Genomic DNA, 133,973 nt, shown 5'->3' with positions numbered 1-133,973 from the left:
CAACTATTTATGTTAACATACGAAACTGTAAAATCTCAATATTTACAATACAGGGTTCATACACTTTTTCACCAATGATTTTCAATGACTTTTCCATGACCAAAAAAAATTACTCTTTCATGTGGCTAGCATGCGCTGCCTCGCCCATATTCGAAATATCGAATATGTTACAACACAGTTTGCATTTAGCACGTCTTGGGTCAATGTCTTTTGATAACCACAATTGGTACTTATCCTTTAGAAGCCATACATTGTTGAAACTGCACTTCCCTGGCATCTTGGCAGCTTTATATCAAATAGTAGCTCCTGTAGACTAGAGGGCGTGATTGTAAACATCTCTCACCAGCGAAATACTGCCACAGTTGCCATTTTACGTTTCATTATACAATACAGTATTTATTATCATTATAGTATTACTATTTCGGTGATTAGATAACATATAAATTATATTTGATGCAACTTTAATTATATTTCCATGACTTTTCCAAAACTTTGTGAAAAATATTGCATTCCATGATTTTTCCAGGTTTTTAATGACCGTACGAACCCTGATAATATCAGAACTTTCTCAACCAACTATTCATTATAAATGTAAAGACAGGGGGAGCAGTGCCATGGTCTTTGTCTGTCTTCCAAGACAGTGGGTCTGGCTGCTATGTAGGTGGGGGTGATGGTGCATGGGCTGCTGGTGTCTGTGTCGGAGGGAGGGAGGTGTGCTAGGCGAGACTTCTTTGCTGGTTGGGTTGATCGTGATGGCTGTGGTGGAGGCCTTTGTACCGAGGTGTATCTTAATCTTGTGGCAGGCACAGATGGAGATGGAGGCTGCTGTAGTGATGCTGGTCCTCTGGTCCTTGGTGGTGATGGCTCTGGTGAAGGCCCTTGAGCCACGGTAGATCTTGACCTGGGTGCAGGCACAGATGGAGGTTCTTGCTGCTAGGCCCAGGCAGCAGTGAAATCGGAAAGAACTGTAGGACAATAATTACTACTAAGTTCATTAAAATATAAAGTTCAAGTGGAATGTTTCTCAAGCACAACGGACCTCCCCGTTTATTAAACATGGTTAAACCGTACACCCCAGCACGTGCACTCCGCTCTGCATCAGCCAAACAGCTCGCTGCACCCTCACTGCGAGGGGGACCCAAGTTCCCATCAGCAAAAACACGTGGGTTTGCTATCCTGGCTCCAAAATGGTGGAATGAGCTCCCCATTGACATCAGGACAGCAGAAAGCTTACACACCTTCCGGCGCAGACTGAAAACTCATCTCTTTCGACTCCACTTCGAGCGATAGAATTACTAACAAAGCACTTATATACTAATAAAGGACCGGCTTATCTAAAGCCAGTTGAGTAGCACTTGAAATGTTTTGGCTCTATGAAACCTGGAGTACTTATATGATTCTGTTTTCTTCAAGTTTGTATTTTGTTGGTCGAACGCACTTATTGTAAGTCGCTTTGGATAAAAGCGTCGGCTAAATGCAATGTAATGTAATGTAATTAAACGGACCTCCCCGTTAATTCGCGCGAATAATGGCGCAAATGGCTTTCCATACTGCTCCCTTACGATAGGTCTGAGACACTGGGGTTGCGTTCCAATAGTCCATTTAGCTTAGGAACCTTCCTAACCAAGTGAAATGACCCGGAAGTACGTCAGTGGCAGCCATGATAAGTGCCGTTGTCAGTACCAGATATGTTCGGGCTACCAGATATGTTCGGGTGTATTTCCGTCGCATCCGTCATCCGTCATATTCGTCATATTTTACGGCAACTCAAGAGGGCCATCACGGTCAAATTCCGAACATTTAAACATAGCCGACACTTCATTCTTTACTTTGTCCGTTATTATATGTAGAAGATTATACTTTTTCTCCGTCATATTGTTTCCATAGCAACAACTTCAAACAGGCATAGCCTACACTTCATTCTTTACTTTGTCCGTTATTATATGTAGAAGATATTAATTTGTTCTCCGTCATGTTGTTTCCATAGCAACAACTTCAAACAATAACAACTAACCGCTAGCCGCAAAGCTACCATCACAGCCACTGCTCCGTTTTCGGAGACTTTGCACACGTTTTTCACAAACATTTTCACGCTAGGAGTACTTCCATTCGCTTCGTCTTGATCTGTGGATGTGATTTGATGTGTCATGTGTCCCCCAACTCCTCTCCAAAGTTCAGATATTTAATAAAATACTCAGGGGAGTTTCCTGAATGTTCATGCCAAAAGCTAAGCACTAGGCCCTGGGTAAATTAAGAGGCTGATCTCGGGCACTTTTGTCCACTTTCCCTGGTGGTAGCCATACATCCCTGTAATCGTCTCAGAGAGTAGATGATCAGTGGGGCCTTGTTTTTACTGAATGATGTGTTTTTTTATGGGGAATTCAAATATGAGCTTATTTTTAGGATTTTCGGAGACTTTGCACACGTTTTCACAAACATTTCCATGCTAGGAGTATGGGAGTACTTCCATTCGCTTCGTCTTGATCTGTAGATGTGATTTGATGTGTCGTGTGTCTCCCAACTCCTCTCCAAAGTTCAGATACTATATAAAAATACTAAAAGGTAAATAAAACATTAAACATAATGACAAAATAACAACCTGAAATATATGTATTCTATCTACACATTTCGTAATTATCTAATCTAGTGGCCTTATAAAAGTGTTGGCTAAAGTAACGCAGAATATATATATTTTTTAATTGTAAATAATTAGAAACATTATTTATGTGCACAAGTACATGGGACCCCACCATAGCACCCCACACATAACAAGCTGTCCCGAGTTCCTCCGGCTGCAGTTCCGCAGACGGCCAGTGTGTGGCAGCAGAGCGCTGGGAGCAGAGGGAGGTGAGTAGACGGACATGACGGATGACTGATGCGACGGAAATACACCCGAACATATCTGGTAGCCCGAACATATCTGGTACTGACACCGTTCCAATTCTCCAAATGAAAGGAAAGGATGTTTCAAACTTCCTTTATAACCTCCTTTAGCTTAGGAACCACTGGACCTCCCTTGACGAAAAGAGAGGAGAAAATGCTGACCCACAATGCATTGCAGCCACAGCATTTGCCGTCACTCAACAGTCGGCCGTTCACGGAAACAACCGATTATGTGGAGAAATGATATCATGAAAGTTACGGTGCTTATTAAGCATTTTAAAAACGTATGTGGTAAGTTGCCAAAGTGCTTTGTTCTGAACGTTCATCAGTATTATAATCAAAAAGAGAAATATGAACGTTAGTTTTGACTGAAACTATCAAATAAAGTCAACATCTCACAGTCTTTACTGAGCTGTGTGGGGTTTGTTCAACTTGTAAAAGATGTTTGAATGGTGATATACATGGTGATATACACAGTGATAGATGTTAAGGACTAACGTTTATAATAAATACATTTGTATTGATTTTAAGATCTTTTCATCAATCATACGTATTGGGATCATTTGTATTAATGTGGACCGGAGGGAGAGGGTGACGAGCATACGTTTCACTTTCCTTTTTTATTTCAATTCCAGCTTTGGTCCTGAAGAATATGTTTCTCTGTTGTCCCCGTTCATAAAGCATAAAGCAACAGCGTCAGAGCACGGTGCAGAGTCTCTAGATGAGTTTACAGTAGTCCCTCGTTCTTATTAAACATCCATGTTGTAGTCCGCTATAGAAAACTGTAGTTTCCATAGTTTCCCCACAGCAGCAGCAGACGCACATTCATGACGTCCGCTGGCGCATCATAAACACGTCGGATAGTGAAAGTGCATTCGGATTCTCTAAAGTACCGCAGTCTCTTCTCCTAAGTCCTTTTGAATTCTCCTATCCACTATCCCTTAACCCCGTGACGTTTCACTCACAGGTCAAGGAATAGGAGATAGGGTTAGAATTTAGGAGCTGATTTTTGGATTATCGGAACGCAACCAGGGGTAGGAAGAGAGAAGTAAGAAACAGAGGAAGAGAGGCACAACGTGTCTACGTAAATGCACTCTCCTAAAATAGTTTGAGGGAAAGGGGTGAAGTAATACAAAGTGAGAAGCTGAAATGAAAAGGCACCACATTGCGTAAATGCTTCCCCTTAGAATAGGGTGGAAATTATGAGAAGGGGACAGGGACACAAGTGAAAAGGGACACAAGTGAAGAGGCATAATAAATGATAAAGGTTAAATAAAATGCATCAATGGATTTTAGAGATTTACATTCCTACAAAGTAAAGCTTTCCAGACAAGAGTACAGAGCACTGATGGCTTCATGTTGGTTAAGGTGATTGATTACAGGTTATTCTTATTTCAATGGTCCTAAGAGCTTTATTTAGACATTCTATGGAAGTATATTGATTCCAAAAGATGAGATTAGGGCACAAAACTAGTTTCAAGTCAACCTTTGAATTTAAATTAGACAAGTGTTCCCAGGAGGACAGGAGTGTGAGTGTAACACATGAAATGAGCAGCAAGAGGAATCATGTTTCACCATCAGAGTGAGCAGCGGGGGTTCTCACGCTCAATATGATCAGAGCTGCTCACTCTACTAACTTTTGGCAGACTGAGAGCAGACAAATGGATTTAACCTGGAAGTGTAAGGTCAGCCATTATCTGTCCTTTTATTTTCCAAATAAAATCAAGGGGCAGTGGCATTTTCTAACCACCAGATGGAGGCAAAGGGCAATATTTGGTGCCTGTGTCCAACATCCAAACGGTGAGTTTGACAGTAAATACTGAGAAATCAGATTCGATAATTGTGTTCACTATGTCATAGTAACTCCAAATAAATAATAGAAGACAAATCTAAATAAATAACCATGCCATGCACTCAGAGACAGAAATCCAAACTGCTCAGGTCTGAGTGACTAATGTAAAACAGACCCATTAAGATGATGGGAGAGGTCAAAGGGCATTTTGTTCGACCAAATGACCATAAAGAACTTTGGAGAAGAAGGAATGTGGCTGCAGGCAGACAGAGCCGCAGGCTGACAACACGTTATCTACAGGTCAGATCCACAGAGATTGATGTTGCAGTGAACCGAAAATGTGTAGAAACTATAAAAACGACATGTTGTCCTAAACAGTCATATTGTCATTCATCATTCCTTACAGAGCAACACTATATTAAAAAATGCTGACTTCCTTCCCTGACGTTAATTATGAAAAATCATCTCATTGAATGGCTGTTAGTGTCACTATCACTGTAATAGTTAGTCACGGTCTAAACATACGCACGTGGTGAAAAAGAAACGCTATGAGTTTGTGCACCTGTGGTTAATGTTGTGAATGGGAAAAAACCCTACTCGGTTGGGTTAACAAAAAAAATGACAATGGTTTAGTTAAAATATGTTCATTTGAATAAGACAATGTGAGTTGTACAAGGGATAGAGACAGTTGCCCCCGAGGGGAAAGTCCTGTGTACTTTGTTATAATCCACTCACCCCGACCTTCCTCAAATTGATCGCTCATACTTCACTTCACTTCCCTGTGTCATAATTACTCAGGCCACTAGAAGTCGATGTTGTCTTTTTGTTTTTTTTAAATCAGTGATCATCCATGGACCATGTGCATAGATCAGTGTTTCTCAAACTTTTCCATACCAAGGACCACTTAACCAATAAAAAAACACTCGCGGACCACCTAACTCCACAAATATACAAAAACACATCGTTTTTCTAGAAAAGATTACAAATCGCCTGAAAATGGTACAAACAAGTGGCAACATGTGTGACGAAGGTGTTGCGCTGGGCTATATCATGCAATCGAAAGACACTTAAGCTCGCTCCATTGCGGAGATATTCCTGCGACAGTGCGGAAAACTTAAATGTATTTATTTATTTAAAATGTGAAATGTTACCAATATACTCACGGACCACTAGGGGGCGCTCACGGGCCACCAGTGGTCCGCGGACCACACTTTGAGAAGCACTGGAGATGATATCAACCTTCTGAACCTACTATCAAATGTAGCAGGCCCCTTTTAACGCATTACAGATAACGCCCATTCAATTGGCCGACTACATTTGAAGCTGTGTTTCCTGTTTTAGCTTGCTCGTCAAACGTGACCTCTTGCAATCTCAAGTGCCACAACAGCCGGAGGAAACTGAGCAGACTCCGAAGACTCAGACTGCCTGATGGGGATTTAATGCTCAGATCTGATTCTGCTCTTACGAGTCTGTGCCTGCACTTAGAGTTTGCTCTTTCAAATATGTTGTCATCAGTATACCTCCATACGAATAAGAGTTACAAAAAAAAAGTAGGAAGAGTATCTGCATCATTGATGGATTAAAACAATTATTAACAATTATTAAAGACAATTGTGGCCTGAAGAATGCTCAACACCTTTTCAAAGAGTGAATCTTTTGATACTTTTTCACATCACTTTCCTTATTTAGTGATATTAGACAGCAACTGATTCTCTATGAACTGATTTGTTGCATACATGACAATGATTAAAATATTGGATTTTTAAAAAGGTCATATAAGATGTGCATTTGATCTTTTATTAAAACGTAAAGAAAAACAACCACACCCGTAAGCTTGTTTTTTGTACACATCCAGGCTAGCTGTTTTCCCCTGCTGCCAGTCTTAATGCTAAGCTGGGCTAATTGTCACCTGGCTGTAGCTCCTCTTAAACCTAATAGACAGGAGTCATCAATCTACTCATTTAACAATTATGAATTGTTCCTTTATCTTAACCTAACATGAATTGTTCCTTTATCCTAACCTAACATGACAAAACATTAGCTACGTGATCTTTTCCATGATCCTAGGTTAAGTGAATTTACGCTTTCCATATAGCTAACATCACACAATTGAACGTTTTGACCGAGGGCTCTCTGGCTGACTCTTATACCGAGCCTTGGCTTTTATAACCATGGACAATAAGATCCAGGTGAGCTCTCCATCTGGTCCTCTTTACTGTCTGGAATGCCTATGAAGCTACACACCCTAGAAACTAGACTCTGTGTGTAGACACAAACATGAAAGTCAAACACGAGTAACTTCAATCATAAATAATGCTTATTTTGAAATGTATACTGTATCTTCTTTTTCTAAATGGGTCTGTTTGTTACTTAACAGATTTATTTTATGATATCCGGAATTACTGACATTTGCATTTTAAATAAACTGCAATATTATATTCCTGTTAAATGTTTGGTTTAACATTATCATTGTCATGTTTCACGCGTGCAATCAATCACGACACAAGTTGTTACTTGTTCTCTCCATTGACTTCTGTTACTTTAGCATCTCCGTTAGCTAGCATGCCACATTAAAGCTACATGATCATTCTTCTTCTTTAAGAATGTTTTACATGACTTCTGTGTAAAGGATTGCTCATAGTGAGTGGGTGATTTAAACAGGTTCATGTCCTTCTAACTGAATGTCATTTGTAATATTTGAAAATGCTTTTGTAAGCCATGTTTCACTCTGTCACTCCCCCACTCTGTGCTGAGTGTTTATCTCAAGACATCATTTCTCACTGCCATGTTTTAGTCCTGGATGCTCTGAATTCCAACACCCACTCTCCATCTAATAAACCACCTCCGCCCCATCAGTGCAACAAGAAAGCGAGCAAGTCATCCCCTTTAAAAAATATCAAATTATTCTTATCTCAAGGCCTCAGCATCAGATAATATCCATGTTTAACAGTGAATAACTCCTGCCCCCCTGAATGATAAAAGTATACCCATACATTTGTATTATCTGTGTTTGTTTCCGAAAGCTTATTAGAACCTAAATGTATCTTATTCTATACACTTCCCTGAGATTCAGATACATTTAGCTGCATGGTGGTTATTTGGAAATGAGGCACTGATTCCTTTATAGAAGGTGTAGCAGAATTGTACGGAAGCCTGTGAGTGCCAATTTAAACATGATAAGATTCAATCAGTTTCAGTTTCTCTGTGCACGACGACTGACAAATTGAAATGTCCAACTTTATAATCCAATTTTCATGTTTAGAAACACCTAATCACTTGCACAATTGAAATAAAAACTAAACCGACAAATAATTATGACACTAAATCAAATCAAATCAGGTTTTATTTATACTGTATAGCACATTTTAAAACGATTTTTGGTCGAGCCAAAGTGCTGTACATGAAAATAATAAATAACACATTACAACAATCGCAAAACATAAGACAATAAATTACAACAGAAAATATAAAAATCAAACACAGGGAAATGTCAGGAGTCGTGCTCCGCTCTGACTAGAAGGCCAGGGAGAAGAAGTGAGTCTTTCAATTTTCTAAAACTTAACTGTGACAAATCGGAATTTATAATCATTGGCCCAAACTCACTTACCCGCTCAACCCAAGATTGTTCTCTTACCATCGATGGCTCCATTGTCAACCCCTCCACTCCACATCCGTAACCTTGGCATCATACTCGACCCCACCCTCACTTTCCTCCCTCACGTCAACCAGGTCACAAAATACGCTTTCTTCCATTTAAAGAACATCGCCCGCATTAGACCCTCCCTCTCATTTACCGCTGCTGAAACTCTGATCCATGCCTTCGTAACATCCCGACTGGATTACTGCAACAGCATACTTTTTGGATCACCTGCATTCACACTAAAAAAACTTCAATATGTCCAAAACTCAGCTGCCCGCTTGCTCACCTCCACCCGACGCTCCGACTACATCACCCCTATCCTCCATGACCTCCACTGGCTCCCCATCAAACACCGCATTGACTTTAAAATCTTACTTTTCACTTTCAAAGCCCTCAACAACCTTGCCCCCCCTACCTCTGTGACCTCATCCAACGACACAACCCCACCCGTCACCTCATGTCTGCTGAAGCTAACCTACTGCAGCCCATCAGGACAAAGCTCCGGACCTGGGGTGACAGGGCCTTCGCAGCAGCCTCCCCCACACTCTGGAACTCCCTCCCCAGCCACGTCAGATCCGCCAACACCGTCCCATCATTCAAACAATCCCTCAAAACTCACCTTTTCACTCTTGCCTTCAACCCCTAATCAACTAACCCCTTGCCCTTATTCCACCTAGCTTAGCACTTTCTACTTTTGTTGTTATTTTGTTTTACTTGCTTGTAAGCGCTTTGAGCACCAGGAAAAGCGCTTTATAAATGTAATGTATTATTATTATTAGTGTAGATTTAAAACCCCCTAGTGTCTGGGCCGACCTCACATGGAGGGGCAGAGTGTTCCAGAGCCTAGGGCCAGCCGCTGCAAAAGCTCGGTGCCCTCGGGTTTTAAGCCTGGTCTTAGGCACTATCAACAGCAGCTGGTCAGCCGACCTTAAGGCTCTGGCTGGGGTGTAGCGATGGAGGAGTTCAGCTATATAGGCCGGAGCCAGCCCATTTAGGGCTTTGAAAACAAATAAAAGGATTTTAAAATCAATTCAGAACCTAATTGGAAGCCAGTGCAATGAGGCCAGAATTGGGGTGATATGGTCACGCTTTTTGTGGCCAGTGAGAAGACGTGCAGCTGCGTTCTGGGGCCTGGTCCATACCCACATATAGAGCGTTGCAATAATCCAACCTTGTGGTTACAAAGGCGTTAATAACCCTTTCTAAGTCTTTAAAAAGATCCTAAGCATAGGAACACTTAATGTCTCTTTAACTTTTCATTTTTATGAAAATAAAACATATTTATCTTCTTTATAAATGTGTTTGTAAATCATGCACACACATGTGGAATTACCTTTTATTTATTTGTATTATTTATTTTTGTATTATTTGATTTCAGGCACAAACTTCCCCAGAAGAGAACAAAAAACTCAAATGAATCACTAAAAATAATTTGATTAATGTTTCAAAAGTGTTTTGAAATACTTTGTGTGCTCACAAAAAAAGTAAACATCACAAAAGCCAGTTATATTTTAAAGCTGTAATTAGTGTGGTACAGATGATTAAAATGCTGACTAAACAGCCTGTAATTAACTCCAAACTATATCAAAATAAGCCATTAAGGGAACATTCGTCTGGAATGAATTAACTTCACATTTCTGTGGAGCTTTTTGTCAACTAAATGAGAAAAAAATACAGTGAGTTAGCACACGTTCATGGGATTATGCAAGCAATAGTAAGAGGTTATGCCCTCTCTGTGTGTGTGTGTGTGTGTGTGTGTGTGTGTGTGTGTGTGTGTGTGTGTGTGTGTGTGTGTGTGTGTGTGTGTGTGTGTGTGTGTGTGTGTGTGTGTGTGTGTGTGTGTGTGTGTGTGTGTGTGTGTGTGTGTGTGTGTATGTGTGTGTGTTGTTACTAAGAATACCACATACTCCTCATTACATCCCCACCCAAACTGAGAGTCAGAGGTTTCTGTATGTTTGTGTGAACGTGTTAGCGCCTCAGTACGAGCAGCACTGTTTCTGGGACAGGAATCCCCCCCCCCCCCCGAGCCTCGGCCCCCGACCGATTCCTGCTCCTCCTCAGAGTGAGCTTCCCAGTCCTCCCCCAAGATTTCTCATGTTAGCTTTAACTGATGAGCTTATTTCCACATTCCTGGGCCCTTAAACAACCTCCACATCGACAAGAAACTGTGCTTATTTCACAATTCTCTCAGGATTTATTCAGAATTTAATGAAAAATGTAGTTGTAACCCTGAGGGGAATAACCTCCAAACGTCAGCAGTAGTGTTGGTGTATTCAAGGATACATGCCCATCTGCTTCTCATGAGCCTGTATTCTCATTGTGCTTCATCTCAGGGACCTTCAGGGGGACTTTGGAGTGACATCATGCGGAAGTTGTTCCTGTCACTTCAGCTGGCCCTGACTCCACCCTTACCTCCTGCTAAAGTCATCATTTAGTTTTCGGAAATCTAGGTTTACACATTTTTTACGACAGATACATTTTGAACTTTAATCATGTGTTCCTCACATCATTGAGGTTTTCAACAGACTTAAAGGAGCGGTATGGAATTCAGTGGGAACACCCATTCTGAAAGTTATCTGGTTAAATGGACAATATCATTGTTTTTTGCTACAAATCTTACACTTAAGAACACTGCACTATTTACTTAGTGAAAGTGAAATGAATCTTCCAAACCACACAACATTTCAGAACTGAATGAAACTTAACATTATGCACACAAACAGAAGTTTATTCAGGCATAATCCAAAAAGGTACTTACCTTTAGAAATCATTGTGATTTTGAATAAGAATGTTTGTAAAATTGTGTAAAGTAAAAATGTAAACCTAAAATGTTCTTAGCTTTAAGCTCTACATGACCCGAGGTAAAGCGGCTTTGTGCTGACTGCGGTTGTTTTCCCTTTGGAGCGAGCGAAACCGCTGCCCTCTGCGTAGCCCACCGGTTACAATTGTTGCTCAAAGATCCAATTATATATAGCTTTAAACTTGATTTCAACTCTGACCTTTTCACCTCAAAGCCAAGCGTCCAACCTGGCATGAGCAAAGAGCAAATCACGATCATGTGAAGGCAGCTTAACACTGAGAATACAAAGGTCCAGGATGACAACACATTGGTTCTACACCAGCACCGGTTTCACCGACCTCTATCACTTATCCAGTTTATTTTCAATACTAGTACTGAAACATCTAGCATAGTGCATTTAATAAACTTTATACTCCATATTTCAACCTTATTCTTGCCATTATAACATTATTTTGGTGTTTTTTACTTTATTCTTACCGTTTCGACTCTCGCAGTTACCAACCCATCCTCAAAATATCCTTGTCCACCCCAACATTTCAACGTTATGCTCACCATTCTGTCTTTATTCTTTGAATACAGAATAAAAGCAAAATCTTGCTCTTCTGATCAGTGGCGGCACCAGAGATTTTGCTGTGGGGTAGCTTGACGTTTCATAGAGTGTGCTCAAACATTTAGGGTTTCCCATTAATGTACCGGTCGCTACAGTTTAATTTTCAACTGCAACACTCTCCACACGCAAATACACAGTGTACCCGCAACTCTTACAATGAAGGCTCGATAATCAGCTCACGGCATATAGGTGTAAGCAGGGGTCAAGTGCTATTTTTATAGGTGGGGGGTGGACCTAACATCCTCTAGGAGGGTCCTCACCTCCTCTAGTGGGGGTCCGGGGGCATGCTCCCCCGGGAAGATTTATTTTTAAATGTTGAAGTTAAAAGCATCAATCTGGTGCATTTTGAGAGCAACATTAAGGGATCTATGGATACATCTCTCAACACCCATATGAAACAGAACTGTGAACAGATTTTCTTTTTCTTTATGGATATTTTACAAATCACTCCCCTTTTAAACTGTATTATTGTTTTACTGTCATATAGTATTTCATACCAGTTTTTCATTTATTCTCTTATTGTTTTATACCTATTAGTGATGGGAATTCCGTCTCTTTTCAGTGAGCCGGATCATTTGGCTCGGCTCACCAAGAAGAGCCGGCTCTTTCGGCTCCCAAACGGCTCTTCTTTTTACCACATACCTTTTATAATTAAATCAAATGTAGCCCTGTTTTGACTAATGATTTATATGTGTACACATATATCACTTAAATGATTCAACACATCCTTTGTACTGAAGTATTCAAAAGTAAAAATTACATTTTTAATATAAATGATTTGCTGTGGCCAATTGTTTTCATTGCATTTACAGACCCTTGTAACTCTCTGATACCACCCAATGAATGCACTGACTTGCTAAGTTGTAGAACCACGCCACGCTACACAAAACAGATAGCAACACCTAAACTTTAGCATAGACATTTAAAAAAAGGACAGCTACTGTATCGACATTTTAAAATTGTATTTAAAGAAAAAGCCATAACAAAACAGCAGGGCTCTATTTCAGTATTAAAAAAAAGAAAAAAGAAGACAGCAACAGCTGACATCAAATCTTTGCTGAGCCTAAAGATAATCATAAATAAATAACATAATAGTGAAAATAAATATATTGCAATGCTCAAAACAGCAGCATCCAACCGTCTCTAATACTTGGATATTACATGTCACTGCATGCATGCACGGAGCACCCGTAGCACGGATATCATCATATCATTCCGTCTTGTATTACTTAACAAAAAGAAAACACGCTTGTTCGCGGGCGCAAGCCGGGGACCGACACATCACTAATAGGCTACCTATATGGATCATATAAACGTGTGCCTCGGAAATACTTGTTTACATTAATCATGACCAAACCGTTTGAGACCCACTGAGATAACTTAGACTAAAGTTAACTATCTAAACACTGAGAGAGTCCTTTACTTCACCTGAGCTGAAGTTATCTGAGCTTCTCAGTCTGACAGGAGAGAGTTCTCCCTAAAAAAAGCTCCCTATATCCGTTAGCGTAGATAGCTAGCACCACATGCTAACAACAACGAACTCCATTACAGTGTGCTCTCTCTCTCTTGCTCGCTCGTGCCACACACAAACAGAGCCGAGCTTGAATGAAACACAGAGACCCAGACATACTTTTACTGTACTATATTATTTTCGAATCAATCATTTTTCAAATTATGAATTTCACACAGAAAAAAAAAAAAAAGACATACATTTATTGGAGGTGCTTAGGGGGTGCTGTTGCTAACCTAGGGGGAGCTGCAGCACCCCCTAGTGCCCCCCTGGCGCCGCCTATGCTTCTGATACCATACATGTGATATAAAAAGGCGCAATAAAAAAAATACAATTGCCTTTTAGCTGGACACAAATGCCTTTTTATACAACAATAACATTTGTACAATTGTTTTATTACTTAAAGCATATTCATATTGATGTAATCCTATGTGGCACTGATTACTGATACTAACAATATTTACTTAAAGGTAGGGTAGGTAAGAATGAATGGGCCGGCTAAAACGATTGGTCGTGCTTTTTACAGTACTACGGCTTCCACAGATGACGTTTTTTAATGTATTTATTGTCAAAGCATTTAATGTATTCATTGCTATCGGGATGTTAAGAGCATTCCATGGAATATAACAAAACGTGTATCTGAAGTGAATTACCTACCCCACCTTTAAATAAAGCTGCAGAAGATTTTTTGAAGAAAACATAAATCAGTTAAACACATTGTTGGAATTCATAGAAATGTCTCAAGTTGCAAAAATATTAATTGGTAACATAATCTGGGCGGTCCCTCGTTTCCATAAAAAACGATGTACTGTCATTTCTAGGAGCAGGTTGTCCTGACAATAACTGGGAGGGTTTGTTTGCCCCCCACCAGCCGCCAAGCCCCGCCCACAGACAGTGGGCTTCTGAGCTCCAGTCCGCAGCGGACACTTCAGAGCCAGTCACCGGAGGAGTGGAAGTGTTTTCTCCCGCTGTGAGGATGAGTGTCCTGCTGGCTGAGAGCTGCTTCATGTCCGCCATGCAGCCCAACTCCTCATGCACCGCCTATGTTCTTCCCTCGGACGGTCCCCCCCCGGACCAGCTGGCTCGAGCCCGCCGTGTCCAGGAGCAGGTCCGGATGCGGCTGGCGGAGAAGAAGTCCTCCTCCCTGCCCCGGCTGGACGACTCGCTGGTCGGATCAACAGGTGGAACACATCACGGTAAAACGTTGCTTTGAATTCCCAGCTGCTGTTTATCAGTCAGTGAACTGCTGCTGCCATAACATTCAATTATTCAAGGGCAGGGACAGGGTCAGCAGCAGATAAGGAATAGAGAGGCAGGAGTCATTTAGTTTCATGTGAAGAGTTCAATCTGACCGACCAACATTAGGGCTGTGAATGTGGGGATTGACTTCACTGCTGGAATTAAGGCAAAAGCTGCAATCATACATTTTTATATTGCCATTTGGAAAGTGTCTGTGTGTCACACATCATCCATTAAAAGTTGTTTTGGTGAAGTGCAAGCAAACTAGGGCTTTCAGTAACTAACTAACTAACTAACTAACTAACTAACTAACTAACTAACTAATGTTTATTTATGATAATTCTGACAATTATTTTCAATCACTCAAGTTATCGTTTGGGCGATACAATTTCACAAAACTGTCCAAAATGTCCATACAGAGGAGGACAACTGTACATTTCGGTATTTGAGAGGCTGAATAAAGCATTTATTGACATGTTAGCATAAACATTGACTTTTACGATTAATCTCAAAATCGATTTTTCTTCCATCACTTCACTAATCGATCAGTCAACTTATCGTTGTAGCTTTAAAGCAAACAGTTGCCTATTAACATCCCTAAGACAAAGAGCAGCATTAGTATAAGTTATCAAATGTCGACAACTCCGCATGATGAATGTAAATTGAATATTTACTCTCCTTTTAGCTCTGTTTCGGGGTTGTTGTTGTTGTTGTTGTTGTTGTTGTTGTTGTTTAAGCAGTTCTTATTGTAAAGATAAGCCACTGAAATGTTGGCGTATGGCCAAACATGGCAAACGTCAAAAAGTCAGCTTCATTGTTTTTCGAAAAAGACTGTAATCCCTCAGTTTTCCAAAATTTGAAAAACAATCCTGACGATGTCATCACGGGGTCACCTCACCTTTACAGAAGGTGGCACAATGAGCAGTTGCATTATGGGAAATGTGATGCTTGGACCATTCTTTTTCCTAAGAAGTACACCTAATTGGACATGTTCAAGCAAATTGAACAACCTGTAGAAAAAAGTGGCATACCAATTTGAATGTCATGTATCAAACTGTCTCGAATGAACCGACCGTTACGATATTAAGATTCATAAAGTGAGGCGTGTGGCGCAGTGGACTAGTGCGTTGGTGTTCGGATCAGGGGAGCACAGGTTCAAACCCCACTGCAGTCAGCACTTCACCCCAAAGTGCTCTTGTGGCGATTGCCCACAGTATTGAGTATGTAAGTCGCTTTGGATAAAAGCGTCTAACAAGTAACATGTAATGTAATATCAAGTACAATCCCACAATTATATGGAGTTTTAAAATAAAAATTCTGTGTCTTTTGAAAATCTTGCTCTTACAGTTGCTTGACTTAAATGTACCAAAAGTGATATATTTTTGGTGTATGTATATGAGGTAAGAACAGCTTATCCTATTGTATTGTTCATCTACTACACAGATTTGTGCACGATGAGCGCCACACTATGAGTGTGACATCCTGGTCATTTCCTGTTGTTTTCCTCCCTATGGAAACTTATGACATCACAGGTTCCTGTCAGGATGGTTTTGACTTATAACATGTTAAACAAGAACAATTTTTCAGTTTTTTAAATGTGAAGGTTTCTTATAGAAGCCAGTCAGCGTGAGAAGTTCAGATGATCTACATCTGTCTTATTGCAGGCCTGATCGTGACCTTGCAAAGTCTTTCCAAAGGGAAAATCCGTAAAGGAAGGAGAAACCCCCTCTCCTCATCTCCTGTCTGATAACAGTCAGTCTGACCCAACCGGGGGTCAGGATGTTGTCTGAAAGCTGCATGTAATCTTGTGTGAGATATTCTTTCATCAGTGAAATGAATTACAAACCCTAACCCTAACCCCAAGCAAACACTGATAGCTCTTCCTTAGAAATATCCTTTCACAATGGATAAAGGATATATAAGGTCAGTTGGCGGATAGTATAGTTTTAAATGTATAACTGTACTATCTGCCAACTGACCTCAAATTGTGGAGCTTTTGCAAGTTTTATGTCACGCAAAATCCTGAATGATCTTCATCACTATGTCAGCTTGGATACAGTCCACCTACAAAGAAATTGCAAACAAAGGAAACAGATGGGGAGGGTTCGTGGAACGAAATAATGCAAACTTAGACGGAAATGACTGCAAACTCCAGTTAAACAAATTGGAATCTAATGGCGCATTTCCACTACAGGGCCTCGCTCGGTATGGCTAGGCCTCGTTAGGCCTTGTTAGGCCTTGTTAGGACTGGCTCACTTTATGCTGCGTTTCCATTACAGTTTAGTAGCTGGGGCAGTAACTATAGTAACGCAGTGTAGGCGGAGCCATGACGTCATCTTCAATGAGCGCCCCAGAAAAACAACACAGCCGTTAGCTGTTAGCCCTCAGAGTTCACAGCTCCTCATATCTGTTCAGAAACTAGACAAAAGTTAAACAAGTACAAACCACAGACTGTCTGTGTCATGGTGAATACAGTCGCTGGTTTATTTATGTCTGTAGGCCGTTGTTGTGAGTGTGGACGGTCGGAGCATATACTACGTTAGCTTAGCTGATCTCCATTCAGAAGACACGCATTTTAAAAGGATTTTTCGCCTGCCGTCTGTCTGCAGACTTGTCAAAGCATTAATTCATGGTTTTTACTAACCGGTATCAGTATGTTGTTACTTCGGCATCATGTTGAAACGTGTATTACAATTAAATCACGGTCAAATATGTTCATCTTGTTGTAGTTGTAGCCCCCTTGCCAGCGATTCTCTCTCTAGTTTAGCATACTCAGCCCGACTCAGTCTGGTTGTTGGCCCGGAAAGAACCTCGATTTTATGGGGCCAGAAAACTGTGAAATAGTACCCGCTAGCCGGTACTACGCTAAGTGGAAACGCAACCAAAAACGGGCCGGGCACGGCACGGCACGGCACGCTTAAAGCGAGCTCCGCGCTGTAGTGGAAATGCGCCATAAGAGAAAATCCTGTTGAAAGGGAAGCGTAAGTGAGCTGATGTGTTCAACACCCTCCTGAGCTCGTTGACCACCTTGTGTGTGGAACATTCCTTTCCTATGCGCTTTTCACAGCACCTTATCAGAGGCTATTTTAGACTGTTCTGGACTTCGGCTAATGGGGTCAGGCCTGCTGTCAATGTCTGAATGTTTTATTGGGACCTTGATTTTTCTTGCTCCCATGACCAAAGATTATTCAAAACATTCTTATCAACAACCATTGTGAAAAGATTTAGATTTACAGTTGAGTGAGATAAGCAGCACAGGGCATACGAAATGTAACCATCCTAAATACCAAGGCCACGGTCAAACTCTCCATCCACTTTCAAACTTTCAGTTGTCTGTCCAGATCAAGACATTTCGACAATCATTGGTCGGATTGACATGAAAATGGCCCCTCATACCAATGACAAATCAAAATATCCCCCCTGATCAGTCCAACACATCCACAGCCGATGGCAGTTTGACACTGAAGCTTCGATACGTGCTTCAAACCCTGGTTTCCCTATTCCATAGAAGCAGTGCTTCGAAGCTTGCTTCAAATCACGTGACATGTGACGTCAGAAGCAGCAACTGCTTCATTTCCTGAATGAATCAACTCACTGGTTCCCCGTTCAATCAGGTGATTCAATGCACTGTCTCATCTTGATTCTGGCAGGTGACAGGTTGAAACAGTTTAGAATGTGAACACTTCAACACTTAATAACCGCTCTAAACAATGCACAATGTGTGGGTTGTTGTAGTAGTTTGCGTTGTTGTTGGTATTGCATTTGTATTGGATCATTATAGAGCAAGCTAGGAAGAAAGATAGGTCGTTGTGAACAAAAAGACAATTATTACTATTAAAAAAAGTTAGTAGTTTAAAGAATATATAGCCCAGTGGATAGAGCCGGCAGCCCGCATGCGGCGACGTCCTCCGCGCAACTGGTTCAAATCCTGGAATGGATGAACTTTTAATCATTGCCCGCTTGTCAACTTTAATACTATAACTGATAAAAAATAAAAAGAATAATTACCTCAATAAAGATCTTTGAGTGTTCCGCATCCCACATAATCACCCCCTGCCATAATTACACAAGCACACCCAACCAATGCCACATTTTCCAGCACTCTCTTCTCAATAACCCAATACACACAATTATCAATCTTTAATTGCAAATAAAACATGATATTCAGTCTGTGTGTGCATCGAATATTTTTCAAGGCAAAGATACGTTAAACCCACTGCAGCCTTGCACTTCGCCAGGAGAGGTCGCTGTAACTGAAGCTTCGAGAAATGAACCTATTTCCGACACAATTGTCCAAGTGGTTCGATGCTTAATTCAAAGCTTCATTTTGCCATCACTAGCCGTAGGCAGCCCTGAAGAAGTCGCAAGGGTATACATCTGGGCGCTCAAACTAAACTGCTCCACTTCTTTGCATTTGATTGACCATTTATTACAAACACGGGTGAATAATACAATCCAGTACCAGTGGAAGTGAGATTATGATTGATATTGTGGTGGGATTTGTGATTGAATGCAGTTAAATATTGCGTTCAAAAGTTGCAGTAAACTGAAAATTCTGCTTCTCGCCTCCCTGACTCCCTGTCCATGCAAAACCACAAGTGATCACTCAGGTTATAACCACTACCAACTCCGCCCAAGCTCCAGTGTAGGCCCACAACCAAAAATAAGTGAAAAAAATAGCACATAATAAATACAAATCACAGAAACCTTACCTTTGGGTCCTACACATATTGTCATGAAAATGAATGCACATCCATTCACACCAGAAGATGAACCATCTCTAATTGGCTTTTTTCAACAGTCAGGGTAAGATAGTGATAAATGTATGTTTTGAAATGTGTCAAAATGTTGCTTTAACTTTCTGACCTCAGTTAGATGATGAGGTTTAAACCGCTCTCATGTGTGCTCGCTAATTATAAAGCTAGCAGTCAGAGTGGCCAGAAAAGTTCCCGACTGCAAATCTGAACCAAAGGAAAGTCATATGATCTAAACAGACAAACCTTTAAGACCCAACGACTGTCAATGGGTTGTTTGTTTCATCACACACGTTTGCATTTTTTGGAATAAATCATGTTGCAGAGAGTGATAGGACTTTTGTAAAGGCTTAAGACTTGTTTTGGAGACCAAGGTGTTGGAGAACAGGTGGTTGTTTGGATATCATGGGACAAGAACTAAAGATTTATTAGAATTTTGCGACAAAGCTGGATTGAGAAAACTCAGTGTTGAGAAAGGCTGGGTTGGGTACCACGACCCAATAATTGCTCATTTGGAATGAGAGGAGCTGCACACATTCCATACGCAATAAATACATAAATCACTGGGAGGCTTCTCGTTTTGCAGAACCAGAAAACGCTATCATCTGGGTTCAATTATAGTCATAACACTTTGAGAGAGGAGTTGATTAAAACTACATTTCAGATAACACTCCCATATTCTGGCTTTCTCATGGCATGCAAGTGTGTTTTTATTCAAACACAGTTACTATTAGCCTACTTCTCACCTTTGGACTATGGAGCTATTTGTATTTTTCCCTATTTGTAAATTGAGACGATGAATATGATTCATAGACCTTTAGTCAAGAGCTTCCCTAAGACATATTTAGGGTAAAATGGAGACAACGCCAGATTGCACTGCAGCTCAAGTACGCCCAGAGAAAGTATATCTGCTCTGATGGGCTTGTCAATAATACATCCATAATTCCTGCAAATGTTATAGTTGTTTTCTTAAATAAAAAGTGACAGAAACTAAAAAAGGACTTGCACCCTTGCCTCGTTCCCAATGCTGCAGGTGAGGCTGCTTTTTGGAGACTATAGCATGCAATGGCTGGTAGGCGATCATCTTCTTTTAGTAGTTCTTTTAACTGATTTTTATTGAGTTGAAAATAATACGTTAAAGTTGGGGTAGGTAATTTTGGAGAAACCAGCTCGAGTGCGCTAGAATTTGAAAATACACAGCCGGAAAAAATCTGCCACTTCCTTCAGACTTCCTTACAGAGCCCCTCCTCCAACACACACGAACGCGCACATGACCAATGAGGGCACGAGATAAGTTTGTGCACGGATGGAAGGCTGACAGGCAGGTAGGCCATCCAGTTACTTTAGCCGGGCCGGCTCAGATGATTGGTCGTGCTTTTTACAGATGAAATTTTTTTATGATAAGATATTCATTGCTATCGGGATGTTAAGAGCATTCCATGGAATATAACAAAAAGTGTATCTCGAGCCGGTTTCTCAAACGTACCTACCCCACCTTTAACATTATCAACAGTAGAATAAATTAGAGAATGCAATTCCTGAAGAAATTGCTAGTGGGAATGCTTTATGCTGAAAAGCTGACGCTAAACTGCTATGCTGAAATGTAATGCGTAAGAAGAAAGTGAAGAATTTAGATTGAAATGATACATGACCACTGGGGGCTTGAATGTGTGATGAGACAAGAAAATAAAGTAAAAAGGCTTGGAAAAGCAGCAGAATATTTGAACTGCAAACTTCTGAACTAACTTGATGGCGAATGGTCTGTCGCTATGGCAACGGCATTTGATGACACCCCATAATACGCTTAGATGCGTTGATGGCTGCATCGTTACCAAACCTGTGAAGTTTTGGGGCATTTGGAGCAGTTTCACTGAAGTTATGAGAAAACCGTGTTTCAAGGCGAGCATTGTGTTGCCATGGTAACGGCATTTGAATAAATCTCAAAACTGTCCCGTAGATGTCTTCAAGGCTGGACTGTTAGTACACATGTGAAGTTTGAGCACTTTTTGAACATTTTCATAGGAGTTATAGCGACATCATGTTTTATGGCGAGGGATGCGTTTCCATAGAAACGGCATATGGTGAGATCTCAGATTTGGCGTAGAGCTGTTGAGGCATGGACCGGTGATATACAAGTGAAGATTGGGGGACGATTGGACCGTGTCGATTGGACTTACAGCCACATCCTGTTTCATGGCGAGTTGTCTGTCGCCATGGCAACGGCATTTGATGACACCCCATACTACGCTTAGATGCGTTGATGGCTGCATCGTTACCATACCTGTGAAGTTTTGGGCTGTTTGGAGTATTTTCACTGAAGTTATGAGAAAACCGTGTTTCATTACATTACTCTCTCTCTTCTCTCTCTCTCTCTCTTCTCTTGATCGCCCTCTTGATCTTCGGCATATGATGATGACACCCCATAATTGACATAGAGCTGTTGAGGGCAGGACCATTAACCTCTATCTGAAGTCTGCTGCTCTGAGCAGGTCAGTTGGAGTGATGACATCATCGTGTTCCATGACACAGGTGTTTATATTTGAGCTAACGACGTGTCCAGAGATCACAGGTTTCCATTGTTCTGAATGAGAGATAAACCTCTTACATGTGAACGTTTTGTGGAAGAACCGTAACAGATATCTGTGAAATTTCAAAACGTGAAGCATGTCAAGGAAGTTGAGTATCTGAAGTGTAATTTTTGTGTAGTCTCGGGTTAATAATGTGGCCTTTTTGGCAGTTTAACTAAAGGTGTGCGGCTGCTACCGTGAGGAATTATCAGCCTGAAATTACAATGGGCTTTAATGGAGGAATGTTGAATGTTTTTGTCACTTCATGCCCTCAAAAAGCATTTTGTTTAATTGTTTTAAACTGTTCAAGCTACGAGATGTTTTCCTATGTTTTTCATGATAAATTATGTCTCAGGAATGTAGGGTTTGGGAATTATGGCAGTTTAAATAAAAAATATATGAAGGCAAATCTCAAGATTTTCTACCCTCCAGCTGTGACATCACGCACTCTAGTTAATGTTAAAATGTGAAGAAAACCTCCAAAACAAGGTCTGAACAATGTTTAATATCTCTAAAAGTAAGAATCAGATTTAAAAGTTGTGTTACACGAATAATGTCAGAAAGATGTGTAACATTTTAAAGTTGGAATGAGGTTTCTGAGTGAAAGTATGAATGAACAGTTAGCAGTTTGTTGAAGTCTGAAGATTTTCTCCATTGACTTCAATGTTAAAAATGTGATGTATTATGGGATGTATCTCTGGAATTATGAAAGTTATGAATGAGAAAAGTAATATCCATTGATTCCCAACCGAGCTGAACGTTTTGATGTTTGAACGGAGTTTCTGCGATGTTCAATGCGGGAGGAGAAGCGCGGCAAAATACCGGCAGAATAATACCGGCGGAATAATACACTTTTCGTCCGTAGAATAACAGTTAGTTGGAATGCTGTTAACAGCTGTTAACAGCATTCCAACTAAAATATATACAGCTATAGAATATGAAGGGTTTAGGTAAAATACCTCTCAAATTGTATATTGCATGATTATAGAAATAGTCAGACAAAATCCATGTTACACTTGTGTTGTTGTTATGGAACTCATATTTGCAACTTGGTATTGTCTTTTAACACCAAAAGCTTATGGTGTATATGATAGTAGACAAACGTAGAAATGAGATATCTGACTTAATGCATTCATGCTCTTCCCAGAGTTAGAAGAGCCTTCACAAGCAAGCCATCTAATATTGCACATTTACTAGCGACATTAAATGATTAACAACCAGAAACAACATATTCCATGATTCTAAGCAAACATCACTTCAATGGCACACAGTTGACATGGCCAGTGGTAAAATGGGTAGGCTTAAATTCTAACCCTAACCCTTTACCCGCCTTCAATCACAAATCCCAACACAATATCAATCACAATCTAACTTCCACTAATGGTACTGGATTGACTTATGGTTGGACAATATTTCCTAGCTTTTAATATAGTTAAAAGTGTTTCGCCAATAGTAGTGTCCAATACTTTGAATTGTGGTTCAAAGTATCGATTCTTCTTCTTCCATCCCTTCATAATGAGCCAAAGTTGCGTCACACCATCTCATAGCTCCTCCTGCTCGGAATTGTTTTGGGATCATAGATACACATCATGGCCTCCTGGGACCTCTTGGCCTTGTGTTGCTCTCCTGTCGTAGTGATTGTCAGTGGAGAGAGCTGTTGGAATTTCTGCTGTTGACAGAAATGTCAATATGTGGATACTCTTCGGTGCTCTTCATTTCAGGTTTCACCAACAGAGACTGCAGGGACTTTGAACCATTGATTAATAATTACCTCGCCTGATGAAGGAGAGAGAACAGTGGACCATTCCTTTGAAAATTGCTGCATTAAATGTAATGTAAACGGCTAATTGTATACAGGCAGCTCTGCATCGTAACCCTTGATAAGAGAGGTTTTATGTCAATGTTTTACGTTGTCTGTGTTTCCGTTGCTGTGTGATAAGAGATCCAGATGACATATGCACACAGCATATGTCATCTGGATCTCTTATCACAGTGTGTTGTCCCGGTGGTCGAGTGTGAGCATACCTCCCCTCAACCCTGACCTGGTGATGCATATTTTCAGGCATGTAGGCCAGCCCCCACACCCCCCCCCCACCCCCTGCAGCATCTCCTCCCTACTTCCTCCGGTCCTTACGTCTCACATAATTAGTTCCTAAAGAGGCCCTATTATGCTTTTGGGGTTTCCCTCTCCTGTAGTGTGTCCTATAGGTTTTTGTGCATGCCTGAAACGCCTCCATAGGACTCCTTCGTTTACTTATGAACATAGTGAAATCATTATGTAACACTTGCGCTTCTGTATACATTGTACGTGATAGGCTAAGGGACAGGACATCTCTAAGTGGTTGACCAATCACAACAGAGCCGGCCAGCTAACCAATCAAAACAGACTAGGCTCTGGTTTCAGACAGAGGGTGAAAAGAGGTGCTGCAGCACAGGCAGTATGAGAAAAATAAAGAGCTTTTTGAACATTAAAGCATGGAGACATGACACAGTAGAGACACACAATACTGATATGAACCTGAATATGAGCTGAGAATGAAATACGGCTCCTTTAGCCAAAATGTTTAATGACTTCATAATGCCAACGTCTTAAGACACTGCAATGATTGTGGTTATGTTAAACTTTATAGGCTTTATTGTATGATGAGCTGGTAACGTAACCATTTTTTAAGGTCATGTTAATATATTGTACGATAATATAAAAATGATCAATCATCGTGAATGCACAACCGATTCCACTTTGGCATGCGAGCGTTTGCCAGGTTTCACCCCTTCTGTGTCCCCCTTTTAACTCGGCCTCTTTCTTGAATGCACTGATGGCCTGAAAACATCTTCAAAAAAAACTATGAAATGCTGGCATGCTATAACCAAATGCCTTGGGTAAGACTTGCATTTTATAAACTGACCTCAGCTTCCCTCCTGCCTCTCCGGGGCCTTGACCTTGTCCATGTTGATTGCTGGTGTAAATAATCGACATAAATACTTTGTTAGTTACTTTTACTTTCAGGCATTGGGCTCACAGGGTTAACCCAGACAAATGTAATATGTAATGTATTGGAGAGATGCTGTTGGTACGTTTCAGGACATATGGTCGTGTTGTTCTCTCCAGGCCGCTCACAGACAGGTTCTGATCAAAGTGCTTCCAGCTGCTTTACAGATAAACTGCAGGGCGTGGACGGGAAGACGCTGTGTCTGGAGGAACACCTTCACTAAAATGTCCCATTTTCTTTTGTTCTACAGACACATGTGTATCCGCTCCACACACACACCAGCACCACACCACACACACACACACACACACACACACACCACACACACACACACACACACACACACACACACACACACACACACACACACACACACACCAAAATACCTTTCTCCTCACACAGCCTTTCTTCTGTCTGTTTTAAATCAAAAGAATAATCCCCTCTCTTATTCTTCAGTGCCTCTCAGTAAACCTTGAGGTGGCATTCTGAATATGAATATCACATCTGTTTTCGACACAGTTTCATAATGATGAGAAACACTTACATTTGTTTTCTTTCTTCTCTTTTCCTAGACTTCTATCATCCTGAGGCAAAGAGCTTTTCACACACCCTTGGTTCAGTTCCAGATCCATGGTACACACACCCAGTCGCGTCATGGCTGTGAGTATGAACACTATGATGCATGCGAGAAAACATCTTAAGAGCTGTCCGGCACAAACGAGCGAGAAACTGCAGCTTTGGGATACTTTTAGTGTAGCTCAGGTCAAAGACAGGAAATCAATCAATTATTTTTCTTTGTGTTCTTCTGTGTTTCTCTGTATCTATTTCCTGTGTCGAAGTGACTAATAGCTACACCACATTTTGAAAAGTAGTCCAGTATAAAATCAGAACACTTGCTAAACAGGATGCATTTCAGTTTTTATGAGCAATTTCACCCGGACAGTTTAGTCCACTAAAAGTCCGGTTTTTATTAGTGTCTGACCATTTTGCACAGTTTCCTTTACCTTTTCCTCTGTTTGTTATTGTGTCACGTGACCTGTTGCCAGAAGACAAGGATGGAAACGTGAGAGTAAGTCTCGCAGTCAAAAGATACAGGTCACAAGGCAAGGCAAGGCCCTCTGGTTCGAGGGAGTTCTCACTAATTGAGATCTTCTCTGATGCCAGGATTTCCCAGTCCGTGTCCCCAGATTCATTATTTTATGTTTGTAACATTGAGTGTCTGAACGCCTAGCAAGATTCTTTCCATTAAACACTCATGTGTTGAGCAGTTCTATGTTTTTTGTTAACTGAAAATAGGGGCCAAACACCCAAAGTAAGGTATCATTAGGCAATATTGCTGAGGTTCCTGAGGTAACGCTGTTTAGTTGAGTTAGGTAGCTGCCCTCACATGATCTCGGTGTCCTCAGTGTTAGCGATGACTCTGCTGAGAAATGTTAGCCGCCATATCGCTAAGTCTGACAACATGACACCCACAGGAGAGTTCAATGAGTTGTGAGAGGAAGTAGCAAACAACTGTAAAATGATAAACCACGTGTTGTAACCAACATCCAACAGCTTCCACACAGACTGGTTTAACTCTGACCCACTGAAGGGGTATCGGCAACATTGTGCTCAGTTTTCCCTCCAAATAAAGCGATTTAAATGTATAAATAATTAATATAAATTCCCCACTTCTTGTACATAATTCAGTGGGTTTTAAGATGCCACACACACACACACACACACACACACACACACACACTGGATGGCAATGAGCCAATATTGAGTATGAAAAAGGTTTCCTCTCTGGTCTAATTATCCAACATCGCCGCCCAAATTCAGAACAATGTGAAGGCAGGTGGAAAATGTAAACCGGAAGTGTGTGTGTTCTTTTAAAGTCGTCGGTCTAACAATGCTCAGCAGCAGCCGTGAGCTTCCTGCAGCTTACAGGCGCAGGCTTTAATAAAGCAGAGAGGAAGAGCTGCCCAATGGAGCCTCTGAGTTTCAGTGTTAGTCGCCTCAAGCATCGCCCTTATAACACTTCTGAGAAAAAGAAGATTGTAGAAATACTCTTCTCTCCTTGGCTGTACTTTAATAACTTCTCTACAACTCTTGTTGCAGTACTGAGGAAGTTCAATGAGCTTTTAAAAGAGATGTTTAGGCTGGATGCCAATTTGAGTTACCTTACATTTGAAGTACTATGTAGGTTTGTGTGGGCTTAATAATGAAAATGTCACATTAAAAGCGTTTGAGTCTTAATTGTTACCAGTTAATGTGTCTTCTAGTGATCGGACAGTAGAAGGTTTTATCGTAGAGCACGATTAGAAAAACTCACAATAACTTATAACTGTAGTGAATTTCCATTATTGTTATTGGGAATATTAGGTCTTAAATATCTTTACAGGACTGACTTGAAAAAGATGTCTAGCTCGGTATCATGGTACAGACATGAGAAATATAGTCTGATTAAAGTAATAATATTATTATGTTAGCAAAAAGCATACCAATACAATATGCTATTTTTGAAGTGCCCGTCCTCCATTCTTATTTAACTACCCGTAGGGCAGCTAGTATACATCTACAGACTTTCACGCGCATCGTGCTCTGGATCTGGTTCGGACAGCAATACTTCATATTTCACTCATGCAACAAATATGAAACATCTCTGTATTCTGGGAGGCGTGTGATGCAGTGGGTTGAGCGTTGGTGTTGGGATCAGGGGGGTCACAGGTTCAAAACCCCACAGCAGTCAGCATGTCCTTGTGTGCCTGAGACACTTCACCCCAAATTGCTCCACAGTATTGAGTATGTAAGTCGCTTTGGATAAAAGCATGTAATGTATTCTGGGAAGAAAATGTTGTTGTTTGCAGTCACTTATTTTTGACATATTAAAAAGGTGTACAGTCATGGCAACCAAAGATCAAGAATTGATCATTTCTCTCTAATGGTGGCCAACAGCAACCTGGCAACCGTTTCTGTCTAGATGTGCAGTTACATTCATAATGTGTCCTTTCATGTCAGAAATTCTGAACAAATTCAAATGTATCTTCGCCTTCTGCAGTGCTGCTTCTGACCCCTCCTCTCTCCTCAGATGCCCACCGCCCCCCTGCGCTCCTCGGGGGTGTCGGCCCGCTCGGCGGTGTCGGCCCGCTCGGCGGTGGAGAGCGGCTCGCTGAGCCACCGGGGGGGCAGCGTGGTGCAGAGCAGCTTCCTGTCCTCTCACAGCAGGAACACTCGCTCCAAATCCCTATGCCAAGCAGACCTGGAGACCCTCCACCTCTCTGTGCCCGCTCCCCCAGAGAACCCCGGCTACTCAATCTCTATGCCCCCCCCCGGCACCCTCAGGCGCAGCCTCAGCGGGACCCTGGCCCAGGACAGGGGCCTCTTTCAGCAGGAGGCGGGCTACCCTCTCAGACACCTATAAAGGGCCCCTCCCACCGCACCATCAGCCGCATCACATCTAAGCCGCAAATAAACCAAACCGCCAGCAGCACAGCCAGCAGTCACAGCCAGCAGCAGAAGCGCCGCCTTACGGACAGGAGGGCTGGGGAGGGACCGGCAGGGGGGGGTCCCCACGGCAGGGGACGGCTTGGGGGACGCAGTGGCAGCCAGCATGTGTTCCAGGGCCAACCATGTCTCGGGGAACGGGCCTGTAGCCTGGCCCCCATCCGCCGGAACCGCCGCCACCCACAGCGTGAGGAGTGTTGGGGAGGGGAGTAGACATCCTGGAATGTGAGGCGTCGCATAACACAGCAAACGACCCTCTGGAGGAGTGAGACACCTTCTTATTCACATACATACCCTCTGGAGGAGTGAAGAGCCAACCTTCTTTATTCAGACAGTTACATACCCTCTGGAGGAGTGAGAACACCTTCTTTATTCACAGTAACATACCCTCTGGAGGAGTGAGACACCTTCTTTATTCACAGTACATACCCTCTGGAGGAGTGAGACACCTTCTTTATTCACAGTACACACCCTCTGGAGGAGTGAGACATGTTCTTTATTCACAGTACACACCCTCTGGAGGAGTGAGACACCTTCTTTATTCACAGTACACACCCTCTGGAGGAGTGAGACACCTTCTTTATTCACAGTACACACCCTCTGGAGGAGTGAGACATGTTCTTTATTCACAGTACATACCCTCTGGAGGAGTGAGACACCTTCTTTATTCACAGTACACCCTCTGGAGGAGTGAGACATGTTCTTTATTCACAGTACATACCCTCTGGAGGAGTGAGACATGTTCTTTATTCACAGTACACACCTCTGGAGGAGTGAGACACCTTCTTTATTCACAGTACACAACCCTCTGGAGGAGTGAGACATGTTCTTTATTCACAGTACATACCCTCTGGAGGAGTGAGACATGTTCTTTATTCACAGTACATACCCTCTGGAGGAGTGAGACATGTTCTTTATTCACAGTACACACCCTCTGGAGGAGTGAGACATGTTCTTTATTCACAGTACATACCCTCTGGAGGAGTGAGACATGTTCTTTATTCACAGTACACACCCTCTGGAGGAGTGAGACATGTTCTTTATTCACAGTACACACCCTCTGGAGGAGTGAGACATGTTCTTTATTCACAGTACACACCCTCTGGAGGAGTGAGACATGTTCTTTATTCACAGTACACACCCTCTGGAGGAGTGAGACACCTTCTTTATTCATACACACCCTCTGGAGGAGTGAGACACCTTCTTTATTCACAGTACACACCCTCTGGAGGAGTGAGACATGTTCTTTATTCACAGTACACACCCTCTGGAGGAGTGAGACCTTCTTTATTCACAGTACACACCCTCTGGAGGAGTGAGACATGTTCTTTATTCACAGTACACACCCTCTGGAGGAGTGAACATGTTCTTTATTCACAGTACACACCCTCTGGAGGAGTGAGACACCTTCTTTATTCACAGTACACACCCTCTGGAGGAGTGAGACACCTTCTTTATTCACAGTACATACCCTCTGGAGGAGTGAGACACCTTCTTTATTCACAGTACACACCCTCTGGAGGAGTTAGACATGTTCTTTATTCACAGTACACCCTCTGGAGGAGTGAGACATGTTCTTTATTCACAGTACACACCCTCTGGAGGAGTGAGACATGTTCTTTATTCACAGTACACACCCTCTGGAGGAGTGAGATACCTTCTTTATTCACAGTACACAACCCTCTGGAGGAGTGAGACTTTCTTTATTCACAGTACACACCCTCTGGAGGAGTAAGACATGTTCTTTATTCACAGTACACACCCTCTGGAGGAGTGAGACATGTTCTTTATTCACAGTACACACCCTCTGGAGGAGTGAGACATGTTCTTTATTCACAGTACACACCCTCTGGAGGAGTGAGACACCTTCTTTATTCACAGTACACACCCTCTGGAGGAGGAGACACCTTCTTTATTCACAGTACACACCCTCTGGAGGAGTGAGACATGTTCTTTATTCACAGTACACACCCTCTGGAGGAGTGAGACACCTTCTTTTTCACAGTACATACCCTCTGGAGGAGTGAGACACCTTCTTTATTCACAGTACACACCCTCTGGAGGAGTGAGACACCTTCTTTATTCACAGTACACACCCTCTGGAGGAGTGAGACACCTTCTTTATTCACAGTACACACCCTCTGGAGGAGTGAGACATGTTCTTTATTCACAGTACACACCCTCTGGAGGAGTGAGACATGTTCTTTATTCACAGTACACCCCTCTGGAGGAGTGAGACACCTTCTTTATTCACAGTACACACACCCTCTGGAGGAGTGAGACACCTTCTTTATTCACAGTACACACACCCTCTGGAGGAGTGAGACACTTTCTTTATTCACAGTACACACCCTTTGGAGGAGTGAGACACCTTCTTTATTCACAGTACAACACCCTCTGGAGGAGTGAGACATGTTCTTTATTCACAGTACACACCCTCTGGAGGAGTGAGACACCTTCTTTATTCACAGTACAACACCTGGAGGAGTGAGACACCCTTCTTTATTCACAGTACACACCCTCTGGAGGAGTGAGACACCTTCTTTATTCACAGTACACACCCTCTGGAGGAGTGAGACATGTTCTTTATTCACAGTACCACCCTCTGGAGGAGTGAGACATGTTCTTTATTCACAGTACACACCCTCTGGAGGAGTGAGACACCTTCTTTATTCACAGTACACACCCCTCTGGAGGAGTGAGACACCTTCTTTATTCACAGTACACACCCTCTGGAGGAGTGAGACACCTTCTTTATTCACAGTACACACCCTCTGGAGGAGTGAGACATGTTCTTTATTCACAGTACATACCCTCTGGAGGAGTGAGACACCTTCTTTATTCACAGTACACACCCTCTGGAGGAGTGAGACACCTTCTTTATTCACAGTACACACCCTCTGGAGGAGTGAGACATGTTCTTTATTCACAGTACACCACCCTCTGGAGGAGTGAGACACCTTCTTTATTCACAGTACACACCCTCTGGAGGAGTGAGACACCTTCTTTTTCACAGTACACACCCTCTGGAGGAGTGAGACATTTCTTTATTCACAGTACACACCCTCTGGAGGAGTGAGACATGTCTTTATTCACAGTACACACCCTCTGGAGGAGTGAGACACCTTCTTTATTCACAGTACACACCCTCTGGAGGAGTGAGACACCTTCTTTATCACAGTACACACCACCTCTGGAGGTGAGACACCTTCTTTATTCACAGTACACACCCTCTGGAGGAGTGAGACATGTTCTTTATTCACAGTACAACCCTCTGGAGGAGTGAGACACCTTCTTTATTCACAGTACACACCCTCTGGAGGATGAGACACCTTCTTTATTCACAGTACAACACCCTCTGGAGGAGTGAGACATGTTCTTTATTCACAGTACACACCCTCTGGAGGATGAGACACCTTCTTTATTCACAGTACACACCCTCTGGAGGAGTGAGACACCTTCTTTATTCACAGTACACACCCTCTGGAGGAGTGAGACACCTTCTTTATTCACAGTGCACACCCTCTGGAGGAGTGAGACACCTTCTTTATTCACAGTACACACCCTCTGGAGGAGTGAGACATGTTCTTTATTCACAGTACACACCCTCTGGAGGAGTGAGACACCTTCTTTATTCACAGTACACACACCCTCTGGAGGAGTGAGACACCTTCCTTATTCACAGTAGCAACACCCTCTGGAGGAGTGAGACACTTCTTTATTCATAGTACACCAACCTCTGGAGGAGTGAGACATGTTCTTTATTCACAGTACACACCCTCTGGAGGAGTGAGACACCTTCTTTATTCACAGTACACACCCTCTGGAGGGTGAGACATGTTCTTTATTCACAGTACACACCCTCTGGAGAGTGAAGACACCTTCTTTATTCACAGTACAACACCCTCTGGAGGAGTGAGACACCTTCTTTATTCACAGTACACACCCTCTGGAGGAGTGAGACACCTTCTTTATTCACAGTACACACCCTCTGGAGGAGTGAGACACCTTCTTTATTCACAGTACACACCCTCTGGAGGAGTGAGACATGTTCTTTATTCACAGTACACACCTCTGGAGGAGTGAGACAACCTTCTTTATTCACAGTACACACCCTCTGGAGGAGTGAGACACCTTCCTTATTCACAGTACACACCCTCTGGAGGAGTGAGACACCTTCTTTATTCATAGTACACACCCTCTGGAGGAGTGAGACATGTTCTTTATTCACAGTACACACCCTCTGGAGGAGTGAGACACCTTCTTTATTCACAGTACACACACCCTCTGGAGGAGTGAGACACCTTCTTTATTCAACAGTACACACCCCTCTGGGCCCATTCTGGGTCCGCTGTACATGTTGCTCTAAGAGTAGGCCCGTAAAGATAATTATCATTATTATAACCTGTGTGTGTGTGTGTGTGTGTGTGTTGTGTGTGTGTGTGTGTGTGTGCTGTGTGTGTGTGTGTGTGTGTGTGTGTGGTGTGTGTGTGTGTGTGTGTGTGTGTGCGTGTGTGCGTGTGTATGTGTGTGTAGTATGCGGGGTATGGACATGCCTACAGCTGTCCGATATTTGTTGGAGTCAGATGCTGGCCTGCAAGTTCTGGGAGCTGCGTACATACAACACCAGTGTTACCATAGCAACGATGCCAAAAACCAGGTAGAGCGCTTACACCTGCAAAATAATACTGGCACCATGAATGCATTAAAATCTCAGTGAGTGAAGTCATTATTAGGGTGCTTGATCTTAAAAGAGAAAAAAGGCTTTTAATTTAGTTTAGAATATTGCTGTAAAGCATTATGAATATTACAGTGCTTTTGACTATAACTGTAGTTCCTCTCCTCTCCCTCTCTCGCCCCCCCCCCCCCTCCTCAGGTCAGTGCTCTGCATGGCGTGCTGGCTCTGGTGGAGCTGTTCGGCAGTGACAACCAGGAAGTGCAGCGTTACGCCACGGGCGCCGTGAGGAACCTGATCTACGAGAACGCGGACAACAAGGCGGCGCTGATAGACGCTGGAGGAGTTCTGAGTCTGGTCAACATGCTGAGCAAACCTGACGAGGAGCTGCAGAAGACCATCACAGGTACTGAAGAGTGCTGATCCACTATCCGGGTCCACAGGAGTCAAGTAGAACCTTCTCTCCGGGGTCCACTGTGCCAGCTGTTAGGAATTTTAAGGACAGAGAGACAAGCTTTGCTAAAATTGGACCCTGATCCAAAGCGACTGTAAACTGTCCAGGGGTCAATGGAGACCATCCAAACATTCTGAATGCCTTCCTTTTACTTTGTGATGGTCATCTATGGGGATTATTTGCTTAAAAACACACATTTAAAATAACTAGGAAATAAAAAATGGTGTACTGCATATGATATTTTTTTTGCCATATAATAGTTTAATAATGTATTAGTTAGAATTCCCATTTGAATACCTGTGTAATATGGCTGTAAAAAGACTCCCAGATGCATTTATTTGATTCCTTGTGCAAAAACTGCCTTTTTCAAGATTACATTTGAACTAATCACAATAAAGTTATAATATAATATAATATTTGTTCTGAACAAAGTTTGAAGTCATCATGATGTAACTCAATCCTAATCCTAAAGGTTAGTGTTAGAAAAAATATCACTCAACACCAGTTTGAGAATCAGGTACTAATTTGTTCTTGCAAGAAGGAGCAGAGTTAATTAAATCACACACAGGAATGTGGTTCCACTCACACCACATTACATTTCATTTAGCTGACGCTTTATCCAAAGCGATTTACAATTACAGGGACATTCTTCCTGGAGTAACTAAGGCCTTACTCAAGGGCACACTAGAGGTGGTGTTCCAGGCGGGATTTGAACTCACAACCTTCCGATCTTCAGCGCACCTCACTATCCATTAGACCACATGAGGTATGCTGCTCAAAGGAACAGGAAATCACATCAAGTTTATATAATCTAAGTGCAGTCCCACTCATAGTCGTAAATCGGTTTGGTGTCGGCAGGTATTCCCATTTACAATGATGTTGCTCTTTGCCCCTGAAAGGGTAGGAAGACAAGAGTAGGTGTCTTCCCATCTGTAGATAAACAAAGTGAATTATGCCCTGCCTCCTCCTATCTAAAGAGGAGGCAGCTGCAAGGTCATACACAGCACCAACAGTTGTTAGATAACATAGGAATACCAAAGTCACTTGTATTTTCCCCAACAGTTAGCCGTTAGCTTCTTGCCGCCCACTGTCACATCATCCGGGTGTCCCATCTTTTATTTGAGAGATTAAGGTCTGAACGCAGAAAGCAGAATGAAGAGTTTGTTTGTTGTGTCCTCAGGTGTCCTGTGGAATCTGTCCTCCAGAGACAACCTGAAGGAGAAGCTGTCCAAAGAGGCGTTATCAGAGCTGACGGAGAAGGTTCTGGTCCCTCTGTGCAGCAGACTGCCTCTGAGCCCGTCTGAGAGAGACGTCTTCTACAACACCAGCGGCTGCCTCAGGTCTGTCCACTCACAGCCTGCTCCTCATCTTTTCTTTTTAACGGAAAGACTTAATGTCATTATACCAAAGTTGAATTTGTCACTTTTGTAAGTTAGTACTATACACAAAGTACATCTAAGGCTGATGGGAAAGTCATGTTTTGCCGTAATTTGTTCTTAGTTAAGGGAAGAAAAACTAAATGTTACATGGGAACTCAGAGAAGAACCAAACTGCAGTTCACTCAATCTACGTGACATCTGTGACTCTGCTCTTCCTGCTGTACGGACACTTTGCAAGGGTTGTGTTTAGGGTCTGAAAACACAAATATTAACTATATGGGTTTTCTCCTTTTTACAAAACGAAATGACAATGAGATTGCCAAATAATATTAAGTCAAGTTCATCTAGACCTCATTCTTAATTTCCATCGTATGGAGCTGAATAATTGAAGTTAAACCAGCTGTATACAGCATGTCTTCCAGGAGATATCATTACATGTAAAGTGCAGCATGCTCCAAAAAGTAAAAGGTTGATAGTGGAAGCTTTGTGCTAAAGCTGCTCAAATATGAATTGTAGTAGCACACAATTACGTTCTGATAGCCTGGGTTTGATGAGTCTGTGTGTGTGTTTGTAGGAACTTGAGCTCAGTGAATGAGAGGACGAGACAGGAAGATGAGAGACATGCGAGGCCTGGTGGACTCTCTGGTGTCTTACATTCAACAGGAGGACAGGGCCGACGACAAGGTAACGGACGTGCGCTGTTAAAGCCTTTGACATGATTACACTGTAACAAGTGATTCTAAAATCACTCTGATCATCACAGCCAGTGAAAAACACCGGCTGCCCCTTTAAAGCTTCAGTTACTGAGCAGAAGCAAACAAAGCTGGGGAGAAAAAGAACAAAAAGATGAGATTGCACAAAATAAAAAAGCAAACGAAGGGATTATGATTTTGGGATGTCATATGTCTGTCCGTACGATAAATTCATAAGATTTGGCACAACCATCCATGATTCAAGGATGAGATGATTAGGTTTGGTGCTCAAAATTAAAGGTCAAGGTAACTGTGACCTCACTCCTGAGGACAGAATAGCAGAGTTCAGTAAAGACTGGGTTGATATCTGATCTGCTTTAGTTTGGCAGATACAGATCCATTTAAATATGCTTCAATCGAGTCTATGCCAAACCTTAGAATTGGTTCAGGACTTCCTACGAAATATGTGAATCTGAAAAAGCTCACAGAAAGATCCACTGTCCAACTTTGAAAAAGGTTCAGAAATGCCCAAATACAGCTGAACTATGTGTTTTTAACAAACATTGGGTAAGTATTTGTTGCAGCAGGACCTTGCATGTAGGATTGAGTCAAATTGGACAGCAGTGTGGAAAAGTAGGAAAAGGTGAAACTGTTACTCATTTCATATTGTAATAGTGTTTGGTCAACTTAAGGATATATCATTCTTCTAATCCTTGGAAGAATCCTCGTATTTTTGCTTTGGCTCTTCTCACAAGATTTGTTGTAAGTAAGAAAACGCTCTGCAGTTAGAAGCAGGTTCCATTATTTGGTGATGTTACTTGAAGTGAAACATAAAGAATGTTAGCCTGTTACCAGTTCAGGCCTTTATCTCTCAGTCCTTCATTCTTTCAGCGGCTCACATGAGGTACAGACGCTTCTCCTCACACTCTGCCTCTCATTGTGGTTTGGCACATTTCACCAAGTTAGGAGCACTGTCAAGAGATGGGATAAACCTTTAACCAACCAGCAGATGATTGATACACACACATCACCATGAACCCTGCCTGCATCTGATTGGACTAACACACCATGAGGGAAAGTCATGGTTTAGAAAAACTCAAAACAAAAGGTGGCTGCTACTTTATCTCTGCCTAAATCTGATGTTTTCTAGATAAGGTTTAGTTTGAAACACTAAATCCCTTCTCAGCTACTGCACTAAACATGGCAAAGTGGACGTCTATAGGTTCTGTTCGTGCATGCTTGTATTTAGTGTGAGATTGTAAAAAATACCAGAGAGAAGAACTGAATTTCCCCTCAGGGTTAAATTAAGGTGATCTTAAATCTTTGTCCCTGGACAGATGTTGAAAAGTCACCCTAAAAACGTATTGTAATATTGAGAAAATAACAAGTGAACTAAATGCACATTCACATTCAAAGTGGCAGAAAAGTGCTTGTTTATCAAAAAAGGTGCCAGGGGAGGATCCGCTCAGAATTTGCCCCTAGCTTCCTGTCATTTTACATAAGTGGCCCCCGGGCAAAACCAGTTGGGTATCCCTGCTGTCTTGGTTCTAGTTAGACAAACCAGTAGTAGCAGGACGATGTTTCCATGCATCAGTTACCTGTTAAACATTACAGGACATCAGAGTGCTTATTCTACCAGGTTAGATATTTATTTATTATTGCTTTTAATACCACTTCCCCCCTCCATTGTGTTTCTGTTTAGGGTTTGGAGAATTCACTGTGTGTGATGAGGAATCTGTCCTACCAGCTGTACGCGGAGCTGCCTCCGTCCGTCCGGCTGCGTCTGGAGGGCTCGTCCAGGGCCTCCGCCTCCAGGGAGAGTGAGGCCATCGGCTGCTTCACTATGTATAACAAAAAAAACAACGAGGTAAAAATCCCCTGATACACAACCCCCATTTTAGGATTTTCAGAATCATTATCACAAGAGAAAAAATTTGTTGTTATAATTTATTAACATAAAATGATTATACCCCCCTTTTAAGCCACCACACTCTGTCAAGCACTGTGATTTTACTGATCAATGTAAAATACACTTCATTGAAACACAACAGAAACAAAAAACCTCGCACTGTTTACTTTCTAGCAAACAACATCAACTGCTTTATGGCAGTGGTTCTCAAATGGGGGTACGCGGACCCCTAGGGGTACGTTGCAGTACTGCAGGGGGTACGTGAGATTTATTTTATGTTAATGAAAAAAACAACAAAAGTAATGCATTTAAACAAACTACTAATAGTAACCACTTTATTCAAAGGTTTACAGTAATTCTGGATAATAAAATGGGGAAAATAAACGGGGTGCTCTCTTTTCCTCTCCCTCTCCTGACAGCCCGTCAGTCTCGTGCAGCTCGCTGAACCTGTAATAAGTGACCCGACAGTAAAGAATCAATATATTTAAGCTAAGTGTGTTAGGTCTAACTCTTAGTGTATTTAATTTTGCTCCACTCAACGGTCCGTCACAGCGGCGGAGCTGTGATCATGCAGAGCTGCGTGTTCTCCGTCAGCAGCAGCTGATCTGATCTCTGATCTCTCTCGCGTCCGGTTAAACTTCACTCCCGTTTATGTCCAAATCTATCAGATCTAGATAGTTCTAGTTAATTATATGACTGCCTGCTTATCAAAGGACACCTAAACAATCAGCGTTGCTTGGCAACGGTGTGTGGCCGCAAAGTATAGCGCAGCATTATGCATATGTTTATATGAGGAATGAGGGGTCAAAATCCCATGCTCATAAAATGCTCATATATTTTTTTCTCTTCATTAATAAATAAATATACCAATTTTGGGAAAAGTAAGAAAGTTTGAGCAGTGTGGGTTTTATATGAACAGAGTTACACATATTTCAAAACGCGAAGTGTAATAACTGCAGTTTGCCTCCCTGTCAGAATAACAAAGATCCTCAGTGAAGCACAAGCCCATGTTTCTCACTAAATTGTAAGTACAACTTATTAAAAAGATCAGTTAAATGCAACTAATGTCGTCTTAGTGTTATTGCATGATGTTAAAATTGGTTTGCCATGAATTTAGTGATGGATTGTAAACATTTGAAATGTAGCATTTAAGTGTTTCTCAGTTACAAGGTTGTTGTTTTAATAAATCAGACACTGTTGGTGCAGCGCTGTACTGTATCTCTTTATATAGGCTTTTTTTCCTTAACAAATTGTTTTTGTGCTGATCAGGGGGTACTTGGCTGAATTTTTTTTTAAAAGGGGCACATTATTGAAAAAAGTTTGAGAACCACTGCTTTATGGCACACTCGTGACATGAAACGTCAGGATAACAAACTGGAAAGCAAACTTCTCTGCTGGCAATGGAAAACCCAGTCCATTTTCACATTTCCATTATGACTGCTTTACTGTTTTCAGCTGATTTTATTACCATCTCAGAGACAACATCAACAATATCCAAACATTTCCTCTCCTGTTCTGGATTGCTGGCTGAATGAATATCATACTCATTGTGTTCATGTCATGGGACCAGCTTATCTTCCACTGGGGAGCTCTCTGTATTGTAAAAAGGTTGCATGTGTCAAGGTCATATAACAGTGCTGTATAAAATATGTAGCCAACCAATGTTGGGCCACACTATGCATGCACACGCATCTCAAGTGTGGTTTGTTGTATGCACCATCATTATCAGAAATGACACTTTTTAAAAGATATTACAATTATCAAGTAGCAAAATATCAAGCTCAAGCCGCTGTTCTCTCAGGTAATACGTCTGTGGAACACAGAAACTCTAGAAGTGTCTCTGGGTCCACAGGGAGGATCGCTTTACTCCACCAGCAGATCACATTTCTCCTCTCAATAGCAGGCTGTCGAGACCAATGAAAAGTCAACATGTATGTTCTCATGGAAGAGGAGAAAGGAGAAAGGGACCTCTTTAACCATGTGACCTGCTTTTCCATGTGAGGTAGCTTTGCTTAGCAATGGTTTCATGGAGGCTAAACAGGAAGCTTTGATATCCTGTTCATCTGTCCCTGAGGATAGTGACCTGTCTCTCGGTCTGTTCATCTGTCCCTGAGGATAGTGACCTGTCTCTCTGTCTGTTCATCTGGCTACTTCTTTAGTTATCAGAAAGACGAGACCCAACTCCTGCTGCAGAGCTACAGGCTGGGGCCCAACCCTGGCAAGGGCTACTTATAGCTAGCTAACTATCCTACCAGCTAACACAAGAGAAAACATTCTATCAAAAGACGGATAATAGTGATAAATATCGTAACATTTCAACAGAATGCTTACATTCAACATGTTAGTGTACAATAAATGGACATCCTTTCTCTCTTTCACAGCGTAACCAGAATATGTTCATACTGTCTGAAGTGTCCCGACAACCTAATGGCGCTGAGTGGCTTTGGCACCCTAACATGGTGACGTTGTACAAGCTTGTTCTGCAGAACAGCGACTGCAGCTCCACCAGCCGGGAGGCGGCCGTAGGAGCCCTGCAGAACATCACTGCAGGAGAGGGCCGGGTACGAGCTCAACGTCATACAAATATACAATATGCATGTTTATTCTGAAGTGACTGACTCATTATCTTGTGCAGTTGCTTTGGCACTTGAGTCTTCCTCAAGGAAATAAACAACAGAGTGGTGCAGGAATGAGGCCTGAAACACGGAAATGAATTAGCTTTTTTGCGTTTCTAGTTGCCTCGTCTTGAAGTCAATGTTTTTTTGAATTAGTTTTGGCTTCAAGGATGTTAATGTTTTGTTCTAGGACATAACATATAAATACCCTCACTGGTAAATGTTTGAAGCTTTTACATGTCATAAAAAACGTCAGTACGGACTACCAAACGTCAACACGCATGGGACCGTGACGTAGCTTTTTGGCGATTTCATTTAGTGTTAATTTATGGAGATTATCTAAATGATAACAAAAAGAACAAAATGTGTGATAATTTATTTTTGGCAATATTCAAAAATTCTATGGAAAAAGAACATTGTATTTTGTAGAGGGAACCAGAGCAATAGCCGCGTTCACACCGCAGTACTTTTCCCACTTTAGTTCCGATATAGTTCCGAAATGTCCCGTTCACACCAAAAAGAGCCGGAACTAAAATTAGTTCATCAGAACCTTTTTACCCCCTTTTAAGTCCCTGCTAGAGAGCAGGTAGTTTCGTGGGAGAAAAAGGTTCCTATGTCTGATTGGCTGGGCGGATTGCAAACCACGCCCCGTAAAACTCCCAAAAAGTTTTGTGAAGCCGCCATTTTATTATCCTCGCATTAGCAATATTAGCATTAGCATTAGCATTAGCCCAGCGCACAAACCATAGACTGTATATATAAATGGACGTAGTGTCCGTGACGTCACCCATAGGATTCTGCAGAGTTGCCGAGAAGCCCTTAGTAGGCGGAGTCGGCCACTAACGGCTCGACTGTGACGTCAGAGTCTAATCCCGCCTGCTCCAAATAAGGGCAAAGAGGCGGAGCCGAGGCGGGACCTGCTGCCTCCGAACTGGAAGTAAACAGAGCTAGCTCAGGCTAAGAAGCATGAAACATGAAATACATGCATACCAAGTTACTGCTAACAGTGTAGTTCCCCTATATAAACGTTACATTCATAATCAAATGAGACAATCTGCAAGAGAATTAGCTATATTTTATTATTCTTAATGCTTGTCATTCACACGTTGAGAAAAGACGGACTCCACCGACCGGACCTAACGGAGCCGCAGTGGGCTAGCTCCGGGACAGCCGGCTGGAGCTAGCCCCCTGCGGCTGCGTTAGCTCCGGCGGCCACCACTGGGAAAATTGGGTCCCCTATTAACATTTGCTCCCGTTTAGCATTATGGGCGTCATAGCCATATACTATAAAAGTCTTACCCAAGGCTGAATCATAAACTAAAATGTATATGTATGTATAAAGGGTTACGTCCTTAGCTGGCACAACATTTTAATTGTCTGGTATTTGTAACAATATTCCCTAAAAGGCACAATCACCACGAACACGGCTAAAGCTAAAGGGTCAAGTACAGTACTATGACTAACTAACGTTGTAGCCTAGCAGAGTGGACAAGTTGCTGTTAGCTGACAGTGAGGCATGTACATGTCCATCAAAGTGACCACGCCCTAATTTATGCAAAAGCTTTAAGGCTTAATATTAATTAAACAGATGAGTTGAGAAAAAATTCACCCCCCACACAGTAGTCATGAAGGGGGAATCTAACTATACAGAGAATATTGTTTTTTGAACCACGATGTAAACATGTTTATTTCTGCTGTAAAATTGGGCATTTTAACATGGGGGTCTATGGAAATTGCTCCCTTCTGCAGCCTGCTCCTACTGGCCACTAGATGAACTGCAGTGTGTGGCACTTCCGTATTGGCGTCCCGGCTCTTCCCCAGAGTTTGCCGCTTGGCACAAACGCAGAGAGACTAACTTATGGCAACACAAAAGAAAACATGGGAGCGGTGGAGATGAGGAGGTGTCGGCGTTCTGGCGATTTACTCGGAAGGCTTCAGTAGAAGTTCCTGGGAGTCCCAGCAGCTTCTACTGAAGCCATTCCCCAACGCCGGGGACTTCGGGCGGCAGTATACGCCGTGAAGTTGTTTGCGGCCTGCCAGTAAACCCAAAGCAGAAGAAGAAGAAGTGGCTTAATTTGCCTAATCCTCCCCCAGGAACTTATTCCGGTGTGAACGCGATCTGTACTTAGTTCATGAGAACTAAAGAGTTCTCATGAACTAAGTTCTGATGAACCTTTGTGGGAAAAGTACTGCGGTGTGAATGCGCCTATTGCTAACATCTTGGTATTCCTACAAAAGTGCATGTTCCCCTGCACCACTCTATAGCACACAGGCAACACAAGGCTCATGTAACCTTTGCCCCTCCCATCAGTGGGCGGTGGTGCTGAGTGGGGTGGTGTTGGAGCAGGAGAGGATGCTGCCCATCCTGCTGGATCTGTTAGACACCAACAGTGCCTCGGAGCTGAGGCCTCTGACCGGCCTGCTGAGGAACCTGGCTCGACACTCCACCAACAAAGACCACATCGGTACGACACAGACAAAGACTCTTTATATTTTTGGTTTGTCTTTAATGGATAGAACCGTCGTAGAGAGACAGGAAGTGGAGAGGTAAGAACTAAGCCTTTAGAACACGGCTAAAGATTACTGAATGTGGCTGTTCATCCTAAATTAACGAGGGTATCTATGTGAATTGTGGACAGGTCGGCTATTGTAGTCCATATTGGTGGATCACATGAAAAACCGTGCATCGTGGTCATATCATTTATTTATCCATCGCTCTTTGTCCTGGCAGCTAAAAACATGGTGAACATTCTGGTGACCAAGCTGCCCAGTGACGGCCTTCAGAAAACACCCTGCAGCGAGGTGGTAGTCAACATCTGTGGAGCACTCAATCACCTGGTCACCTGCAGCTCCTTGGCAGCCCGGGACGTCTCATACTTCAACGGCCTGCCGAAACTGATTGGAATCAAGACATCCCATGATAACAGGTGGACTGACTTCTACTGAATACTCAAATATCAGTGTGGTACAGCGAGAAAACATAGCTTCAGAAACAGAATGATTCCCTGATCTGTGAATACTTACGTTCCTATAATTGGTGTTTATTTACGTCCGGACATTTGTTAGCTGTCAGAGACTTAACATACTGCTTTCCCCTCTGGCCACACAAAATAGTGACCCTTAGATAATTTGTAGATCATTTAAAAATGTTTATCTTTGGTCTCTCCCCTCTGCTTATGCTCTGGTATTTCCTCCTTGTTTCTAACTGTCTTTCACTGTGTCCTCACTTAGCTCTGGGGGTCTAAAAGCTGCCAGAGCTGCATCAACTGTCCTCTGCAACATGTTCCAGTACAGCAAACTGCACAGAGACTACAAGCTGGTAAGACCCACAGCTGCTGATGCTATTATATCAAATGGACCAAAACTGATAAACACAGCTGAAGCATGTCACCTTTTATAAGAGAAAGGCACATACCGAGAACGCAAAAACAAGAGCTTGCAATCTTAGCTCAGGACAAATGACAAAGAAAACGATAAGGGCTGCAACATATCTGTTATTGTTGGATAATGAGTCAAAGGTTTAATGGGTAAACTGTGGTTGGGCTTATTGATTGCAACACCAGAATTGTTACAACACGTTAACTTAACAAAGCTACGCTCGTCATTTAATTGACGCACAAACATGTTTTGGAGCCATCAGGATGCATACATGTAATGACAGTTATTTGTTGGTCACCACCATCAGATGTTTTACATAGGCAAGACTTGAGCAGTCAGATTTAACTATCGACTACTGATTGTCACATTTATTTTCCCATTGATCCACCTTTGTGTGGGCATTTTGTATCTACAGAAAAAAAGTAAAAATCAACATAAGTGATATATATGACTTTAATTTAGCTGTTGTTGTAGAGCTGGGCTGTTTGGTGTGTGTAGCGGCAGGGTGTGTGTGTGTGTGTGTAGGTGTAGGTGAGGGACTGTCTTAGTACTGAAACAGATCTGTCAGGAGGAGAAAGACCGACAGAACACTGTTTCTTAGCCTACTTACTTTTGCTGGTTATAAATTGAACTTTTGTCCTTATTACATTCATTTATTTGCAAGTCACAGCACACAATAACAACGGGCAAAAGTAATCAAAAGTAAGAACCTGAGGAAACTGAAATTGTAATGCTATAAAACAGAGAAAAGGAGCTAGGGGGCTTAGGGGCGTTTAGGTTTTTCTTGGGAAACCTGTGGTTGGTCAGACTTAAATATGGATTGCAACACTGGTTAAAAACAATCCTCCTCGGTGTGAAGGTGGTACGTAAGAAAATGTTAGAGATGGCTGCTTCTCACCAAAACGTTTTTTTTTTTTTTTAAATGGGCATCAACCTTTTTGTTTCCAGTGAACTTTTAAAAAGTTTGTTTTTCTCCACAACCATTTTCAAACCTACCTCTTACAGGTTTAGATCCACTTCCAAAGAGCAGCTACATATCCATGTGGCCTCACATTGCCTCACATTGTTGTGTGCTGGAAGTGAGTGTTTTATCTGTTGCTGACAGCGGAGCAGCCACAGGAACGCAGCACAGTGAACTTGGAACAGCATAAATGCTCCCGAGTGTGTTTAACCTGCAGCAGCTGAGGAGGGTCTACTTACAGCAGCAAAGAGGTTATTATTATTCTCCCAGAACCTCTTGTCTCCCCTCCCCTGATCTCAATGTGGGCTTCTCTTCACACTGTTTTAAGAAAAGAACCACATTCTCAAACACATCCATCTTAAGAAAGATGGATGATAGGTAGTGAAAGGATTTGGGATTTAGTCCGAGTGGGAGGCAGCCTTCAGTTACAGTGCTGTCTCTGTCCTCTGTCCTGTGGCTCTGAGTAAACTTGAGTTGAAACCAGATGAACCCCAGGCTTTTAAGGACAGTCACCCAGTATGACCTGGTTAGTTAGTTTATTCATGATAGTGCTCACAGGGGTAATTTACACTGGGGAGACTAAGTACATGTCCCAAACACTTTTTGATTTATTAAAAGTGTTCTGGAAAATAGCGTGCACAAAGAAATGTGATTTATGAGAACAGTTGCTCATAGAACTGTTGGTGGATGGGACAGTGTATGTTGACGCTGTTGAGTAGGCCTACTGTTGGCTGCGCTGATATTGTTGCATCATGTTGTTTAAATCCTGTAAAATAGAATATACCAGTGCTGATTGATATCGTCCTAAAGGTTGTGATAAAGCCTGTACCCCATCAGTGTATAATCCTGTATAAATATCTTGGCCTACAGGTGTTTAAACTCTCTTATAAGTTATGATGAGGCTGTAGCCTCACTTTGTAGCTGCAAATGGTTAGCGTTAGCACTTTGCCCTATCTGTGGGCTGGACAATATTCTTCTGATATATCAGTTGATATTGATATTTGTCATGTCATAAATTGAAGTCTGCAACCAAAGTATATTAGAGGAACACAAAGGATAACAGAGCAACCACTGCCCACCCAAGTTTACTTGTAAATATGTAAATAAAAACACTAATTCGCTAAAATGTGCCACTATATCTGAGTTCTGTACTACGAAGCAGGATCTGGGGTTAGCGAGGTATCTTCGGGGTTAACTCTGGGTTTTCAGTCCGACAACGCTGATTTTACCGGTTTAGACACTGTGAGTGCAGAAGCCGACGTGTCGCACTTATCACTCATATCACATCATATTTACTCAGTGCCAATTGGGGCCCTAAGCGAAATGTTGTCATGAGAATCTTTTTATCGAGCTGTTCTGTATTGACCTTGCAGCTGCAACTATGGATTATCCTGGATTAAGTGTTTAAGTCATGCATGTTTAAAGTTTAACTTTTTCGTATTAGTCTAATATTAATTTACTCTTCATTCATGAAGTATGACGCTGTGCTGTCAGTAAGCTTCTCCAGGTTTGTGATTGGTCAAATGTTGCTAACCCCGCCCCTTTCACCTGAACACACTCTCAGCCGGACAGAGAAACCCTGGGTTGATTTACCGAGTTGATAACGATAGTTACGGCCAGAGGCGGTGCTTTAGCACTGGATATGTCCATCGCACGTATGCGCAGTTCGAGTACCTAATAACAACAAAGTCACCTGTGACCCACGTGACGACGGCTACATAGGCCGGCGTCACTAGTGGATCGGTTCCCAGAATCTTCTCGCGAGCACACAAGAATTCTGAGTGACAGGAAACTCTGGGGGTCATCCGGGACTCATAGAACCGTAGTTACAGCCGTAACTACCGTTCTATTTCGTCCCTACTGACCGCCAGAGGCGGTGCTTTAGCACTGGATGACTTATACCAACCATGTCATGAAGAATCCGAACACTTGCTTACCTAGCTGGAAGCAGCGGAGCTCGACAACAGGAACACGCCCAAAGGATGGGGAGTGGTGACATTGACCCGGTAGAACCTGGAGAATGTGCTAGACGATGCCCACGACGCTGCGGCGCAGATGGTCTCCAGGGGCACCCCTCTCAGGGCAGCCCAAGACGTTGAGATGCTCCATGTAGAGTGACATCTCACCCCTGATGGCGGGGGCGGCCACTGGCCCCATAGGCATGTGAGATGGTATCCACAACCCAGTGGGACAGCCGCTGCTTGGAGAGAGCACAACCCTTTCTCGTGCTGCCATGGCAAATGAAGAGCTGTCTGCACCAGAAAGGACATAACTCGCCCCAGTTCCCTAGAGATTAAAGCAAAGGCCTGCAGTGATGCATCACTGAGGCCCAGCAAAGGAGGCTCAGCCGGAGCCTGCTGCAGAGAGGTGGAGTCGGCCAGCATTAAATGGGAGAAGGAGTTCCCGATACGACCCATGCGTGCCGCTGCGTCGTAGGCCTTACAGAGCAGTTCGTCTGTGACCCTGCACTGAGGCCGAGGGCACCTGGCATCAGGCCTTAGAGCCTCATCAGTAGCCAGAATCAGGGAGGCGATGGTGGGCTCAATGGGTCCACCTTCGCCGGATCCTGCATGGGAGCCAAGGTCCGGGCATCAGAGCCAGAGTGGGAGGCCCTCTCCCACTTGGTGTCTCTCCAGCATGCATGGAGCTCCCTCAGGTACTCCTCTGAAGGAGGAACAGTGAGGGGGACAGGGGCAGGTTATAGGGACTGGAATAGTCGCAAAACTGCACTCAGCCGGCTGTAAGCGGGGAAATCCTTAGATCCAACGTTCCAACGAACGCTTGTAGGCTACAAAAATGCAACCACGGTACTCTCGCGAAGCGAGAAGATGAAAAGGAACCGATCCGCTTATGACGCCGGCCTATGTAGCTGTTGTCACGTGGGTCACAGGTGACTTTGTTGTTATTAGGTACTCGAACTGCGCATGCGTGCGATGGACATATCCAGTGCTAAAGCACCGCCTCTGGCAGTCAGTAGGGACGAAATAGAACCAGCGTCGTAGGACGGCTTAGTGAGTCGGGTTAGGGTTAGTTAAGATAACTCAAAGTTATCCAGGGTCTGTTGAATATTTAAATAGATACATAAAAAGATAAAAGACTGAGCTATGTAATAACTAAATCATATTTTCCATGTGTTTGTAAATTACCAGATTAGATTAGATAATATATTATTGGTCTACTGTCTTGTGTTGGTAGTGGGACAGTGAATCTTTTCAGTTCTTGAAGGTTTAAAAAAACAAAACGTCTCTGTGAATGAAGACACGTCGTGAGTCAAAATGGAGAGCAGTGTGTGGGTGTCGGCTCTAGACCTTTGTCTGCAGCCGATGGTTTTCTGGTCTGCGTCTGCACACATCTGTTTTTTATCACACACTTCCTCTCTTCCCATTGGTCCTCTCCTTCCCTCCTTTGCCCGGTCCTGAAAGCCTGTTTTTAGCCTCTGACCAGGCCTTATCTGAGAACACTTGGCTCCTCAAACGCAAATATTTTCTCTGTAGCTGATATCTATTAAACTGTAGAGTTTCCTCCTACACATTGGGAAAGCAGTGGTGATGCAATTTTTCTCTGGAGAAAGTCACTTTTAAATGATTTGATTCATGACTATTATTTCTGAGGATGTACTGTAGAGATAACTTCAACCTGAAAGTGGAAAGTGTAGTCAGAATTCTTAGGAAAAAATAAGATGTTGTCTTGGTTTGATAATCTCCAGGAAACAACCTTTTATTTATTTATAATTCTAAATACTTTCCCAAAATAAGCAATACATTTGTGGCAGCTCCTAATTCATTCATTTTTCCTGATATTCCCAGATCCTCTGATTTGATGTTGATCACCTGTTGTCTCCTGATTAGGAATTGAGAGCAGCTTTGTGCATCAGAGCCATTCTACTATGTTACCTGCATCAGAGTACCACTCTTAGAAGGTTTATTTTTATTTATTTCATACACAGGTCATTATTTCCCAAAAGTTGTTTATTTATTATTAATGGGGTATTTGTGATGATTGAAGCGCGTTTTTTAGCTTTCATTAAGGAGCGTGGCGTTTACTTGTTGTTCAATTTATGAAATATTTTTGTGGATAGGAACTGGATCTCAGGCTTCTTCCCGATCAGCTTAAATCAGGGAATCCGTACCGCAAAAGATATGCAGGAGTTGTTTTCTAGTGAAATGACTGAAAAATATATTAAAGGTTGGGTATGTAATTTTGGAGAAACCAGCTCGAGTGCGCTAGAATTTGAAAATACACAACCGGAGAAAATCTGCCACTTCCTTCCAGAGCCCCTCCTCCAACACACACGAACGCACACATGACCAATGAGGGCACGAGATAAGTTCGTGCACAGATGGAAGGCTGACAGGCAGGTAGGAGGCCATCCAGTTATTTTAGCCACGGCTAAAATGATTGGTCGTGCTTTTTGCAGCGCCACGGCTTCCACAGATGAACTTTTTTAATGTATTTATTGTCAAAGCATTTAATATATTCATTGATATCGGGATGTTAAGAGCATTCCATGGAATATAACAAAAAGTGTTTCTGAAATAAATTACATACCCCACCTTTAAGTGATTTATTGTGCACTTTTTTAGGAAGCAAAACAAGCTGTAATCGCAAACCTGACAACTGCTATGAAATAAATGTGTTAGCAAAACGATATTATCTGAGTTGAAAATGAAATAGATAGAAGGACCTGGTAGCATAAATGAGCTAATTGAAGTCGTGCCGAGCCGTACCATGCAGTGGAAACATGGGAAATGTTATGAAGGTGATAAAGATCCAAAGTGAGTGGCTAACAGGATTACAGCAGCCTCAGCACGAACAAGAGGAGAGCTCCTTTTATAGGAGGATGTTTTACCAATCTGCTGAGGAATGCCACGCTGGGTATAGAAGATAATTCCTCTAATGCCTGCTGTCAGGGCTGTGTAACAGTAAGTGGAAATAACAAGGGAAAACTGACCAACAAAACTTCTCTTGCATAACTTCAGACAAATCCTTTATTGTTGTCTCCCACACTGAGGACACTCCTTCCCTCTAAATTCTTGTGAGAACCCCTGCGTTATCTCCGGAATACTCTACTTCTGTCTATCACCGCCGGAGTCTGGCCGAGGTTGACTCTGGTTTTAGTTTTTCAGCGAGTGCTCTCAGCAGGAATGCAGAGTATCTGGCTCACATACTTTAGGTTTGTCTTTTGTGAGCCTTCTGCGAAGAAGACTTTGGTTATGTGGACTTGGAAAGCCCTTTTGTTTTCCTTCTGTATCCCCTCCCCCCCCCTCACACCCACACATCAGGCCCCATTGAACTAAATCACCTGACACTGACACAGCAAACAAAAGCCTTGTGTTTGTGTGCCTACTGGTGACCATGGTGAAGTTGTTACATTCGATAGATATCCTGTTGTGTGTCCTCGAACCATTCTCATGCAGTTCACACAAAACTTGCTGCACTCTCTCTGTCGTTTTCACAGTGCAGTACTGGACTCTGTTAGAGAGCTCTTTGAAAGACTGCCATGAAATGAGATGTTTCTCGTGGATATTCGTGGTTCCCAGAGGGTGAAAAATTTCCTTTCCCGTCAAAATATTTCATCATCTCAAAAAAAAGGCTGTCAATGTCCAGCCTGGGTGTATGGACTCAAGTTGTTATCTATTTTTTTATTTTGGCAAGAGATCAGATGACTGGATCTTACATGAAGGCATCTAGTTTAGTGATAAACCCACTCTCTCTTTAGCTCTCTTTGGCTATGTAGCACCTTTCAGCTCTTTGTTTTAGTTTTCGGCCACATTGCACTTTTTTTGAAACATATTTGCACTATTGTCAGTTTTATTGAGAGTCTCTGAAAAAGCCCCTGTACACTACCTACATGGCCGTATCCACCATTGAGGTCACCGAGGTCCGGACCTCGGTAATATTTTCCGAGCTGTGTATATAACAAAACTTGTGAAATAAGGGGGTTCTTTGTAGTACTTCCATTTCCTGCCGATGGGGGCGCTGCATAACTACGTAGCCTCGATTAAAGCAAACAGAAGAAGACAACATGTATCAACAAACCCGGCAGACCGGACTTGTATCGGAGCAGCGAAGGAGTGATGTGGTATCTAGAGATCTGAGTCCAGTGGGCTGATTGTGTTTCTGTTCATCGGGACATCATATGAGCAGCAGATCCTGTGTGAACGCTCTATGTTAGTCAGTGGACGTCCGACAACATGCACACTAACTTATATTCCAGCTATAGGCTATACTTTGATTTAAATTGCGTGAATAAACTAGCTAGAGAGCTAAAGTTAATTACATTCATCCAATGTCAGAAGGATTACCTTTTAACAAACGTTTTAATGCTTTTCTTTCATTTCAATTTGAGTAAACATTGAAGATACAGTGGGGCAAAAAAGTATTTAGTCAGCCACCAATTGTGCAAGTTCTCCCACTTAAAAAGATGAGAGAGGCCTGTAATTTTCATCCTAGGTACACTTCAACTACGAGAGACCGAATGGGGGGAAAGAATCCAGGAAATCACATTGTAGGATTTTTAATGAATTAATTGGTAAATTCCTCTGTAAAATAAGTATTTGGTCACCTACAAACAAACAAGATTTCTGGCTCTCACAGACCTGTAACTTCTTCTTTAAGAGCCTCCTCTGTCCTCCACTTGTTAACTGTATTAATGGCACCTGTTTGAACTTGTTATCAGTATAAAAGACACCTGTCCACAACCTCAAACAGTCTCACTCCAAACTCCACTATGGCCAAGACCAAAGAGCTGTCAAAGGACACCAGAAACAAAATTGTAGACCTGCACCAGGCTGGGAAGACTGAATCTGCAATAGGTAAGCAGCTTGGTGTGAAGAAATCAACTGTGGGAGCAATTATTAGAAAATGGAAGACATACAAGACCACTGATAATCTCCCTCGATCTGGGGCTCTACGCAAGATCTCAACCCGTGGGGTCAAAATGATCACAAGAACGGTGAGCAAAAATCCCAGAACCACACGGGGGGACTTAGTCAATGACCTGCAGAGAGCTGGGACCAAAGTAACAAAGGCTACCATCAGTAACACACTACGCCGCCAGGGACTCAAATCCTGCAGTGCCAGACGTGTCCCCCTGCTTAAGCCAGTACATGTCCAGGCCCGTCTGAAGTTTGCTAGAGAGCATTTAGATGATCCAGAAGAGGATTGGGAGAATGTCATATGGTCAGATGAAACCAAAATAGAACTTTTTGGTAAAAACTCAGCTAGACGTGTTTGGAGGAGAAAGAATGCTGAGTTGCATCCAAAGAACACCATACCTACTGTGAAACATGGGGGTGGAAACATCATGCTTTGGGGCTGTTTTTCTGCAAAGGGACCAGGACGACTGATCCGTGTAAAGGAAAGAAAGAGTGGGGCCATGTATCGTGAGATTTTGAGTGACAACCTCCTTCCATCAGCAAGGGCATTGAAGATGAAACGTGGCTGGGTCTTTCAGCATGACAATGATCCCAAACACACCGCCCGGGCAACGAAGGAGTGGCTTTGTAAGAAGCATTTCAAGGTCCTGGAGTGGCCTAGCCAGTCTCCAGATCTCAACCCCATAGAAAATCTTTGGAGGGAGTTGAAAGTCCGTGTTGCCCAGCGACAGCCCCAAAACATCACCGCTCTAGAGGAGATCTGCATGGAGCAATGGGCCAAAATACCAGCAACAGTGTGTGAAAACCTTGTGAAGACTTACAGAAAACGTTTGACCTCTGTCATTGCCAACAAAGGGTATATAACAAAGTATTGAGATGAACTTTTGTTATTGACCAAATACTTATTTTCCACCATCATTTGCAAATAAATTCTTTAAAAATCAGACAATGTGATTTTCTGGATTTTTCTTTTCTCATTCTGTCTCTCATAGTGGAAGTGTACCTAGGATGAAAATTACAGGCCTCTCTCATCTTTTTAAGTGGGAGAACTTGCACAATTGGTGGCTGACTAGGGGTGTAACGGTATCCGTATTCGTCCCGTACCGTCACGATTCGGACGTCATGGTTCGGCACATGCAGTCACACGGCGAATACGCCTTTTTTATGAGTGGGAAAAAAGTCTGTCACTCAGGGCAGTATTACACTATATATAATCCAGGGGGCGGTATTGCGCCTAAAAGCCAGCCGCCCGTAAATAACAAATGAAGAACAAGAACAAAACGAACACAATACATGAAGAAGAAAAGTTGGTAGCTAATATGGCGAGTTCACACAACACACAGGAGCTAGAAGACCCACCTGCTTCTTTTAAATCAGGTGTGTGGGAACATTTCGGGTTCTCTGTGGACTACAACAATGATGGGGTGCGAGCGGTGGATCGGACGAGGACGGTGTGTCGGCGTTGTTCGACAGCGGTGCGGTATGCTAGTGGTAACACGTCAAACATGCTCAATCACATCCGAGTCAGTCTCAGTCCCCAGCGAGAGGGTTTTCTCGACGGCAGGTGACATAGTTACCGCCAACAGATCTGCCCTCACTACTGACAACGTAGACAAACTCATCTTTTTGAAGAAAAACTTGAAATAGAGTAAAGCTTGAGTACCTTTATTTAGGCATAATGGCCTCACACACTCACAAGTTAATTACACATGTTAGACATTGCTCCTAAAGGTACAGATTTTATTTTGTTTTATATTTATCATTGTATTTATTTTATATTTTGACATCAGGAGATGTTATACAGTTCTGTATTGCCTTTTATTGATTGTGATTGAAACACTTTCTTATTATTTATTTAAATATTTTCAAGACATTCCTTTTAGTTGTCCAGCTTATTTAACCTTTTTGTTTGACATCAGCCAATATAAATAATATGGCCATCTGAGTGAGTGTGTGTGTGGTTTGTTTTTAACTGTGTAATACAGTTAATGATTCCAAATGTTAGAGTTCCTTATTTTCATACCAAAACTTGCACTACTGTTAAAAATAAATAACAGCAAAAACAATTATGCATTTGGGACTTTTATCGACCCGTACCGAACCGTGACCCCCAAACCGAGGTATGAACCGAACCGTGACTTCTGTGAACCGTTACACCCCTATGGCTGACTAAATACTTTTTTGCCCCACTGTATAACATTGTGTTGTTTTCTTTTTACACTGACTCAGATATAATGAAAAGACTACGTCAGTCGAAGCTCAGCTTTGGTAAGGAAGAGACAGGACAGAGAGAGAGAAAGAGAGAAAGTGATGGAAGTCAGGGAGGAACTGGTACAGTCACACAAAAGAATGTAGGCTTAATAACCCCATCTATTTATCCATCTGTTTATCTATAACAATAGTCTTCATTTATAGACAATAGGCATAATTTTAAAACAACATACATCTATTGCAGTTATGATGTCATAATAACATACAATTGTATAAAACACAATTTGCTTACATCTTTGTTCTCTTTGAGAATCAAACAAACAAGTGAAATGAACTAAATGGCTGAATTGCTTTTGATTCACTGGCAGGAGCGACAAGTGAGGAGGAGCAACAAGTGAACAACGAGGGAGAGGTTGAACAAAGAGAAAGAGTAGAGGACAGAGAGAGTCAAGAAGATGGAAGACAGGCTGCAGGTTATGGAAAGGAGAGAGACATGGAAAATGAATGTTGACAATGTTTTGTGATCATTTTAGCCTCTTCTGCATGTCCAGATCATTAATAGTAACAATCAACTGATTCTTATGTATTACACTTTCAAAAATAATTGATGCTGACCAGAGTTGGGTGTAACGCGTTACTTTTACTTTGTAACGCGTTACACCCAACTCTGGTCAGCATCAATTATTATTATATTAATAATATTACTTTTGTCGGTAATGGAGTAGTGTAGCGCGTTACTTTTATAATTCAGCAATCACACTACAGTTACTAACATTGCCCCGACACGCGTTACTTCGTTACTTTTATAAAATAATCACACTCACTGACAGACAAGAGGGGTTTCCGCCGCAGGTTTACAGTCTATGGTTTATATACATGTAGGCCTATGTAATCTGCGCGACTTGCGAGACCACATCTCCACGTGCAGTGCTGCATAAACATGGCTGAGTCTTTTCATCTGTAAACTCCCTCAACGCGTCGCTCGCTCTCTTTTGTTGATCGCCCTCTCACGGGTGAACAGTTCAATGTCCCGCTTCATTGTAGGAATTCTGCCATGTCTCTACCACTTTAGTTTGACCATCTCTGTTACTAAGTTATGGAATACTAAATAAATAAGTAATTAGATACCTTACCGTTACTGCGCTCATAAAGAATGATAAGAATAATGCGTCTTGAACTGGTTTCATTAATTAGTGTCTTGACGTTTCACAGACTGTTAGCTTGTTGTGTGGCTGGTAGCCTATTTTAGAGCATATAAAAAGAAAGACTTGTGTTATGTCTTCCTTAATGCAATAGTAATTGGGGGTGCAAGTGGAGTCTCGCAGAGGCAAAACTGTGGCGCGCACACTGTAGGTGCACCGCAGTCTGCGTGATCTGCCTGTAGGTAAGGGCGGGCCAGCCCTGCGAGTAAAGTAACGAGTTACTTTATGTAGAGAGTAACGAAGTAGTGTAATATATTACTTTTTTAAAAAGTAATATGTAATATATTACTTTTTTTTAGTAACGACCCCATCTCTGATGCTGACATTGTCAGCCCACTGACACGGTTTGAAATAAATATATTATCCAATTTGTGACCCCCCACAAGACTTAAAAAGCACCTAACTAGATCATGAAAATCCCAAAATCTCGGGGGGTATCCCCGGAACCCCCCTAACATGTTTGGACTTCGGTATTTAGGAAATCCTGGATACGGCCCTGACTACCTACACAGCACTAATCAGCAGAAAGACAAACGTACACACTAAATATGAAATACAATGAATCATGAAGCAGCCAATAAGCCAGATATATTCGTCAGGACTTGGTGGAGACCAAACAAAGCAAAAAGACAACTCAACTTACATTTTGATGATAGGCCATGAACACGAGTCCAAACTAATGTTGCTCTTAGTCAATAGCCAACGGTTTGCTTACATGTTCTGCATTCTTTAAAAACTGAAAAAAGTCACCTCATACCGTATTTGGTTAGCTGGTGTAGGGCCTAACATAATTATTAAGTATGTTAATGGTAACATTTCAAGGAATTGGTGCTGGGGATGATGAGTGAAGAAACTGAACAAAAGTAAGCCTTGTAAGCAATTCAAATAATATCCAAATGGATTCTAGAGCAAACTGGAAGCCAGTGTAATGAAGTTAAAATTGGAGCAATATGGCAGCAGACTTCAGAGGAAGCTGTAGGTTATTAAAGACTCAAATATGCAGGTGAAAATTCCATCACCATTAATGTTATCTCTGTAGACAGATGCATATAAATGCTGTCATCTGTAGGCAATGGGATAAGATTGCCTCTGAAGACAGTTTAGCCAAAAATATTCCCATGGCAATGGGCTACTTTTGAAAGAATAGTGTTGTAGAAGTTGTCTATCGGACTGTGAACAATGAGCGATGCAGAGAACAGCAATTATTTGAATAAATAGAGTCTTACTGTCGCCAGATCTCTTGCCTTTACATTCTGACATGGTAATAACTGTAAACAGGAAGTTAGAAAGGGAAATACCTTGTGGTGACAGAGCATGCAGCCAATGGTGGATGGCCACACAGGCTGTTTGTTAATCATTCTTTGGAACATTGCTTTACTTCCTTTGTTCCAAGTGTTTTCATTGTGTCTTCATGTTTTTTCAGAAAGGATTTGCCAGACGAGACTTCACAGATCCCACCATCTAGTCTGCAGCGAGTTACGCGACTAATACTGAGCTTCTGACCTGAGGATAAAGGTTGCTGAGAGAAAAAGACAAGGAACAACAGTTGGACTTAATGAGCGGATTATCTCACTGTGATGGACCCAGAGAAGGAGAAAAATGGACTGGAGCCAGCAGAGCGAAGGACTTACTGTTCGTCCTCTGGCAGGTGCTGTGTGTGTTTGACTTGGCTGAGCTTGCAGCAGATGTATCAGCATGGGAAGTTAATGTTGTCAACACTTACAGTGGACTTGAATCCCAAAACTACCAAACGCTCTGTGTGTGTTAGAGTTAGACTGATTATTTTTCAACTAATGCTGATAGCTGACATTATGCACACATTACATGGACAGAAGCTTCTTTAGTTCCCAGATAATAACTGGGATAACCTTTTAGTATACACATGCACTTAATTCAGAAATAGAAGAAGATGGGGCCACATAGTCTAGCTGTATGTAGTAGCCATGTGTCTGCATTACGAGGCTGGGGAATAAAGAGAAGTCTAATACCGCGATATCTGTGAACAAATTCTTAATCTCTGCAATTCAAAATCGAACATGATTTCTAATTCTGGAACCCAATGTAAATGTAATATTGTTAACTGTTTAGCCCTACTGCTTAGTACAGTGGTCACCAACCTTTTTAAGCCCAAGATCCTCGGCCTTGGTGAAAGGCGAGATCTACCTATTGCAGAATTGAGTGAAAAAGACGGCCCAGACAGTGCTTCCAATTTGAGGCCTTTTAATGTATGTAGGCTAATTGCATTTACATCATACCTATCATTTTAAGTTTCATTCATTCCTTCATTACAATCCTAAATATAAATGTATGTAGCTTATTTTCCATTTGTTTGAGTGAATGAGTACATTATTTTGTTGACAGCAACAACAACAAAGAAAAAAATAACATCTTGCAGTCAGCAGATAACATAAAGTGCCATTTTAACTGTGAGGCTTATTCAATGAAGCTTCATGCAAGTGCAACATTTAACATTAAAACTAGTTATTTTAACACAATTATTACAAATTCTAACAACATTCTTTATCCGTGCATCCGGTGTGCGTAAACACCGGACGCGATGCGATTTTTGGGGGTGGTGCGATTACATGTAAAGTCAATGCAAAGACGCGGACAGACGCGGTCGATGCGAACGCGTTCACGCGGTAGCCAATCAGCGGTGAGGATCTCAGCCTGCCGTCACTGACGTTGAACCACAAAACCAAAACATCAGCCGTTAGCTGTTAGCACACAGAGATCACAGCTCCTCATATCTGTTCAGAAACTGGACAAAAGTTAAACAAGTACAAACCACAGACTGTCTGTGTCATGGTGAATACAATCGCTGGTTTATTTACAGTTGAGGCCTAAATTATTAGCCCCCCAGGAGTTATGGAACATTTTCCTAAAATTCTTCCTAATGTTTCCAGCATTGATAAAACTTGATATAATCAAACATTCACCAGTGCTATTTAGTAGCTTTTGGTACATTTTGGAAAATAAAATACGTTTTTAGGCTCGCTGTATATCAAATATAGTGAGAAATGGGTTGGTCAAAAATATTAGCCTCCATGTGAATTTTTGCTTTCAAAACACACCTAATCAATCAATCAGCTTTCAAACCACACCTGAGCATTCAATCAGCATAAAAGGACTCCAAGAAACAGGCACTTGAATACCTTACTGAGAGGGACTATACTACTACTCCTACTCACCATGCCAAAGTCAAAGGAAATCAGTCTGGAGCTCAGAAAGAAGATAGTGGAGGCTCATGATAAGGGGGAAGGCTATACTGCTATTTCCAAGCGCTTCACAGTGTCTAGAACTGCTGTACGTTGCATTATTGCGAAGTACAAGGAGACACATTCTGTAAGAAACAAACCTAGGCGTGGTCAAAAGCGCAAGATGTCAAGAACTCTGGAGAGGAAAATAGTCAGCTGTCGGCAAGAATCGCCGGACATCTGCCAAGATGATTGTTGCTGACCTGGCCTCTTCTGGAGTTGATGTTTCAAGGGACACAGTGGTGAGGGCTCTTCATCATGGTGGGCTTCAGGGCCATCGTCCCAGAAGAACCCCTTTACTCAAAGAGCGGCACATCAGAGCCAGACTGAGGTTTGCCCGGGAACATTTGAAAGGTAAAGATGAGTTTTGGAAGTCTGTGCTTTGGTCTGATGAGACTAAACTGGAACTGTTTGGGCACATGGATGTTGCTTATGTTTGGCGAAGAAAGGGAGAGGCCTTCAACCCTAAGAACACATCATGCTGTGGGGCTGTTTTGCAGCCTCAGGCACAGGGAGCCTTGTGCGGGTGCAAGGCATCATGAAGAATTAAAATGATGTTGACATTTTGAGGGATAATATGAACAAATCTGCTCTTAGTCTTCGCTTAGGTCGTCGCTGGGTCTTCCAACAAGACAATGACCCAAAGCACACACCAAACTTGGTCCAACAGTTCCTAAAGGACACCAAAACCAAGGTGCTGGAGTGGCCCGCACAGAGCCCAGATCTCAATCCTATTGAGAATCTGTGGCGGGTGCTCAAAGTGAATGTCCATGCTCGGAAACCACGCAATTCGGACCAGCTGGAACAATTTGCAATGGAAGAATGGGCCAAAATCCCTCAAGAGACCTGTGCCAACCTAGTAAAGAACTACTCCAAGAGGTTCTTGTTAGATGTGGCTCAGAAAGGGTACACTATTGACTATTAATGGCCTGGGGGCTAATATTTTTTGACCAACCCATTTTTCACTATATTTGATATAAAGCAAGCCTAAAAACTTTTATCAATGCTGGAAACATTGGAAAGAATTTTAGGAAAATGTTCCATAACTCCTGGGGGGGTAATAATTTAGGCCTCAACTGTATGTCTGTATGACGTTGTTGTGAGTTTTGAAGGAGCAGCTACAACGTTAGCTTAGCCTGATCGATCGATCTCCATTCAGAAAACACGCATTTTAAAAGGTTTTCGCCTGCCGTCTTGTCTGCAGACTTGTCAAAGCATTAATTCATGGTTTTTACTAACCGGTATCAGTATGTAGTTATTCCGGCATCATTTTGAAACGTGTATTACAATTAAATCACGGTAAATATGTTCATTTTGTTGTAGTTGGTATCTAATCTACCATACTGTAAGTGCAGTGAGTTCCAAAATATGCAGCATCACTTTCAGTCAGTCTATTATTTTCGGGAGCGAGAGGGAATGTCTCAAAGATACCTCTATCAAGTGCTAACAGGGTGTTGGATGATAGGCTTACATCTAAAAACTTTTTTTTAAAAACATTATTATTTTAGCGATTGACCGGTTGGTGACCACTGGCTTAGAATAATGTTGAATTTTCCAGGATTAAAACAAATCAAATTTAATCGGAATCAGTTCAGAATTAGGCAACATACAGTACATTTTTTTGAGATCTCTCAATAGGCCTGTTCCAACATGGCGGATGCGCAGACACACATCAGCATTATCTTTGTTTTGTACCTTTGTTTTTGTAATATTCAACAAGTTTAGTCAACCAAGTTGATCATTGTCGTACATGCTAAACCAATCAAAAAAGCACTAATTCCTAAACGTTATCAGTGGTGTCTTGGTGGGTAAAAGGCTTTACAGATTGCCCTGAATATCAATTCCTGTTCTTTTTCCCCACGCAGGAAATCTCACAGAGGATTTCACTGATAAACTTTATGTGTCAAATGGGGAGAGACAAAAGTAAACATTTTACCAGGGACCGGATCTCTCTTTTGGCTCAAATTATAGCAATGTTGGTCCAAAGCGATCCTACAGGTCCTGGTGATGATCACTTCAAATGTTTAATTTAATATTTTAGTTAATGAGCACTTACATTCAAAACTAAAACATTCCTATCAACCTCTACTGTACTTTGTGTTTAGTGCTAATTAGCTAATGTTAGCATACTAACAAGCTAAGCTAAGATGATGAACATGGTAAACTTTTTCTGCTAAATATGAATGTGTCAGTGTTGTCATTGTGAGAATGTTTGCTAGATAATGTTATCATTTAGCTCGGAGCACCAATGTACAAAATATAACTGGCTAGTGTATTTTTAACAAGGAAGTGCATATTTACAGATTTTAAAGGTCTCCTATTATACTATTTTTAGGCATATATTATAGGTCTCAGATATATACAAAACATGTCTCTGAAGCGTTTTGCTCAAAATACCAAACAGATCACCCATTGTAGTATGCCTCATACGCCTTTATTTCAGCCCTGTTACAAAAGTGCTGATTCTGGGTCTGGCCCTTTAAATGTAACCGAGCTGCTGCTGGCCACGCCCCTTTGGAGCTGCTGCTGGTCACGCCCCTTTGGAGCATTCATGAGCTCTCCTCTGTGAAGAGAGGTTTCTACTGGCAGATACAGCTAAACGCTGCCGTGATTAAACACAATATTATGTTCCAAACCACATTAAGCATTATTTCTGAAACAGTATGGAGCTCAAACGCTTTTTCTCTCGCGTGTTTGCCACACGGAGTGTACCTTTTTATATCCGCCTTCTTTACGCATATTCTCTCCAGTACAGCGTTAGCTCTGAGTGTTAGCGATGCTTGCTAATGTAAACACAGACAATATTACTTTCAAAACACGTTGCGCATTGTTTCTGATACAGCAACGTTTCTGATAGGGGACTATAGGTTGGGTGGGGGGACGTTGCCAGGAGTTCAACGTAAAGCCAGCCCACATTTTAGTAAAGTCGTCATGACCACAGCAAATCTGGATCAACTCCGTTGTTTTAGAGATGTGGGAAAGGAGGAAAAGACAGAAGGTTTTATTTTCTGACACTTTGTGAGTCTTCTTACACACCGGGGCAAAAATATTTATGTATAAAAGACATCAAAAAGTGCATTTTGCATAATAGGTGACCTTTAACCTCAAATATATGATGAAGCCATTATTGAGTTAATCAACTCAAGTACTGAGAGAAAAAAAATACAAATTAGGCTACATCTGTCCAGAAAAGACAACAGGATCAGCTCCAGATTTCATTATCATTTGAAAATATGAGTAATTGATATTTTGTTCGATTGAGGTTTCGCATTTGTTTGTCTGCCTATTTTGTACTTGTGCCTACACAATGCAGAGAAAGGAATGGAATACATTCAAATTTGACACACCATCGTGGAGTCCCTGCAGAAACACCAGCACTTCACAAATGAACTCAATCAAGGTAATTATCCTGTCTTCACAATACAGTATTTTCAACTCACAATGAGGTAAATCATAACCTTGAAAACTTGACAGTGAAAATAGAATCAACAATTGAAGAAAATAGTGTGTCATTAAAAGAAAAATAACCAGACACTGCACTTCTGTAGCAGTGTCTGGTTATTTTGAATGAAAGGCCTGGATCAGTGGGAAGAACTGGAGAGGGGCTTCAAATAAAGACCACCCACTTCTTTGAAACAGTGAAAGAGAAAGTGTGAATTTAAGAGCATAAAAAAGACAAAAATGTGCCAGATTATCTTTTTACATATATTCTCTAAACAAATCATACCCAGCTTTATCCTTTATTTTACTCTTAATGGGATCATAATTTTAAGACCTGAACGCAGAGATTGAGACCATCAACTCATTAGGAAAATGTTAAGGTGACCTATCATGCAAAATGCACCTTTGTACGTCTCTTATACATGAATATGTGTCCCCGGTGTGTCAGGGAACTCACCAAGTGTCAGAAAACACAACCCTCTCTCTTTTCCTCCATACCCAAATCTCTAAAAACGGGGCTGCAACGGATCTGATGCAGACTGATCCAGATTTGAAATATCTCTGATGTCAGAAACGAAGAGCTCCGCCTATATGGGCAACTCTCCACCAATCAGGGGAATGAGAGGTTGCGTGGCATGGTAACATGACGCTCGTGCCTCGCCCCCCTCCTTTGCAGGGGAAGTGGTCAGCTGCAGCTCATTTGCCACAGAATAAGCCCTTGTGAAGACAGGGCTGGAATAGAGCAAAATGAGGCATGGCTAAAATGCCTGATATTTTTGCTATTTTGAAAAAAAAAACAGACAGACATGTTTTATATAGGTATGGCCCTACAATATATTATTCAAATATAGCATGATAGGTCCACTTAATAAATCAAGTCAGAAGTACGGACATTTTCTCATGAACTTCCGTAGAGTGGCAAAGTCCCTCCCTTTCCGGGGGAGCTCCATGGGACCTTATTTCGGAAAAATTATGTATTGAAGTCAATGGAGAGAGAAAGAGTATCTTTCGATCCCGTTTGAATTGTGCCACGAATTCCACATATGATGTTTGTCAATTTAAAAGATAATTTTGCAAGTCAACATTTTTTTAAAGTGTCGTAAAACTGTGAAGTAACACATTTGTTTGTGTGAAACGCTTAATGAACTACATCTCTGGTCTCGCATAACAACACACGTCACCAAGATGGTCGTCACTACTGTCTTGTCAACAAAACGATTGACTACCCTCACCATCAACACAATGAAACACGTCAAGAAGAATGTCATGCAAAGCTGCCTGCCTGCCTTCCTTTGATTCTCTCTGAACTGCCTGGTCTTTTTAATGTTTAATGTCAACCATTTGTGCAGATAGCATGAAGTAGAACAGATCGCCGGTGCTAATGTAGCATTAGCATTTCTCCCCCGGGCTTAAATGGTGTATTATAGAATGATCACCCCGGTGTGACAGTAGGCTACTCTTCAAAGGGTTCACGAAATATGACTACTACTCTTACTGTTTAACATTTTGGGTTACTTGATGTTACTTCATATTAAGGCTAATAAAAATGTTAAGGCTAAGACTGTAATGCTAACTAACGTGCTTGCTACTAGCTAGGTAGCTAACTTGATCCAGCCAGCCACTCCTGGTCCTTTCATCAGACGGGAAGCGAAAGAACGAGCAAGACCCATTGCTGGTATGATAACAACCTGGTACTAAGCACACAGGCATCTTGTTAAGACATGTTTATAAATGTGCTATATAACTAAAACTTGATTTGATTTGTTAAAGTTATCTTATTTTAGCTATCTCTTATATTTAGCGGAGGAAAACAATTATGACATCAGTTATGACATCACTTATGCGACTCTGGGATTTGTAGTCTTTCTAGTTGCGTATTTTTCATAGTCTTATATTTCAACAGTTGTACGAAAAACTGTGACTTTTTTGACATGAAAATGATTTTTTAAGATTGACAAACATCATATGTGTAATTCATGGCACAATTCAAACGGGATCGAAAGATAAGTTTTCTCTCTCCATTGACTTCAATACATAATTTTTCCGAAATAAGATCCCATGGACCGGAAGTAGATGGGCGTGACTTCGCCACTCTATACAATCTGACTTCTTTAAGCAACCAAGGGTGTCGCCCTCTGTTGCCATTAGAGAGAATGTGCTTTTAAAGCACTTCAGCAATCTAAGTCTCAATGGTTTGCTCACTACTTTACAAACAAATGCATTTAATCTGAAACATTATCATTTCTTATACCTGTGCATAAACAATCTCACCTTACTCAGGAGTTCTACCTATTCGTACAAATCCACATTTTTAAATGCTTTAGTGAAAAATACATGTGGTAGTCAATTATCAAACATTCAACTGGATAAATGGATGAAACTGTGGGAGTTGTATAGAGGATGTTTTAATATAGTTTTGCTGTGGTCAAATTATCATTGTGTGGGTAATGTAGAGCAGATGCACAGAATGAGTTATATCAAAGAGAATAGCATCATTGGTAATGGAATATGGAATTGCTTTTAATTAGGGCCGGGACTCGATTAAAAAAATTAATCTAATTAATTAGAGGCTTTGTAATTAATTAATCGAAATTAATCGCATTTTTAATCACATATAAATATTTGACCTAAGAACAGTGAGAAGCAATTTTTTTTCACATGGATTTTAGTATACCATTAGGCGCATTCACACCGCAGTACTTTTCCCACAAAGGTTCATGAGAACTCTTTGAACCTGGGGGTGGATTAGGCAAATGAAGCCGCTGACGTCACTTCTTCTTCTTCTTCTGCTTTGGGTTTACTGGCAGGCCGCAAACCACTTCACGGCGTATACTGCCGCCCAAAGTCCCCGGAGTTGGGGACTGGCTTCAGTAGAAGCTGCTGGGAGTCCCAGCAGCCTTCCGAGTAAATCGCCAGAACGCCGACACCTCCTCATCTCCACCGCTCCCATGTTTTATTTTGTGTTGCCATAAGTTAGTCTCTCTGCGTTTCTGTGCTGGGCTAATGCTAATAATGCTAATGCATGGGAAAAAAATGGCGGCTTCACAAAACTTTTTGGGAGTTTTACGGGGCGTGGTTTGCAATCCGCCCAGCCAATCAGAAATATAGCTCTTTTCTCACAAGAGAGCCGTACGAAAGTCCCTGCTCTCTAGCAGCTCTCTGCTCTCTAGCAGGGACTTTCGTGGGGGTAAAAAGATTCTCATGAACTAATTTTAGTACCGGCTCTTTTTGGTGTGAACGCGATAACGAGGCTAACGTCCACGCTAGCTTCCACGCTAGCTGCTATATGTTTTGCATTGAGGTGATACTTGAGGCTTGATGTGCTGCGGTGATATGCGAATTCCTTTTTGCATAATTTGCACACAACCGTGCTCTTATCGACGCTTCCATCCGTCCGTTTTTTAAAACAACATTTCCCACTGTTGTTCACTGTGGTTTGTTGTTGTCTGAAGTCATGAACGTTAGTTGGTGCTCCAGTATAATCGGTACGCCTGAAACTCATCCAGTGAGAAACGTTCCGCGGTGCAAAAATAAGTGCGATTAAAATGCGTTAATTTTTTTAACGCGTTAATTTTTGTGTAATTAATTAATCTTAATTAACGCGTTAAAGTCCCGGCCCTACTTTTAATGTGTTCACCTTTTTCTGTCTCTTATAAATGTATTCCCTCATGTCAGCTGGCGCCCTGGTCAGATGCTATTGTTGCTCTCTGCACCACATGGCTGTAATGTGGTGTTTACAGCACTGCCCGCACCGAGTGTCCAAAGAGAATCACTTTATGCTGCCTCAATCTGAGCCTGTATGGAGTGAACATTATAATTATAATAAATATTGACTTTCGTAACAAGCTAATAATTACAGCTACAGTGATGGACAGAACCTTAGTACATGACACAATGTATCTTAAGTGCAAGTAGGCTACTTTAAAACGGATTACTGTGACTGTTTTCATTTACACTCATTGTGCACCTTTATTACTAACCTGACGTTATACTGAATTGATACAGATGTCAGATACAGTAACAACGTTTGAGATTTTACAAGAAAAACATAATATTAAAAAAAGCATGCTTGTAGATTGAATTACTGAGTAACGTTATTGCAGACAGCTTTCGTTTTTTCTATTGCATTTCTGACCTATGTATTAGCTTATCTTCAGTTAAAGGTGTGGAGGCTGTAACATATGAGCTGTTTTGCAGTGAGTGTACTCAACGTTGCACGATGACCAACAGTAGTGGTAAATACCAAAAGTGGAGGTAAGCTGAGGCAACAACAGCCCAGTTCTCCTTCACATTGTCTCATCCCCCCTCCTCCTCCTAACCTCATAAACCCAGCCTCACACTGAGCATTCCTGACCTCAGTCACACATACCAGCACAAACCCAAGACCTGATCATGGCCACTGAGGCTCGGACTGATGCCAGACTCCAGAGAATACTGTACCTCGGTGGGGGCATCAATCTTCAATGTGTCCTGAAGTATTCATGTGTTTTCGTCAACTCAATTATAAATTATTGTATTTACTTGATTAGAAAAGATGCACAGGACTCGGTTATACATTATTACAGAGGAGGATTAGACCCAAGTGTTGAGGCTGCTAAAAATTGACCTACACTGCCCCCCTGTGGCAGGGGTCTGAACATGGTGGTTTTGGGGATTCAATATCTCAGTGTAAACGTCCCAGAGATTAAATAAAGTCTTGGCAGGATCATGCAGACATACTATCAGACAATGTTTTTTACTTATGATAAAATAATACATTTGAAAACATTTTCAATACACAGAGAAGATTGAGATACGGTAAAGAGAACAAACATGGCAGAAGGAACAACAGTTCACTGTGAATACATATGAACTCTGAGTGAACTCTGAACTGCTGTTTCTTAAGATGCCAACCAGGACTCATAACAATGAGTTGAAGATCTGTGATGTCGATCAGAATACCAGTAGAGGAAGTCTAGTTGTGGAGCTGGAAAAGCTTAATATTGATAAAAAAAAGTACCCTTTGCTATTTATATAGCATATTTCAAAACAAAGTGATTTAAAATGAATAAATACAAAAAACAACATATATAAACTAGAGAATGCAGTTCCTGAAGAAATTGTTAGTGGGAATGCTTTATGCTAAAAATCTGACGCTAAACTGCTATGCTTAAATGTAATGTGTAGAAAGAAAGTGAAGAATTTAGATTGAAATGATACATGAACACTGGGGGCTTGAATGTGTGATGAGAGAAGAAAAGAAAGTAAAAAGGCTTGGAAAAGCAGCAGAATATTTGAACTGCAAACTTCTGAACTAACTTGATGGCGAATGATCTGTCACCATGACAACTGTATTTGATGACACCCCATAATACGCTTAGATGCGTTGATGGCTGCATCGTTACCAAACCTGTGACGTTTTCGGCCGTTTGGAGCATTTTCACTGAAGTTATGAGAAAACCGTGTTTCATGGCGAGCCTTGTGTTACCATGGAAACGGTATATGATGACACCCCATAATTGACGTAGAGCTGTTGAGGGCAGGACCATTAACCATTATCTGAAGTCTGCTGCTCTGAGCATGTCAGTTGGAGTTATGACATCATCAGGTGTTTATATTTGAGCTAACGAGGTGTCCAGAGATCACAGGTTTCCATTGTTCTGAATGAGAGATAAACCTCTTACATGTGAACGTTTTGTTGAAGAACCGTAACAGATATCGGTGAAATTTCAAAGCGTGAAGCATCTCAAGGACCTTGAGTATCTGAAGTGTGCTTTCTGTGTAGTTTCGGGTTAATAATGTGGCCTTTTTGGCAGTTTAACTAAAGGTGTGTGGCTGCTACCGTGAGGAAATATCTGCCTGAAATTACAATGGGCTTTAATGGATGAATGTTGAACGTTTTTGTCACTTCATGCCCTGAAGGGGCATTTTGTTTAATTATTTTTTGCTTAATTATTTGTCATTTTTCAAGCTACGAGATGTTTTCCTACATTTGTCATGACAAATTATGTCTCAGGAATGTAGGGTTTAGGAATTATGGCAGTTTTTAAAAAATATATGAAGGCAAATTTCAAGATTTTCTACCCTCCAGCTGTGACATCACACACTCTAGTTAATGTTAAAATGTGAAGAAAACCTCTAAAACAAAGTCTGAACAATGTGTAATATCTCTAAAAGTAAGAATCAGATTTAAAAAGTTGTGTAACACGAATAATGTCAGATAGATGTGTAACATTTTAAAGTTGGAATGAGGTTTCTGAGTGAAAGTATGAATGAACAGTTAGCAGTTGAAGTCGCATGAAGATTTGTTGAAGTCTGAAGATTTTCTCCATTGACTTCCATGTAAAAAATGTGATGAATTATGGGATGTATCTCTGGAATTATGAAAGTTATGAATGAGAAAAGTAATATCCATCGATTCCCGACCGAGCTGAACGTTTTGATGTTTGAACGGAGTTTCTGCGATGTTCAATGCGGGAGAAGAAGAGGGCCAAAATAACAGGCGGAATAACAAAGAATTTTGTGCGTAGAAGAACAGATAGTGGAATGCTGTGTCAGCATTCCCACTAAAATATGATAGATAACAGTTTCAAGGAGATAACTAATAGATACAGTATATCTGAATTAAACTTCCACTACTTACATTTACATCACCCCTTTACCGTTTCCTAACGTTTAACTATGCAATTGAAGCATCATCAACACTTACTTTTGGGGATTTGAGGGGAAATGTACAGATACGAATAGACAAAGTCAGCAAAATAAATATCTAAATGTGCATGTTTACTTTCCACTAGTCTAAAAAATGACTTATTACGGAAATAACAAAAGCCAAAAATGTTTGAAATTGACCAGTGCATTCAAAAATGGCTTCACTAATATGACCTTGTCACACAAGAGAGAGCAGTGGTAAAACACGTTTTTAATTCATTCACAGAAATGGAATCCAATGAGATTATTGTTTCTAACAATAAAATATTCATCGGGTCACATTACAAACACCTTAGAACAGCAGATAAATAGTTGATATCCCTCTCAAAGTGCAGGATCAGTTTGGTAGCAAAAATCCCTGACAAAAGATCTCATGGCACCAGATAACAGCATCTGGCTCTGCTATAGGCTACCAACTGTTCCCATGGAAACCATCCATCACATCATCTGACACATCGCAATAACCAAAAAGCATTAGTTTGAATAATGAACCTATATAGGAGGTTTTCTATAGAGCTGTGGAGAATGTTTTTTGTACTATAATAGTCTGGTCCGTAGTCTCCCTTTTTATTACAGATGTTGGTCCTGTTGCATTCACAGGGGCAACAGAAAGATAGTGGAAGTGTCCCAATGTCACTGAAACCGTAAATACCCCACTGATAAATGTCAGAAGATTTTATGAATCGTAAAATCGGTGGTTGCTAAGAAATAGCTACATGAGACTGCTAAACGTCATCACGAAGAACATTAGGCACCTTTAGCTAAGCGGTGTTGACATGATGCACTCAGTGTGATGTAGTCATTTATAGCATAATGTCATCTTTTTACATCTGGCAATTGCATTTCAACTTAAAAAAAGATAAAAGTGGTGTTTATGTTCGGAGATTATCCTGCTGAACAAAAGGGAAGTATCATAAACATCTGTTTGCCACAGAGACTATTTTCTGCCGTGCGATGCTAACTTCTCGGTCGGCCTACAACAATCCTCCCTGCACCTCGTTTTGAGCTTCACACTGCGGGTGCAGATCATTCTGTTTGTAGATGCTACGTCAAGGCGTTTTTATAAAGTCCTCGCGTCATTCTTACCCCCAGTTTCCACTGGGTCCGTCTGCGCCGCGGTTTTGGTCCGACCTCCTCTAGCGCCATAACCCACCGGACGCGTCCCAGAAGTGTTTCAGAAGCATAGCGTCGTGCGTGCAGGCTCGCAGTTTTGTTATTGATTCGGGCATCCTGAACATTTGTATTTCTACAAGAAAGTAAGTAGGCTAGTAGTTAAATGTTTTATTTTGTGTCTGTTTAAATTGTGTTTATTATTGTTATAAATTTCCTATTTTGTTGTGTTGTAGTCTACAGACAGACACAGTTAATAATAATTGTAAGTCCACTTCCATGATGAAAACCTCATCGTCCATTGTGCGTGTCGTAGTGGAGGTGTTGTGATGAAGGAGGAGGGGGATCTGCTAAATTAGTATATGTGGGGGATGGGCCTGGCCCGGATGCTCTCCTTTCCACTTCCTGCGAGGGGGGGCTGCCTGCCCGACCTTACGTTACGGCTGCGGCACGGCAAAAATAGGATTCATCCTAATTTTAGAGAAGCGCTGCGCCGGGACGCTTCTGGGACGCGTCTGAGCCGTAACGCGGCGCAGCGCGGCGCAGACGGACCCGGTGGAAACTGGGGGTTAGATACTCGAACTAGTGTTCACAGTCCAGTGATGGTCAGCTGACCACAGGTCCTGAGCTAATGGATGGACTCTATATGAAAGCACCAGCATAAAGTATCTCTCCCTGTAACTCTCACACCTTTACAGCAGTGTGGTGGGAGGACTTTGCCCCAGTGTTAAGAGTCCCATTAGTTTCCTGCATAGACAACATTATATAGATAAATGATTGACATCAAACTCTTTGGTTGAATTATCAGTATACACTTTAGGCAACTCAGTAGGGAAATGTTTGAGTTTGTATATATAAATAGGTATATTAAAACTTTAGGAGGTAAGTCAAGAACTCTGAAGAATCATTTTGGTAAGAAATGTCCAAGCTATTTAGAAATCATAACGAGCAGTTTGAATTCAGTCACATATTCAGGACACTTAAAGCCGTGTTTTGTTGGCAGTAGACCTTTCCCCTCCCAAAGACACTGGACTTTGCCTCACTGATAACATTTACAATGTCATGACACGGTGCGAGGGCCCTGAGACAGGTGGATGGAGATGACCACAGCTCTTTCTGTGCTACCACATGCCAAATGCGTAGCCTCTGGGCTGAAACACATTAACATTTCCAGCACAGGCTGACATGATAAAGCTACAGAAATCAGTGATGAATTTTGATTGGCTGACTTATGATGCACCATATGTCGTTTCCTTTTTCCAATATTGGTATACCCTCTCAGGTCCAGTTTAAATAGCAGATGTGGACCTGAGACCTGGTTCAGGTGGAGTCTGGTCCTCTTTTCTGTTTCAGGACCTCTATACATACGTCCCATGTTTGTTACTCCATCTCCTGAAAGCCACTGCTGAGAGCATCCCAATTATTTTTTGTTCCAGGGAATCCTGTGAAGAGAGAATCCCCCCTCCCCCCTCTAAGTCCAGTACTTGACTTCCGCTGGTTGATGAGATGGAGTCGTTGTAAATAATGTCCAGAGATTGTCTTTATTAACATGCTGCATTTATCCAGGAGATGGGACTGCAGCCCTGGTGGTGAGGTGTTTAGCTCTCAGCGCGTCTTCCTGTAATAAACAATAGCTGCTACCAATGCTACTGATGCTACTATGGCTACTGTCCTCCACTGAGAAAAACCACGGATCACCCCCTCCTGGAAAGATCAAACAGACAAAGAAAGATTAGTAGCTCCATACAGTTCTAAACCAACATTTAGAATGATTGTAGCACATCACTCACCCAGCCTCCCTGCTGCACCAGCCACGAGTAGAGCTGCTCTCTGATCACCTGCAAGACCCAGCCGATGATTGTTCTGATGTTCTCTAGATGGTTGGTGGTCAGGGCCTTTAAAAGCAAAAACAGGAGACCAGTCAGAAGAACTTTGTAAGCTACCGACGCGGGTAAATATCCATACTTCATTTAGGCCCCATCCACACGGAGACCCGAGGTCGATATCAAAAAAGTCTTCCGTCCACACGAGACCGCTCGACCCCGCTGGAGACGCTGTATTTTTTTAATTTACTTTTATTGTCATTACACAGTAGGCCTACTTACTATTTAACTAAATGGTTTCTCTGCATTTGACCCATCCTAGTGTTAGGAGCAGTGGGCTGCCATTATGAATGGCGCCCGGGGAGCAGTGTGTAGGGAACGGTGCCTTGTTCAGGGACACCTCAGTAGCACTTGTACACTGTACACTTGAACACTTTAACTTGTAATCGTTTGAGGGCTCCGTTTCCACGGTTCCGTTACGGCACATGTGTCAAACTCAAGGCCCGGGGGCCATATCAGACCCGTGGTGGATTTAATTTTGGCACGCAGGATAATTTCTAATAACTATTAAATCTGGCCCGCCGGTATATTGCACGCACACCTTCACTCCATCCTGAGGGTCTCCTCAGCTCAGAGCCTGAGCCCAAACATTGATGAACTTGCACCCAAGATGAGATGCCAAGTATCTGCTTGAACTAGCATCACAGCAGCAAACTGAGTTTAAATGAATGTTTCCTTTTGCACTTTTTTTCTTGCGACAACAGGGCATGTTTGTTTTTTTCTTTGAGGGAAATTGTTTTTTTGAAGCTGTTATATACGTTATCATAAGAAATGACTCCAGAAAAGCTGCAGATAGAGCCATAAGAAATTAATGCAACTGATTATTTAATGTTTAATGTTGTTTTTATAGGCAATTATTTAAGCTTCGTTAGTTCCAGGTTAAATATGGGAATATTAAAATGGGAGGCGTGAGGCGCAGTGGTATAGTGCGTTGGTGTTCGGATCAGGGGAGCACAGGTTCAAACCCCACTGCAGTCAGCATGTCGTTGTGTCCCTGGGCAAGACACTTCACCCCAAATTGCTCCTGTGGGGATTGCCCCAGAGATGGAGTACTCGAGTGCCGATTTTCGGGACTTGACTCGGACTCGCGCACTGATTGACGCGACTCGGACTCGTGAATTCTCGCGCACGATGACTTGGACTCGTGAATTATCGCGTACACTGACTTGGACTCGGACTCGTGAATTTTTCCCCCCACGATGACTCGGACTCGACTTGTATATTGACGGTCCGACTTGGACTCGAGCTAATTTTCTCCGCTATTCCAGTCTAAAGATGTCTAGAGACACACCCCGCATCGTGCTGTATGCTTTCACACATTCTGCTTCCACATTGGAAAAGAGCAGCGCAAAATGCTCATTATGTGGAAACAATATTGAAGAGAAGGCTCCGTCAGACATTACTCTAAGGATCGAGTTCAGACATATAGGCTGTCTTGAACACTATCATCAGAGTAACGTGATCTAATCAATAAATAAAGATTCAGCCGATAACACGAAAGCATATGGCTACTTAACATGCAGAATGACGTGCTTTCTGACGTGCTAAATCTTTATCAGTAAACCGATTTAACCGGTAAAAGTTCCTTCAAAATAAGAGTCCCGATCTTATTACTATCAAAATAAAAGTGCAAAACGAAAACTTTACCATAGGAAAATATTGGCATACAAATATAATCACTTCTCTAAAAGGTAACTCATTTTAAATATAGTTTATTTATATATAATAATAATATTAATATTAGTAATAAGCTTTATATTTGTATAGCACCTATTACTACAAGAATTGTAGCCAAACTCGCTTCACAGCAGTTCAATAGACAGATTAGTATAACATGACCAGTGTTGGGCAAGTTACTTTTAAAAATTAACTAGTAATAGTTACTGCTCTCAAAAAAGTAACTAGTTACTTTATTAGTTACTAAATTATACAAGTAACTAGTAACAAGTTACTTTACTTTAAAAATAATAACAATAAAAAATACAAGTTTTTGTGTTGTTCTGTGGCACAAGAGAAAAGACAACTCCCCATCATTGTAGCAATTATCATTATGAAATAGTGGAACAATAAAACACGAAAGTGCGATTTAAAAAGATCGTTTTTTTGGTTGTTTAGATGGTGTTGCTCCATCTGGGTCACTGCCGGTAGTTGAGACGGTGGGGTCTTTGGCGACTAGTTTTATAGCCCCATGTACATTATTTAGGTGCTTCAGGAGATTGGCATTGCTGTTTTTCGATGTGGACAATGCTTTCGGTCCTGCACACAGTTTACATTTTACCGTAATATTTTTTGCGTCCTTTATCCCCACAAATTGAATATAGTGGTTATATCTCCAAGTTGCAAATGCACTGCTGCTCTCGCTGATACTTGCATCTGCCATAGTGTGTGTGTGTGTGCTGGTGGTGAGCGTTGCCGTGTGTGTGTGTTAGCAAGTGTTTGTGTGTGTGTATTTTCCCCATAAGGCAAGACCCGCCCAACTCTGTCTCTGATTGGCTTACCCTGAAATGTTACCCCGCGTTAACCAATCATCACTCCTCTCTGGTCACTTTCACTTTTCCATGGTACTGTGAGAGGACATCGCTGTATTCGCTTGTAAATTACATCCGCAGGGAGATTCGGTTCAGTTCCATCACATAATGTAACGTAGTAACGCACCCATTTCAATCACAGTAACTATAACGGCGTTACTGAATGGGAATAGGTAACTAGTAACGCTATTAGTTACTGCAAAAAGTAGTTGCGTTACAGTAACGCGTTACAAAGTAACGCGTTACAAAGTAACGCGTTACAAAGTAACGCGTTACAAAGTAACGCGTTACAAAGTAACGCGTTAGTCCCAACACTGAACATGACAGGATAAAAGGGGGCTCGTCCAAAGGCTGTCTCGGGCAGGTGCCGGTGTGGTGAGTAGTATTACTTTGTAAAAGGCCCTTGACAGCATTTGTTTGTTTGTTTGGCTGTATAGCGTAGAGTTGCAGTGATGGATTTAGACTTGGAGGGGTTTGTTGGTGATCCGACTCGGGGGAAGTTGGATGCATGTAGCAAACAGCAGCTTGGTCTGATCGCAAGCACATTTGACGTTGTAGTCAATAAGCAGAACAAGAAACAAATCATTAAGGGACAGCTGTTGGCTGCGCTTATAGATCAGGAGGTATTGTCAGAGGAGGAAGTAGATGTTCCCATAGACGACGGGACAGAGGTCTCTCAGAAAGTGAGCGACCTTCAACTTCAGCTAGAGCTGCGCAAGCTGATGGTTAGAGAGAAGGAGAGTGATAACAGACTGAGAGAGAAGGAGATCGCCTGTAATCTCGAATTGAGGAAATATGAGGCGGAGTTACGTTTGAGGGAGCTGGAGCTGACGTCTCACCAGACTCAGCAGTTGGGGTCTGCGCAACCTCATGATTTTGACGTAGGCAAGTATACTCGGTTTATCCCAGTGTTTAACGAAAAATACGTTGATAGCTATTTTGTCCTGTTTGAGCGTGTAGCAACAACGTTTAAATGGCCTGGGAACATGTGGACCGTTATGCTGCAGTGCGTTCTCGCGGGTAAAGCGCAGGAGGTGTATACTGCGTTATCTGAGGAGGTTAGCCGGGATTATGAACAGGTGAAAGCTGCAATTCAGCGCGCTTATGAGCTGGTGCCTGAGGCATACCGTCAAAAGTTTCGTGGTTTGAAAAGACAAGATTGTCAAGCGTATGTGGAATTCGCCCGTGAGAAAGAGGTTCTGTTTGAGCGATGGTGCTCATCGACAGGGACAAAATCTCTAGAGGACCTAAAAACATTAGTGCTCATGGAAGAATTCAAAAACTGTTTGCCTTACACAGTAGCCACATACCTCAATGAGCAAAAACCGGTGAAACTGTTTGATGCTGCGGTTTTGGCTGAGGAATATGTGCTTACTCACAAGACTGTCTACAGTGAGAGGACTAGGGCACAGGCCGGGTTTGTGGACAATAATATCAGAGAAACCCCAGTCTTCACTAAAGTGCCATGGCAGTCCAGCAGGCCAAGAGTTGCTGAGGAAAAACCGGGAGAGGTGAATTGGAGATCTACGGATAGGCCAGTGTGTCATTACTGCAAGAAAAGAGGTCATATTCCTGCGAATTGTTATTCTTTGCAGGATGAGGAGAAGCCTGTAAAGACGGTCGCTTTGGTGAGTACTTCAATGCCAGGGTCTCTCAAATCAGAACTGGAAGTTTTTGCTCCGTTTCTCATGGAGGGAATGGTGTCTTTACCGGGGAAGAACAACAGGGTTCCAGTGACCATTTTGAGGGATACAGCAGCTTTGCAATCCTTTATGATGAGGGGTGTGTTGCCCCTCTCTAAGGAGTCTGCTGTGGGTTCGGGTGTTCTTGTGAGGGGGTTTGGTATGCAGTGTGTGGGTTCGCCATTGCATAATATTCATCTTGAGTCAGATCTGGTCACAGGTCCGGTAACTGTCGGGGTTCGGCCATGTTTTCCCATTGAAGGGGTAGATTTGGTCTTGGGGAATGATTTAGCCGGTGGCAGAGTGCTCGTTAAGCCGGGAGTGAATGCGGTGGCAGTCACCCGCAACAGTTTTACGGCTACGGGATTGGACAGGCCGGTCAGGGATCCTCCATCGTGGCGTGAGGGTGGGAAATCAGGTACGATAAGCCCTGGGGCTGTTCATAACCCTGTCGCTGCCTGTGTGGAGGCGCTGTCCAGTGCTAAAAGTGACACCCCTGACACCCCTGTCACCTCGGAGGCCCCGATCGCTGCGGAGACTCTGGTCAATATGGAGTCTCATTTGGCACACTTGCCTGATGCGCAGCGTGCAGACGTATTGGAGCTGATCGTGAGGTGGAGCGCCCTGTGCCGTACCGCTCCGGTAAATTCAATCCCCACCAGCGGGTGTGTTCCACCGTTGGTTCCACAGTCGAAAAGGAAGCACTGGCTATGGTTCTGGCTTTGAACCATTTTGAGGTATACGTGGGGTCATCAAACATTCCTGTCACTATTTTCACCGATCACAACCCCCTTGTGTTTCTGCAGAGAATGCGTAACACAAATCAAAGGTTGATGTGGTGGAGTATTTTCATGCAAGCCTTCAATGTTGAGGTCAAACACATTCGTGGCAAGGATAATGTCATTGTCGCGCTTATAATATAGCAGTTATTGTGTGTTGTTAACCTGTCTGGTGTGTGGAATGAGTGGAGGTGAGCACGTCTGTCAACTAAGGTTGATTGTTGTGATTGTTATTTTTTTTTTAAATCACTAACTCATGGTGGGGGTGTTACGTACTCCCCCCCCTTTTGTTGTCCTCTTTGTTCTCTCTGCTGTGCAGGTACACCTGGCTCCGCCTTCCCCAGGTGTTCCCAGTTGTCACTCAGCCGAGCTTGGCGCAGGTGTTCCCAGTTGCCAATCAGCCGAGCATAAAAGAGGAGACTGAAGGAGAAGGAGGAGGCCGATCACTACTCCGGATGTCTCTGCTGTGTCAGAGCTCTTTTGCCTTTTTGTTGTGTTTCCTGGAGGACGTGTTAGTATTAGGTTTTCGCGGCTTTATTTCTCCCGTTAGGTTCTGTTGGATTTTGGGTAGCGGAGGAAGGCTCTGGATCTTACGGCCCGTGGTGTGGTTGGCCCAAGTCCCCTCCGTCTGTTTGTTTGTTTGTTTTACCTGTCCTCCAGTGGAATGATTTAGTATTGTGGCAATAAATGTATGATCACAGTTTAGTGCCTACGTGTTGTGTACTTTTGTTTTATGTTGCGGACTGCCTCACGAGCCACTACTATTGAGTAGGGAGGCGGGTCGTAACATATGTAGAGGAGCAGCTACATTTCAACACATATATCCACGAAGATTAATACATGAAGACTTGTGACTCAGACTCGAACACAGGTAATGATGACTCGGACTCGACTCGGACACTCCTTGGGTGACTCGGACTTGGACTCGACTACGACTCTCCCTTGGTGACTCGGACTTGGACTCGAAGAGTGGTGACTCGAGAGTGACTTGGACTTGTGAATTGGTGAGTACAACACTAGATTGCCCACAGTATTGAGTATGTAAGTCGCTTTGGATAAAAGCGTCTAACAAGTAACATGTTATGTAAAATATGTGCAATAAGTTAATTTCAATACGTTTTGCAATAAACATTGAACCAGTCCGGCCCTCGACTAGTACTGATTTTTTTATTTTTGGCCCACTGTGTATTTGAGTTTGACACCCCTGCGTTACGGCCTCGTGTGGACGAACCGTCCATATACGATAAAGAACTATAGCGGATAACACCCGTTTCGTCTCCGTGTGGACGGGGCCTTAATCAGGTCCATGTGAAACCCCCTTGATTGATTCACATGGAGCGTGGAATTTTCCACGCTACACTAACAACGGTGGAATGTGTCAGAGTTGTGCTCATGTTGTTTTAAAACCCACAAATATAAATTGAATTGTAAGCACCGGCCCCGAACTGGCCTTGGAATTGTCGGACGTGTCGGCAGCATTGATACAATAATAAACACATTCATTGCAATCAGAAACATTTGAAAAGATACACTTTGCTAACTACTGGATATCAGCATCTTAATAAAAATGTGGGAGTCCTTTCATTTCTTAAACCTGGGTATTCTTTCAATTTGGTACTTTTTCTGAATTCTTGTGTTTTGGTTGTCCAGTAGCAAAGGTTGTGGATAGCTGGTAGATATTGTGATACCACCTCAGCCAAATGCCAACACAATGAAAAACTAAATAGAGAAGAGAAGCTTACAAAAAGAGATAGCAGTCTAATCAAGCAGAGTACTAAGACAGAATATGCCAAGCTCTTTCCAAGAATGAACATTGGTATCTGATATGAAAAGGGCTCTCCTTATCTACCAAATACTTTCAGAACAGGTGGGTTACCCAAATCTGCTTCACAGTGTTCTGGAGTTAAAAAAAAAAGACTGTTTGAAATTCTTCTGTTTGATCCATGCACATGTGTATAACAAAACTTGACTTTCTCCTCCCTTACTTTGATGTTCGTGGTCAAATTTAACCAGTCTGGTTGAACTGCTCTTACATAAAGAACATTTAAAAAAAATCTAACTTAAAACTCGGTTTTAAACTGTAAACAATTTCTCAGACTGCTGGTTTACATGAATAAGTGCAGTGAATATACAAAGAATACACACTGAAAATGTATTCCAAAACTAACAGGGTTGTCGGATGGATGAACATAATCTAGGGTTACCCATTCATTTCCTATGGCGGTCATTTTGGACCGGGATCACCCAACCCAGTCTCACGGCATTTTGTGTAATAGTCACGAAATAAATGTAATCTATTGATTCGTGTTCACCAACACAATTTTCCCATTTTTTTCCTTGACACACAGAACGATTTTAAAAGCAATGTATTGCTATTGGTTGTCCGGTCAGGTCTTGGAAGACCAGAAGCTGTGTGGTTCATAAAAACATTTTCTTACTCAATATCAAGCCACGATTATTGTTTTTATTTTAAATTGTATAACGTCTGACTTTTTTTGCCGTCCGTGAGGAAAATAAATGGGGCTCAGAATACTGAAATATGTATTTTTTTTTAATAATCTTCTAATTTGTTATTATTTGGTGCAGGCACTAAACATACAACCAATAGAAATATATTGCTTCTAAAATTGTTCTGTGTCAGAATACTGAAATCTGTATTTTTAAAATCTTTTTTAATTTGTTATTATTTACATTGCTTTTAAAATCGTTCTGTGTGACACGAAAACAAAGGGGAAGTCGTGTTGGTGAACACGAATCAATAGATTAATTTCGTGCCTATAATACGAAATGCCGTGAGGCTGGGTTGGATCACCATAAGTCAGTGCTTCTCAAATGCCCCTTTCACACCAGCGCTTTTTCAGCTCCGGCCGGTAAAATGTGCCTGTAGAAAACGGTTTATGCCACAATAGGATAGCAATAGCAAGTAGTCAGTTTAGCTTCGGTTGCTATGCTAACATCACCCATTTTATTCCAGAGAAACTTTCATAACAGCGTTGTGATACCAAACAGCGTCAATTCAGACTGACACACATTCACTTAGGCTAAGGGGAACTGGGGATATGTATCAGCTGCTTGTGTGAGTCGGACAGTGAATACTTTAGAGCGGCCGCAGCAGTGTGAGCTAACCGGGAGCTGACGGGAGAATAAACTCCCGTGGAAGAGCAGCCAACACTGCATCGGTCGGTAAATGCTGCAGAAACACATTAATAAACAATGAACCACGGCACTCTGTAGCAAAGTATAAGGTTGGAGAAGTCGTTATTCAATTTAATCTGGCTTCGTGTGATTAAAAGCAACACGATCATCGACCCGACGCAGTTCCCCGTTGTTGTTGTGAGCGCCGTAATGCCGTTGGGGAGCAAATCAGCGATGTAAACGATGACGTCATGACGCAGCAGCGGCAGCACCAGTCGGGTGCTGGGCGGTGTGAGCAGAAAAGGGAAACCGGAGCTGAACCAGAAAAGCTCCCGCTCGGAGCTAGAAAGGGAAAAGCGCTGGTGTGAAAGCCGCAAAAGTGTGGTCCACGGACCACTGGTGATCCTTGAGCGCCCACTAGTGGTCTGTGAGTATATTGGTAAAATTTCACATTTTAAATTAATTAATTAAATTTGAGTTTTCCGCACTGTCGCGGGAATATCTCTGCAATGGAGCGAGCTTAAGTTTCTTTCAATTGCATGATATAGCCCAGCGCAACACCTTCGTCACACATGTTGCCACTTGTTTGTACCATTTTCAGGCGATTTGTAATCTGTTCTAGAAAAACTATGTGATTTTGGATATTTGTGGAGTTAGGTGGTCCGCGAGTGTTTTTTTTATTGGTTAAGTGGTCCTTGGTATGGAAAAGTTTGAGAAACACTGCCAAGTTGATAAAACCACTCAAAATGCAATGAAAGTGGTGATCAGCAATTGTATATGTTCAAATCCCTACTGTGGAGGATATCATAAGGCTTTGAGGCAATCAGACGTAAAACACAATATTTCTGATTGATGAAAGTCGTGGTAGTGTTACCTTGTGTATGAGTCTGTAGGCCAGATGGAAGAGAGCCACCACTCGCCCCCAGTTGATGCCGTCAGCAAAGATGTTCCGGGCCACCTTCATGAAGATGTCCTGAGCACAGTTGGCCTGTACCTGGTTGATCAGTCTGACAGGAGGAAAAGGACACACTCAAACGTTTTCATTACTCTCAGTGACATTTCTCTGAAACAAGTCTAACGTTAAAACTACTGTAGCAAACAGTAATAATTGTCGTAATGGCGTTACATTTTTTCAATATTTGGCAATAAAATCCAATACAAACAAGGTGCATTTGAATATACGTTTGCAAAAATAGTAATGTTTCAGGAAAGCTCTAGCACAACATCACCAGTTATATTTCACAACAAATAACAAATTAAACTCAAGTGTAATCCAACAAAAGCATTAGATTTTATTTGTGTTATGTGTGTGTGTGGGAATGTAGGTCTGATTAATAAAGCAGCAAACAGACCGATCAGCATTTCAGTGTTAATGTGTCCATTCTTCAATCAAGGTATGCGTCTTATTTAAAACTCCTGCTTTACATAATGCAAAGTCCAACCAGTCACAAGAGATTGCCATCAGCTGTTTGTCTGCTATCAAAGAGTTATTCTAGAGCAGTGGTTCTCAACTGGTGGGTCGCGACCCAAAAGTGGGTCGCGGACCCGTTTGGAGTGGGTGTGTGAGTGAAGAAAAAAAAATTGGAAACATTTTTGGGGGAATTTTTTAACGCCGTGCATGCAGTCGTGCATTGGACTGGAAGTACCGGAGACCATAAACGGTTTTGAAAACTTCTGTCACATAGTGATCATCTTCTCAATAAAATATCTTTGCTGATGTTTTTTCGAGTCTTCTGGCCAATCAGAATCAAGATTGTTGCCGGAAGTCCCCACGGAGAATAACTTTGCGGTAGAACTCTTTTTTATACATCCATGGTTACAACTTCAGATAGAAATGAACACATAATGAAATATGACCCCCGGTTTGATGACTGACAGGTCACAGAACAATGGGAGCTATCTCCCCTTACCCACAATTTAAAGTCACGCAGACTATCTCCTCTGAACTCGCAGCAAGATGTCAGAACAAAGTGAAAAACAAACAATGGCATAAAATATTATTAATATGTCAGGGTAGTAATAGATTTATTTATTTTCTTCTCAGAGTGTACCAGAATGCATAGTTTATGTTAGTATTTCTAAAAATCTCCTGGGGGAGAATCCCCCCAGACCCCCCTGCTGGGGTTGGGTTTTCAGCATGCGTGCCTTTTTATATAGTTCAGCTTTGATTCCATCATCTCATTAAACCTTTTTTAAAAGCATACTTTAGTTCTGTGAAGGGATATAAGGGATATATGCACTGTACTTCACTTGTATTAATATTGTATGCTGAAAAGCGTATATATTACAGCAGGATTTTTTGTTGAATAGATTTGAGTGCTTCAAAATGTTGGGTCGCGATTTATTGACCAAGTAAAAGGTGGGTCCCGAGGCCTGACCAGTTGAGAACCACTGTTCTAGAGCATGGGTCGGCAATAGGCGGCCACTTGTTTGTCCGGCCATTGGTGGCCCGCCAGCAATAATATTTGGCCCGGAAAATTATTTTGAGAATAAAAATAAAAGATTATTTTGAGATTATTATTATTTTTATTTATTTTTTTATATCGGACCGACAGTCGCACATATAGGCTATAGGCTATAATGTCCGAATAGAGAATCTACCTACACCTAGAGAATGCTTATTGTACTTGTATCTATGTTGAGAGTGAATGACACACAGCACAGACACAATCTGGCAGTGGGGTGCACTGACGCTGATAGTGGATCAATAAGTAGATGGACAGTGCGTGGTGCTGAAATAGCCAACATGCGGTTTGAAAAAAATAACACCAGCTCACTAAATCATTCAAACGTAATGTTTACTTATATTTGAACAGTAACAAAGTTCAGTCAAAACACACAACAAAATCGGAGAAGCCGCTTGATCATGGAGGGCGAGGGGTGGTGGTGCATATGCTGCCACCCCAGTTGACAGATTTGTTTTGAAAGAAAAGTTTTGGCTCATCGGACATTTATGAGAGAAAATCCCTAATGTCCGAGTGCAAGTGAATGCAGCACAAGACGCGAGCCTTGTAACCCCTCCCCCGGTCCTGGCGCCAGCGAGGAAATATGATTGTCATTTGAACGGGACGGCGCAAAACGAGAAGCATTCGGTCTACAATGACAGAGAAGAGACTGTCAAGTTTGGCTGTACTCAGCATTGATTCAAAACTTTGGATCTTAATAAGGTTGTGAGCAGGGGCCATCTGTAGAATCTGGAGAATCACAGAACGGCACCGCAGCGAGGCCCCCCCCCAAAGCATTCGAACGCGTCACATGTTTTAACAATCAATTACTTAAAGGTGGGGTATGTAATTTATTTCAGAAACACTTTTTGTTATATTCCATGGAATGCTCTTAACATCCCGATAGCAATAATAATACATTTTATTTCTATAGCGCTTTTCTTGAACCCAAAGACGCTTTACATTTGGGAGGGAGGGTAGACAAACAAAACAAAAACAAAGCCAAAAAGAAACAAAGAAACAAAACAGAAAAGCAGTCAGGAGGAAGTTGGTTGAGAGGTGGGGGGGGGCTTATGACGGTATTGAGACATTTATTTACCGTGATATCGCGATATATCGTTACATCCCTAGTAATCACCGCTAAATGCACTTTTATACAGGGGTATCTCCTCTTGCACTTTATGTATCATAGCTGCTATATTGTACTGCCATGTGGTAAATGCGTGTATGCTGCTCATGCTCTTTCTGCATATCATGTATTTTTGCTATGTATATACATGTCATGTTCTTATATGTTGTATGCGACGGGACTACGGATGGAAATTAGCTCAAAGCTAAAATCAGGCTCATTTACATTTGTAAGCATTATTTTGTGTTCATCAATGTGCACTGTCCCAGTATGTGATCAGGACTTGGTATCAGCACTGTAGATACTCTTTAGAGTCAGTCCTCCCTACATTGAACCACTGAGAGCAGCCGGCACCAGGGCTCTATGGAGTGATGTGCTCCTTCAGTGGTGTGTTCCTGCTGCACAGCTTACCGTTGGAGCTCAGTGTTCCTGTTCATCTCATCTGCGATCTTCAGCAGCTGCTGCACCACCTCTTTGACATGAGGGTCCTGTTGTTCGTTGGGTCTTCCTCCGAGATGCTCCGAGGAGACGTGGCGACTTGGCTCCTCCGCGTTTATACGTTCAATCACATACCTAGGACAGAGAAAACGGCTTTACCAAGGAAACACCACACAAGACGCATGCTTGGACTTTGTGAGCTTGCTTTAGAAACAAGGCTATATACATATAGCGTATATATCGATATACATCGACAAGAAACGCATTTGTGTGAAAATGTGAACCTATCCTAAAAAACACTAGCATAGTGTTAGAGACTGGAGGCTTAGAGGACATCTAAGTAATAATAATAATAATAACAAATTATATTTATATAGCGCCTTTCAAGGGACCCAAGGTTGCCCATGACCCATGGTGGACAAACAAAACAAGCAGACAATCAAAGGGCAAACAAAAAATAAATAAAGGAAGCCGGGGACCAAGAAAGGGCTAGGGCCCGAAGGCCAGGGTGAACAGGTGTGTTTTTAATGATTTGAGTAAGTAAAGGTTCAAATTGAAAAAAGGTGGCAAAAATACATGTAACCAGTAACACAAACTTGGGGAACAGAGTAGTGATGTGTCGGTCGCAAACGAGCCGGCTCTTTTAAGTGAACAAAGGGAGCCGGCTCGCGCACGAGAACGAGCCGTTTTTTGTTGTGAAGTAATACAAGGCGGAATGATATGATGATCTCCGCGCTACGCTCCATGCATGCATGCAGTGACATGTAATATCCAAGGATTAGAGACTGTTGGATGCTGCTGTTTTGAGCATTGCAATACATTTATTTGTATTATGTTTTTTTATGATTAGAGACGGTTGGATGCTGCAGTTTTGAAAATTGCAATATATTTATTTTATAAGTTATTTATTTATGATTATCTTTAGGCTCAGCAAAGATTTGATGTCAGCTGTTGCTGTCTTTTTTTGTTGTTGTTAATACTGAAATAGAGCCCTGCTGTTTTGTTAGGGCTTTTTCTTTAAAGGGGACCTATCATGCAAAATGCACTTTTGTACGTCTTTTATACATGAATATGTGTCCCCGGTGTGTCAGGGAACTCACCAAGTGTCAGAAAACTCAACCCTCTCTCTTTTCCTCCATACCCAAATCTCTAAAAACGGGGCTGCAACGGATCTGATACAGACTGATACAGATTTGAAAGTTCTCTGACGTCAGGAACGAGGAGCTCCGCCTATATGGCCAACTCTCCACCTATCAGGGGAATGAGAGGTTGGGCCACGGCCGGCCATTGCCGCTCGAAAGCGCTGGAGACGCTGTAGTACATATGCCAGGCCTGTAAGTGGCGCTGTAGTCTGCCACAAAAGCAGCGAAGAAGACTTCCCGCGCATGGTTGCCATGGTTGCCCTTCTGTTTATTCTCCGCTGTGGCTCTTTTTCTCCCTCCCCGAGGCAAGCGTTTGCTCCCGCTGCTGTAATTCAATGCAATCCCTCCCTCGCTGTAATTCTCTCCGGTAGTCCACCAGCAGATGACAAACACCTCTCCGCCTCTTCCAAGGGACGAGGGGACCGTGCGGCAGAGTTTCAGTTAGATTTTCTTTCGCCGATCAACATGTCCGTTAAAGTTGAAATCTTCCGGACAAAATTTGAAAAGTGCCGGTCAAAGGTCTTCTTTGTTATTTATTGAGCTTTAAAACAAATGAATAATGACTCTATATAATCATAAAAGAATAAAACACGGAGGACGGAGATCTCTTTTTCTCCCCCTCTTCTGACAGCTCAGCAGCTGATCTCAAAGCACGCTCCCCTGTCCTGCAGGACAGGGGAGCGTGTCTATGCTAAAGTTGTTATAGGTGTTGCTATCTGCTTTGTGTAGCGTGGTTCTACAAGCAAGTCAGTGCATTCATGGGGTGGCATCAGAGAGTAACAAGGGTCTGTAAATGCAATGAAAACATTTGGCCCCAGCAAATCATTTATATTAAACATGTAATTTTTACTTTTGAATACTTCAGTACAAAAGATGTGTTGAATCATTTAAGTGATATATGTGTACACATATAAATCATTAGTCAAAACAGGGCTACATTTGATTGAGTTATAAAAGGTATAATATGTGGTAAACGGAAGAGCCGTTTGGGAGCTCTTCTTGGTGAGCCGAGCCAAATGATCCGGTTCACTAAAAAGAGCGGGAATTCCCATCACTAGAACAGAGGTGATTTCTGTAGGGTGAGCCTCTTATTGTGTTTTTTTTACAAAAAAAAAAAGCAAGAACTGGTAATGAGCAGCAGATCAGCCGGTCCCCATGACAATACACTGGGGGTCTGTTTATCCTGAAAAACCTTATCAGAATAAGTCGAAAGGCAATAATCAGTAGCATCTTAAGTTGTTACTTCAGCAATCGGAAAACTTTAGCCTTTACTCAGTAAGAAAAAACCCATTGTGTGCGTCTGTTCTTGCTTACGTGATGATTTCTGTATTTTCAAACCAGGTTGTATTTTTAACTGCTCTACTCAACAGAGGTTATTCACTTTTTATCAACTGACCAACATATCAACAATCTTTTTTCTTTTTTCACCGTATCATGAGAAGATCACACATGCTCTCATATCATCTCAGTTTAATAGTATTACAATAGTTAAACTGAGATGATAGTATTGTATTTAATGTGTATTCTTCCATTAACCATGTAAACACTTTGTATCTTTTGAAAAGTGCTGTGTAAATTCAGTTTGTGTATTATTATTATTCAGATTGAGACTTACGCTCTGAGTACCACTGCGCCTTGCTCCAGGATGGGATCATCAATGACATCTGTACAAAGGAGAAGATCATTATATAAAGCATTCACACACCGAGGCATTTTTATTTATAGAACATTTGAGGCGTTTCCTTTTCATAATCCAAATAAAGAAAGCTCTTGCCATAACAGCTTATTAACTATTTATGTTGAAAAGTGTCTTGTTTTGATAAAATATGTTGATTTATTTTGTATGTACATTTGGGGTCTTACTTTGTACCACCAAAATAGTTAAGACTTCTATAGTTTGACCACATTTCAAATCCGTTTCAGTTTCATTATGTATAAGTCATGCCTAAATATTAAGTTATCAAAGAACATTTAAAACAATTCAAGAGCAGAATATAGACAATTTAAGAGCATTAGGAAGAGGCATTCTACTGTAATATAGTTTATTTAATACTTATACACCTATATTAACATGTACATCTTTTTACAAAAGTATGGGAATTAAATTACAGAACAATATTATTATAAATAATCAACTGTTGTTAAATTGAACTTCCAGGCCTGTCACAGTCCCGTCTACCCTATATTTAAGTTTTCAATATTTACGTTGCGCCTTCATGTGTTTGCTCCAATTTTTTCGTGTAAGATAATATGTTTGAATTGTACATGAAATGAACTCTAAACTACACTTGGGGGGAGCTCACAGCAGACCTTCACCCTGACTCACAGTGTCCTGACTCAGGCCACAATCCTCCTGTTTTATTACCTTGTTTGTCACCAGCTGCACTGTAATGACCGGGTTAAGCAGACATATTGACTTTATGGTACTTTATGATGCATACAATGACTCTGCATATTTCACAAACTCCCATGGAAAGACTGGCCCCAGCTATATTTAATATCAGCATAATAAATACATAAACTAGCAGTATTTAATTAGCTCTGATCAGAATCGGAGAAGTACTCAGATCTCGTACTTTAGTAAAAGTAGAAATACCACAGTCTATGAATACTCTGATAGAAATAAAAGTCCTGCAATCAAAATGTTACTAACAGTACCATTTTGAGGTGGTTGTTCTTTACTTGAGTATTTCAAATTGTTGCTACTGTGTACTTCTACTCCTCTACAGTTCAGAGGTAAATGGTGTACTTCTACTCCACTACATGTATTTAATACCTTTAGTTACTTCACAGATCTGGATTAATGATGCGAAATCTAATCAAGTGTTAAATCTTTAGTTCCACCTGGAGTAAATCCACCAGCTACCCTGCAGTATACAAAGTCATTCAAACTAGCTGCTCCTTTACCAGCTTTGAGAACACTTTCATGATCAATCATTATAAAACATATCATATATATTATTCTGAAATGGACCAATCTGCACAGTGACTACTTTTACTGTCGCTACTTTCACTATATTTTGATGAGAATACTTTTGTATTTTTACTTAAGTAACATTTTGAATGCAGGACTTTTACTTGTAACAGAGTATTCCTACACTCTGGTAGTTACTTTAATACATGATCTGAGTATTTCTTCCACCTCTGTGAACCTATGGTATTCTTACACGACATTGCTAGCTTAAAATGAATGTCTGGAAAACAGACGACAGGTTGGAGGTTGGTTCGGATAAGGTAGGCTAACGCTAGGAGGAAACATGTCGACGGGGACACTTTTATCGACCCAATTGTGTTAAAACCGGTCTCTCAATTTAATAAAAAGCAAATGTCATAATGGTATATTGCCAGGAGTTGTCAGTTTAATACAACATTTCGTTAGCTTGTGTCCACCTGCCATGGCTTCACATACCTTCCCCACCCACGGCGCCCTGAGGCTCCTGGTCTTCTTTCCCCTCTTCCCGGCTGTCAGCCATAACTTCTTTCACTTTATCAGCCCGAAAGGAGCTGGGAGCGATGAATGAGCAGTTAGGTGTTTGGTTCCAACATGCAACGCTAAGCTTGGCCGAACAAAGTCACAAAAAGTCCGTCAAGTCCCTTCCGTGAAAACTTTTCTCCCTCCACAGAAGAACAAGGAAGTGAGACGGAAGCGCGCAGTGGCCGCCGGGTAGAGCGCCTCGTCTTTCCCATGGCATTTCCCATGGTGTTTCCCCGGGGAGCAACTGAACATCCAATATTATGAATGTGATAAAATGTGAAAATACTGAATTTCTGGGTATTATTGGATTTCTTGTAATAACCACAACCACAGCTGATAATTCCAAGGGTATTAAAAGTACTCAGGTCCTCTACTTGAGTAAACGTACTAATACCACAATGTAAACATACTCCATTAAAAGTCCTGAGTTCAGAGTTTTACTCAAGAACAAAAGTATTATCAGCTAAATGTACTCAAGTATCAAAAAGTACTCATTGTGCAGAAGGCCTCTTATAAAAGTGTATTATAATTATTATAGAATATGATATTATTTAGTTTTTGTCGTTAGAAAAGCCATATGTATAAGAGTTTTTTAAAGTTGTAATTTCTTCAGTATGCAGCACATTTTGGAAAGTATTGAGTAAATTAGAAGTAAATATATATCCTTTCAACAGATACAATTACATACAAGTGTCAAATAAAAGTTGTGGAGTAAAAGTACGCTATTTCCCCCTGAAATGTAGTGGAGCACAAGTACAAAGTAGCAGACAATCGAAATACCCCAAAATTATACTTAAAGGTCCCATGTCATGGCCATTTCTACTGATCATAATTCCATTGTTGAGGTCTGCTAGAATAGATTTACATTGTTCAATGTTCCAAACTCACATTGGTTTCTCATACATCTCTGTATAGTTTGTGTATTCACTCTCTGTCCTAAACGGCTTGTTGGAGCTCCTTTGGGAAGCTTTGTTTCTTGAAAGGCTGGCAGAGGGTGTGACCTCTGGGCAGGGCCACCCCTGGCCAACTTGGGGCCCCAAGCGACATTGTGAGATGAGGCCCCCCCAACCGACAGGAGTGAAAAAAAATGTTTTTGGAAACAAAGTAGGCTACTTTGCAAATATAATTCCTGTTTATTATTATTATCAACACTTTTTTATGCAGTGAGGTAAATGGTAAATGTGCATGTATGTCGTTCAGTATGCGTTTACAGGTGAATACGTCTGCATTTCCTGCCAAATACTAGCCTCAAAAAGATTAAAATATAATTAATGCAAATAAACAACTTCTACTAATAATAATAATCATAATCAATTCAATAATATAAATACTATATTGTTTTATTATAATATAGTTGTAATATAGTCAAGACAAAACATGCTTATGACATGCTCAAAAACTGATATTTCTTAAATCTGTATTCAAATGTAGTTCCCTCTGTCAGCAATGTATCAACAACTACACACACATTTCAGTATTTCTCTGTGTTGTGGTTGACATGATGATGACTGTTAGGAGTTAAGGGGAGAGGCTGAGCGTCACCATGAAATGTGCAAATTGACATAAAAATGAATAAAAGGGGGAAAAATGCTCCATATTCTTTAGGCTGTAAACTTGAACTGTTATGTAAGCCAACTAGACAGACAGTTTATCACTCTTCCTCCTGTACATTAGCAGATAAAAGGCATCACATACTTGAATGAATGGTAAATAAAGAATGCTGGAAATAACTGCATCTCCATTAGCCTATATGCTCTGCAGAGACTGCCTTCTTCATGTCGTGAATTGCAGCTGATGTTTTAATATGGCAATTTGACTTATACAACATTCGCAAGTTGTACATTTGACTCATACAATAACCCACCTTCGAGTGATGCTCTAGTTTCTTCATGTTTTGTTTTTTGCGCCGGACTGAAACTGTCTTTTCACCGACATCTCTTCACCTGCACTAGTGGCCGTATCAGAGCTGTGATTGGTCAGATGTCGATTCATTGCAACGGTGTCGGGTTACAGACATGCTCCCATTGTCACCTCTCACTCTCGCGTGTCAGCCGGGGGTGCGCGGAAAACTGAGCGGAGAACTGCATGCGCACAGCAGCTGAGGCCCTCTGGGCGGGGCCCCCTGCGCAAGGAGGGGCCCCATGCAGCCTGCGTGATTGGCCTGTAGGGAGGGGCGGCCCTGCCTCTGGGTATCCCCACGTCTCAGCCAGGAAGAAAACATTGGAAAATGAGAAATCTCCAACGAGGCGTTTTGGGGAGGTATTTTCTGTGTTAGAGTTTTACTCGCTACAGGGTGTACTTTGAGGGTTTTTGACTCTGCAGACCGTTTACATGCATAAAAACCTTCGTAACACACAAGGGGACGGGTAATAACCAGAAAAGCATGACATGAGCCCTTTAAGTACAATACTTGAGTAAATGTACACATTCCACCACTGGATCATTCTAAATATATTATTGTATTTATGCTTTCTGGCATGTCTTATCTGTATCTGTTCATCGATGTATGGATGACATGTGTCACCTGGAAAGATGCCATTTGGATGTTTTTTGCTATGATGCAAAGTGTTGGACTTATTTCATACGGTAGGTGGGCAGGATCAATGCTTTACTACTAATAGATTTATGAAGCCTATATTCTGAGCCAAGAAAAACCCAGCCTGAGTTTGTACCATTATCCTCCCTTTAACCTGTGGAGGCACGTCCTCACAGAGCCATTTTCTCCGCTTTGAGTGTTTGTTTCACTTTCTATATACATTCTTAAAAACCCAGTTAGCACATTCTAAACTCACATGAATACAGTTGTATTGTGAACATGGTTAAAAAGGTTAACATCTCAATCCTTCCTGAATTGATCCTCCTCAGAAAGGTGAGTTAACTTCCATTATAGTCAGCTCAAACCATAAAGTGTGCCCCCTCTGCTGTGAGTCATTGGACTGACTCACATTGTGATTACGTGGTACAGATCACGTTGATACAATCACATTAATGTCTGGTCTTAAAACTGTACACAAACTATGGTGTAACTGGAAATTTGATCATGATCATAATTATAATTATCAGTTTGTTCACCTTGAACACAATAGTGTAATTTTCCTAGTTCTTCTTCTTATTATTATTTCACCAAATAGTTTGGCTCTCAATAACTTCAGCATACTTTCAGCTACAGAAACCATTAAAATATCAAACTATTCAGCACATGATGGGAAACTTTCAACTTTTTCAAAATTATTTATACTTTTTGAAATATTCAGCTTTTTAGCAAAAACTTGTCAAAAGGTCCACCTAGCTCCCATTAGACTCCCATGTAAAAGAAATCCGGATCTTTCTTCAGACTAGAGAGAAGTACACTTTAGACAAACTGCTCCCATCTCCACATTTTACACACAAAACCTAAAAAACAAACATATTTCAGTTCATTGGGGTTCCCTGATGCTCACGGTCTGGTCATTTTTTTATAGGAGCCATAGTTTTTGAACAGACTGTGGCAAAATTGTCAGCTATAATCCTCAATGCATTCTTAATGGGACATGGTGCTGCAGTTGGTAACCATGGTGTTGCTGGGCAGATCGGGGCCACACACCTGAGTGACATCATCTAATCAGAGCAGACACGCCCACAGACAGACTGGAGGTTTGTATTATTATTTTTTCAACAAAAGTTAGAAATGCAAGAGGTTTATCTCTCATTCAGAACAATGGAAAGGCTCTCCTTTCACAGCACATCTCCATGGAAACCTTTGATCTCTGGGCTTACACACACAGGTGTTTGTAAACATTCATTCACTACTACTTACATCTGATATCTAACTCCTTCAGCCTACTTTCAGCTGCAGAAACCATTCAACTATTAACTTATTCAGCTATTTCAGGACATTGAGGCTATACATTTAGTTGTTTATACCTTTTTTAAACCTTTTCTTTTAAATATTAAGCTTCTTCACTATTTTTCCTCCTCTTCCAGTTTAACATTTCACTTTCAAGTTTTCAACAAAGTCATTGCAATGCATTTGAGCTGTAACAATTTGATTCAAATCATTTCACTTTTCTGCATTTCTCCGCTAAGTTCAGCAACACACTGACTTGGTTTCTGTAGCTAAAAGCAGCTACCATTCAGCTAGTAACATATTCAGCTTTTTCTGCAAAATTCAGCCACAAATGTTCACAGTTTACAAACTTTACAGCATGCGCACGCATTTTCTGCAGGAAATGCATTTTCTAGTTCACTCTCCTATTCGCTCTGTTGTGCCTTCCGCCAATTCCCGAGGGAAATCATATGGAGGAAATCAATCTTTTTTTCACACCAGTTTTCTAGTTTAGTCTGTTGTTTGTGTTGCATGTGGTGTACAGCGAAGAGAACACAGCTGCTGCTGGACACACCTCTGATGAGGAACCAAAACAGGGAATTTGTGGGCTGGAAAACATGCTCTGTAGAGCTGAGGGGAAATCAGTTTTTGCTCCATCATGGCGTCATCACTGAAGCCACAGCTTTCCCATTACACATTGATCCATTATTAATACCTACATATTGATTATTGCAGCTGTTAATATATTCACATCTTAAAAAGCCCCCTGGTGACTTTCTGTGACTCTTTTCTGATACTCTTGCTGTTCACTTAGCTAAACTCCCTGAAGATCCACAGAGAGGAGGGGTGGTGTGACCCTTAACAGTGTGCACAAATTGCTCAAATATGTCAATAAAAAGCTAAAATAAAGGGGTTTTGTAAAGAGTAACAGTATCATCTATGATTTGTGAGTACAGTGGATGTTCAGTGTTACAGGGTTATTGACTCTGTATGATGCTTTAACTCTTCCTCAGAGTCATTTTAGCGTTAAGACAATTATCACATTTGTCCGATCTAGATTTCATGTTTCATGTGTTCACATTAAATTTAGCAGACAATATGTTATTTTGCCATTACAGTTCTATCCATTAAAACATAATAAAAGATGGAGATTGGTGGTGTTTATATCATGTTAGCTTCTACCGGTTGGGATTACTTATTTGTTCATCATTAAGCAGATTTGCATGACTCATTATCCATGAGCTCTGCTCCCAGAAAACAAAGAAACACTGTGATTAAAACTGGTAAAACACAGAATAAAGCAGTTTCATGTTACAAATCAGTGTTTCTCCCAAGCAGTTCAGCTGTTGTAATGTTTGCTCAGCTTGTTTCTCTGATCACTCAAGATTCAGACATCCAATCACTCATTCTTCATTGGTTCAATTCAAATATATTTTTCCAAACTGACAAAGATCTATGAAGTATATAATAAAACGGTGCAGTTACCTGGATATAACCACAACATGTACGCATGAGCAAAGCATGGTGGCCGACATGTGTAAATGCCTTTCAAAGGCCCAACACATTTCCATTAGGATAAACACGCTGCGAACATCTTCACCAACTTGACACACATGCAGCATTTAGGAAACATTCACAAACATGACGAAACATGGGCAGTGTTTTCTAAAAGCGTTGCATAATCAAAATGCTGCAAATAAAAAAACACTGCAAGAAATTCAAAACACAACAGAAACCAGGCGACACTAAAAAGTGACGCACACCGCTGGGTTCGTATGATTCATTCCGACATTACAATCCCCGAATGTCAACCAGCTCTCCGGTCCTGGTCCAAGCAGTGTGCATCAGTAAGAATGGATGCACAGGCTGTGCCTTTCTCCTAATGGAAATGTGTTGGGTCAATGTAGCGCATTTGCACTCGGCAGCCACCATAGAAGGGAAACCAAACCATACAGGGGACCTAAGGCTCTGTTACCTTGATTGAAATTATATTTTGCTAAAAAATGTTTGGAAACATTTGGGACAACTCCAACATAGCTTTGCTCGTTTTTTAGAAATGTTACGTACAGTTTAACTGTAGTGTTTACATGGATTTGTGACTTCTTCATCCTGCCCTAACACAAAATAGAATGTGATCCATCATTAAACTGTTTGAGAATTCAGCAGATTGGACTAGAATGGACTTGTTGGACAGAGTTACTATGGATAAAAACCACAGTAACAACATTTGGGTAAATTTAGCTACCTTTCCCATAATGCTGTGATTTTGCTCCTGATTTAAAATGATAGTGAATCGAGCCTGATTTAGTGTCTTTTTCAAACATCCTTTTTACAGTCCACCACATGGTGGCGATGGTGAACCTCATGTCAATCTCTTCCTCTGTACTCCACAGGCTGCAAACACTTTGTTTTGACGGAATGAATAGCGGGGGCTGAGTAATAGGTGGGGTGGTGTAATGTGGTGTTTGGATGATCCCTCTCCCCTCACCACGCCAACCCTCCACCTGCACCAACACCTTAAACCTGCCTGTCAGGTTTCTGTAAATGGACTGAATAAAGGAGTGCGTGGTCCCAGGCTGGTAGTTTTCCACTCAAGGATACTAAAGGAGGTGGGACAGTCACATATGTGAACTATAGCTAGCTTTAGGTAGTCGTTACCATAAAATGTGAGGCTTTGTTAGGATTCTTCCAACAATTACAATTATTTTATTATAAAATACTTTAATTATTGGAAATGTGATTCTAATGGAACAACATTCATTTGAATAACCAGTCTTCACTTCCTCTTAGAAAACACAAACTTCTCCTATTTCTGTTAAGTTTAGTCAATTATTTTTAAATAAATGGTTATAGGATAACGCTTGTTAACCGAAAGCATCTGCCATCAATTGATGTTGTTCTGTAATAACATTGGTTGTGATGGTAGCTCTACTTCCATCTGAACCTGTGCAGTTAAGTGACACTGTTTACAGATTCACTTTGTGACCCGTTCACCTGCTTGGTGAAGCTGAAACAGATCCATTTAAACCATTTTAGGCACTTGCACCGTTTCCAAGTTAGTTTCTATGTCAAAACAACCTTTAAGGTTCTCCAAACGGAATTCACTGGTTGATTGAGAGATTCCTCCACACAGGTGTCAACATGGTGTCAGCTGAGAGGCAGCCAGCAGCTAGCTGTCCTGACAGCAGTGTTGTCCTTAAACATTCATGACCTGTGAACTGACCTATTTGAAACTAAGGAACATCAGCATTGTTAACTATTGGGATCGATACGCTAGATGTTCCCTTGCTGTTGAGTAAATGTTTAGCTAATTCCTATTAATTAATATAAAAATGATTGTAACACTATAGACGTTCTTCATGTTTTGATATTACAAGGTTCTGTTTCATGCTGGGAAAGTAGGCCTTAGATCACATCAGGATAAGCTGTGACATCCATTTGTATCTTTGTTTTTGGCAACAGACTGTGGGTTGTGACCGCATTATCAGCGCTTAGCTAGTTGGTCACTCACACAGAGACGTACACACACCCTGATAAAATGGCAACCTACACAAGGCCCAGAGAAGCTTTGATTACATCACTTCCATCAGCATGTTTTTGCTTTGTTTTTCTGCTATATTACAGTAAAGGTCTGCGGAGGGAACAAGTTGAGCACCACTGTAGTCCAGTTATAATGCTAACAAGAACTCCTGGGAATCCCAACTGACACACACACACACACACACACACACACACACACACGTGCACATGCGCACACACACACACACACACACACACACACGTGCACATGCACACACACACACACACACACACACACACACACACACACGTGCACATGCACACACACACACACATGTGCACATGCACACACACACACACACACGTGCATATGCGCACACACACACACGTGCACATGCACACACACACACACACACACACACACACACACACACACACACACACACACACACACACACACACACACACACACACACACTCTCTCTCTATCTCATTAAAACTCAATTAAACTATAGCCTTTGTTGTATTTGCTTCTGGTAGCTTTGCCTTCAGGGTGTGATTTAAAGGGTGCAAGAGTGGATACAACAAACACACTTAAAACAATCATGGTTTAATAACCTGGCAGAATGGATCTGTTTTATTTACATTTAAAGCTAGTGAAGCAGAAGCTGCAGCCAGAGCTGCCTTTAAAGTCATTCTGTCTTCATCAGTGTTATTGTTGCAAGTGAAAAAACACACCAAGTTGTATTCCATCAGTCTAAACCACCACTGCCTGTTTGCTGAGAAAATGCCCGTATCTCACTGTCAGCAGTGGAGGGGTCCAAACTAACAGCCTGTTTTAATTTCAGCCTTGTCATGACAGGATGTGTGTGTGTGTGTGTGTGTGTGTGTGTGTGTGTGTGTGTGTGTGTGTGTGTGTGTGTGTGTGTGTGTGTGTGTGTGTGTGTGTTTGGAGGCGTGGGGGGACAACAGGAAGCGGAGACGATGGTGCATGGGAAGCAGTTATTTTTTCTGGGGACACTGGTGTGAGGAGGGCTGCCTGACCTCGGTCCTGTTCACACTGAGGCTAAAAATGGAAACTGGGACTAATATTAGTGTAACCAGTCATCTGCCTCTGTTTATAGTTCAGACAGGGAGGAAGATGAGTGCAAGATAAAGGCACAAATATGTTGTAAAACAAGGGATTTATTCGGTAGGAGTAATACAAAGGCAGAGGTGGAAAGTAACTAATTACATTTACCCAAGTACTGTACTTAAGTATAATTTTCACATCTGAGGTACTTGTAGTACACCTGGAGTAAATTCACAAGCTACCCTGCAGTATACAAAGTCCTTCAAACTAGCTGCACCTTTACCAGCTTTGAGAACACTTTAATGATCAATCATTATAAAACATATCATAAGCCGCATTCACACCGCAGGACTTTCCCTGGTATTTTGGTTCTTTAGTTCCGTTAGTACCAATAATGTCGCGTTCACACCGCTGGGACTACTCAGTGCCGGGAACTCTTTTGGCCATTTTCAGTCCCTGCTAGAGAGAGATGGGTCTGGCTGCAGACCGCAGCAAGGAGGCGGATCGTATAGGGGCGGATCGTATAGGGGCGGATCGTATAGGGGCGTTTCCTAACTTTTTTTATCCAATAGAATAATGACACTCAGCAGAAATACATACTGTAGGTGGCAGTAATGCAATTTAAGGGATTCCAGCTGCTTTTATAAATCCTCGTAGAATAAGTCGTTCTTTCACGATGGCCGAACAACAAGTTGAAACAGCGGTAATAGTATTTTCCAGAGATGCATGTTTATATTTATTGTAATGTCATTTTTCTTAACACACAATTGTCTCGTTATCAAAGTACAACATCGACTGTCCAACCTCGTTAAGCGTTAATAAAGTAAATAATAGTTGTATGTGGTAAAAATGTTTGTGGTATTAAATGCTAACTTAGCATGATGGTATAAACACATTGGCCTATAGTCCCGTTTGCAACCAGGCCTACTCTACTGTTGTAATAACGTTAAATTTAGATAGGTCAATAGATTAGCAGGCTCGGTAACAATACTGATTTGTGTTACCAAAGCTGATCATCTAATTGACCTAAGGTTAGCGTATATGCTGTGATGCAAACCAGCACTTAGCATTATGCTAGTGTACTGTTGTGTACTGTTGTATTATCTTGGAAATATAAGTAGGCCTGCCCTACATACTGTAACTTAATCAAATAATATGGTATGGATTCGGATAGACAACATGGCTAGCTTGGTTGGTTGAATTGAGTAATAAGATGTGCGGTACTGATTAAGGTTGTAACTGTAACAGTTTGTAACTACTAGTTGTAATGAACCAGACGAGAGACGGACGCATCCTTTCAGTAAATGTCGGCTGCTAATCAATATGTAAAAATAACACTTCGGATGTGTCTTCTATAATTATGTAACTTTAGTTATGGCATCATCAGAAATGTGGTAAAGTAATATGATTAGAGAAGAGTCACTGGTCATCTAACACATGCTTAATAGCTCACCTAACACTATTAAAGACAGGTTAAAGAATGTAACTACTCGGAAGATGAGCTGGCAGGATTCTGCAGCATTGGCTGTTTCTATGATGCTGGAGGCACCTTCCAAGAATAAAATGTTTGTTTAATAAAGACTTTCCTCTTTGTATGTACTACATTTTTGTTAATTTTTTTTTATTAATCTTACCACCAGACACAACATGAACAAATGAATGATACACATCAGGACAGTAACTTAAACTTCAGTATTTTAGGTGTACAGAAACCTCTACTCATGTTGTTAAATGATATACAGCAATATCTTCCATAAAACGTAGTTGATTGATTTGAATAATAATTACTACCACTGCACAAACAGTGAAAAATGATATGCCTACAATTTATGAATTTGTCTTCTCTGTGGGTTGTATACTCTTCATTCTTTATGCAAATTAATTATAATTATTATTTTTCAAAGTTCGTTTATGATTCATTCAAAGCATTAAAATAAACGAGAAACAGAGAGCGTCATATACCTTTAAGAAATACGTGGGGGCGGGGTTCATAACCCTTTAGGAAACGCCCCTATACGATCCGCCCCTATACGATCCGCCTCCTTGCTGCGGTCTGCAGCCAGACTCTATTGGCTAGAGAGGTGGTACGAACCTGGTGATAAAAGAGTGCCAATTTCTATTCTATTTCTATTGGCTGGGTGAATTGCAAACCACGCCCCGTTAGACTCTGATTTTTTTTGTTAGGCAGCCATTTTTTTCCTCGCTACAAAACCACATCCACACCTGAGCGAGTAGTTTTTTTGTACTTTAAAGCAGTTATGACCACACGTACTACAACACCGGAGCGGTGGGATGATGAGGAAGTGTCGGCGCTTCTGCCAATTTACTCTGAGGACGGGATGCAGCAGCTTCTACAGAAAGCAGTTCCCAACTCCAAATGTTTTGAGCGATGTTCGCAAAAGCTACTTGAGCTGGGAATCGTGCACAGTGCACACGGATGCCGGGTAAAAATAAAGAAACTCAGGCAGGACTCTAACAAAATTAAAGACCACAATAATAAGAGTGGTAACGATTTTCTATTGTTATTATATATATATATTGCCACTGTTTTTTAATACTGACACCTAACTTGCACTAAGTTGTGTCTGCTGCTATATATATTGCCACTGTTACATTGTTTTGAAACTACTTACACTTTATTTTACATTTCACACTTTTATTTAACTTCAATTTACATGCATACGACACACCTGGAACAGCGTGATGCCGTTATTGTTATGTCTTGACTGTGCAATAAAACAAACAAACTGGCGAAGCTTTATTTATTGTGTCCCACCCCAAATTTGCAGAATAGAAGAATGTGAGAGCAGACAGGTGTCGGTGGTTGTATTTATCTACAATGTTGCAACCTTGTGCAGCAATGGCAGGGGCAGAAACACAAGTGTGTCCACACAGCAGCTTTGACCAAATCTTGAAAATCCTGGAGCTGGGCGTGTCTGACAGCTTGGGGATTTCGCGACCAACAACCAATCACATGAATATCCCGCCCCCGACATACAAAGCAAAAAAACCCGGTTCTTCTACACTATTGTCAAAATGGATGCCGGTTATGTAGCAAGGGTAGCAAGTGTAGTAGCAAGGGTGAATTTAGTGGATGCAATGTCTCGCTGGAGGCCATGTAGTTTTCGTCGCTGTTGGGTACATCCAATACTCCGAAACGTCTGCAACGGGGGGAATACCACGTTCTGGTCCAAGAACTCCGTATGGATGACCTGCTGTTTCAGCAGTACTTTCGGATGAGCAAACACGTTTTCGACGAGTTGCTCCAGAAAGTGGGTCCACTGATTACAAAGGCTGACACCCATATGCGTTTTTCAATTGCACCCGCCGAGCGACTCGCCATCTGCCTACGGTACGTTTTGCGTATTTCTACTTCTTTAATATGACTCTGTATATAAAGAGAGAGAATGCATGCCATGTATGAATGATGACTGAAGTCTTTGATTTAGTTCAGATGGATGACATTAATTTAGATAGCTAGGTAAACACAGTCTTGCTCCCCTGTGTACATGGCGTGTGTGGTCTGTGTGTGTGGGGGGGGGGGATCTCTGTGTGTGTGTCTGGTCTGTGTGTGGGGGATCTCTGTGTGTGTGTCTGTGGTCTGTGTGTGGGGGATCTCTGTGTGTGTGTCTGTGGTCTGTGTGTGGGGGATCTCTGTGTGTCTGTGGTCTGTGTGTGGGGGGGATCTCTGTGTGTGTCTGTGGTCTGTGTGTGGGGGATCTCTGTGTGTGTGTCTGTGGTCTGTGTGTGGGGGGATCTGTGTGTGTGTGTATGTGGGGTCTGACATATTTATTTTAATCATGTATATATATTTTTTCTCAGGTACCTGGCAACCGGTGACTCATACAGGACAATAGCATTCAGCTATCGGGTCGGGCATTCAACAGTGGCTGTCATCGTCAGGGAGGTTGCGGGTGCCATCTGGACCGCCCTGGTTGAGGAGACCATGCCGGTACCACAGACCGAGGACTGGAGAGCCATCGCTGCTGAGTTCCAGGAGCACTGGAACTTTCCGAATTGCGTTGGTGCCATTGATGGGAAGCACGTGGTGATCCAGGCTCCGGCAAATTCTGGGTCCCTGTTTTTTAACTACAAGTCCACCCACTCCTTGGTACTGCTGGCTGTCGTGGATGCCCAGTATCTCTTCAGGGTAGTGGATGTCGGAGGTTTTGGAAGGAGCAGCGACGGTGGGAGCCTGCGGAATTCCGCTTTTGGAGAGAGCCTCCGAGATGGCAGTCTGCAGCTACCACCTGATACCGTCATCCCAGGAGCAGAGCGGCTCGGCCTTCTTCCCCATGTGTTTGTAGGAGATGAGGCTTTTCCGCTGCTGGACAACCTGCTGCGTCCGTTCCCTGGACGCCAGATCACACGCGAGAGGAGGATGTACAACTACCGCCTCAGCCGTGCCAGGTTGGTGGTTGAATGTGCGTTTGGCATCCTCTCATCCCAGTGGAGAATGTTCAGGTGTGTCATCACCACCAGCCCGGAGGTAGTAGAGTTGTGTGTGAAGGCCACCTGTGTGTTGCACAACTTCCTCCGCAGGAAGACGATGGGAAGGCCATCATGCACACCTATCACAGAGTCCACAGATGAAGCTCCAGCTCCTTCAACCCTGCGTGATGCACCGAGGATGGGCTCCAACAATGCCACACGCAGATCCATCCAACTGAGGGAGACCTTCAGCTCCTACTTCAATGAGGAGGGTGCAGTGCGATGGCAGAAGAATGTGGTGTAGGGTGAGGGTCACCATTGTCTACAAACCAAAAGCTCTTTTAAGAGCTACCCATATTTTCTTTAAAAAGCAAATATTCCAAATGAGCCATTTTAAAATCAAACATTCCTAATAAACATGTTTCTTGAATTGATATTATTATATTATGATATGACTAACAACCTTTTTCCTTCAGCCCTGTTTTTACTGATAAACCACCCATGATTACAAAAGGTTTTCACCTGAACAATTACAGAAGACGGCACATTATATATCGACATACATGAAGCTTCTGGTATGTTGCAACTGACAAACCACATGAACAAGTGAAGACACAGTAGAGCCATAACATACTTTAAATAACTTTTATTTATGTAATGTTGTCAGTGAAGTGTGTGATGAGTGTAAAAACATGTAATGTGGATCAGTATCAGTAATCAATTTTCCTCCTGGTCTGCCTCTAAAACCACCTTGTGAATGTCAAATCTGACTCTTAACTTCTTCTGTCTTGACATCACTCTCATGGTGGGCAAGAGACTCTTAAAGAATGACAGGTCCTCGTCCTCCTCCACCACCACTGGTGGGGGTGGTGGTGGCATGGCCAGAATAGGACCGACGGCAGACAGCAAACTTTGCTGAAAGGAGGACATCTCACTTCCCCTTTTCCCCCGGATCGCAACACTCGCCTCCTCCTGTCCTGTCTGCTCTGCTTGCTGGCTGTTAGCTGGCTGACTAGCTGACTGACTGACTGGCTGGCTGGCTGGCTGGCTGACTGACTGGCTGGACTGGCTGGCTGGCTTTCCTGGCTCTCTTCCTCTGGCACCAGGGTGGATGGAGGAAGGGTTTGCCGGGGGACATTGCTGGACGTCTCACGGTCAATCATGAATGGGTTTAAAAAAGTCATGACTGCCGTGAGATGCCAGGGCTTATTACATTACATGTCACTTGTTAGACGCTTTTATCCAAAGCAACTTACATACTGAATACTGTGGGCAATCCCCACAGGAGCAATTTGGGGTGAAGTGTCTTGCCCAGGGACACAACGACATGCTGACTGCAGTGGGGTTTGAACCTGTGACCTCCTGATCCAAATACCAACTCACAACCCACTGCACCACACCACATGTCCCCCCGAACACCCTGCACCGCTTCTTTTCCCCTCCTTTTCAATTTGTTTCTCCTTCCTGTACTTGTCCCTCAGTGTCTTCCATTTCTTTCTGCACACTTCGTCTAATAAAATGAAATGAAAGAATACAGTTAATTTCTTTAATTTACGAAAATGATTCCTCCATTAATGAAAACCTAATCCCTTTATCACTGTCAATTGCATAAAAGGTTTTGTCACACTTTATCAGAATCAAAATCAGAAACAGGTTTATTGCCAGGTAGGTTGCACATACTAGGAATTTGACTTGATGTCATGGTGCATATATAAAAAACAAGAAATCTAATATAAAACACAATGTTTTACACCGTAATAAAATACAGTTAAATTGCAATAAGATAACAATTACATAAAGCAGTAATTTACATGGAAATAGAATGCTATGAATGCATTTTTGCATATAAACTAAGAAATGTGAAATCAGAATATGTGCATAAAGGAATATGACATTGTGTGCATTAATGTGATGCAGATATAGTCTGATGTGGCAGAGGTAAAGTGTGGGAAGGGCTATGATGAACATTTATTTTTTGAACATTTTGAACATTTATGAGATTAATGTTTATGGTGCTATTTTATGCTACATTCCATGCTGGCTAATGATACTGTCTATGCTTGCTAGCAACGAAGTAAACTAGCAACGAAGTAAACTGGATATAAAATCCCCAAACAAGCGAAAACCTACCAGTTTCACCCACTGCCTCTGCCACCTCCCTCCATGCCTCGCTCCTCCGGTTTGTATCCCGGTAAGTAAATAGGGACTGGTCATAAAGAACCGGGTGATTTGCTACCGCAATAACTAAGTTCTCCTCCATTTTTGTGGAATATAGAAATGAACTGTGGGTCTGGTTCTCCCAGCTTGCACGCGGTTTGATTGGCTAGCGCTTGAACTGTCAGATTTGCATAAACGGATCTGATTGGCTGTCGCTTCCAGCTCAGCCTCAAAAGTTGAACATTGTTCAACTTTGGAATCCTGAACATCCTGGAAATCCTGGAAATCTTCGCCTCGCCCCCCCACAATGCAGTTCGGCGACAAGCGAGGGAAAGTGACGTCATCCCCATTTAAAGTCAATGGGCGGAGACGCGCTGGAAGCGGTGGACAAATCGCCAAAAGCTGCTGTGTGTACGGGCCGTTACACACATATACACAAGTCATTTATCATGTCATTTGTATTAGATAAATAAGGGAAAAACACCAAACAAGGGTTAATGTCCTTTTCCAAAATCAGCCTGAGGGGGTAATATATAATAAATAATCCTTTAGCTCAAAAAGCATTTAAATACCGCATTTAGAAACTGATGAACTCAGTGTGCATCTGGACCCGGTGACAACATTACCTATTGACGCAGCAACCACTGTAAGTTATATTCTTGTTTAATTCGACTTCTCGGTTTCATTTATTCGACTCTGTATAATTGTTACTGTAGCTTAAACGGCTAAATCGCTTTTGAGAGATTTTAAATCTCAGATCTGCTCAGGCGAAACCTGCTTTACAGCTCTCAGCACTCAAGCCTGCATTATTAACATAGGCAGGGCCAGTCTATTGATTGCGTGAAGTAGAACCGCATGACTCAGTCATCCTTTAGCTCAAAAAGCATTTAAATACCGCATTTAGAAACTGATGAACTCAGTGTGCATCTGGACCCGGTGACAACATTACCTATTGACGCAGCAACCACTGTAAGTTATATTCTTGTTTAATTAGACTTCTCGGTTTCATTTATTCGACTCTGTATAATTGTTACTGTAGCTTAAACGGCTAAATCGCTTTTGAGAGATTTTAAATCTCAGATCTGCTCAGGCGAAACCTGCTTTACAGCTCTCAGCACTCAAGCCTGCATTATTAACATAGGCAGGGCCAGTCTATTGTCGCCCATCAGCTGTAGATAGTTAACTAATTAACTTCAGCTGTGAGAACTGAGCAATCAGGCGTCCATTTCGGGTAGCTCTTTCCTGGAGCGTCAGCTTCAGCGGCAGACAGGCTAAGACTGACAAAGACATTAGAGTCCTACAGGAGTCAAAGACTGACAAAGACATTAGAGTCCTACAGGAGTCAAAGACTGACAAAGACATTAGAGTCCTACAGGAGTCACGAGGGAGGCAAAGAGGAGGCAAATCCTACTTTGATTGAGCTAAGTATCGTTGGTGTTTTTACTTTTTAATTTAGTTGTTTAGCCCCTCATGCTATAATCATGTGTATTTTCTCCATTCCTGTTCATGTGTCTTCTCGCAATTATCACTGGCCCCGTGTATCTCGTAATCGATATAACCGGCCTGCTCTCGTCTATCCCACATGCTCCACTGAGATCCAACATCTAGTTTCAGGTGGCCTGTGGAACTGCCAGTCAGCTGTTCCTAAGGCTGACTTCATCTCTGGCTACACCTCCCTGCAGTCTCTGGATTTCCTTGCTCTAACTGAGACCTGGATTACTCCATCCAACACATCCACCCCAGCAGCTCTCTCCACTGCATATTCCTTCTCCCATACACCCAGACCCACTGGCAGAGGAGGTGGCACTGGTCTCCTGCTCTCTCCCAAATGGAGCTTTTCCCTCTTCAAGCTACCTAACTTTACTCCTTCCACCTTTGAGTTCCATGCCGTCACAGTAACCCATCCTATACAGTTAACCATTGTTGTTCTCTACCGTCCACCAGGCGCCTTGGGGGACTTCTTGGAGGAATTAGATCATCTCCTCTCACACATCCCTGAAACCTGGCCCTCCCGCTGTACTTCTCGGAGACTTCAACCTCCAGATGGGGAAGATAGACGAACTAACATCTCTGTTAACCGCCTTTGCTTTCTCACTCTCTCCGTCCCCACCGACTCATAAAGCTGGCAATGTCCTTGATCTCATATTCTCAAGGAACTGCGCTCTACTTCTAACCTCTCTGTAAACCCGCTCCACACATCCGATCACTTCTTCATTTCATTCTCTCTATCCCTTTCCAAATATAACAAACTAATCTCTTCCCATCCTACACTTGTCCGCCGTAACCTTCGCTCCCTCTCTCCCTCTACCTTTGCCTCGTCGGTGCTCTCAGCCCTCCCTTCCTCTGATTCGTTCCAACTACTGCCTCCAAACTCTGCTGCAGAAACTCTCCTCTCTACTCTCTCATCCACTCTGGACTCGCTCTGTCCTCTGACATCTCGGCAGGCTCGTCAGTCCCCTCCGGCTCCCTGGCTAAATGATGCACTGCGTGCTAATAGAACCGTCCTTAGGGCAGCAGAGCGGAAATGGTGGAAATCCAAACACCGTGACGACCTCCTAACCTATCAAGCTCTCCTCTCCTCTTTCTCTGCCTCGATCTCTCAGGCAAAAAGCACTTTCTTTCAAGATAAGATCCAATCTTCCTATTCCAATCCTAAAAAACTATTTTCCATCTTCTCCACCCTCTTGGACCCTCCAAAAGCTCCTCCCCCCTCCTCACTTCTGTCAAGCGACTTTGTTACCCACTTTGAAAAAAAGGTTAATGATATTCGCTCTTCTTTTTCTGACTCACCTTTACTCACCGCTGGGTCACCAGACCTTCCTTCCACCAACACACTAACCTCCTTTTCCCCTCTCTCTCCAAGTGAGGTTCTTACCCTCATTACCTCTGCCCGCCCTACCACCTGTCCTCTGGACCCTATCCCTTCAAACCTCCTTCAGACTATCGCTCCTGATATTCTACCGTTTCTCACCCATTTCATCAACACTTCTCTAACTTCTGGTCACTTTCCAAACAGTCTCAAGGAGGCAAGAGTAAACCCTCTCCTAAAGAAACCCACTCTCAACCCGTCTGATGTTATAAACTACAGGCCTGTCTCTCTCCTCCCGTTCCTGTCTAAATCACTTGAACGCGCTGTCTTTAAACAACTCTCCTGTTATCTCAATCAGAACAACCTTCTGGATCCGCACCAGTCTGGTTTCAAGGCAGGTCACTCCACAGAAACTGCTCTCATTGCTGTCACGGAGGAACTGCACACTGCCAAAACTGCATCCCTCTCCTCTGTCATCATTCTGTTGGACCTGTCTGCTGCATTCGACACGGTGAATCATCAGATCCTCCTTCGCACTCTCCAAAAACTTGGAGTTTCAGGCTCTGCACTTTCCCTCCTCACCTCATACCTGAAAGACCGTACCTACAGGGTGACTTGGAGAGGGTCTGAGTCCGACCCTTGTCAATTAACTACGGGGGGTCCCTCAGGGCTCTGTTCTTGGTCCCCTCCTCTTCTCCTTGTACACAAACTCGCTCGGATCAGTCATTAGCCCGCATGGTTTTTCTTACCACTGCTACGCTGACGACACCCAATTAATTCTGTCCTTTCCCCGCTCAGAGACCCAGGTCGTCGCGCGCATCTCTGCTTGTCTGGCTGACATCTCTCAGTGGATGTCTGCTCACCACCTCAAGCTCAACCTTGACAAGACTGAGCTGCTCTTCCTCCCGGGAAAAGATTGTCCAACTCTTGACCTGACAATCAACATCGGCACCTCAGTTGTTTCCCCGACTCAGACTGCAAGGAATCTGGGTGTGACCCTAGATAACAACCTGTCCTTCACTGCAAACATCGCTGCTACAACCCGCTGCTGCAGATACACGCTTTACAACATCAGGAAGATACGTCCCCAGCTGACTCAGAAAGCGACTCAGGTTCTGGTCCAGGCTCTCGTCATCTCACGCCTAGACTACTGCAACTCCCTCCTGGCTGGTCTACCTGCATGTGCCATCCGACCTCTGCAGCTCATCCAGAATGCAGCGGCTCGTCTGGTTTTCAACCTTCCTAAATTCTCCCACACCACTCCGCTCCTCCGCTCCCTTCACTGGCTTCCGGTAACTGCTAGAATCCACTTCAAGACACTGGTACTTGCTTACCGTGCTGCGAATGGATCTGGCCCTTCCTACATCCAGGACATGGTTAAACCGTACACCCCAGCGCGTGCACTACGCTCTGCATCAGCCAAACGACTCGTTGCGCCCTCGCTGCGAGGGGGACCCAAGTTCCCATCGGCGAAAACACGTGGGTTTGCTATCCTGGCTCCAAGATGGTGGAATGAGCTCCCCATTGACATCAGGACGGCAGATAGCTTGCACATCTTCCGGCGCAAACTGAAAACTCATCTCTTTCGACTCCACTTCGAGCGTTAGAACGATTAACGAAGCACTTTTATACTAATAAAGGACTGGATTACCTAAAGCCAGTTGAGTAGCACTTGAAATGTTTGGCTCTATGAAACCTGATATACTTATATGATTCTGTTTTCTTCAAGGTTGTGTCTTCCTGGTCAAATGTACTTATTGTAAGTCGCTTTGGACAAAAGCGTCAGCTAAATGCAATGTAATGTAATGTAATGTAAAATACATAAAGATAAAGTCCATTGTTATAATGGGGTATTTTATTTGTAAATTACCCTTATGAACTCCATCATGTCTGAGGTCGGAAAGTAAACAAACGCCTCATACAGCGGGTGGGCTTTATACCCCCTCCCCGTGTAGTTCTTCTTCTCTCGTTTTTTTTGTACTCTCCGTGAAAGTGGTTTTGCGGCCTGCCAGTAAACCCAGAGAAGAAGAAGACGAAGTGACGTCAGCGTAATTTTGCCTCAGGGAAAGTACTGCGGTGTGAATGCGATTGGCACTAGTCCCCTGGCGGATTCAGTGCCGTGGTACTTTAGTGCCGGCACTAAAGTATGGCAAGTCCTGCGGTGTGAAAGCGGCTATTTATATTATTCTGAAATGGACCAATCTGCACAAAGACTACTTTTACTGTCTTTAACTATATTTTGATGAGAATACTTTTCTACTTTTACTTGAGTAACATTTTGATTGCAGGTATTTTACTTAACAGAGTATTCCTACAATCTGGTACTTCTCCTGTAAGTACACGATATGAGTACTTTTACTACCTCTCTACAAAAGTGATGTAACATATAATGTTTATTCTCCACTTATTACATGCATGTTTCTACGACTGACTTGCAACTATAACATTAAATCAGGTGACAGGACCTTGGATTGATCAGACAAATGCAGAAGAGCCACCCATAGTTTAATTTTCTTTCCTCTTTCAGTATTTTAGACAAAGTCGACACAATGCACAGAAAGCCAAAGGGGAAGCTGAACAGTTACGAGAACTGTGTGTCACAAACCTTTGGCTGAGTCACTGTAGTTTGTTATCAATGTCAAAAATAAGGAAGACAGGGAGTGTGTGTGTCTGGAGCAGAAGTGTTTGTGTAATGAAACGGGTGAAATGAAAATGTTTCTGAAGCAGTTTGTCTCTCCATGACTATGAAGGCCAAATTGTTTTCAATTATGTGAGTGAAAAACCACCTGTCAGCTAATTTCAGTGTCTGGTGGGATGGAAGAAAGAATATTTTTCATAGTAGTACTTCGATATATTATTTTGACATAATTAGTATTTTCTTTTTATGACCCTTAAGACTACCACAAAAGCAGTTCCCCTGAGCTTCAGAGCGTTTTAATATCTTTCAGCTTAATGTTTTGGTTTTAACGCCACAAATGTTTCTTGGTTAAAATTAAATGTATTTGTATCGGGAACCTAGAACACTAACCTATTCATCTCAAAAAAGAACAAAATGCTTTGTAACAGATTTAGCTAAATACTAATACTAATACCGTGTTTTATTCTTATAGAAGTAAGAAGAGAAGTAACGGGGCATAAACCCTCCTTTTTACGCAGCGGTCCAGACATAGACATCAAACGGCGACACATATTCAGTTGCCAGTTACTTTGGCCTTAGGGCAGGGATATCTAGATACTTTCCAAAGTTTGACATCATGAATTGTGCTACTTTTAAAGCAAGCAACGATGTTTTCAAATCTGTAATCAAAAAGCTCCTCAAAAACGCTATCGACGCAGTTCCTGCCGTTGCTACGTTAGTTCAAACAGTAACAACGGACTATTTTTCTTAGCGGATGCATGTCAATTTAAATCAATACATAAAACTATTTTTGAATAGATAATGGCCGTTCACACACACACACACACACACACACACACACACACACACACACACACACACACACTATATATCATTCATCATCATGATGAATGATGTCGGGCTCCTGATCAGCCTGTCGGTGTTCTTTTCCCCATAATGACCGCGTCGCTGCACATTATCCCTTACATATGATTATATAGAGTCATTATTCATTTGTTTTAAAGCAGGAGGCGCAAACGCTTGCCTCGGGAGGGAGAAAAAGAGCCACAGCGGAGAATAAACAGAAGGGCAACCATGGCAACCATGCGCAGGAAGTCTTCTTCGCTGCTTTTGTGGCAGACTACAGCGCCACTTACAGGCCTGGCATATGTACTACAGCGTCTCCAGCGCTTTCGAGCGGCAATGGCCGGCTGTGGCCCAACCTCTCATTCCCCTGATAGGTGGAGAATTGACCACTAAGCGGAGCACCCCTTTTGTGACGTAGGAAAGAATTCAAGTCCGGATCAGTCTGTGGCCATGTCTCAATTCAGGGGCTGGACCCTTCGGAGTGAGAGGGGTCTGCCTGCAGACCTCCACTCTCAGGACAGTTCCGGTGCAGACCTCCACTCTCAGGACACTTCCACTCTCAGGACAGGAAGTGCACGCTAAGAATTCCAAAATAAAATCACCACTATCAGTACAGTGCCACTTTCCAAACAGGAAATGCACGCAAATACAAAATAAAATCGGATCTTGACACTTATTATATACATATGTATATATCTATATATATATATATATATATAGATATATACGGACACCTTGTATTGTTGTTACTATCAGTACAGCCGCAGCGCCACTTTCCGAACAGGAAATCAATTCAATTCAATTCAAAACCTTTATTTATCCAGGTAAAATCCCATTGAGATCAATGATCTCTTTTTCAAGGGAGACCTGCAGCAGTAGGTTCCACAAGAAGACATAAACAACAGAACAACAAAAGGACATCATACAGCAAAATGTACAGGGATTACAATTTACATATTTAACCACATGTACAGGTACCAACAGCATCTGATTTTGTAGCATCCAAACGAGCTTTAAAAACATGTAGTGGTACTAGCTTGGTAATTTTACATTCTTTTTGCAGACTGTTCCATGTTAGTGGAGCTGCACATCTAAAAGCTTTCTTCCCTAAGACAGTCCTAGCACTTGGCACATTTAATAAAACCACAGCATGCGATCTCAGGCAATAAGTACTTTCAATTTGCAGAGAGATCAAGGAGCAGATATAAGATGGTAGTTTATCCAACATGGCTTTGTAAATGAAAAAGTACCAGTGACTGAGCCTCCGTACAGTAAGTGATGGCATAACCGCCTTGGTATACAGGGTACAGTGATGCGTAAGTGCTTTACAATTTGTCAAAATTCTCAGTGCACTGTGATACGCAGCATCTAACTTGCTCAGGTAATTGGCAGGTGCATTCATATATAACAAAGCACAGGTAAAAAGGTCACAGTGACTAGCCTTTTCCTGGCCTCAAGCGAGAAACAGGACTTATTTCTGTAAAAGAAACCTAGCCTAACCCTCAGCTTTTTAAGCAGGTTATTGACATGAAGTTTAAAAGTGAGACGGTCATCAAGCCAGATACCCAAGTATTTGTAACGGGTAACCACTTCAAGTTGTATTCCTTGCGTAGTTACAATATCCAAAGTAGTCTCTGGTGTATTTTTAGCTTTAGCTTTCGAAAAGTGCATTACCTTGGTTTTATCCACATTTAAAAGAAGCTTAAGCTCAGAGAGCTGAGCCTGAATAATGTTAAAAACAGCCTGTAATTTAACCCTAACCCTAACCCTAACTAACAGCCTCGTTAATCGAGGGACCTGCACAGTAGATAACGGTATCGTCCGCATAAAAATGTAAGGTTGCTCCTTCGACATTTTCACCTAAACTATTAATATAGATAGAGAATAATAGCGGACCTAAAACTGAACCTTGTGGTACACCATTAGTGATGTTTAGACACTCAGAAGACAGCCCATCAAACTGAACACATTGGGACCTTTCAGAGAGGTAGTATACAAACCACCCCACTGCATGGCTGGACATGCCTATACTGACCAGCCTTTGCTTCAAAATGCGATGATCGACAGTATCAAAAGCTTTGGATAGGTCAACAAATAGAGCTGCACAACTCTGCTTATTATCTAAAATACTCGTAATATCATTTACCACTTTCATTGTGGCAGTGATGGTGCTATGTTGCTTTCTGAAGCCTGACTGATGTTTAGACAGGATGTCATTGTTACATAAAAACACCTTTACCTGTTCACTCACTAGGCGTTCAAGAACCTTGGCCAGAACTGACAATTTAGAGATGGGTCTATAATTGTTTAATAAGGTGGCCTCCCCTCCTTTTAGTAGTGGCAGGACATAAGCTGACTTCCATACTTTTGGGATTTTGTTCGTGCTGAGAGAGAGGTTAAAAAGAGTAGTAAGAGGTGGAGCAATAAAATCTGCAGCTATCTTTAAAAAGAAATGCACGCAAATACAAAATAAAATCGTACTGACACTTATTATCTATATAGATATATATTTATTTATATATATAAATACGACATCTTGTATTTTAGTTACACCCGCTAGACAACAGTGGAAGGTTCGAGAAACAACCGTGTTTGCCGGGTGCACCGTGGCGGAGGTGGGGAGGTTCCAGCTGGGAAACTTCACCCCGCTGCGGGACCCGTGGGACCCCATACGGTGCGTCTTGGTTACGCTTCATATCGGCCAGCCCGGGAAGGAAGAGACACGCAGAGTGGGGGAAGTCCCCCACCCTAACGCAGCACACCCTCCCGGCCATCAGAGTCGAACCCGCAGTTCGGAGGAACCGACCGCCAGAGCACCGGCACTAGGCCGGGCCGGCGCGGAGGGCCTCCGACAGTGGGTCGCGTTTGCCATTCGATCAGTGAGAGGTAGGGTTGCCAACCGTCCCGTATTAGCCGGGACGTCCCGTATTTGAGCCAAAAGTGGCGTGTCCCGTACGGGACTTTGTTTGTCCCGGATTCCCGTGTAAAGGGAATAATAACAAATATGTTTTTGTTTGCGCGCAATGCAGTGTGTCTGGCTGCGTGCCTGTGTGTTTGTGTGCGGTATGAGAAGGGCACTAGGACCGCTCAGTTGACAGGGCAGGCACAATGCTCGCACGTGTGTGTGTGAGATTTTCTCTGGTGGGCAGCGGGCGCGGCATCATTGTTTGTGTGGCATGTCAGCCTGTTCAGTCGTGTGGGAAAATGAGCGCTGCCGGTGGAGGAGGTAATAATGAAAGAGGAGAAGAGAGAGAGGATGTGGTTCTGGGCCCTGGCCCTTCTAAAAAGAAAAGACTTGTGTCTTACAACAAACAGTGGGAAAAAAAACACAGTTGGGTAAAGCCCGTGAGTGGAGATCTGTCTCGGGTCTTCTGTGTGTGTGTGTGTGTGTGTGTGTGTGTGTGTGTGTGTGTGTGTGTGTGTGTGTGTGTGTGGTGTGTGTGTGTGTGTGTGTGTGTGTGTGTGTGTGTGTGTGTGTGTGTGTGTGTGTGTGTGTCAGCTGATTGATGGGAAAATGCTGGGAAAATGGTTGGTTGAAGGATAACATTAAGTCTAATAATGATGTACCGTGCATGTTCACATCATGTATACTTTGCATTATAGGCCGCAAGGTGAACCTCGAAAAGTCCTTTAGAAAAGAAATCCCGCTCCACAGAAGTGAAACTACACAATCTTTAGTTCATAAAAAAGAACGATTCATGCTTATCCACCAAAAAAAATTTCGTCGCTAAAATTCCTGCCAATTCTTCTAGGCACGTAATTATTGGCTGAACTAGTCCCTTCGAAGCGTAATAATATCTTGGTCCAAAGTCGTGCCACGGTTCATCACGTGATCGTGCTACACCAATTGGGTAGCTGCATATTGTCAACAGAAGTGAAAGATGGCGGCCGCCATGGTTTCATCGAGTAGCGGAGACGAGGAAAACGCAACAGAAAGTCTCAAAAAGTCAAAATTGTCAACACACAAACATTGTTACATGCATATTACGTCTGTGAAGCACGAAAAGGTTGATTGTTTTACCAATACAAGATGGAATACGTACAGGACAAGCTTACAACGGTCGCTCGGCTTGAAGGGAGACTCTCGGAACGTGGTGGCTGAAAACCACAAGCACTGTCTTGATTTCGAGTTCGAAGATATTCCTGAGGACGCTGGCTTCCACCATACATGCTACATAAGGTTTACCGACACAAAGGCCATGACGAAGGTGGAAAGACGGCTCGCACGTGAGGGAGATCAAGACGTTAGGGAGGACCTTGAGGTCGAGCCCATCCCATCGACGTCTCGCAGCACGTACCGAAGCCAAACAGAGAAGCTACGATCAAGGTCAGGCCTGCCAATCGCAGGCTCTGGCCCCGTCCTTCCTGCCCTGTGCATTATATGCAAGATGAAGGAGAAAATGATCATCAAAGCAGGCAAGCGACAAAGGGATCAACTGTGTAAGGCTGAAACATTAAAAGCAGGTAAGCAAACCCCCTCCCCCACCCACACACTACACACACACCACACACACACACACACACACACATTCTCTGTGGTTGAATAACTGAAAGGTACAATTATGTGTGAGAGATACGTCAACAAACTCATTGAGTTGTCCTTTTTTTTTTCCGTTTAGGCAAATTGCAGAAAGCTGCTGAGAAGAAAGATGACCAAAGTGTTCTTTTACATATAAAAGACAAAGACTGTGTGGCTCTGGAGGTGCGGTACCACAAAAGCTGTTACAGTCAGTACACCATGTTTTTGCTGAGACCTGACAAACCAGAGACAGAACAGTAAGTTATTTCTCCTTGGATTGCTTTACCTATTTGCACTACCACCAGACTGAAGTCCAGGTGTGTGTCGGCGATGGCTATATATATATATACACATACACATACTTAACATTATAAGTAAACATCCAATTTCCTTCTGTTATATGTGCACACAATCACAACACTTATTCATTTATCCATTTATTTACTTCTCATTCATGTGTTGTAGGGATGAGGCAATGTTTGATGCCGGTTACAAGCTGTTCTGTGAGAGGATCATCCGCCAGAGGCTGCTTGTCAACAATGAGGTGCTTAGAATGGGCCAGCTGAGGCAGGCCTTCATTGACATGGTGAAAGCAAACGAAGGTGTTGATGCTTCAAACTACAGGTAACTGCAATGTAATACAAGTCTTATTATTTATCATGTGCAAGGCCAGCTTTAAACAAAATGTGTATGACAGGCCTGTTTGGAGAAACCCCCATGATGTGTAGTGTGTAGTGTTGTTTGTGATGATGTGGGCCTTTATTTGGCTTCTTTGGTGTTAAATGTGCTGTATGGCAGATAGGTTCTAGTCTGTAATGTCTTGTATCACCTCCACCACTCTGCTTTTGATGGTACTCCTGTGACTCGTAATTGTCACTGTTTTGTTGTGTTACAGACAGGATCTGTTGAAGAAGAGGCTGGCTCAAGATTTCCCTCAGCTAGCGTTTCACATGCCCACCAAGCGCAACGTCTGCGAACTGGTTTTTGCTGAGACTCTGTCAAAGGATGCACTCGTGGACATGCTACCAGATCCATCCGGTACAGAAACAACACAGTCCAGTGAATTGAGCCAGACAGACAGCGACAATGAAACAGGGAGAACAAAGTGCCAAACAACACATGAGGACACAAGGACACTGTATACAGCAGCGTTGTTTTTGAAAAGACTGCTTAGTGACACTCCTGGCATGTCATGCCCATGGCCTCCCACTTCTGAAAATGTAAATGTCACTGAATCTCAAACTGTTGTCCCCATTGGACTATACAATCTGCTCAGCTGGATTATAGGTTCCACTGAGGAGCCAACACTGGATCATTATGTCAACATTGATGATGACGTACATTTGAAAGTGTTGTCTGTTTGTCAAGACATTGTGTACCTTGCTTCCAAGGGCCGCAAGCAGACACCCAAGTCCTTGGCTTTAGGTTTAACTGTTCGACATTTAACTGGATCATCACGCATTGTATCACTGCTTAACAGACTGGGACATTGTGCATCATGGGACACAGTTTTGAGTCTAGACACTAGCCTTGCCCAACTGACACTAGTAGAAGGCAGAGACAAAATACCGAAGGGATTCTCAAAGCGGACACCCACAACACTTGTGTGGGATAACATTGACTTTGGTGAGGAGACACTATCGGGTCGTGGAACTACTCACCATACAAATGGAATTATGCTCCAGAGTGTGCCCGGCGAGCCTATGTCCACAGCAATCAGACAGCCACTGAGAAAGGGAGTTACCTCATTCATAGCCCCCCCCCCCAATGCCTATACAACCTTACCATCAGTCCAAAAGGCAAGGGCCACAGAACTTGTGTCAACCAGTGCAGTCAGCGACATGCAGAATGGACACCCACTTTGCTGTACAAGCTGAAATGGCATATGCTTTTGTGAAGTCCACATGTACGGATAGTTGTACAATCCCAAGCTGGACAGGGTTCCATACACTGCTTCAGGATGAAAACACTCTGCAGAAGTCCGCATTGTATTATCTTCCAGTCATTGAAGCCTCACCAACAGAGATGTCAACAGTCAACACTATCCTGAAGCGAAGTGTCCAGATTGCTGACCAGCTAGAACTGGATCATATAGTTTTAGTGTTTGACCAGGCTATATATGCCAAAGCACAGCAAATACGCTGGAAGGATGTTGAGTTTACAAAGCGTCTAGTGATTAGACTAGGTGAATTCCATACATGCATGTCCTACCTGAGTATTCTAGGCAAAAGGTTCGGAGATGCAGGACTGCAAGATATCCTCATTGAATCTGAAGTTGTTGCCCCAGGATCCATCAATGGGGTACTCAATGGCCATCACTACAATCGCAGCATGAGGGCTCATAAACTTCTATATGAGAGTCTGCAGCGCATCCGGTTTATCACCTTCATGGACTCCTTGCCACCCCAAGAGAGAGCTGCGTGCATGGATGTCATCACTGAGATGGAATGTGCCTTTCCAGACAGATTGATGGATGTTTTGAGTGCAGATCAGAGGTTTGATAATATGTGCTCGAAATATGCAGACTTTGTGCAGAGGAGGAGTACAGAGAATGCAACATTTGCTTTCTGGAGCTCATACATTGACATGATGCAGCTACTCCTCCTGTTTGTGAGAGCAACGCGAGAATCAAACTGGCAGCTTCACCTGTCAACCGTCCGGTTAATGATGCCATGGTTTTTTGCCTACGATAGAGTAAATTACGCTCGATATTTACCTGCATACTGGCTGGAAATGATGAATCTGCCTGTCACACATCCCTCTTGCCACAGTGACATGAATGTGAAAGGCCAGTGGACTGTCCAGCGACAAAGTGTTCATGGATTTGCCTCCATTGCTTGCGACCAGGCTATTGAGCAAACGCTTAACAGAGATGCCAAGACCAAAGGTGGCTGGACAGGGATCACACAAAATCGGTCTGCAGTGTATCGCTGGATACTGTCACAGCATGAAAGAGCCGCGATAGCAAGACAGTGTGAATCAATGGCAGGGATATCTCCTGAGCTACGGACAAGAAAAGACCTGGACAAGACACGCATCTCTGCTGATGCAAAGGCTGTGAGTAGAATCTTGGACACTATTGATTCCATGCTCAACCCTTTTGATGTACACCAACACGGCATTGTGTGTCTTAGCTCTGGAAGAGTAGCAACAGGAGAAATCACAAAGGATTTGCTTGTTGCCTCAGAAAAGGGTGAAAATGCTGTAAAGGAGTTTATGGAGCAGAGACTGTTATCCAAAACAGTTGACATATTTGCCCCCATAATATCACAAAAACTCAAGACTCTCAGTGATCAGAAAAAGCCCCCCCAAAAATCTGCAGCAGGCAAGGAAGTGATTTTGCGTGCTGACAAGAAGTTATTTTCCAGGCTCCTCATCCTTGGCCAGAGCAGGAAAATTGAAATGAGGGAAATTCTGTCATATTCCTTGGGAACTGTGTCATATCCATTAGCAAGTGCTGATGGTTCACTTGCCAAAACAAACAAATCAGCTCTCATGGATCTATTGCAGAGCAAAGGTGGAGAGTGCTTGGTTGACAAAGTTCCAATAGGTGGTGCCATTCTTTTTGATGGCATGGCAGTCATGCAGGCCATGCCATCCAGACCAGCAACATTTGGAGAGCTTGCAGAGACCATACTGCAGAGCATACTCCAACTTGCTTTGCATCACAAGTTTACACGCATTGATTTTGTCACTGACCGGTATCCACCCATCAGCATCAAAAGCCTAGAACGGTCCCGTAGAGCTGATGCAGGGTCACAACTAATAACAATCTTCAGCCCAGATCAGAGAACTCCAACCCAGTGGAAGAAGTTTCTCTCTGACGGAAAAAATAAGGAAGCACTGGCCGAATTCCTTTATGTGGCATGGACACATGCAGACCTCACAACAGTGGGTAAAAACCTCAGCTTGTACATTGCCCATCAAAATCAATGCCACTGTGTAACTGTCATGGAGGGTGTACAGTCTGTTGATGTTGTTGAAGACCTGCAGTGTGATCATGAGGAATGTGACACACGGGTGTTTTTACATGCCCAACATGCTGCACAGGAGCACAAAGCTGTCATCATCAAGAGCTCGGACACTGATGTGGCAGTCATTGCTGTAAGTCTGCAGGCAGATTTGCCATGCAGCTTATATGTGTTCACAGGGACTGGCAACAGGACACGGATCATTGACATTGCCATGGTGTCATCAGCTCTCGGAACCAGTGTGTGTTCAGCCTTGATTGGAATTCACACGTTCTCTGGGTGTGACTCCACAAGCGCTTTCTATGGCAAAGGCAAAAGAAAGTCATTTGCTGTTGCATGTGAGAAAGATGACTACCTTAAGGCTTTCAGAAGTTTAGGTACTAACTTTGACTTGGAGCAATCAACATTTGCACTTCTTTGCCGGTATGTATGTCACCTGTATGATCAGCCAGCAGCCGAACATGTAAATGATGCTAGGTACAAGGCTTTCTGTATGGCATCATCGGCCTTGCCAGAATTAAGCATTCCCCCTACTCATGATGCCCTCCATCAGCACTGCAAAAGGGCAAATTACCAGGCAGCAATAATGAGGTCCTGTCTCAAAAGAGAAATGAATGCTCCATCACCTGCTGGATATGGTTGGGAAATAGAGGATGGGAACTTACACGTCACCTGGATGACAAGAAATCCTGCCCCTGACAGTGTGTTGCATGTGATACACTGCAGCTGCAAAGAGTCTGCCTGTGAGAAAGGCAGATGTTCATGCTTCTCTGCAGGACTCTGTTGCACAGACTTATGTCGTTGCTCAAATTGTGCAAATAAAAAAGAAACAGAGGAAGAGAACGATGACTGCCCTGACACTGACAGTGAGGAATAGGAATAAAAGAGCCTTCTTTCCATCTTTCTTAAGCTCTTTTCTGTTCTTTTGGTTTTAGTGCCTGGCCGACGCGCTCACACATCACTCATAGATACGTTTGTTTTTGGTACTAGAACAGAGTATAATCAGCAGGACTCTTTTAACCAGCTGAGGCAATCACAGCACCAATCAGCCGCTCCGCCCAGCCTGACACCAATCAATTATACTACATTACATGTCCTTCTACTGTTTTCTATGTCATACCTTTTATATTGTAATAAATCTCGTTTTTATGGTTCATCAGTGTTGTTTTCATTTGTGGAGGGATGAATGAGTAAATAAATGAATCAATGGACATTGGTATAAGTAAGGCAAGGCAAGTTTATTTATATAGCACTTTTCAACACAAGGCAATTCAAAGTGTTTTACAAAAAATTAAAGACATTAAGAAAATGGCATTTAAAATCAGTCATTCAAAAGAAAAGCTAATAAAAGAAACATTAAAAGAAAAAATACATGGATAAAGTTACAGTGCAGTCTAAGATATGAATAGTTCAATTAAAAGCAGCAACAAAAAGAAAAGTCTTCAGCCTGGAAGTACTGCATTTTATTGATCTAAATTACTTAACGTAACAAGTTAACCTTCTTCTTGGACGCAGAAATCAAGTCATGTTTATTTTAAGAGTGCATTTAACGTGTACAGGGTAACAACAGACAGACAAAAAGTCCTCAGTCTAATGGAATAATCCCAATGAACCTAGCGATGTGAACATGGCAGTCCAGGAATGATAGTTTGATAAATATGAGTTTGATATACTTTATTAATCCCCGTGGGGAAATTGTTTGTAGCTGGAGTTGGCTGATAAACGCTGCTAGTCAATGTTGATTCGATGGTCAACTCTGTTCCCAGATAGTAAAACCTCTCACAAATACCGCGTATATAACGCAAATACCTCGGACTTAGTGATGTATTAAGACATATGACAAAACATGACATAAAACAAGCATACAGCACTGTTTAGAATCCATTTGGTCTGGTTTAGCGTAACCATGGCGGCCGCCATCTTTCACTTCTGTTGACAATATGCAGCTACCCAATTGGTGTAGCACGATCACGTGACGAACCGTGGCACGACTTTGGACCAAGATATTATTACGCTTCGAAGGGACTAGTTCAGCCAATAATTACGTGCCTAGAAGAATTGGCAGGAATTTTAGCGACGATATTTTTTTTGGTGGATAAGCATGACTCGTTCTTTTTTATGAACTAAAGATTGTGTAGTTTCACTTCTGTGGAGCGGGTTGAAACGATAACAGGGTTCACCTTATGGCCTATTACTTAATACCATTTTTCAAATATTTATTTTTTAACATTTTGGACAAAATAGCCAATTGTACATCGAGGTGCCCAGATGTCCCTAGGGCCCACCTATCCGATTTGAACATGCTGATGTACAATGTGATGTAGTAGCCTAATGCAGGTGTAAGACCATTGTGTTTGTATTGTGTTATAGGTATGCATAGTGTTCTATGCATTTTGAGGGTTTTGGGGGGTTTGACCCCTCGAACCCTAGGGGGCTGGCTCCCCCAAAAGAATTAAATAACATAACCCTAACACCGAAATAAAGTAACAAAAAAAAGTAACTAAATCCGCCAGAAACCCGAACATCTTTGCGTGCGCGCGGGGGACACATGCCTGTGTCCCATTTTTCTATTTCTGGAAGTTGGCAACCCTAGTGAGAGGTGAGGAGAAAAATGCAACAAAAATGGTCAAACTCCGTTAATATATGGATGAGTGGGGGCGGGGGCTGGACACAGGCCGTGGGGGGACACCCGAGACCGGGCAATGTCCCCGGTAGAAACCGGGTGAAATAGCCAAAAAAAATAATAATAATAACACCGGGGAAAAGTGAAAAAAAGTGTCCGAAAATAGGCACTCGTGAGGCGGGCAGAGTCCCCTGTCAACTCCCGTTACATTCCTCCATGGTGTCATTTGAGCGAAAAACTTTTACAAGAACTAGGCTGGGGGGTCAAAAGGGCTTGACCAAGGCCGACCCAAAGTGCACGGTGGGCGGACTCATCACCTCCGTGATGAGTCTCCATTGTGATTTGAAAACTTCCATCAAACCAGTCCTTCGGTGGGCGGGAAAAAAAACGCGTCAGAATCGTCGCTTCCTGTACTGGAGGTGTCCTGAGAGTGGAGGTCTGCAGGCAGACTCCCATGTTCGGAGTAAGCAGCCTACGCGGTCCACGGAGGACCCAGCCCACGTAGACCGGGGCTGCTTCTCAGGTCGATTAAATTAAATCCTTGCTTCCCTCACTTGCGTCGTTTCCCTGCGTTTAGTCCCTTCCACCAGGGAAGCATGGAGGGACGGAAGGAAACCACGAGAAGCAGGGAAATGAGTTTTAAGAGCAATGGGACGTCCTTTCCTCCGGAGCGTCACGTGAAGCGACGTCCGTTTGTGATGACGCTACACAGCTGATCGTCTGACAGCAGCCAGCTCTGTCCCGTTATTTCCACACACCCCCGCCTCTGTTAGTACACATTTACTGACACAAACATTTGTATCATCTGTTGTAGACCCCAATAAATAAAATAAAAATAAGAACTAATTCTCAAAAAAGATAAACGCCATTCTTAAAATTTGATTAATATTGATTAGAGTGCACAATAGAAATAAAATAATTGAGAGAAGAAAAAGAGATATGTTATCTATCAAAACCCAGTTAGATTAACATTCATTGGATTGCACACGTTGTGTGTTTGTGTGGATATGTAGCAATAGCATATTAACATTTTAATAGCACTTAATGACTGACTGAATGGAAATGACAATAAATGAAAATGTAAAACGAAAAAAGCGATCATGAAAATGTTTCCAAAAAATGAATTAAATGATTTTTGACCACTTTGTTGTTCAGATATATCACATATTTGTAACTAAATGATACATGAATTGAAACAAAACACGGTATAAACTGAGGAGTGACTCCCGTGAGGTTCATGTATTTTCTTCACTCTGCTCTCATGTCAAGAAGCATCAGATCAGCATGCACTGCCTCGTCCAATCAGTGAGCGATACACAGTAAGGGGGCGGGGTGAGTATCTGAGGATTTCATCGGAGGATGGTCTGGTGCAGAGCCCTAGAGAGATAAGAGTTACGACACTCCCATAGACCTCCGTTGTAAAAAATGGCGGCGCCTACTTCCGGGGTATGGACATCGAAATAGTTCAAAATATTGTCATTTGGGCGTTGAACCTCATTCACTTATATTACGGCGCGTCGATTAGTTCCAGAGGTAAGTTGCTGAAATATCGAACTCTTTTGAATTGTCAACTGTCTATATTGTATCAGAGGCCCTTTATGATGCTTATACTGGTCTTCATTTGTATATGCACAGCGTAATTATCTATATTTTATCTTGGTTGTTACAACCAATTTAGCTAGCATTGCCTGCTAGTTAGCTAGCGCGACTTCGTCAGCTTTGAAGGTAAGATTTCAGTAATGAATCGCTAGCAGCTTATATATCAATGATGCTGGCTAACTAACAAGCAGGATTTAGATTGATTATGTGTTTTTATTGTTATTTTGGTTTTTATCCGCTGAACCTGACCGTGTTAGCCATCCTTAGTCGGCTTTTTCTGTATGATATGACTTAACTGCTAGCACTAGTAGAAATGAGGTGGCGTTTGTGATAAATATTTCATTTAATATTTCATTGAATTTTGGGATATACTAACATTTCATTATGTGACATGTTGACTGTACTTTGTTTTTTTTGTACTGTTCCGTGTTAACTCATCTGTACTGTACAACTAGCCTCGCGCTACTTTGTAATGCTTGATGGCATGCTAGGATAGATTCCTTTGTATTGTAATATACACACTAGTTTAATGATTGTTCTTCAAAGGTATTATTCAGTCTTAAACAAATAATAGCCTACTGAATAGGCTACTCTACAGCAGTGAATGAAGGATGAGCCTTTTAGCAACTATACTACGGACGTGACTGCCCTGGCAGTGACAGCAACATAGCCTGCTTGTGCTACCACACTTTCCCCTCAACATATCGTTAAATAACGAAACTTATAAATAGTGCCAATCCATACAAAGTGTAACCACATCATGTAAATATGAAAGCAATCTTTAAAAAATAACAGCGTTGGTTTAATCTGACTATTTTGACCATGTTTGTGCTGTTTTTGCCATAGAGAAGCATTGCAACGGAAGTGCGTTTTGAACTATCCCGGCATACATAAACCACGTGACCGGCTGGCGGCGACATCAAAGAGTGTTATCGCTCCTCCATGATCGCTCCTCGATCCTTGGTCCTCCGGCAGAAATAAGAGCCATGGGACGGTACTCAAGATGGCGCAGGCAAATCAACTTCCGGTCAGACCGAGGACCGAGGAAATGAAAATAGTCGACCTGAGAAGCAGCCCGGGTAGGCTGGACCGAGCGGCCTACGAAATGAGACGGTCTAGCCTACGGAGCGCTTCGTATTTACGTCACGTGATACGTGCTGTTCGGTTGCGTTGCTCCAGCAGCCTGCTAGCAAATTAGCTGAAAAGGATCCAGAAACTGTACCTTTAAATTTGTTGGAGATCACCGTCGGCGATGAAATAAAGAGAACCATGGCCAGGTAAATAAGATGAAGCTGTTCCTTTAGCCCCCAGTAATGTTACATTAGTAAGTTAACAAATAAATTAAATATAGCTGATGTAATTTAATCATATTATTTCATATTTAAAATAAGTCTTAATTTTTCTGTACTAATCTTATATTAATAGCTGTGATCATAACAGTTTATATTCTCCTTCTTCCCCTGAACCATCCCAGATGATGTCCCACTGACACCATTTCAGCACCTCCAGGTCCATCAGCACCGTGACCCCTCCTCCGCTCTGCTGAAATACACAATTAAACATTTTCTATGACCTATTTTTTGTATTAATAAAATTAAACTGAAGACAGTTGAATGACCTAGAGATATCCTATTATTCCACTGCTTATGTACACATGTATGTTGCACATGTTGTAAATAATGGTTAAAACCTCAGTAAATGAAATAAACAATGTGTTTAACAATTACAATTTAATATTGTATTTTCATGTTATCACAAAGTAGAGGTAAGAATATATCCATCCTCTCTCTGCAGCTTCATGTCTTCTATTATTATAACTTTCATCATTGAGACAGAGGAAATCAATCATGTTATTTAACATCACCAGCAGTAACACAAATATCAGCAAAAGTGTGTTTATGGAGTTGTTTATTTGTATTGTATGTGCAGCAAGTATATAGAAGCAGCTGTTTGGGGAATCAGACAAACTCACGCTATAATCGTTAAATATCTATTAAAAGAAAGGACACATACCAAATCTAATTCTGAAAGTAAGACACGAGTCTGTAGGACGGCAGTAAGCAGAGGTCTGGGTGGAGGATGTTCCTGATCGCCGCTTTGCTTTCTTCAGCACCTCGGGGGGTCCAGGTGGATGCAGCTCTGTCCTGATGATCCGCTGAGCACTTTTCAGATTAGGGGTCCTTCTCCAGCAGATCCATTTCTCCAGAATTTTCCTAATTACAGAGAAAAACAAGAGAAAAATAAAAAAGTGAATTAATCATATTAAACACAGGGTTGCAGAATTATTATTGCTAAATTTAACTCTCAGCATTTCAGACAAACAATCCCTAAAGGATCATTTAAAATGATGTACTGTTCTGGTTTTTAAAAAACTAAAGAGATGAAATGACACGTGCATCCCTTTGACAGCACGGCACAAACTAACATCAAGCAATAGGATGCTGTCTATTTTTGATTGTCTTGTTATTATGGGATTAGGATAAATTAAATACACTTTAACCTAAATAAAAGATGATCAAATCTGGTGGAAATATTTAAAATAGGCTTTTCTTTTAGCCTTACCTCAAAGCAGCATGTGAGCTGAATACAAAGGTTGTAATGTTGTCCCAAAGTTTAATAAACAGTAAAAACATGTCAGAAAAATAAATAAAGCTAACAGCAGCTACACGTCAGGGTAGCATTTTATAAATCCCACCGTACTGTAGGCTATATCGGTCTAAATGTTTTCACTTTGGTCTATTTATGTAATATAAAGTATAACCAACAGAGCCAAGATCTCTGTATGACTTTAATAAACTTCTGAAGTGAATTAAAAATAAGTGAGGGTTGTATTTTCTGACACTTAGTGAGTTCCCTGACACACCGGGGACACATATTCATGTATAAAAGATGTACAAGAGTGCATTTTGCATGATAGGTCCCCTTTAACTTAAAGCCCCCTTGTCATGCTTTTCTGGTTATCACCCGTCCCCTTGTGTGTTATGAAGGTTGTTCTGCATGTAAACGGTCTGCAGAGTCACAAACCCTCAAAGTGCACCCTGTAGCGAGTAAAACTCGAACACAGAAAAGACCTGTCTCTGCTGCCTCAGAACGCCTCGTTGGAGATTTCTCTTTTTCCATTGTTTGCTTCCTGGGTTCTGTGACGTGTGAATACCCAGATCAACAACAAATGACCGGATTGGCCCAAATGGACCAATCCGCGGAGCACCTCACTCACCAGGATCCCTTGGCTAACTAACAGGGAGTCCCATTGACTTGCATAGAGCTCCCTGAGCGCTGGTAATAGACGAGTTGGGATCGTGGAGAAATGCTCTCCGCAGACCCATTCTCACAGCGCTATAAACCTTTTTCTTACTCAATATCAAGCCACACTTATTGTTTTTACTTCGGCTGTGAGAGTTTGTGTGTGCTCAGGACCCGGAAATCCCGTTTGTGTCCCCCCACTTTACAAATATGTTTATTATTATTTTTTAACGCAAACCGTCAACGCCACGGAGGAGCACACAGCCTCTGTGAGTGAGCAAGACAGAGGGAGAGAGAGAGAGAGCAAGAGAGCTAGGGAGAGAGGGAGGGAGTGAGAGAGAGGGGGAGCGAGAGAGCTAGGGAGAGCACACCTTTATCTATTTAATTTAGATAAAGTAAGAAATCATTCCAATGTAGAGTATATAGGACAGTAACAAAAACAGTTTAAAAGGGGAGTGATTAGTAAAATATGTATACATAAAAAGAAAGAATGCTAACTAGGTAACATAAGATAAGAATAAAGAGGTTTAAATGATTTGTTATTGGTTGTGATCATATTCTAAAGATGTTTGCATTATTGAAATGTATACAGCTCCCTTTCATCTGAGTGTTGAGAGCTGTATCCATACATTAATTTTGTGCTCAAAGTGCACCAGATTGATGCTTTTAACTTCAACATTTAAAAAAACATCCACCCCCAAATAAAGCAGGTTAAAATAATTTAATTGCATACATGTTCTTTTAGTAAACACTGCAAACGGGTCCCATAGACCCGAACAGCACACAAAGGTTAAAGGTCAGCATATAATAATGTTAAAATGTGCTAAATATATACACTGCAAAAAAACTAAAAAGAGAGGAGTAAAAGTAGCCCTCGACTTGTTTTATTTTTAGAAAGTAGCCCTCACCCTAAAAAAGGTTGGTGACCCCTGCTTTACAGAGATGCTGTATGAGAAACCAATGTAAATCTATTCTTGTAGATCTCAACAATGGAATTATGATCAGTAGAAATGGCCATGACATGGGACCTTTAATGTAAATTCTATTTTTAAGCTTAGTGACACACTCTTGGTAAACACATGTTGGAATCTGCAATAAGAAAACAACAATGACAGTGATCTATGTGAAAGATCTATTCTTACCTCACATGGCCTGTTTCACCACACCATGGTATATGCCCCATATCTTTGCAACATCCCTAGATAAGCTAGCTTGATGCAAACAGGGGATTTAAACATGACCATACAGAACCACAGACTGATCACTTAGTTAGTGACAGGTTGTTTCATGTCAGAGAAGTTGCAGAATTGCAGCTTTAAGACAGTTTGCTCTTTGGAATCACAACAGGAAATGGTATAGATCCTCAGAAGCAGGGTTAGGGGTCCCTTCTCTCTCCCAGCCCCCTCACTCTGCCTCTCAGTGTGTGTCATCTGCAGCCTGGCAGTTCTTTTTATAAATAACCTCATATAGGGAGTTGGCTTGATTTGAAGGAGCAATCCTTTTCAATCAGAAGCCCAGCAGCACAAATTAAGACAAAGGGGTCATCTAATCTTTCATTGTATAATCACATAATAAGTAATTACCACTTAACAAATTAACAAAAGCTTTTCCAAAATAGTTTTAGCATTAATGAAGATGTTTTTCCATTTTGGCCACATATTAATAGGCATCACTCATAATCAAAGGTCCATCTGAAATTCATCAAAGGAAATATGGTGAGTGTAAGATGTCAGGAAGTGGCACATCGAGACATTAAAACAGTACGGCTTGGAGAGTAATGGATTACATGTATCGGGATTACATAAACAGGACCAAAAAAAGGTAACTGTATTCCCTTACAGTTACATTAAAAAAAAGGTAATGAGATTACTGTTACATTTCTCAAAAATGTATTATTAGCAGGATTATGTTACATGTGGATATTGACCAAATCTAAAAGTTATCTGGTTAGTTTTGATATAAAATACACTGCAAAAAATGGCTATGAAATCCACAGTTATTTACAGTGTTTGTGCACAGTAAATTACTGTATACCATTTTAGAGTATAATACCGTGTTTCCAACCAAAAATTACAGCAACTCTGGAGTTACTGTAGAAATAGAAGTAGTAACGTCCCAACTGTATACAATCACAGTAACCAACAATGTACTGTAGATCAGGGGTTCCCAACCTTTATTGTGCCAAGGACCGGCAGATACATAAAAAGAAAATCGCGGACCGGTTGTCAATTTTAACTGATTTTAAAATGTACTCACCACCAGCAGGTAGCAACAGAGGCTAATTGTATGTAGCCTGAACAAATACTAGAACAATATGCATCCAAAACATATTAATGTTTAAAAAATAACCGGTGTCGTTTTTTGGTTTTTCGGAATAATGGAAAACCAAAAAACCGACGTTATTCAGTTTTTAAACCAAAACGGGAAAACAGATAAATCAACGTTTTGGTTGTGTTTGTATGATTTACGGATAATCCAGTGATGGGAAAACAAGGAGAAGGCGCATTATGAAGTGTGTGTGTGTGTGTGTGTGTGTGTGTGTGTGTGTGTGTGTGTGTGTGTGTGTGTGTGTGTGTGTGTGTGTGTGTGTGTGTGTGTGTGTGTGTGTGTGTGTGTGTGTGTGTGTGTGTGTGTGTGTGTGTGTGGTGTGTGTGTGTGTGTGTGTGTGTGTGTGTGTGTGTGTGTGTGTGTGTGTGTGTGTGTGTGTGTGTGTGTGTGTGTGTGTGTGTGTGTGTGTGTGTGTGTGTGTGTGTGTGTGTGTGTGAGTGAGAGAGAGAGAGAGAGAGAGACTGGCATTTGTTTTCAGAAGATATTATGATAGTGATGTTCGTTCCGGTGCACGTCCGACAGCATTTAGCACTACATCGAGATTAAGATTAAACTAATTTATTTTGGGAACACCCGCATATAGGCTACCTATGGAGTTGCCAATTCAATAACGTGCTTTGACCACCAGGTGTCCCTTTCTATCAGCTCTGCACGGTTATGGTGTAAATACAGCCTATCTACCAATTGGATCAAATATAAAAGTCAGCCGAATTAGTGTTGATACTGCAAGGAGACGTATTGTGTGAAAATAAATGTAAGATGTTGTTTAATTGCTTATATATTTATGATCCACGTCACGTTTTCAGTGTTGGCGGCAGTTCTCCTGTTTGTCTAGAAGTCTTCTCAGCAGGGCTCTATAAATAAAGAACTACGGCAGATATGTAATATTTAATGCAGCCGAACCGTGTATTACAATGCCGTTATGTGATGACTTTCAAAGAGAAAAGCAAGCACACTCGGAATAAAGTATTATTGTATTTTTTAAAAACGTTTTCAGATTTCACATCACATAAACACCAAATCCCAGCATGCATTGCGGATAACCATCCAATCATCGAGCTGAGGATCTTGCCTACGTCTGTTTCCGGTTTCGTTTAATGACCGATGTATGTTGTTATACACACATTCCTTCACATTTACATTTTAATGTGCATTAAAGTATTTCGTGAGGCCTTCTAACATGTTTTTAAATATAACTACGGTTGTAGTTGAATAGGTTGTAAATTAACATGAACCGAAGCTGTTGCTTGGCAACTCAATCGCACAACGTCACGTCCGTTAATTCCACATCCACACCCATGGATTAACATCGATTTAATACATTAATGTAGCCTTTGTTTCTGCTAAAAGAGGTGTCGACCAGCTGGGGCAACAAGAAAATCGCTGTAATCGAGTGTGACTATTACAAAATAAATCATTACGTCGGGGTAGCATTTGCTTGGTATTTCCGGTTATTTCTCCACTGGTTAACATGGGTTAGCAATACCGTGTAGCTGTCACGTTTGAAGGGGACGAAACCGTGACATCTTCATGTCTCCCAGCATGGTAAATCGTCACATGTTCACGTCTTGCCGTGATACCGGGTTGATACAAAGAGGTACAGTACAGCGCTGCACCATCAGTGTCTGAGTTATTAAAACAACAACCTTGTAACCAGACCCGGCGCCAGAACAAATCTAAAGGGAGGGCCTATGATTTTCATGGGAGGGCACACAAAACCGTCACGTGCTGCGGGCCTGCGGCACAATATATATCAAACAGCAAGGCCAACAGCATTGCGTAAAGACGCACACTTATCGCAAACATACACAAATAAAGGGCAACATAGCAACCACTTTGAAACATTGTGTGCGTGGCAGCACAAACACTGGTAAATCACGAGCAAGGTTGACAGCTAAAAAAGCTATAATATAAACGACAGCTGACACGTAATAAAGCTCCGTGCCAGCTGATCTGCACCAAAGTACTCATTTCCTTATTTGTTTCCTCGCGTATCTGTCTCTCTCTCCACAAACTCTCACATGAAATGTGTTCTTTTGATGCGGCATGCCTTAGCAGTCCTTTATCAGTCTGTAATGCGTGTTTCCAGTCGCAAAAACCTTTGACAGTAAAAGCCGCATCAGATGAAGACGTGTTTACTTTAAACTGTCTACAGGGGAAACAAAAGGCTGCGTCTGCTTTTAACGAATATTCAAGCCATGGTCTGTTGTGTACCATGCAGCGGCAAAAGTGCGCTTCTTTCCTGAAAACAATCTCCCTGGATAACGATCCAGCTTCACCTGCTTGGGTTTATTAACCCCAAGATCATCGCTAACTCAGCCCCGGGGTTTGCCGAGGTCAAGCTTGTGACATTAAGGCGTGCTGCTGCAACGGCAGGTGCAGGGGCGCCAGCAGCTGCATCGGCTGCAGTTCTTTCATCGCTATTTCGTTTGAATAAATCCTTAGACCTTTTGAGCCAATTTCTGATGTCCATTGTGTAATGCAAACAGAAATGGGAGTCTAAAGAATGCACAATAAACTAATCCAGAATAGGCGGCAGAGTGTGACGCTGTGATTGGTCTAAATGGGGACGAATCACAAATCACAGACACATGCATTTATTTGACGTAGCCTGCGATTTTTATTTTTTTTGTTCTGACATCACATACATCGTAGCATAAAAGTTCACAGTTTATTTATAATTAAAAAAATAAAATATATATATTTTTAAATTTTTATAAATAATAAAAAACGTGTTTATTGGGGAGGGCAGGAATGTCAAATGGGAGGGCCCTCCCACGGCGCCGGGCATGCTTGTAACTGAGAAACACTTAAATGCTACATTTCAAATTTTAACATCATGCAATAACAAAGACGACATTAGTTGCATTGAACTGATCTTTTTAATAAGTTGTACTTACAGTGTAGTGAAACATGGGCTTGAGCTTCACTGAGGATCTTTGTCATTCTGACAGGGAGGCAAACTGCAGTTATTACACTTCGTGTTTTGAAATATGTGTAACTCTGTTCATATAAAACCCACACTGCTCAAACTTCCTTACTTTTCCTAAAATGTGTATATTTATTTTTGGGCATTGGGAATGAAGAGAAAAAAATATATGAGCATTTTATGAGCATGGGATTTTGACCCCTCATATAAACATATGCATAATGCTGCGCTATGCTTTGCGTCCACACGCCGTTGTCAAGCAACGCTTATTGTTTAGGTGTCCTTTGATAAGCAGGCAGTCATATCATTAGCTAGAACTAGCTAGATCTAATAGATTTGGACATAGACGCGAGTGAAGTATATCCGGACGCGAGAGAGAGATCAGAGATCAGATCAGCTGCTGCTGACAGAGAACACGCAGCTCTGCATGATCACAGCTCCGCCACTGTGACGGACCGTTGAGTGGAGCAAAATTAAATACACTAAGAGTTAGACCTAACACACTTAGCTAGTTTATCTACTCTGAAACTAGCTAAACTAGTTAAGAATATATTTATTCTTTACTGTCGGGTCACTTATTACAGGTTCAGCGAGCTGCAAGAGACTGACGGGCTGTCAGGAGACGGAGAGGAAAAGAGAGCACCCCGTTTATTTTTCCCATTTTATTATCCAGAATTACTGTAAACCTTTGAATAAAGTAGTTAATCTACTATTAGTAGTTTGTTTAAATTAATTAATTATGTTTGTTTTTTCATTAGCATAAAATAAATCTCACGTACCTCCTGCAGTACTCCAACGTACCCCTAGAGGTCTGCGTACCCCCATTTGAGAACCACTACTCTATAGGATCCGCCGAATCCCTCGGAACATCATAAAAGCCATTTTTAACAGTTTTCTAGTGAAAGTTTAACCAGGCTACTGGATGAAATAATATGACTGGTATAGGTGCAAGAATTAAACACTTTTTGAAAAATATTATGATAAAATATTTTTATATATTTATAATTCTGCAAATATTACGATAAACTCACAGCTATTTCACGGCCCGGCAGTAACACCTCCGCGGACCGGGGGTTGGGAACCCCTGCTGTAGTAAACACAGTAACCAACAATGCACTGTAGATATTCACAGTAACCAACAATGCACTGTAGATATTCACAGTAACCAAAAAAGAAAGAACCAACCGAAAAACCCCATTTCTAGAATAGCTAAAATATCTTAAATAAACCAACATATTTTTCTTAATATACATAGTCTTGATGCAGTGTAATTACTAGTTTGGCTATACTATATATTTTATATACTTAGTAGATATATATGTGTAAGACCCTATGTATTTGCAAACTGGAAGAACTACAAATGTGGTGCTGATTTATACAAAGAATGTGTCTTGGCGTTGCACCTTAAAAACGCAACACAGAGGAATAAAAATAGACAAAAGTAAGGTAATAATCATCATTTTGATTATTATTGTGGCGGCTCGAAAGTAGACGAGAATAGCCAATTGCAGCTGGGGGAGGTCTCAAAAAGCTTGCCTGAAGTCGGACAGCTCGGAGTCGGCTTGACTCGGTTTGCAATGGCGGAATTTGCATGGGAGCCTGCCTGCAGACCTCCACTCTCAGGACAGTTCCGGTGCAGACCTCCACTCTCAGGACACCTCCACTGTCAGTACAGGAAGTGACGATTCTGACGCGTTTTTTTCCCCGCCCACCGAAGGACTCGTTTGATGGAAGTTTTCAAATCACAATGGAGACTCATCACGGAGGTGATGAGTCCGCCCACCGTGCACTTTGGGTCGGCCTTGGTCAAGCCCTTTTGACCCCCCCAGCCTGGTTCTTGTAAAAGTTTTTCGCTCAAATGACACCATGGAGGAATGTAACGGGAGTTGACAGGGGACTCTGCCCACCTCACGAGTGCCTATTTTCGGACACTTTTTTTCACTTTCCCGGTTTTATTATTATTATTTTTTTGGCTATTTCACCCGGTTTCTACCGGGGACATTGCCCGGTCTCGGGTGTCCCCCCACGGCCTGTGTCCAGCCCCCCCCCCACTCATCCATATATTAACGGATTTTGACCATTGTTGTTGCATTTTTCTCCTCACCTCTCACTGATCGAATGGCAAACGCGACCCACTGTCGGAGGGCCTCCGGCCCGGCCTAGTGCCGGTGCTCTGGCGGTCGGTTCCTCCGAACTGCGGGTTCGACTCTGATGGCCGGGAGGGTGTGCTGCGTTGGGGTGGGGGACTTCCCCCACTCTGCGTGTCTCTTCCTTCCCGGGCCGGCCGATATGAAGCGTGACCAAGACGCACGGTCCAGGGGTCCCACGGGTCCCGCAGCGGTGCACCCGGCAAACACGGTTGTTTCTTGAACCTTCCACTGTTGTGGAAGGGTGTAACTAAAATACAAGATGTCGTATTTATATATATAAATAAATATATATCTATATAGATAATAAGTGGCGCTGCGGCTGTACTGATAGTAACAACAATACAAGGTGTCCGTATATATCTATATATATATAGATATATATATATCTATATATATATAGATATATACATATAGATATATATATATAGATATATACATATGTATATAATAAGTGTCACGATCCGTCAAGATCCGATTTTATTTTGTATTGCGTGCATTTCCTGTTTGGAAAGTGGCACTGTACTGATAGTGGTGATTTTATTTTGGAATTCTTAGCGTGCACTTCCTGTCCTGAGAGTGGAGGTGTCCTGAGAGTGGAGGTGTCCTGAGAGTGGAGGTCTGCACCGGAACTGTCCTGAGAGTGGAGGTCTGCAGGCAGACCCCTCTCGGAATTTGCGTTGGCGTTCTTCGTTGCAGATGAACAATTATTATATCACTACAATGAATGACTCAAGTGTCTGTTCATTTTAAAGCAAATCAATACAAGGGGGGTTGAATCCTAGGCTACATGTAAAAAACAGAACCACTACTTATCTCAATAACTGTTCTGCGCTTCCTCTAAGCTTGTCTGTCATCAATTGCCTCGGGCTTCTACGCAGACCGAGGTATGTCCATAGAGGTTCCAAACGCAGATTTGTTTACTCCCAGTCCAGAAAATCATCCATAACATCTATCTGGTCAACTAACCGCCATGTCCCACAACTGTCTAGTCATCTGAGCGTACTTATTACTCCATATTATACACCCACCACTGGTCCGTTACAATCCCAGCTGTACCGAAAACCTGGAGTGGATTCCATTGCCCTCTTCTCAGAGCTGGTCCAAATTCCTGGAGTGGATCCCACTGCCCTCTGCTCAGAGCTGGCCCAAATACCTGGAGTGGATTCTACTGCCCTCTGCTCAGAGCTTGTCCAAATTCCTGGAGTGGATTCCACCGCCCTCAACCACCAAACACTGATAATAACACACTTCCTTCCACCTCCTCTCCGCTCCTCCCCCCCATCTCACATTCCTCCCCGCACTGTCAACCTGGACAACCTCTTACCTCTTCAGCCTGTGACCACACCACGCCCCTCTCACTCAACTAACATTGCCCTCCTTAACATCCGATCACTCAACAAGAAAGCCCTCATCCTCCATGAACTAATCTTGGAAAAATCCCTTGATTTCCTTCTGCTCACCGAAACCTGGCAACAGCCCGATGACTTCTTCTCCCTCAACCAAACATCCCCCCTGGCTTTAAATACATCACTAAACCCCGCCCCTCCCGCCGTGGTGGCGGACTTGCTGTAATCCA

At 42.1% G+C, this 133,973-nt stretch overlaps 3 protein-coding genes, 1 long non-coding RNA gene and 1 pseudogene across 4 annotated transcripts; 4 read left to right on the top strand and 1 right to left on the bottom strand.

Annotated features, from left to right (window-relative positions):
* Nucleotides 1–14,147: 14,147 nt before the first annotated feature.
* LOC117534601 lies at nucleotides 14,148–60,062 on the top strand (annotated as a pseudogene).
* Nucleotides 60,063–68,204: 8,142 nt separating this feature from the next.
* Nucleotides 68,205–87,915, bottom strand: zgc:153993 (uncharacterized protein LOC767645 homolog). The gene is made up of 6 exons (XM_034198867.1): nucleotides 87,693–87,915; nucleotides 85,899–85,947; nucleotides 83,115–83,276; nucleotides 80,005–80,137; nucleotides 70,914–71,018; nucleotides 68,205–70,827 (listed from the first exon to the last, which is right to left on the bottom strand). Exons 1-6 carry the CDS (start codon nucleotides 87,754–87,756, stop codon nucleotides 70,729–70,731), a joined length of 612 nt encoding a protein of 203 aa, XP_034054758.1. The 5' UTR covers nucleotides 87,757–87,915; the 3' UTR covers nucleotides 68,205–70,728.
* An 11,154-nt stretch (nucleotides 87,916–99,069) lies between these two features.
* LOC117534636 (protein ANTAGONIST OF LIKE HETEROCHROMATIN PROTEIN 1-like) lies at nucleotides 99,070–101,390 on the top strand. Its single transcript, XM_034198889.1, has 2 exons — nucleotides 99,070–99,506; nucleotides 99,977–101,390. The coding sequence occupies exons 1-2, from the start codon at nucleotides 99,358–99,360 to the stop codon at nucleotides 100,887–100,889; spliced, it is 1,062 nt and encodes a 353-aa protein (XP_034054780.1). The 5' UTR covers nucleotides 99,070–99,357; the 3' UTR covers nucleotides 100,890–101,390.
* Nucleotides 101,391–112,971: 11,581 nt separating this feature from the next.
* Nucleotides 112,972–113,982, top strand: LOC117534634. Its single transcript, XM_034198886.1, has 2 exons — nucleotides 112,972–113,499; nucleotides 113,655–113,982. Exons 1-2 carry the CDS (start codon nucleotides 113,013–113,015, stop codon nucleotides 113,813–113,815), a joined length of 648 nt encoding a protein of 215 aa, XP_034054777.1. The 5' UTR covers nucleotides 112,972–113,012; the 3' UTR covers nucleotides 113,816–113,982.
* Nucleotides 113,983–122,736: 8,754 nt separating this feature from the next.
* LOC117534590 lies at nucleotides 122,737–123,361 on the top strand. Its single transcript, XR_004567257.1, has 2 exons — nucleotides 122,737–123,024; nucleotides 123,222–123,361. It is a non-coding gene; the product is annotated as an uncharacterized LOC117534590 (long non-coding RNA).
* The last annotated feature ends 10,612 nt before the right edge of the window (nucleotides 123,362–133,973 follow it).

The sequence above is a fragment of the Gymnodraco acuticeps genome, unplaced genomic scaffold (genome assembly GCF_902827175.1).
Source record: "Gymnodraco acuticeps unplaced genomic scaffold, fGymAcu1.1, whole genome shotgun sequence".
NCBI classification, from domain to species: domain Eukaryota; kingdom Metazoa; phylum Chordata; class Actinopteri; order Perciformes; family Bathydraconidae; genus Gymnodraco; species Gymnodraco acuticeps.
The sequence above is the reverse complement of the archived record's forward strand: the minus strand, read 5'-3'. Positions and strand labels throughout refer to the sequence as shown.

What these genes read in the sequence shown, in the direction of transcription:
- zgc:153993 (XM_034198867.1), bottom strand. Translation starts at nt 87,756, where the DNA reads ATGGCTGACAGCCGGGAAGAGGGGAAAGAAGACCAGGAGCCTCAGGGC. An exon ending in AGGAACACTGAGCTCCAACG is followed by an intron (nt 80,138 to 83,114) that starts GTAAGCTGTGCA and finishes TCCTCCTGTCAG; the next exon opens with ACTGATCAACCAGGTACAGG. An exon ending in CCTACAGACTCATACACAAG is followed by an intron (nt 71,019 to 80,004) that starts GTAACACTACCA and finishes TTGCTTTTAAAG; the next exon opens with GCCCTGACCACCAACCATCT.
- LOC117534636 (XM_034198889.1), top strand. Translation starts at nt 99,358, where the DNA reads ATGGATGACCTGCTGTTTCAGCAGTACTTTCGGATGAGCAAACACGTT. An exon ending in CGACTCGCCATCTGCCTACG is followed by an intron (nt 99,507 to 99,976) that starts GTACGTTTTGCG and finishes ATTTTTTCTCAG; the next exon opens with GTACCTGGCAACCGGTGACT.
- LOC117534634 (XM_034198886.1), top strand. Translation starts at nt 113,013, where the DNA reads ATGCATATTACGTCTGTGAAGCACGAAAAGGTTGATTGTTTTACCAAT. An exon ending in GGCTGAAACATTAAAAGCAG is followed by an intron (nt 113,500 to 113,654) that starts GTAAGCAAACCC and finishes TTTTCCGTTTAG; the next exon opens with GCAAATTGCAGAAAGCTGCT.